The 118,108-nt window shown below is 61.2% G+C and overlaps 9 protein-coding genes and 2 non-coding genes across 27 annotated transcripts; 4 read left to right on the top strand and 7 right to left on the bottom strand.

Moving 5' to 3' along the window:
- Positions 1-2,533: 2,533 nt before the first annotated feature.
- Positions 2,534-10,458, bottom strand: REEP6 (receptor accessory protein 6). Of its 5 annotated transcripts, none has more exons than XM_055126882.1 (6): positions 10,254-10,458; positions 6,239-6,332; positions 6,005-6,143; positions 5,374-5,542; positions 5,116-5,190; positions 2,671-2,930 (listed from the first exon to the last, which is right to left on the bottom strand). In XM_055126882.1, the coding sequence occupies exons 1-6, from the start codon at positions 10,366-10,368 to the stop codon at positions 2,812-2,814; spliced, it is 711 nt and encodes a 236-aa protein (XP_054982857.1). In that variant the 5' UTR covers positions 10,369-10,458; the 3' UTR covers positions 2,671-2,811. The 5 variants fall into 5 exon arrangements, with proteins under 5 accessions (XP_054982854.1, XP_054982856.1, XP_054982857.1 ...); XM_055126883.1 differs by lacking the exon at positions 2,671-2,930 and adding an exon at positions 4,388-4,557; XM_055126884.1 differs by lacking the exons at positions 2,671-2,930; positions 5,116-5,190 and adding an exon at positions 4,388-4,557.
- Positions 10,459-11,317: 859 nt separating this feature from the next.
- Positions 11,318-19,462, top strand: PCSK4 (proprotein convertase subtilisin/kexin type 4). The gene is made up of 13 exons (XM_055126885.1): positions 11,318-11,512; positions 11,733-11,837; positions 15,029-15,121; positions 15,514-15,642; positions 15,726-15,802; positions 15,910-15,998; positions 16,170-16,342; positions 16,559-16,771; positions 17,206-17,306; positions 17,391-17,494; positions 17,586-17,703; positions 18,281-18,460; positions 19,420-19,462. The coding sequence occupies exons 1-13, from the start codon at positions 11,318-11,320 to the stop codon at positions 19,460-19,462; spliced, it is 1,620 nt and encodes a 539-aa protein (XP_054982860.1).
- A 4,355-nt stretch (positions 19,463-23,817) lies between these two features.
- On the top strand, positions 23,818-27,474 carry C2H19orf25 (chromosome 2 C19orf25 homolog). Of its 2 annotated transcripts, none has more exons than XM_004614932.2 (3): positions 23,818-23,966; positions 24,090-24,221; positions 26,142-27,474. In XM_004614932.2, exons 2-3 carry the CDS (start codon positions 24,092-24,094, stop codon positions 26,372-26,374), a joined length of 363 nt encoding a protein of 120 aa, XP_004614989.1. In that variant the 5' UTR covers positions 23,818-23,966; positions 24,090-24,091; the 3' UTR covers positions 26,375-27,474. The 2 variants fall into 2 exon arrangements, with proteins under 2 accessions (XP_004614989.1, XP_054984423.1); XM_055128448.1 differs by having other exon boundaries at positions 23,837-23,882.
- On the bottom strand, positions 27,425-51,090 carry APC2 (APC regulator of WNT signaling pathway 2). 6 transcript variants are annotated; one of them, XM_055128442.1, is made up of 15 exons: positions 50,936-51,090; positions 44,633-44,915; positions 44,385-44,475; positions 44,079-44,259; positions 42,239-42,347; positions 41,888-42,004; positions 41,114-41,191; positions 40,736-40,945; positions 39,955-40,351; positions 38,791-38,886; positions 37,789-37,928; positions 37,408-37,485; positions 36,919-37,035; positions 36,489-36,703; positions 27,425-34,422 (listed from the first exon to the last, which is right to left on the bottom strand). In XM_055128442.1, the coding sequence occupies exons 2-15, from the start codon at positions 44,771-44,773 to the stop codon at positions 29,394-29,396; spliced, it is 6,999 nt and encodes a 2,332-aa protein (XP_054984417.1). In that variant the 5' UTR covers positions 44,774-44,915; positions 50,936-51,090; the 3' UTR covers positions 27,425-29,393. The 6 variants fall into 6 exon arrangements, with proteins under 6 accessions (XP_054984417.1, XP_054984421.1, XP_054984420.1 ...); XM_055128446.1 differs by having other exon boundaries at positions 40,847-40,945; XM_055128445.1 differs by having other exon boundaries at positions 41,888-42,001.
- A 1,899-nt stretch (positions 51,091-52,989) lies between these two features.
- On the bottom strand, positions 52,990-54,969 carry RPS15 (ribosomal protein S15). The gene is made up of 4 exons (XM_055127477.1): positions 54,902-54,969; positions 54,453-54,538; positions 53,218-53,452; positions 52,990-53,128 (listed from the first exon to the last, which is right to left on the bottom strand). The coding sequence occupies exons 1-4, from the start codon at positions 54,902-54,904 to the stop codon at positions 53,015-53,017; spliced, it is 438 nt and encodes a 145-aa protein (XP_054983452.1). The 5' UTR covers positions 54,905-54,969; the 3' UTR covers positions 52,990-53,014.
- Positions 54,970-58,543: 3,574 nt separating this feature from the next.
- Positions 58,544-76,308, bottom strand: DAZAP1 (DAZ associated protein 1). Its single transcript, XM_055127184.1, has 12 exons — positions 76,089-76,308; positions 69,451-69,491; positions 68,920-69,086; positions 68,754-68,819; positions 67,205-67,312; positions 66,665-66,713; positions 63,890-63,972; positions 61,848-62,001; positions 61,504-61,533; positions 61,275-61,415; positions 60,645-60,821; positions 58,544-59,445 (listed from the first exon to the last, which is right to left on the bottom strand). Exons 1-12 carry the CDS (start codon positions 76,115-76,117, stop codon positions 59,273-59,275), a joined length of 1,218 nt encoding a protein of 405 aa, XP_054983159.1. The 5' UTR covers positions 76,118-76,308; the 3' UTR covers positions 58,544-59,272.
- A 3,733-nt stretch (positions 76,309-80,041) lies between these two features.
- On the top strand, positions 80,042-82,568 carry GAMT (guanidinoacetate N-methyltransferase). Its single transcript, XM_004614799.2, has 6 exons — positions 80,042-80,303; positions 81,080-81,225; positions 81,342-81,405; positions 81,534-81,601; positions 81,683-81,793; positions 82,335-82,568. The coding sequence occupies exons 1-6, from the start codon at positions 80,123-80,125 to the stop codon at positions 82,473-82,475; spliced, it is 711 nt and encodes a 236-aa protein (XP_004614856.1). The 5' UTR covers positions 80,042-80,122; the 3' UTR covers positions 82,476-82,568.
- A 341-nt stretch (positions 82,569-82,909) lies between these two features.
- NDUFS7 (NADH:ubiquinone oxidoreductase core subunit S7) lies at positions 82,910-90,611 on the bottom strand. Of its 2 annotated transcripts, none has more exons than XM_004614929.2 (8): positions 90,346-90,611; positions 88,273-88,306; positions 87,283-87,354; positions 86,932-87,037; positions 85,204-85,383; positions 85,072-85,118; positions 84,632-84,720; positions 82,910-83,059 (listed from the first exon to the last, which is right to left on the bottom strand). In XM_004614929.2, exons 1-8 carry the CDS (start codon positions 90,359-90,361, stop codon positions 82,962-82,964), a joined length of 642 nt encoding a protein of 213 aa, XP_004614986.1. In that variant the 5' UTR covers positions 90,362-90,611; the 3' UTR covers positions 82,910-82,961. The 2 variants fall into 2 exon arrangements, with proteins under 2 accessions (XP_004614986.1, XP_054984736.1); XM_055128761.1 differs by lacking the exon at positions 90,346-90,611 and adding an exon at positions 88,813-90,111.
- A 26-nt stretch (positions 90,612-90,637) lies between these two features.
- TRNAN-GUU (transfer RNA asparagine (anticodon GUU)) lies at positions 90,638-90,711 on the bottom strand. The gene has a single exon. It is a non-coding gene; the product is annotated as a tRNA-Asn (tRNA).
- A 130-nt stretch (positions 90,712-90,841) lies between these two features.
- On the top strand, positions 90,842-90,914 carry TRNAF-GAA (transfer RNA phenylalanine (anticodon GAA)). Its single transcript has one exon. It is a non-coding gene; the product is annotated as a tRNA-Phe (tRNA).
- Positions 90,915-93,515: 2,601 nt separating this feature from the next.
- PWWP3A (PWWP domain containing 3A, DNA repair factor) lies at positions 93,516-110,434 on the bottom strand. Of its 6 annotated transcripts, none has more exons than XM_055127501.1 (14): positions 110,377-110,434; positions 109,104-109,218; positions 108,260-108,345; positions 105,714-105,784; positions 104,609-105,178; positions 103,699-103,803; positions 101,516-101,586; positions 100,551-100,627; positions 100,313-100,373; positions 99,047-99,122; positions 98,244-98,294; positions 97,495-97,931; positions 95,532-95,620; positions 93,516-94,415 (listed from the first exon to the last, which is right to left on the bottom strand). In XM_055127501.1, exons 2-14 carry the CDS (start codon positions 109,155-109,157, stop codon positions 94,358-94,360), a joined length of 1,806 nt encoding a protein of 601 aa, XP_054983476.1. In that variant the 5' UTR covers positions 109,158-109,218; positions 110,377-110,434; the 3' UTR covers positions 93,516-94,357. The 6 variants fall into 6 exon arrangements, with proteins under 6 accessions (XP_054983476.1, XP_054983477.1, XP_054983475.1 ...); XM_055127502.1 differs by having other exon boundaries at positions 109,104-109,238; positions 110,377-110,417; XM_055127500.1 differs by having other exon boundaries at positions 110,268-110,396.
- Between the last annotated feature and the right edge of the window lie 7,674 nt (positions 110,435-118,108).

The raw sequence follows: 118,108 nt of genomic DNA, 5'->3' as shown, positions 1-118,108 counted from the left end.
AAGGAAAGGGTTCTGGGATGCCAGGGATTGAACCCAGGTTGGCAGTGTGAAAGGCAAGCACCCGACCTCTTGTACTCTCTGGCCCTTCTCCAGTTCTTTTCATTATTACTACTCGGGTTAGTGGGCATTTTTCTTTTACCAAGAGGGAGGGAGTCACACCTTGAGATGATCTATCCCACTGTACTATCACTCCGGTCCTCCACTGAGCCTGTTAAGTTTTATCACAGGAAAAGGCACTGTACAGGGAGAATTCTGAGCGGGATCAGAGACTGGGCTCAGTGGGCTGAGGACAGGTTTTGCATATGGGAGATGTGGGGTTCAATCCCAGCACCGCCGGGAGTGACCCTCCCCCCCACTCCAAGGATAGAACCTGGAGTGTCCCCTGAGCACCATTAGACATAACTCCAAAGCAAACCTAAAAGTGTTCTGCCAGCCACTGGGGAGTCTTGAAACATCTTCCCCTTGGAAAAGCGGGGACTCCTATACCCTAAATCCAATCTCAGGGTTCTCCTGCAGAGACATGCAGGGGAACAACAAAGATGGCCTTTGGAGACCAGAGGCAGCAATATGGAGAGGAAACCAGAGTGATAGCACAGAGAGGAGGGCATTTGCCTTGCATGCGGCCAACCTGGGTTCAATCCCCAGCATCCTATATGGTCCCCCAAGCACCACCCATCACCCATCAGTAATTCCTGAGTGCAGAGCCAGAAGTAACCACTGAGTATCACTGGGTGTGACTCGCCGCCCCCCCCCCCGCCCCGCCAAAAAAAAAAATGGAGAGGTGGATAAGGCCACCTGGAGTCCCTAGGAGTTGGGAGAGGCTGGAAGTATCCTCCCCCAAGACCCCGCCCCAAGAGGCAGCACCCTATCCAAGGTCATAGGCTCCCCCTGCCCCAGGAACCCCACAAGTCTTACACTCGGGTCCCAGACAGACCAAATTAAAGCCCCACCCACCAAAGGTTCTGTAATGATCAGAGATGCCGCAACCATGGTCTCCGCAGTATCAGACTTGGACCGTTCCAGAACCCAGCCCGGCAGGAAGGAGGTGGGGTTACGGCCACAAAGCCTGGTGCTGACTAAGGAGCAAGGGTCACCCCTCTCCACCCTGGGCAGCCTGCTGGGTCCCCTGGGAAGGGACAGAACACTCCCATAAGGGGAAGCGGGTCCAAGACAAAGCAGTCAGGATGGATCGAAAATGAAAACGGTGCCATGGAGGGGGCACTGCGGTTTCCCGCTGTGACAATGACAGTATGTTGAGGGGGGGGGTTAAAGGTGACTTATGACCTCTGTGAGCCAACTGAGTCACCTGCCCCTCTCTTTTTTTTTTTTTTGCTTTTTGGGCCACACCCAGCGATGCTCAGGGGTTACTCCTGGCAGTGCTTGGGGGACCATATGGGATGCCAGGGATCGAACCCGGGTCGGCCGCGTGCAAGGCAAACACCCTACCCGCTGTGCTATCGTTCCGGCCCCACCTGCCCCTCTCTTGACCCTGATGCCTGTAGCAGCTCCAACAGCCGGAATCTAGGGATCTCCACGCCCATGTGAACCTCTTCACAGGGTGGGGTGTCATTAATAATTAGCCTCCCTTCATCCTGTCGTCCTGGCAAACCCATGTCCTCAGTCAAAGTCCTCTCCACATTCGCAGGATCCTGCACACCCCATCCCCCCTCCACCACTCGCCTCTTCTCCCCACCCTCCTACAGCATCCTGTCCCCACTCCCCATCCTGCCTCAGGACCTTTGCTCAGACTCAAGCTTCTGCCTCTGGGCCAGTCCCTGCCCCTAAAAGCCACAAGCAGCAAATCCTCACCCCCCCACCCCCGCTTTATTTTGGTGGAGGGCTACACCCTGTGGTGCTCAGGGCTTAACCCTGGCTCTGCACTCAGGAATTACCCCTGGCAGTGCTTGGGGGACCTATGAGATGCCAGGATTGAGCCCAGGTCAACTGTGTGCAAGGCAAGTGTCCTACCCACCGGACACGCTTCTGGTCTTTATCAGGAAGGTTCTCTTTCCTGACTTGTCCCATTGCATGTCCTGACATGTTCGTCTGTCCCTGAGAGGAGCAAGGGGATCAGTCAATGCCTGGAATGAAATTCGTAGCTTCTTGTGTGTTTGGGGGCTACATCCAGCAGTGTTCAAAACTTATTCAGGGTTCTGTGCTCAGGGATCTTCCCTGTTGGGCTTGGGGGACCCTATCAGGTACCGGGGAGCGAATCTGGGTCGGCCACGTGCAAGGCAAGCGCCGGACACCAGAGGTGGGCCTGGGTGTTGCTCGCTTCACTTCTGGAAGCTTCTTGCCAGGAAGCGGGTCACCCAGCAGGAAAAGGCAACCTTGGGGAAGCGGTGAGGTCCCGGAGCTCGTGGGGATCACGGGATGAGATGTCCAGGGGGGCGAGGTGACCGCTCCGATCCTCGGTTTCCTCCTCTGCAAAGTGGGACGACGGCACAGTGTCCCGAGGACAACACACTGCCAACCCACCCCCAGACCTATACGCATGCGTGAGCCCGCCCCTAGGTCAGACCGGGAGATGCGATTGGTCCATGATCTTTATTAACCCCCTAACAGGCTAGGTGTTTGCGCTTCCAGCAGTGCTGCAGGTAGTGGATTCCGTATCTGTGATGGGGCCAGGTGCAGGTGAACTCGGTAGTCGACTCAGAAGTATAATCCTCAGAAGACTCAGATGAGCAGGCCGAGGGCAGCTCGGGGACTGAGGAGCTGCTGGTGGCCTGGGCGGTGACACCCTTCCCAGACTGTCCGTGGGACTTTGCTTTGGGGGTCTTGGGGTCTTTGGGGCTTTTGGCCCCTGGCCTGTCAGAGGTCTTGGAGGAGTACTGTGGGAGGGCAGTACTGGTGGCGTCGTGATTGAGAGTGCCACAGGGAAACTGGCCGGGGGTTGCCTCCCGGACGGTGAAGCCGGTGGCCCGTTGGCTCTGCTGGGAGAAGCCCAAAGAGTTGGTGGGAGGTTTGCTCCTGTGGGACTGGATGGACCCCTGGGAATGGCCGCTTGTCTGATAATGGCCATTTTTCAGGGACTGGCTGCCTTCTCGGTACTGGCCACTCGCTCGATACTGGCCTCTTGCCTGGGACTGACCATTTGCCTGGAACTGGCCATTTTCCTGCCTTGGGTCACTGGCATGGGGCTCCCGGAGCTGGCTAGGCCTGTGGGACTGGCCATGCACAGGGAACTGGCCGTTCACCTGGTACCGGCCATTCACTAGGGATGGGCTCGGGCCGTTCACCTGGGTAGGGCTCCATCTATTCACCACTGACCGGCGTTTCACTTGGGATGGGCTCAGGCTGTTGACGTGGGATGGGCTTGAGCTGTTCATTTGGGATGAACTCGGGCTGTTCATTTGGGATGGGCTCGGACTGTTCGTTAGGGATGAACTTGAGCTGCTCACTTGGGATGGGCTCGGGCTGCTCATTTGGGATGGGCTCAGTGGACTCAGGTTGTTTCCTTGGGATGGGCTCCGGCTGTTCCCTTGGGATGGGCTCGGGCTGTTCCCTTGGGCTGGGCTCGGGCTGTTCATTTGGGATGGGCTGTTGCCCTGGGATGAGCTCGGGCTGTTTGCTCGGGATTGGCTGTTGCCCTGGGATGAGCTCGGGCTGTTCACTCGGGATTGGCTGTTGCCCTGGGATGAGCTCGGGCTGTTCACTCGGGATTGGCTGTTGCCCTGGGATGAGCTCGGGCTGTTCACTCGGGATTGGCTGTTGCCCTGGGATGAGCTCTGGCTGTTCACTCGGGATTGGCTGTTGCTGTGGGATGGGCTCCGGCTATTCATTTGGGATTGGCTGTTGCCCTGAGATGGGCTCTGGCTCTTCACTTGGGATTGGCTGTTGCCCTGGGATGGGCTCTGGCTGTCCACTTGGGATTGGCTGTTCATTAGGGATGGGCTCTGGGATGGGTTCGGGCTGTTCTTTTGGGATTGGCTGTTCACCTGGTGCGGGCTGTTCACCTGGGAGGAGCTGTTCCCTTGGGACTGGCTGTTCACCCGTTCCGGGCTGTTCACCTGGGACGAGCTGTTCCCTTGGGACTGGCTGTTCACCCGTTCCGGGCTGTTCACCTGGGACGAGCTGTTCCCTTGGGACGGGCTGTTCACCTGGGACGAGCTGTTCCCTTGGGACGGGCTGTTCACCCGTTCCGGGCTGTTCACCTGGGACGAGCTGTTCCCTTGGGACGGGCTGTTCACCCGGTCTGGGCTGTTCACCTGGGATGAGCTGTTCCCTTGGGACGGGCTGTTCACTTGGGACTGGCTAGACAACTGGGGCTGGGTGAACAAGCTTCGGGATGGAGATGGATCCCGGATGCGAGGGGAGCCAGTTTGGGAATGGACCAAGGAACTGATTGGGGAGGAGGTGTCAGGCAGAAGCTTGCTGGTGGTTGTGGGGTTGCTGGATTCTTTGGGGGGCTCAATGGAGGACTTCAGGGGGGTCTTGGGGTCCCTCTTGGGGTGCGCTGGGTTCTTGGGCTCTATCACGGTCTTGGCCGGCATGTCTGGGCCTGGGGCAGATGGAGCCTTCACTTGTCTTTCTGGTGCTGGGTCAGGCTTGCCTCGGCTGCAGGGAGAGGGCCATGGGCATCAGCAGGGTCTGGGGGCGCTCCTCTGTGGGTGGGCCACATGGAGGCTACCGGGGGGTAAGCAGGCGACTAGCTCAAGGGAATCCAAGAATCAAGCACTCATCTGTGCATGCCTCGTCTTGTGCGTATACATGTGTTCACACATGTACAAAGGGGCCCACACACAAGCACATACACAGTGATACCCAACACGCGGACCTCTGAGTGCTCACATCCATGTGCACACATGGACACGCTTCGCACACACAGCCCCACTACATCTATGGACGGTCACAGTCATACCTACGCATGTGTCATCAATGAACGGATGGTCATATGCACACACATGAATGCACACGAGCTGCCGGCACATGCACAGTAACGTCCAGGTACCACACAGAGTCATGGGCGCCACTGCCTGCAGGCATGCCTGTACGTGCGGTCACAGGCACGCACACGAGGACAGGCAGATGAGGATCCGCACCAGACCTCCCCAGCGCACACACGCCACGCACACTCGCACACATGCCCTGCCTTCCTGGGGTGGGGTTACATACTTTCGGCTGGCTGTCTGGGCAGCGGGGGCCCCGCTGGGGTGATGAGGGCCCGACTGCGGGCCAGAGTCTGTAGAGCTGGTTCCCGAGAGCATAGGAGAGAGAGGGGGACAGTAAGCAGCAAGCAGGGGAGGTCAGAGGGCAGTGCGGGAGTGGGAGGGAAGAGGGTTCGGAGAGCGTGGGGCGCAGGAGCCGAGAGGAAGAGGGAGTGTGGGGGGGCAGGGGGGCAGGCGGCAGGCCGGGGCCAGCCTCCGTACGCACCGTCCCGAGCTATTCCTGTTGCCACGTCCAGCGCTCTGCTGCTGAACTCGCCGACCACGCTGTCCACTGCTGCGTGATGCTTTAGGAACAGTGGCAGTATGACGCGGTGGTACAGTAGATGGGCACCGTTCCATGGCCCGGGAATCATGCAGAACAACAGGAAGGCGCACTGCGGGGACAGGCGGCAGTCAAGCCCGGCCCCTCGCCTGAGAGCCCGTGAAGGACCCGGGGCCGCCCCCATCAGACAGTTCTTAGGCTGAATCTGGGCCTCCACCGTCAGATAATCTTCAGGATGGGCCCAGGAGTCCCCTGTCAGTCCGTCCTCAAGATGGAACTGGGCCGCCACCATCAGACACTCCCATGTGGGGCTTGGGACTCCTCCGGTCACCAGGCTGGGGCTCAGACTTCCCCACCAGCCAGGTTTTAGGTTGGGGCTCAGCCTCCCCCCATCAGACAGTCCTTGGACTGGGGCTCACCCTCCTCTGTCAGACAAGTTCTCCGGATGAAGTTCAGTCTCCATCAGCAGACAGCCCTGGCGGTGGGCCTGTCCCCACCCCAAACTGTCCCCCTCCTCTGTTCCTTCCTTCCCCAGGGACAGGAGCACGCGGGGGGCGCGGCAGCGGGTGCCCACCTTGCCCGCGTAGTAGAAAGGGAACCAGGACAGGAGTAGGTCGCTGAAGAACTCGACAAGGCCCAAGAGCCCGTACACCACCCAGTAGGTGAGCCAGACAGTGTCGTCCTCTTTGCTTGAGCTCTCGATGGCCTTGATCCTGCAGGGAGGGGCAGGCCAGGCTCAGAGGCTGTGTGTGCCCCACTGTCCCCGCCCTGCCGCCCTCCTGTTGCCCGGACCGCGGGGGGCACTCACGAGGCATATGCGGGGTATACAAATCCGATTAGGTTGCAGAGTAGAGACGCCCCGTAGCCGAATAGAAGATATAGGCTTAGCAGAGTGGCGGCTCCTGCAGAGAAAAGGGGTGTGGCAGGGTCCCAGCCAGAGGCAACCTGCTCCCGCCCCCCCCCCCCCCCCCCCGTGCCGGAGGACTCCCATCATAAGCCTAATTCCCCCTTTAATTTTCTTTTCCTTTTTTTTGGGGGGACACAACCAGCGGTGCTCAGGGGTTACTCTGCACTCAGTAATTACTCCTGGCGGCACTATGGGGTGCTGGGGATTGAACCCTGGTCGGCCGTGTGCAAGGCAAATAAATGCCCTACCCACTGTACTGTCGCTCCTACCCATAAACACATTTTACACATTTTTCTTTTTTTTTCTTTTTTTTTTTTTTTTTTTTTTTTTTGGTGTTTGGGCCATACTCGGCGGTGCTCAGGTCTGATTCCTGGCTCTGCTCTCAGGGATCATTCATGGCCGTTCTCGGGGGTCCATATGTTTTTTTTTTTTTTTTTTGCTTTTTGGGTCACACCCAGCAATGCACAGGGGTTACTCCTGGCTCTTGCACTCAGGAATTACCCCTGGCGGTGCTCAGGGGACCATATGGGATGCTGGGAATCGAACCCGAGTCGGCTGCGTGCAAGGCAAACACCCTACCCGCTGTGCTATCACTCCAGCCCCGATATGGTTTTTTTTTTTGCTTTTTGGATCACACCCAGTGATACACAGGGGTTACTCCTGGCTCTGCGCTCAGGAATTACTCCTGGCGGTGCTCAGGGGACCATATGGGATGCTGGGAATGGAACCCGGGTCAGCCGCATGCAAGGCAAACGCCCTCCACGCTTTGCTATCGCTCCAGCCCTCAGGGGTCTATATGGGGTGCTGGGGATCAAATCTGCACTGGCCACATGCAAGGCCAGTGCCCTCCCCGCTGTCCTATCCCTTCTAACCCAGCAGTCACTGCAATAAACATTGATCTCAAGAACTGTGAGGACTGAGTGATGAGTCAGTCCCATGGCCACCCAGCACTGAACGGTGCAGTACATTCTGCACTGTACAGTTCACCCTGCACTGTACAGTACACCCTGCACTGTACAGTACACCCTGCACTGTACAGTTCACCCTGCACTGTACAGTACACCCTGCACCGTTCAGTTCACCACTGAGCAGTGGTGCCTGTTCTCGATTCTAGTGCAGACAACCACGGGCCAGGGCTACCCCCCACCACTGTCCTCCCTGCTCCCCTCCGTGTGTCCCATATGTCCCCCAGGTCTCCTGGAGAAAACAGCATCTCCCCTCACTCTCCTCCCTCTCTCTGCCTGATGATGGGTTATGGGGTGTCTCCCTGCAGCCCCTCACCCAGTGCCCGCTAAACCCACACTCCTCGTAGCCAGGGTTCTGTGGGGGGTGGGGAGCAGAAGGTAATAGGCACCCTACATTTATTTCTTTGTTTTTTATTATTATTATATATTTTTTGCTTTTGGGTCACACCCGGCAATGCACCGGGACTACTCCTGGCTCTGCACTCAGGAATTACTCCTGACAGGTGTTCAGAGGACCCTATGGGATGCTGGGAATCAAACCCGGCTCGGCCCTGTGCAAGGCTCCAGCCCCGGCATCCTACATTTATTAAGTGTGATAAGGCGGGCCTGGGTTGCAAACAACAGCTGGGGATGAGGGGTGGTCAAGGTTTCAGGTTGCTGCTGCTTCTCCTGCAGAAGGCCACCGGGACCAAAGGGCAGGTTCCTCCATCCCCCAGCCAGCCTGAAGGAGTTAGTCTTTATTTCCTGGCGCCCCTGGTGGGTGGAAGGGAGAGTCTGAGGTTGGCCATCACTGCCTCCCCAGCTTCCCTCATCCAGAGGGGAAGGTATGTGTGCAGGGGCGGGGGGTGGGGGGATCATAAGATACAGAGCAGCAATTATCCCGGGCGCCGCTGTCTCTCAATCCTTCTTCCTGCAACCTCAGCAGTGAGCGGATGACAGTGGGGGTGCTGGACATACCTGCAACACTGTCACCTCCAAAGTCCCTACAAGCTTCTCTCTGTCTCTATTTGGGGGTCCCACCCGGTGATGCTCAGGGGTCACTCCTGACTCTGTACTCAGGAATCACTTCTGGCGGTCGGGGGACCTTAGGAGAATCTGGGGATTGAACCCAGGTTGGCTGCATACAAGGCCAGCGTCCTCCCCTCTGTGCTATGCTATGGCCCCGGCCCCTCAGTTTCCTCTCTTGCCCCAATTTCCTGGACCACCCTCTCCCAGCAGCTCCCCCCCCCACCTCCCCTCAGTGCCCTATGACCTAAATTCCCCACCTACTGGCAGCAGGAATGTGGAAAGGGGGGAGGAAGGGGGGGAGGGAGGGGTTGTCAAGGTTCCTGGCTTGAACTGGGGTTCGAGCTGGGGAGCCTCAGGTGGGGAGGCAGATTTCGAAACTAGGTCTATCTGGTATGGGAATCCACCAGCTGAAAGGAAAAATGGGGTGGAGGGGTTTGGAATTCTCAGGGTTCGCACAGGGAAGCTGTTCAAATATGGGCACTGGACATAGAGTCTTCGTGGTTCATCCCAGGGGGCCTTTCGGAAGAGGCTGGGGCTGCAGCAGCACAGAAGAGGCAGGGCGGGAGCATCACTGCTCACTGGACAGAGTGCAAGGGTGGCCAGAACTAGAGGGAAATGGGGCGCTAAGAAGGGAAGTTCTACTTGAGGGTAACCGGACACTGCTCTCCAGAAGGAATCCCGGTATGGCCTTTCACCAAGCACACAACACGGGTCACAGAACCCAATTCCTGCTCAACAACTACTCAGGCAGAGGTGGTTCAAAGCCACCAAGGAGAGAGAATGCCCCCCCCCCAAAAAAAAGGGTATGCGGTCCCCATTCCTCCCCCCAGCTTCCCCTCATAAAGAAATGGGAGTGAATGGAGCAACAATACAGTGGGGAGCGTCCTTGCTTTACAAGAGGCTGATCATGGTTTGGTCCCCAGCACCCCATACAGTCACCCAAACTTGCAAACTTGCAAGGACTGTCACTGACCACAGAGCCTGGAGTAAGCCCTGAGCACTGCTGGATGTGACTTCAAAAAGACAGAGAGAGGGCTGGAGTGATAGCACAGCGGGTAGGGCGTTTGCCTTGCACGCGGCCGACCCGGGTTCGAATCCCAGCATCCCATATGGTCCCCCGAGCACCGCCAGGAGTAATTCCTGAGTGCATGAGCCAGGAGTGACCCCTGTGCATCGCTGGGTGTGACCCAAAAAAGCAAAAAAAAAAAAAAAAAGACAGAGAGAGAGAGAGAGAAAGAAAGAAAAAAGAAAAAGAAAAAAGAAAGGAAGTTAAGAGAGAAGAAAAAAGAAATAGGAGAAAGAGAAGAGAGAGAGAAAGATGGGAGAAAGAGAAAGAAAGTGGAGGTGGGGGAGAGCAGAGTGAGAGCGAGAGAGAAAAGAGAGAAAGAAAAAGAAAGAAAAGAAAAAAGAAAGAGAAGAAAATAAGGAAGTTAAGAGAGAAGAAAAAAGAAATAGGAGAAAGAGAAGAGAGAAAGATGGGAGACAGAGAAAGAGAGCGGAGGTGGGGGAGAGCAGAGAGAGAGAGAGAGAGATTTCCACATTTGCCTAGGCTGGGGTCCAAGTGGGGAGCGGGGTGAGAGTGCAGGTTCTCACTACCTCCCCTCCCCCTCCCCAGGGCCCGCAGGCAACTGGATTAACCAGATGGACTTCAGCCTGGCCGGCTTCCAGTGCCCCGAGGGCAGGGACCGAGAGCGGCCTCTAGACCCGGGACTGTGTGCCGGCGGCCCCCGCCCGAGGTCGCACAGCGGGGACGCGAGAGGGGCTCCCGGCAGACCCCCGCCCCCGCCCCCGTCGGGTTTCGCGGGCCAGCCGCCTAGTGGGCGCGCCCGGCCGTCGGGGCCCCCGGAGGCGGCGAAGGCCGGCGGCTGGGCGCCAGGGTGACCCCACGCAGGGAGGGCGCGACGGGGCAGTGCTCCCGGACGGCCCCGCGACGGCTCGCTCACCCGCAGCCAGATACCGTCTGTCGACTCCGGTCTTGGCTTCGAGGGCGCTTAGAGTTTCGGTGACTATGTTCTTCTGTTCCAGAAATCTCTCGAAGCGCTGTCGGATAACGTCCATGGTTCCGGCGGGTCCGGTGCTGGCCGCTTGAACTTGACCGCGGCCCTATGCACCGGCCCCGCCGCTCCCGCCGCTTGACTCGGCCAGAGCCACCCCGCTCCGCCCCCCGGACACTGTCCTCCTCCTGGGTGGTCTCCGCCCCCAACCCCTTGCTCCCGCCAATGGAAGGGCAGGGAGGGCAGGGAGGGCAGGGCGGACAAAGGAGGTGGGGCTTGCCCCGTCTCCTCCCCTGCCGCATGGCCCTCTGGCCGGGGCCGCGGCCGCCACAGCCACCTCTCAGGTGGATCGGGAGAGTGGGGCGTGGCGGCCGCGATCTCCGATTGGCTAAGGCTAATCAGGGGCGGGTCCATGTCTGCAGATTATTGGAGGAGCCGTCGTGGGGGCGGGACCTTATGGGAGGGGACCGGAGAAAAGCCAGAGCTGATTGGACAATTGGACCAGGGTTACAATGGTGAGAACAGAGGAGGGGGCAGGCTGATCATAAAGGAGGGTGGACCAATCGGAAGAGCGAAAGAAAGGGACAAGGGGCGGGACTACATTGGGGAGGCGGGGCAGACCTCATATGTCAGTTGTCATTGGATCGGAGCCGACCCAAGTGGGCGGGCTATGTGGAAAGTGAACGTTGGTGGGGAGGGGCGCCCCACACAGGCATGGGACCCTTTAGCCGTAGTGAAGCTGTTTCTCTGGGTCCGACGGTTTGGGTCATTGGACAAAAGGAGACATTGAGGTTCCAGAGTATTTGAATCTGCCGAAGACTATGACGAAATGTGTGTCCCCCGACCACCCCCACAACCCCGACATCTGTCTGAACCTCGCGCCAGTCTAGGAGGGAGCAGCTAGGGGTTGCTATGGTGCCCGCCGGGGGCGGGGCTGGCGCTTGGGCCAACTTGGCGGTTTGGCGAGGGGCGGAGCTTTATGATGCCCCGCCCCTGCCCCGCCCCCCGCCGCCATGCGGCCAGCCGGGACTCTGCTTTTGCTGCCCCTGGCCTTGGTCCTGGGCCTGGCCCTCGTTGGCCCTCTGCCTATGGGCTGGGCCTTGGCCCGGACCCCCATCTATGTCAGCAGCTGGGCCGTGCGGGTGTCCCAGGGTTCCCGGGAGGCCGAGCGCCTGGCGCGCAAGTTCGGCTTCATCAACCTGGGGCAGGTGGGTAGGACCTGGATGGGGTGGACCCCAGGGCCCCTCCGACGGGACAGGGCTACCCCTAGGTGCCACAGCCACCTTGGCCAACTGCAGATTTTAGGACTCCACCACAAGGTGTCTGGAGCCCCCAGCCTGTCCAGCAAGGGGGGCTGGCTCTGTCATGGGGGAAGTTTATATGGGAACTTGCGCCCCAGACTATATGGTTGCACCCCCACTTTCCCAGATCTTCCCTGATGGACAGTACTTCCACCTGAGGCACCGGGGCATAGTCCAGCGGTCTTTGACCCCACACTGGGGCCACTGCCTGCGCCTGAAAAAAGACCCCAAGGTGAGCCTGTCGAGGGGATAATTCTGATATGCTCTTGGCTATTTTTGTGATGGCTTTCAATGGCCTGATGACCTCCTATGAATCTTGGTTCCACCTGACACCCCCCAGTTTATAAAGTGGGGACTCAGATGGGGAGAGGGCTGAAGAATAACAAAGGGGTCACTCCAGGGTCCATTTTCGCTTTCTTCTGGCTCCCCCTGAAAGTTCAAGTTCTTGGGTGCCCCACTGATGGAGTCGAACACGTTCCTCACCTCACCATCTAGATCTGCGATGTAGGGAGGAATAAGCCCACTTGATAATGGAGGAACGTTCTCCAGGAGTCAGAACTGTGTCCAGTTACCCAAAAAGATCCTGGCTGAACTGGGTCCATGCCCCAGTCTTCAGATGCTCAGAGAAATGCTGGGCTGCATGGGGAAGAGGCTTTCGGGGCAAGCCAAGGAGAAGAATGAGGCTGAATTGGCCAAACCCCAGAAGCCACAAAGGACTGTGGACGGGGCCAGAGAGATAGGGCTGAGCAAGTAGGGACTTACCTTGATTGCAGCCAACCCGAGTCAATCCCCAGCACCCCATAGGGCCCCCTGAGCTGACCAGGAATGATTTCTGAACGCAGAGCCAAAAGCAGCAACTAAGTAAGCACCGCTGAGTGTACCCACCCCCAAAATAGGGCTGGGCAGGGAGTAGTGGAGCTGATGGACAAGGAGGTGAGGTGTGATGGCTTATAACACACCAGGAAGGGGGCTGGAGCGATAGCACAGCAGGTAGGGTATTTGCCTTGCACATGACCAACCGGGTTCAATTCCCAGAATCCCATAGGGTCCCCCAAGCACCGCCAGGAGTAATTCCTGAGTGTAGAGCTAGGAGTAACCCCTGTGCATCGCTGGGTGCGACCCAGAAAGAAAAAAAAAAAGCACCAGGAGTACTGCTGACGGAGGTGGAACTAATTCACAGTGTGATTTGTAGGAGAGGGACCAAGGCTTGCCAAGGGTTTGCATGCAAGGGAGAAGGAGGGAGGGAGGGAGAGGAGAGCAAGAGAGTGGGTGGAGGGAGCTTGGTTCCAACAGCATTTGAGCAAATTGTCACTAACCCTGCCATTGCTGACCTGGGGTGGGGCTGGGCAGTCATCCAGAAAGAAGGAGGGCAAAGGCTGGTGACAGCTGCAGCTGCTGAGGCAAGCGGATGCATTTATTGTACATTTTATTTTGCGGGGGAGGGCTCACCCACCCAGTAATACTCAGGATTTACTTCTGGCTCAGCACTTAGCAATCACTACTGGCGGGTTTGGATGAACATATGGGGTGCCAGGAATCAACCTGGTCAGCTATGTGCAAGGCAAGTGCCCTAGCGACTGCGTTGTATCTCCAGCCCTTTTATTTTGGTTTTGCGGCCACACCCAGTGGTGATCAGGGAGGGGTCCAGGGGACCCTGTGCGGTGTTAGGGCTTGAACCCTGGTTGGTCACATGCAAAGCAAGGGCCTTACACTCTCGGGTCCTTACACTCTACACACTCAATGATTTTTTTTAATTCTTTTAATCAAATTTTTGTTGCTTTTTTGAGTCATACCTGGTGGTACTCAGGGTGACCCCTGACACTGTACTCAGGTATTACCACTGACAGGCTAGGCGGTGCCAGGGATCAAATTTGGGTCACCCGTGTGCAAGGGCAAACATCCTACTTGTACTATCATGCCAGCCCCAGTATTTTTTGAAGTGTTTTTTGTTTGTTTACTTGCTTGTCTGTTTGCTTTTTTGGGTCACACCCGGTGATGCCCAGGGGTTACTCCTGGCTCTGCACTCAGGAATTATTTCTGGCGGTGCTCCAGGGGACCTTTGGGATGCGGAGGATCAAACCCAGTCGGCTGTGTTCAAGGAAAATGCCCTGTATTTTCACTCCAGCCCCCAGCCACTGTATTTTATATTATTATTTATTTTTATTTTGGGACCACTTCCAGTGGGTGCTAAGGACTTACTCTGGGCTTTATGCTCAGGGATCACTCCTGACAGGGCTCAGAGGAACCTGTGGGGTGCTGCAGATCGAGGCCAGGTTGGCAAGTGCCCTACCCCCTGTCCAGTCCCAGGCAGATGGACTCATGCGTCAGCTGTGCCACAGTGGAGGTGGGCACAGTTAAACTGTAGCAAGCCTCAACAGACGGTGCAAAGTCAGAGGTGGAGGCATGTGTGACCTCATGGAGGCATTCAGAGGTGCCCTGTCCTAAAAAGTGGGGGGGTCGGAAGAAGTCCCAATGCCCGGGGTTTAGAATGAGAGTACCGAGAGGAGGGTGCTGGCCTTGCATGCGGCTGACCTAGGTTGGATCCCTAGCACCGCCAGGAGAAACTCCCTGAACATCGCTGATTGTGCCTGTCTTCCTCCAAAAGAGAAAGCTCGAACCCAATGGAGATGTGCAGGCAATGAGCAAGAAGAAGAATCCAGAACAGACAAGACAGCGAAAGGGACAGGGATAGTGCTCAGGAGCCCTAACCCCTGGGGCAGTGGTTGCAGGTGACCGTTCCAGAGGACATATTCAGGCTTCTCAAGGGGTCCAGCACTTGGCACCAGAAACACTAGCCCCAGCAATAGCGCCACTTTTTTTGGTGGGGAGGGGTGTTTGGTGGCCACACGTGACAGTGCTCAGGGCTTGCTGCTGGCTCTGCACTCAGAGATCTGGCCCAAGGGACCATATGAGGTGACTGGAATCACACTTGGTCCAGCCCCAACAATCAGGAGTTCTTAAGGTGGAGAACCTTCCACCTTAAGAGGCCCAGAGTCTTCCCTTATCCGCACCAACAGGTCGGCTCTAGGGGCTGGAGCGATAGCACAAGGGGGAAGGCGTTTGCCTTGCATGTGGCTGACCCAAGTTCGATTCCCAGCATCCCATAGGTCCCCCGAGCACTGCCAGGAGTAATTCCTGAGTGGATGAGCCAGGAATAACCCCTGTGCATTGCAGGGCGTGATCCAAAAAGAAAAAAAAATCCAACAGGTCGGCTCCAGATGTGACCCAATTCCCACCACTGACTCTGAATCAACGTGGGCCTGTTGACAGGGGATCGGTGGGGTGGGTTCAGGCCAGGTCCTCATCGACTGCTGGGGCCGGGCACTGAAAAGTGCCCAAGTGATAGGGCAGGAAGGCTGACTGGCTGCGGCCACCCCGGGACAGCCTGGCTCCAGCTCCCCCTGGAAGCGCATCCCCTTCCAGGTGCAGTGGTTTGAGCAGCAGAAGTTGCAGCGGCGGGTGAAGCGCTCCTTGGTGGTGCCCAAGGACCCGTGGTTCCGCAAGCAGTGGTACATGGTGAGCAGTGGTACGTGGGAGTGAGGCTGTGTGGGACCTGAAGCAGGAGGCAAAGGGGTGTGGCCTGGAGGCGTGTCCAGTGGGGTTTGGACGTGGGGCGTGGCCTGGACAAGGATGTAAAAGGCCATGGCCTGGGAGGTGTGTTCAGTAGGGTTTGGGATGGGCGTGGCCTGGGCAGGATTAAAGGGGCGTGGCCTGGGTGTTCAGTAGCGTTTGGGTGGGCGTGGCCCGGGCAGGATTAAAGGGGGCGTCGCCTGGGGGGTCTGTTCAGTAGGTTTTGGAGGTGGGAGGAGCCTGTCACTGCCTAAGGCTGATGGGCTGAGTCTGAGAAGGGGGTTTATCAGGGATGGGGTCCTGAGGGTCCCCCCGCCCCCTGACCTGTCACAATACAGAACAACCAAGTGAAGCCGGACTTGAACATTTTGTACGTCTGGAGTCAGGGCCTGACAGGTCAAGGCATCGTGGTCTCGGTGCTGGACGACGGCATTGAGAAGGATCACCCGGACCTCGGGGCCAACTATGTGAGCCCACTGGGGACTGAAGCGGAGGCGCCCCAGGCCTCTGGCCTGGCAACGGCCCTTTCATGCCCCCACTCTATCCCCAGGACCCTCTGGCTAGCTATGACTTCAATGACGACGACCCTGATCCCCAGCCTCGATACACATCCAGTGACGAGAATCGGTGAGTCCAGCGTTGCACGGGACGTGGGGGCGGGGGAGGGGAGGTACCCGGGGCCCTGCCAGGGTAAGGGGTGCTGTGATGGTTCCCACCGTCTGCCCGGGCGCCAGGCACGGGACCCGCTGTGCTGGGGAAGTGGCAGCCATAGCCAACAATCGCTTCTGTGGCGCCGGCGTCGCCTACAATGCTCGGATTGGAGGTACCAAGGGTTCTCCAGGGGTCGCTCCCCTGGATTTAAGGGCAGAGAGGGGACTGGGTGGCCTGGAATGGCGGGGAGTGGTCGCCACACTCCCCGTGGTGTGTGTGTGGGGGGGCATGACGTGAATGGGGAAGGTCGGGAGGAGCTTTTGCCCAGCCAGCTCCTGTGCAGGAGTGCGCATGCTGGATGGCACAATCACCGATGTCATCGAGGCGCAGTCCCTGAGCCTGCAGCCGCAGCACATCCACATCTACAGCGCCAGCTGGGGACCCGAGGACGACGGGCGCACGGTGGACGGTCCAGGGATCCTCACGCGTGAGGCCTTCCGGCGTGGTGTCACCTTGGTGGGTGGATGGGTCGGTGGGGGGCGGGGCTCCTCGATAGGGCGGAGCTTCGGGGAATGGGACTCTCCTATGGCAGGGCAGGACCACAGCAATGGAGGGCGGGGCATAGGGGAGGCGGGACTCTCGGTGGGCGGGGCCTCGCGGTAGGCGGGGCCTCGGGAGGCAGGGCTCCTCTGGTGCCATCTGGCCCCTTGCCCCTACCCCCAACCCCGCCAGGGCCGAGGCGGACTGGGCACCCTCTTTGTCTGGGCTTCGGGGAATGGTGGACTGCACTTTGACAACTGTAACTGCGACGGCTACACCAACAGCATCCACACGCTGTCCGTGGGCAGCACCACCCAGCAGGGCCAGGTGCCCTGGTACAGCGAGGCCTGCTCCTCCACGCTCACCACCACCTACAGCAGCGGCGTCGTCACTGACGCGCAGATCGTGAGCGCCCCGCCCCGACACCAGCGCCCGCAGCCTGGTCCTACGCGGCCCCTCCCCAAACCTGACCTTTAGGAGCTGACTCCAGTGTCTGCCCGCCTCCCCTAATCTCTGCTGCACTTGACCCTAACACCCCCCCCCACAGCTGGGCCTCTTATCCCCAGCCCAGACCTTTGACCTTAGCCCCTGCCAGCCTCTTGACCCAAACCTGGAGGACCAGGCCCCAAGCTCCAGGCCCTGACCCTACACCCCAAACTGTCACCTCACCTTGGTCCCCCACATTAACCTCTGCCCAGCCCTCATTGCCCTTCCTGTCCCCTCGGGGGTGCACCCTGGTGGGGTTTCTTTGGATGCCTGGGTCCCCAGTGCCCTTTGGTCCTGGTTCTGGGCTGGAGGGGCGCTCTGCAGGCCAGCACCCCAGCCCGCTGTGTCCCCAGGTCACCACAGACCTGCACCACCATTGCACAGACAAGCACACGGGCACCTCAGCGTCCGCCCCGTTGGCCGCGGGCATGATTGCTCTGGCTCTGGAGGCCAAGTAGGTGCTGCTGGGGAGGGGAAGCGTCCCCCCAGCCCCGCCCCAGCCCACAGGCTCCCCCCACTCATGCTCCTCCACTCCCAGCCCCTTCCTAACGTGGAGGGACATGCAGCACCTGGTAGTCCGCGCATCCAAGCCCGCACAGCTCCAGGCTGAGGACTGGAGGGTCAATGGTGTGGGGCGCCGAGGTGAGAGGGGCTGCGGGGAGCGCGCTGAGGGGAGAGGGACTGGGAACTGGGGCACCGTGCCCGCAGTGCAGTGATGGACCCCATCCCGCAGTGAGCCACCACTATGGCTATGGCCTGCTGGATGCCGGGCTGCTGGTGGACTTGGCGCGCACGTGGCTGCCCACGCAGCCCCAGCAGAAGTGCACCATCCAGATTCTGCACAACCCCATGTGAGCCTCCCCCGTCGGCACGGCTGCCCCAGCCTCTGCACACGACCCTCCAGCCTCTGCACACGGCCCCCAGCCCTAGCATCTTCACATGGCCCCAAGCCCTAGCATCTGCATTTGACCCCCAGCACATGGCCCCCAGCCTCTGCACACGGCCCCCAGCCTCTGCACACGGCCTCCAGCCTTAGCATCTTCACACGGCCCCCAGTCCTAGCATCTGCACTTGATCCCCACGCACACGGTCCCCAGCCTCTGCACACGGCCCCCAGCCTTAGCATCTTCACAGGGCCCCAAGCCCTAGCATCTGCATTTGACCCCCAGCACATGGCCCCAGTCTCTGCACACGGCCCCCAGCCTCTGCACACGGCCCCGCGTCTACATTCCTGCCCTGGAGTACCTGATACTTGTTCTCCAGTATTTGCACTCCTCCCCCAAGCTCTGAAACCTGTCCCTCCCCTACCTGCACACCTGTCATTCCTACGTGGGGTGTGGACACATGGGAGGCCTCAGTTTCCCCACCTGTGACATGAGAGGGGCCCCGGTCACTGTCCAAAGCCCACTGCCGGCCCCTCGCCCCCAGCACCATCCTAGCGCAGACGCAGGTGCCCCAGAACGTGTCGGCCTGCGCCGGCAGCCCCAACGCCATCCGCTCGCTGGAGCATGTGCAGGTGCAGCTGTCTCTGACCTACAGCCGCCGCGGGGACCTGGAGATCTCGCTTGTCAGTCCCATGGGCACCCAGTCCACGCTCGTGGCCATCAGGTGCGCCGTCTCGAGGGAAATGCCCACCGCCGGCAGGGACCCTCGCAGGATCGCGCGTGCAAAGGCTCCGGCCTGTCTGTCTGTCTGTCTGTCCCAGACCCTTTGACATCAGCGGCCAAGGCTACAACAATTGGGTCTTCATGTCCACCCACTTCTGGGATGAGGACCCGCGGGGCCTGTGGACACTGGGCCTGGAAAACAAAGGCTATTTCTTCAACACGGGTGAGCGGCAGGGGATCCCCAGAGCACCCCAATGTGCACCAGACAGGCCTGTGTGCCTGGTATATGGTCGGGGTGCAGTTCTCTACCCGCAGCTTCCGGGGTGTCAGCCGCAGGGATCAGCGGGTTTCACCAGCACACAGTAGGCATATCTTTGCCCAAGCACAGGCGCCAGACACCAGCACTTACTAGCTGTGCCAAGACTTGCACACAGTGGGCCTGCATGATCCGCCATAACAGGCATGTCCTGAACCGGGCACAGTCGGTGCCAGACACAGACACAGAGCAGTCGTGCCCTCACCTGCACACAATGGGCCCACAGATGGTCTTGATGTTCATACACAGTAGGTGTGCTCTCATCCTCACACCGGAGGTTTCAAGACAGACAGGACTCCGTCCGCACACAGTAGGCCCACAGTTTGATCCCACTGCCAAGATAGTAAGTCCAGACACAAGTGCACAGTAGGTCTGTGTTCAGATATAAGAGCACATTGGGTGTCCCCTTCTCACTCACAGTAGGTCCATGCACAGGCACAGAGCAATCACTCCCTCTGCACACAGTAGGTCCCGATACTAATACACCACGGACGTGCCCTGGTCTGTGCACAGTGGGTCTGAAGACTAGTGCCCAGCAGGTATGCCTGCACCCGCAGAGTAAATTGGAGCTGCTAGCGCACAGTAGGACCACAGGCCACCAGCCTACGCCCTCCCTCCATGCCCACTTGTGACCCCATGCCCAGGGACGCTGTACCGCTACACGCTGCTGCTATACGGGACGGCTGAGGACATGATGGCGCGGCCAAAGGGCCCCCAGGTGACCAGCAGCGCGTGCGTGCAGCGGGACCCAGCGGGGCTGTGCCAGGGTGAGTGTGTGCAGGCAGCAGCGGTGTGCGTGTGTGCCCCCCGGTGGGTGGGCAGGGGCCGGGACTGGGCACGGCTTCAGTGCCCCGTGTGCCCCCTGCACAGAATGCCACAGTTCCGCCTACCTCCTGGGCCACGTCTGCCTCTCGTACTGCCCGCCGCGCTACTTCAGCGATACCCAGCAGGCCGTGAACCCCAGGCCCGGCCGCACCACCGTGCCCGCCCCACGCGTGTGTGCCAGGTGCCACCCGTCCTGCTACACCTGCCGCGGCGGCTCCCCGCACAACTGCACTGCTTGCCCCCCGGCCTCCACCCTGGATGCACGCGGGGGCTCCTGCACCAAAGCGGCACCCCCCAGCACCCAACCCCTGCCTCCTACCGCCGCCAACGCGGGCCCCCACGGCCCGGCCCAGGCCATCCTGCTAGCACTCCTGGCTGTGGCCTTTGGGGGCGCCCTGCTCAGCAGCTGTGTCCCGCCGCCAGGTAGGGGACCCCTCAGTGCGGGGTAGCCCCCCAGCTCCAGGCGCTGGCTCCGGCCCAGAAACACATGACAGGAGAGTAAGCACTTGCCTCAGCCTCCCGTGGTCACTGGCTCCAGATTGGTGGCCAGGGGCTGTAAGTGGATGGGAGCCGGGGGCGGGGGTGGGGGGATAAGAGCCTGTCCCCCTTTCCCCACTAAAAGCCCTGGCTTGACCCCATCACTCACGGGCCAGGGATGGACCTCGTGGGGTCCCTCACCCCAGACTTGGCAGGTCCAGGCGAAAGAGAGAGCACAGTTTAGTTATGATTCAGGGAGGGGAGGCAGCAGGCAGGGGCCTGCCTTCACCTCAGTCTTCCCGGCTCAAGAATGAGGGGCTGTTGGGGGGCCCTTGCCCAGAGCCTCTGGCCCCGGCCGTGCTGGACTTCAGACTTTGCAAATAAAAGTTGAATAGAAGATGCCAGTTTCCGCTTTTCTTTTGGGGAGCACAGAGACGAGGAGTGTTTCGGTCTCCTTGCTTTGCCCTGTATGGAATCTGCCTTCTGGCCCTGGGGATCAGCTCCGGGGGGCCCAGGAGTCCACCAAGGAAAACAAAACAGCTGGCTCCAGGAAGACCCACCGTGGGAGATGGGGTGCCCCCATCTGTGAATGCCCCCATCCAGGGTGGAATCCTCTTTCTTCTCAAAGCCTCTAAGCTGGGCCCTGGAGCGATAGCACAGCGGGGAGGGCATTTACTTTGCACGTGGCTGGCCCAGGTTTGATTCCCAGCATCCCGTACGGTCCCCCGAGCACCGCCAGGAGTCATTCCTGAGTGCAGAGCCAGGAGTAACCCCTGTGCATCGCTGGGTGTGACCCAAAAAGAAAAAATAGGCTCTAAGCTCCCCTGCTTTTTTTTTTTTTTTTTTGCTTTTTGGGTCACACCCAGTGATGCACAGGGGTTACTCCTGGCTCTGCACTCAGGAATGATCCCTGGCAGTGCTCAGGGGACCCTATGGGATATTGGGAATCGAACCCAGGTCGGCCACAAGCAAGGCAAACGCCCTCCCCACTGTGCTATCTCTCCAGTCCCTCCCCTGCTTTTCTCTTATATCCTGTTAGACAAGTTACCCCAATACCAGGAATAAAAAATCCTGGAAAGCCGCACTGGGGAAGTGGGATTCCCAGAATCTGGAACAGAAAGAGGATGGTACTGGGGAGAGGGCAGTTAGTCGCAGAACCCAGAGAAGACCCCCCCACACACATCACCCTTGGCCCCTGGGACTCAGGCACTTGTTCCCCCAGCTTCAAGTTGGTCCCGTGGGGGCGGGGGGAGATTTGGACCACACCCAGGTGTGCTGTGTGGTGCTCTGAGTTCTGTGCTTGGGGACTGCTCCCAGCAAAGTGCTCGTGACCATGCAGACCTAGAGATCAAGCTCTAATCAGCCACTGGGGCTGGAGAGATAGTACAGGGGGGAGGAAGCTTGCCTTGCCCAGGGCCAAGCCAGGTTCGATCCCTGATTCGATCCTTCAGCCAGTGTCAGGAGGGATCCCAGAGCACAGAGCCTGAAGTCAGCCCTGAGCACCACAGGGTGTGGCTGCCCAACAGAACCCACCAAAACTGGGAAGAGCTGCACACAAGGCAAATAAATACCTTCAGCCCTGAACTGGCTCTGCAGTGCCAGCTGCAAAGCCTGAAGCAGGAGGGGGTGGAGGGGAGACGTGCCACCACTGGCAGGACTGGGGAAGCCAAGCGGGAACCACAGCCGGGGGAGAGGACGTCCGACTGGTGCCTTCCTCTCCTGCCACCAGTCCCAGCCCAGACCCCAGCTGCAGACCCAGCCCTGGAGTCCAGGCTATACCCCCCCAGGACAACTGGGACCGCCCCTTCAGAGCCCCCAAGTGCACTCCATGAGTACCTGCCTCCCCCCATAATTTCAGGTACGGCGTTTGCCTTGTACACAGCCGACCTGGGTTCGATTCCCAGTATCCCATCAGTCCCTTGAGCTTCACCACGAGTCATTCCTGAGTAAAAAGCTAGGAGTAACCCCTGTGCATTGCCGGGTGTGACCCAAAAAGCAATTAAAAAAAAAAACCAACAACCTAGTTTAGGGGCCAGGGGCAGGGGTGATAGTACAACGGGTATGGGCATTTGCCTTGCACACCACCGACCTGAGTTCAATTCCTGGCATCCCATACGGTCCCCTGAGCACTGCCAGAAGTAATTCCTGAACGCAGAGCCAGAAGTAATCTCTGAGGATCCTCAAGTGTGCCCTCCCCCCAACAAAGCAAAACAAAGCACACAAAAAAAGGTAGTTTAGGGGCTCAAGAGAGTACAGCAGGGAAGATACTTGCCTTGCACACAGCTGACCTGGCTTTGATGCCCACCACTAGCCGTCTATTCCCTGGCACAACATATGATCCCCTGAGCAATGCTAGGAGTGACCCCCGAGCACCTCCGTATATAGCCCCCAAACTAAACCAAACCAGCAAACTAAAACACAAAAACAACCTCAAGTCATTTGGATCAAGAGCTCGTACAGGGGTTAAAGCGCGTGCCTTTCTTGTGACTGAACCAGCTTTGATGCCCAGCACTATGTAAAGTCCCTGGGAGCACTGTCGGGAGTGACCCCTGAGCACAAAAAGGAAACAAACCTAAGTCTTTTTCTCCTGCACAGAAGTCACCCACCAGGAGTCACAAATGCTAAGGCGGCGGCAGTCACTAGGGGAAAGAACTGGTCGACTCCGCAGGGTCCTAGAGCGCCAACCTCTGCCCCAGCAATGCCACTTGGCAGCACACCCGCACAAACGTCCTCACAGTGCCCCGTGTCCAAGCAGCCGGATTCAGAGCCGCCAAAGGAGACCCTTCCAGACAGGAAGTGATGGCGGTGGTGGGGAGGGGGATACCGATGCCAAAGGGACTGATGTGGGATGATGAAACGCTAAGACGCTGCTTTTCCTACTTTATTTTTTATTTTTTCGGAGTGGGGAAGTTTCACACCCCGCGGTGCTACCGGCTAATTCCAGGCTCTGCACTCAGTGAGCACTCCTGATGGGTTCGGGAGACCCTATGGGGTGCTGGGAATCAAATCCGGGTGAGTCTCGGGCCAGGCAAATGCCCTCCCTGCTGTGTCAGCACTCCAGCCCCTGTTTTACACACTGTCATCATTGCAAGTTTCAATCACTGTGATTTACAGCAAATCCCACGTGGACCTCTCAGGAATCCGAACCTGCCTTTGCACCCCAGCGGGAGCGGGGACCCGAGACAAAGTCCGGGCCCCCGGGTGAGTGGGGAGGGGGGCTCTAGAAAGCAAGCTACAAAGAATGTGATAGTAAAGCGGGGAGGGAGGGCGCTCGCCTTGCACAAGGTTAACCTGGGTTCGATCTCTGGCATCCCGTAGCAACACCAGGAGTGATCCCTGAGCGCAGAATTAGGGGTAAGTCCTGACATCCTGCGGGTGCGGCCCCAAAATAGAACCACAACAACAGACAGCAAGTTACCAAACGCTGACATTCTCTGGGCGCTGCTCTCATGGTGCAGGGGAGGTGGGAGACGGGAGCGACTGGGGGTGGCTCCCAGCCATGTAGATTAGGAACTGAACCTCCTTTTGCAAGAAACTCAGCCGAACTCAGCGAGTTAACTCGGCCCCGTGCCCACCACTTGCGTTTCCAGCCCAGGGAGGGTCGAGAGCATCCCTCGTCTCTCCGCCGGGTCTCGTCGCCTCGCACGTGGTAGATGAGCGCGGGCGCTATCACTTTAAGGAGGGGCGTGGCGTCGGGAGGAGCCAAGTCCCGGAAGTACACGTCACGTGTCGGGGGCGGGTGCGCGCTGCGCGCGGAAGCGGAAGTGGCTGCCCTTAGCGCTCGGGGCGCTGGGAGCGCCTCCAGGTGAGGTGGAGACCGCCGCGCTGGGGCTTCTGTCCCGGGACCTGAGTCCCAGCTCGAGGCGGACTTTGAAGCCTCTGACCCCAGGTGCGGACGCGGAGGGGGTCGCGGGACAAGCGGTGCCGGGGTGCCCCGTTTAATGGGTTCTGGCGGGTGTATACGAGTTCACCGGGCAGAAGCATTGGCAAAGCGCCTTGGTGCCGCCTCCAGGGATGGGGTCTAAGGCCAAGAAGCGCGTGGTGTTGCCCACCCGCCCGGCGCCCCCCACGGTGGAGCAGATCCTGGAGGACGTGCAGGGGGCGGCCGCCGACGACCCGGTCTTCACCACCTTGGCCCTTGAAGGTACGGGAAGCAGGGGCATGGGAACCCCGGGAAGCAGTAGGGTGGGGGGCGCACATTCCCTTCTCTAGGTCCTGGCCCGGGTGTCCCCGATCCTGAGTAGGAGACCCTGTGAATCCGGGAAATTCAGGGGAAAGCTCGGGCCCCCCCAGAGTTCCTTTCCCTGTCTAGACAGTGGGGTGCATGTGCAGGCGGGCGCCCCCAAACAGGTGTGGGTTCAGCCAGGGCCGGGGTGATGAGCCTGCTTGTGTTTTTTGTTGTTGTTTTGTTTTGGGGCCACACCTGGTGGTGCTCAGGGCTGACTCCTGGCTCTGCACTCAGGGATCACTCCTGGTTGGGCTCGGGTCCCTAGTGGGGTGCTGGGATGGAACCCCGCCCGGTCTGCCCTGTGCAGAGCAAGCACCCTCCCCGCTGTGCCTCCACTCCTCTGCTACCTGTGTGTATCGGGCCCCAGAGTCTGAGATGAACTTGGCCCATTTTCTTTTTTCTTTCCGGTTTGGCTTTTTGAGTCACACCCAGCGAGACTCTGGGGTTACTCTTGGCTCGGCACTCAGGCTTTACACCCGGCGGTGCTGGGCAGGAACCATACGGGATGCCGGGGATCGAACCCGGATTGACTGCATGCAAGGCAGATGCCCTCTCTGCTGTACTATCGCTCCAGCCCCAAACTTGGCAGGTTTTCATCTGGTGGGAATTTTGCTTTTTTTTTTTTTTTTTTTGCTTTTTTGGGTCACACCCGGCTATGCACAGGGGTTACTCCTGGCTCATGCACTCAGAAATAACTCCTGGCGGTGCTCGGAGGATCATCTGGGATGCTGGGAATCGACCCCGGGTCGGCTGCGTGCAAGGCAAACGCCCTCCCTGCTGTGCTATCACTCCAGCCCATCTGGGGGGTATTTTGTCAGCAAGTGATAAGGATATAACGACCGGGCCAGAGGGACCATATACTATTGCTTCAGCCTCAAAGTCTCGGCGGTGTTCAGGTGCCGTATCTGACTCTGACTTCAGGGGTGACCCCGGGTGTTGCTGAGGGAGGACCATAGCAGGTGCCAGGGACCAAACTAGCACCCTGCCTCCTGTGCGAGCCATGTTTTAAGAGCTTAGAAGGGTGAAGACGTGCATCGGACAGAAAGTTCCTAGTTCAGGGTTGGCTCCAAGAACAGAAAAACTATTTCCGGGTTGGAGTGACGGTACAGCAGGGAGGGCATTTGCCTTGCATGCGGCCGACCTGGGTTCAGTCCCTGGCATCCCATATGGTTCCCCTGAGCTGAGCACCACCAGGAGTGACCCCTGAGCATTACTCCTGAGCCTTTCCAATGTGACCCCAAAAAGAGAAAAAAGAAAAAGCCATATTTCTCTCAGAACCTAGTAGGATCAGCCCAGCTCTCAATCAGGCATCGGACCGGAGAGACGGTGCAGGGCTGGAGCACAGGGCCTGTGCATGTGGGGTCCCCGGTTTGACCCCCACCACATGCTTCCCTGCTCCCCAGTGACAGAGCTGTGAGCTGCCTCATATAAAGAGAGAGAGGACAATGGGGAGGGCCCTGGCCTTGCATGGGGCTCACGGGGTTCAATCCCCGGCACCCCATGGGGTTCCCCAGTCCCGCCAGAGTGCAGAGCCAGGAGTAAGCCCTGAGCGATGCTGCTGGAGTCCCCCAAACTCCCCCCAAAAGAATGGTCCCAGCACCATCGGGTGTGGCTCGTGTCCCCCATAAAGGAGAATCTCTAGCCTAGGGCTTTGCATGTGAGATCCTGCCACCGAAGGGTCCTCTGGGTACCACAGGGCATGGCTACCCCCACCTCACCCCCCAAACAAGAAGCATTTGGAGGGTGGGGAAGCTGGGGCCTGTAAGCACCCGCGGTGAGAGAAGCAGCTGCGCCCTCGGCTCCCCGGGCCCCACGGTTGCTGCGTCCTGTCCCCAGACGCCCCCTCGCCCACTGGGAGGGCCGACGCCGAGGACCAGGAGGCCGAGCGCGAGCGGCTGTACCAGCAGAGCCGCGCCTACGTGGCTGCCAATCAGCGGCTGCAGCAGGCTGGCGAGGGGCTGCAGCGGGCCTGCCAGGGGCTGCGGGGAGCCGGCGTCCAGCTGGAGCGGGAGATGGACGAGGTGAAGCAGGTGACCCTGCCCAGCGCCCAGGCCGCCTCCCTGGGCTGACCCACACCCGGAGCACGGACACGCTCACGGCGGGACTCGCGGGGCCCAGACGCCCCAGAACCCAGACTGGACATCCCGCAGGCTCCCCACTGCTCCGTCCAGAGGCCCCGTTCTCTGGAGCGCTGCCGTCACACCCTCTGCAGGGTCGCCCCGGAAGCTTGAGGGCCCCCGGGAGGGTGGGGGAGTGTGGGGGTCTCCCCCCTTGTTTCCCCCACCCTGAAGGCCTCACAACCTCGATCTGAGATGTAGCCTCCGTGGGGGCTGTGCCTCTGAGTCTCCTGGCCCCCAGGTCTGGGGGTGCCCCTCCGGGCTGGGCCCGGTGGGCTGCAGTGTCTGGGGAGGGGTGGGGCCCATCAGCCAGTGGTACCAGGCCCAGGCTGCCTGACCACCTGTGTTTTCCCACCACTGGCCTGGTTGTGAAGCCTGGCGCGGGGGTGGCCCACCCCCACCCCGCTCCCCCTCACCCCCACTGTCCACACCTTGGCCCTTCTCTGTGGCGAGGGGCAGCCAGGGCCAGCAGAGGAGCCGAGAATGTTTCGTCCGTCTTGAACTTATGAAGACCAAGGATGCAGGACCCTTGTGTGTCTGCTGGGACCCCTGTGAGATGGGCAGGACCCCCGTGACTGCCGCCATCAGCTGCTTCTCAGGAGAGCTGTGGGGACCCAGCAGGGGACAGCGGAGAAAGCAAGGGCGGGAAAACAGCCCCGTCTGGCAGGACACCAACCACTGCACTGGAGACCCCTGACAGCGGAACTGGGGGCCTCCAGCGAGCAGACAGCTCCTGCCACATGCCCCCAAACGGACTGCCCAGGGCCAACCCATCCCCCACACCCTGCTCCGGGGGCACGGACATACCCACAGCCAGATGCACGGGGCCCAGGCAGCACCCCTGAACCCAGATGGGACATCAGACAGATTCCCACCGCCTCCTCCAGGAAGGGCGCCATTGGACTTCCAGGGGCTGCCTGTGCCCCCCCTCTCCCCCACGCCCACGGCCCTCTACCTCCACCTCCAGCCACCCTCCAGTCCCATTTCACACGGAGCCCCAGGCCAAGGGGGGGCGCCAGCAGCCCCGTTTATTAAAGGTGCCATCAGATGGAGGTTCAGGGTTCTGCGTTTTCTTGGCCCGGCACGTGGCGGCGCTATTTACAGGTGTCCGGTAATACTGAGGTGCAGAGAGGGAACATGGGGGCGGGGGGTGGCCAGTGGCCCTGACGTGGACAGGCTGGCGGTGGGGGGGTGTAAAGCTACACCCCAAATTCAGCACCCTGCTGGAGGGATTGTCCATTGGCCTCAGGCCAAGGTCCAGAATTTGGGGATCTTTGTGGATCGCCCGGGCGTCTCCCGTCCCCTCTGTAGATGGTCGCAGCGCCTGAGATGTCCTCAGGCTCCAAACTTGGGTCATCCAGCCACCACGCGAGTGGACTGTCCAGTGGCCGCCGTGTGGAGACTCTGTCCCGGGGCCTGGTACCCCACCAGCTGCTGGGCGTGAGTCCCGGCCGCCCGGGGACAGGCAGAGGTGGGGGGGAGGGGCGGCCGCACCCGCCTCTCCCCCAGACACAGGCTGCCGGGCCTGCCCGAGAGGTAGCTCTGCGATGCTCCCCACAGCCATGGGGAAACTGAGGCACAGAGCGGCGAAAAAGTGCCGTCCGAGGTCTCACAGTGCAAGGCAGGTCCCCCAGCCGGGCCCAGGAAGGGGCCAGCAGCCCCGGAATGGGGGAGGGCGTCGATACAACTCGGGGTGGGAGCTGGCACAGCGCGGGAGGTGTAGCGGGCATCGTCCTGCTGGAGGAAGCACTTCCGCTCTGGGGGTGTCACCCCCTTCCCGTGGGAGGCACCTCGGGGCCGGGGGCTCTGCTCCGGCTCCGCCCCTTGCAGGGACCCCAGAGATGGCGCTCTCGGGACGTGGCTTCGGGCAGGAAAGAGGTCGCTGGCTCTTCCTGCGGCGAGACACGCTCATCCTGGGGTCCCTCCGCGCACGCGCGGGTGCAATGAGGGGGCGTCATCCCCAAGCCTTCACCAGGCCGTCTAGTCTCCCGGCCGCCTCCATCCCTGCGTTGCCTCCAGCCCCTGCCCGCCTGGCACCAGCAGCTCTGCCAGCTTTTGCGCGCCCCCACCCACCCCCAGGGTGTTCTGAAATGAGGGGCCTGGCAGGACCCCTGACCACGGCGCCTGCAAGAATGAAGTGGACAAGGACTCCCCCTCCACCCTTCTGTAGCGTGGGGTCCCAAACCCTAGGAGGGGGCTCCGAAGGCTGCCGCCCAGACTCCCTTGCCCCCCACCGCACTGCACCTCCCACCTCTGCTTCTTACCCCACCACCTACCTCTGGGTTTCCCCTGCCCCCAGTTCTCTGCAGCCAGTATCTCTCTCCCTGGGACAGTTGGGGACAGGAAGTGACATCTGTGATCAGCTGTTCCCTCCCCTTGGTCCCCAGGCCCACCTCTGCAGTTCCTTCTAAAAGGGTCCAGAGGGGGCGCCGGGGGGCGGGGACGACCACGACGCTGCTTTCTCCTCCCCGCTCCCAGCCCTGGGGGTTCCAGGCTCTCAGGGAAGGGGGGGGGCGCGGTCTTTCCAGCCTCATCCTTTTCCCCCCAGCTGGGACCGGGAGCGCAGACACAGCTAAACGTTCATTAACAAATTACCGGGCCGCGGTAATTGCGGGTTCCCCGCGCCAGTGGAAGCCACAGCCCTAGGCTGGCAGCGCGCCGCGCCGGAGCGCCACCCCCCTCTCTCTCTGCCTCGTCCCCCACCTCGGGCAGGGACCGTCACCTCCCCGCTGCTCTGGAGAGGAGAGGGGGTAGGCCGTGCCTGGAGGCGCACCCCGCGCGCCCGTTTCCTTGCGGAGCCCCCCATTCCCGCACCCACGGCACCGAAGCAAGCGAATCCGCGTGAGATGTGAGGCCGATGCCAGCTGGGGCGGGGCCCGGGTGGAAGGGCGGGCCCTGGGGCCACCCTGGGGCCCGGTGTTGCGGGGGCGACCCCGAGCTGAGAGCAGGTGGGCAAAGCCAGCCCGGGCAGCTACTCCAGGAGGCGGGCGGGGGCGGGGGCCTTCTCTACACCGAGGTCCGCGGCCGCCATGGCCATGGGGCTGGGCACGTAGTTGAATGGGGGGACGCGGGCTGATCGGCTCGGGGAGCCGTGGCGGCTGGCGGGGAAGCCCCCCGCAGGCACCCCGGAGCCCTCGGGCAGGAAGGGGACGGCGAGGGACGCCTTGGCCAGGCACGGCCCGTCCACGTCGCTGCCCAGGAGAGAAGCGGGGCCTCCGGGGAGGGCCTGCGGGGGCCCCCGGCTCTCCAGGCTCGGGGACGTGCTGGAGTTGGTCTTGGCGGCCGCGAAGTCCTCCGTCTGGACCACGGCGTCACTGGTCTTGCGTGGCGGCGAGCCGGCCGGGCCCTCCTCCTCGGGCGAGGCGCCCCGCAGGGGCAGCGCGGTGGCGGGCAGCGTGCTGCGCAGGATGTGCGGCACATCCTCGTCCCGGATGCGCCGCCACGTGGTGGCCGGCGAGGCCACCCGGGGCAGCGGACGCGCCTCGCCGTCGCTGCAGCGCCGGACGGCGTCGCCGGCGGCCCGGGGCGCGGCGCCGTCGGACGCGCGGGCCACGCTGATGTGCGGGAGCGACGCGTAGCGCTTCACCGTCTCGGGCGCCGGCGCGCGCAGCGGCAGCCGCGAGGGGCTCTCGGAGCTGGTGCGTCGGGGCTGCCGCTCGCCGGGGCCCGGCCGGCCGGCGGCGGGGGCGCGCTGCGCGCCGGGCGCGGGCCGCGGGGGCGCCCGCAGCTCGTCGCAGCGCGAGGAGCACAGGAAGACGGCGGGCAGCGCCGGCCGGCCGCGGCGCGGGGAGCCGCCCTGCGGGGTGGTGGGCGCCGGGGCGGCCGCGGCCAGGTCCGAACGGCGGCGGCGCAGCAGGGCCGGCGACTCCTTGATGAACGTCAGTTGCCGTCGGAAGCCCGAGCGGTCGGAGGACTCGCTGCCGCTCGAGCGGGCGGAGGCGACGCGCACCAGCCCCAGGCGACCCCCTCGCGCGCCAGGGCTGCCTTCTGGCCCCGGGCGGCCCCTGGGACTCGGCTCCGGGGTGGGCCTGGCCAAAGCGGACGGTCCTTGCCGGGCGGGCCTCTGCATGAAGGGGATCCGCACCGGCGATTTCTGAGTTTTATGCTGTTTGGACACGAGCGCCCGCGCCGGTGTCTTGGGCAGCGGGGCCGCCCCGGGGCCGGGCAGGGGTCCCGCAGCCTGGACTGCGGGGGGCGACTTCCGGGGCAGGGGCTGCGAGGCGGGGGAGGTCTGGGAGGAGCTGGAAGACGGAGTCTTGGCCAGGCGGGCGGGCGGCGTGGCGCTTCTCTGCGGGGGGCTCAGGGCCGCCAGCTCCGAGATCTTGCCGGGCCGGTGCAGGCTCCGTGACCGTTGCTGGCCGGGCCCGGGCGTCTTGGCGGGGGCGGTTGTCTGCCCTGGGCTCGTGGGTCCCTTCTTCTGGGTGGGTCGGGCGCTGGGCGCCCCCTTGGTCTGTGGCCGAGAAGCCGTCGTAGGCACGTAGATGACCGTCCGGCCCCGTAGGACAGCCGGCACCGTGCACGCAGCGTTTTTCTGAGCACCCCGCGGCTTCTCAGCGCCGCAGGACGAGCGGGGGGCAGCGACGCGCGGGGCAGCCGGCGGCGTGTCCCGTTTGTCCGGCCTCGGGGCTGCGCTGGCCCGACCCTCCGCCCGCGGGCGGCGCCCCTTTCTCTGCGGCGAGGGCTGCAGAGTGGAGCCGACCGAGAGGCCGGACACGAAGGACAGGATGGAATCCGACTCGGACGAGGCCTCGCCCGCGGTGGCCGCCGCGGCCGCCTGGTGCAACCACGTGACGATGGAGTTGGCGCCCTCCTGGATGGCGCGCCAGTCCACACTGTCCAGGTCGGACGCGCGGTCCGAGCCCGCAGCTTCGTCGCCCGCGTCCCGGGCCGCCTCGGCGCGCCGCTGCTCGGGTCGCGCCGCAGCCCGGGCTTTCCGACGGCGCGGGCCGGACGCCGGGGGCCGGCGCCGGGGCAGGGCGGAGCCGATGCAACGCCGCAGCAGCTCGGCCTCAGCCCGAGGGCTGGGGGACCCGTCGTCGCGTCCGTCCCCGGGACCCGCGTCCTGGGTGGCCGTGGTCTGGCACTCTCCAGGCCGGCCGGCGGGCTCCAGCTCGCTTAAGGAGCTGGCGGAGGAGCTGAGGGAGTAGCAGGGCGGGGTCTCGTCCGCTATGAGGCTGGGCTGGGCCCGCACCGGGGCCGTGGCCGTAGTAGCTTTGGGGGCGGCCGAGGCAGGCGCGTCCTTCTTGGGGGCCGAGCGCTCTCTTTTCACTGCCCGGGGGATCGCGGATGCCCGGCGCGGAGGTGGCGCCGCGGGCGATGGTTCCTCGTCCGAGTCGTCGTAGAAGCAGTACACGGCTTCCTCGGTGGGCGTCGTCAGGCACAGGGACTGCAGCCCCCCGTCGCCCCGAGGCCGCTCCCCGCGGGGGCCGTCGCGCTCGGCGGAGGCGCTCGCGGGCCGGGACACCGGCAGTTCCAGCCCGGCCCGGCTTCGGCCCTGCCCCCGTGCCGCCGAGGGCTCCGCGCTCCGGGCCCCCGCGCCGTCCCCGGCCTTGCGCCGGGGCTGCTGCCCGGAGACCGGCCTGGACTGGGCGGCGGCGCGGCCGGCGGGTTTCTTGCGGTCCGCCCGCCGGCTGGGCGCGTCCCGGGGAGGCCCCTGCAGCGTCTCATCGCTCAGCGAGGCGGCGCTGGAGAAGTTGACGGGGGTGCCCTCGGCCTCGGCCGAGTCGCTGCCCGAGTCGTCCTCCCGGGCCGGCGCGGGCACGAGCATGTAGACGGGCACGGGCAGCGCGCGGCGGCCGGGCACCAGCGCTGACGCCACCTTGCGGAGCCGGGCGGGCACGGCGGCGCCCAGACACTCCCGCAGCAGCTCCAGCTCCTGGTCGGCGTCCGCCGGGGGTCCCTCGCGGCGACTCCGGGCCTCCTCTCGCCGGCGGTGCCCAGCGAAGTGCGGTGCCGGGGTTCCACCGCCGCCGCCGCCGCCGCCTCCACCTCCACCTCCACCGCGTTCCGGGCAGGCCGGGGGCAGCAGGCGCAGCTCCACGTCCTTCTGCACGTAATGCTCGTGCAGGGCCAGCGCGCTGAGGCTGGATGCGCAGGAGAAATTCTCATCGGGCTTCTCCACGGTGAAGCGCACGCTGCCCGCGTCCAGCTCGGAGGGCAGCCGGCAGCGCTCCCGGCAGTCGGCGATGTCCAGGAAGCGCTTCACGTAGCTCTCCCACTGCAGGCTGAACTGGGTGGTCTCGCGCTCGGCGGCGGGCGCGGCGGGGGCCAGCGGCGGCGTCTTGCTGCGGCTGGGCGGCATGGTCTGCCCGGGGCTGTCCGGCAGTTCGCTGGGGCTGACCGTGCCACTGCCCAGTCCGCTGCACGGGTCGCTGGGGATGGAGCTGGCGATGGAGCGGCTCTCGAAGCTGCCCAGGGAGCTGACCGAGCTGCAGCGGCTCAGTACCAGCGGTGTCTCCTGCACGCAGTTCTCTGAGGAGCTGGAAGGGGTAGCGTCCTCCAGCCCGAGGCCACGACCCCGCCGGGGCAGGGGGATGGGCAGGGGGAGGGAAGCAGCCCCCTGTCCTTGCCAGGTCCCGTCCAGTTCTGCCTCCCCAGGACCTGCCTCTTCCAGCCCCTCCAGGGATGAATCACTGTCCTCCACGTCCCCAGCTTCGCTGGGTCCTGGACGGCCAGCGGAAGACAGCGAGGACAGTGAACTGCAGCGGGACAGAGAGAGAGGCCTCGCCTCGGCCACCAGCTTCTCCGGGACGTGGCTCAGGCTCTCTGCTGGCAGCCAGGCCTGCTTCCGGGTCCCACTGGAGTTCAGGCCCCCAGCACCCGCCTTGGACGCGCCGTCCAGCAGCGGGACATGCTGGTAGGTGGGCGACAGCTTGATGGTTCGGACTTGGGCATCAGCGGCCAGGGGGTCCCGGGCGGCTGCCTCCGCCTGGCCACCAGCCGGGGGCTTGAGGTCCAGCCGACTGGGCCGGGCTTGGCCACGCATTGGCGCCTCCCGGCGTTCGGCCAGCGCGGTCAGTGGGCAGGGCCGCGCATGCTCGCGGGGACAGTGGCCATCGCTGGCGCTGCTGCTATTGAGGCTGTCGTTGGAGAGGCTGGCGTGAGCCGCCTTGAGCCGGAGCAGCGGGTGGGCCCTGTCCCGACGGCCACCATCAGGGCCCCGGCAAGGGGAGCAGGACTGGGCGCGGCCCTCCCGGGGTGCCTCCTGCCCCGGATCCCCGGAGCTGAGGCTGAAACTGTCATCGGAGGAGGTGTGCAGGGCCGAGATGTCCTCCACCAGCCGGTCGATCCGCGCCACGGCCAGCGCAAGCTTCGCCTTGGCCCTGGCCGCCACGGCCGACTCGGCGCCCACCTCTTTGTCCTTGTCTGGCTCCGGGCCACTGCGCCGGGGCGGCAGGGTGCGGGCCAGCGCCTGGCCCTGCAGAAAGGGGCTGCCCAGGAAGAGGGAGAGCACGGCAGGGCTGGGCGGCTCAGCCGCCCCGTGGGCCAGGGACGGCGCGTCGTCGTCATCGAAGCAGCCGGAGTCCGAGGCGTAGTCCTGGGCCAGCCCGTCCAGGTGGCGCAGCGGCTGCAGCAGCGGCTTCTTGGTGACCACCTCGGCCTGGGCCTCGGGCCGGCCCTGCTTGTCCAGGTGGTCGAGCGCCTGGGCCAGGTGCCGGGCGTCCAGCTCCGCTTCCAGCGCCCGCTGCTTGCGCACGGCCAGGCTGGGCACGCAGGCGCCGGGCGACATGGCCGTGGTGGCGCCCTGGTACTTGGCGGGCCGGTGGGCCAGGAGGTTGCGCAGGGCGGCGGCGCTGCCCATGGCGATCATCTTGTGCTTGGAGTGGACCAGGTTTCTCAGCATGCCCACGGCGCCCAGGTCCCAGAGCAGCTCCTGGTCCCGCGCGCTGCGGGCCGACAGGTTCCAGAGCGTGCCGCAGGCGTTGCTCACGATGGTCAGGCTGTGTGACGTGAGGTGCTGCAGCAGCGTCTGCAGGCAGTTGTGGTCCCGGAGTATCTGCCTGGGGGCCGGAGATGGGGGGGGGGCATCAGCTGGGGGACCCTCCGGCCATGCCCTGCTGTCTCCTCCATGGGAAGGCGCTGAGCCAGGATGAGCTGCTTCCTTCCTTCCTTCCTTCCTTCCTTCCTTCCTTCCTTCCTTCCTTCCTTCCTTCCTTCCTTCCTTCCTTCCTTCCTTCCTTTTCTTCTTTTTTCCCTTTTTTTTTTTTTGCTTTTTTGCTCACACCCAGTGATGCACAGGGGTTACTCCTGGCTCTGCACTCAGGAATTTCTCCTGGCAGTGCTCAGGGGACCATATGGGATGCTGGGAATCGAACATGGGTCGGCCGCGTGCAAGACAAACACCCTACCCCCTGTGCTATGGCTCCAGCCCCTTCCTTTCTTCTTTTATTTTCTCTCCTTTCTTTTCCCTTTTTTTATTTTTTTGGGCCACACCTGGCAATGTTCAGGGGTTACTCTTGGTTCTGCACTCAGGAATCACTGCACTGGCAGTGCTTGGGGGGCCAGATGGGATGCTGGGGATTGAACCCAGGTCGGCCACATGCAAGGCAAATGCTCTAGGTGCTGGACTATTGGTCTGACCCTGATGAGCCCCTTCCTCAGATCCCATGCAGGACCCTCTTGGGTGCCATTCTCTATGTAGAAACCTGAAGGTCCTGGTACCTGCCCTTGCTAACAAAACGGCCTGGGGCTTGGGAGAAAGGACAGCACAGGGGGGAGGTACTTGCCTTACACGCTGACCCTGATCGGATCCCCAGCACCCACCTGTATGGTTTCCCCAGAACTTGATTTCAGACCACCCCAACTCCACCCTCCCAAAGAAAAAAAATAATTTTCATAGGGGGCAATCCAGATATGCTGGGGGGGGCACATGAGATCATAAGTCTCTACATATGCCAGGCATTCAAGAAACAAAACTGAAGACAGAGAGAAAGTACATGAAGAAGGCACTTGTCTTATATGCCTCTGACTGGGCTTTGGTCCCTGGCACCTCACAGGGCTCCCCAAGCCCCATCAGGAATGATCCTTAAGCACAAAGCCAGGAGTAAGCCCTGAGCACCCCCAGGTGTTGCCCAAATCGCCCCAAAAAATAAAGTGCGGGGGGTCCAGGGAGATATTTCAGTGAACTGAGGGCAGATTTTCTATGCAGAAAGACCAGGTTTGACACGAGTACCATATGGATCCCCAAGCACCACAAGAAGCACGCCCCAAGCACAAAGTTGGATAGAGCCCCCAAATCACCCCCAAATAAGAAAATAAAAGTTTTAGGGGCACAGTATTAGGGTGTGCATGTGACTGACCCGGGTTCGATCCCCAGCATCCGGTAGGGTTCCCAAGCACTGCCAGAAGTAATTTCTGGGTGTAGAGCCAGGAATAACCCCTGAACATTGCCAAGAATGACCCAAAAAGCAAAATAATAATAATAATAATAATAATAATAATAAAGCACTGTAGCACTGTCTTCCCATTGTTTATCAATTTGCTTGAGTGGGCACTAGTAATGTCTCTGTTGTAAGACTTGTTACTGCTTTTGGCATATCGAATACGCCACGGGTAGCTTGCCAGTCTCTGCCATGCGGGCGGGATACTCTCGGTAGTTGCCGGGCTCTCCAAGAGGGACAGTAAGGCGTTTGCCTTGCACGCGGCTGGCCCAGGTTCGATTCCTCCGTCCCTTTCAGAGAGCCCGGCAAGCTCTCTGAAACTTGTTACTGGTTCCCATTCGAGCAAATCGATGAACAATGGGAAGACAGTGCAGTGCAGTCAAAAAAAAAAATTGGCACAGAATATCCCATGCCATACTGGGAACATATTTAAGAGTAGAAGTCATGTTTTTTCACACAGTAAAATAAAAAAAATTATACATACAAACAGTAAATATTATTCCTTGTATTATTAGAGTGTCTTTGGGTCATGCCTCAGGGCTTATTCCTGACCCGGTTGGCTGCACGGAAGGCGACAGCCTTAACCCCTGGACTGTGTCCTCGTTCCTCTCCCAGTTGTGCAACGTCCCCTGTGGCTGTGACTCCACCCCACCCTCTCCCTCTTCCCCACCCCCGGGCGCGCTCACCTGTAGTCCTCGCGGGTCGCCACCAGGCTGGATACGTTACGCAGGATGCCACCGCCGCTCTCGATGATGGCCAGCGAGTTGCTCTGGCACTTGTAGCTAAGCGTGCTCACCAGGAAGCCCAGCGCGCCGTCCACCTGGCAGATGGCCGCCTTGTTCTCCGTGCTGTGCGCCGACAGGTTCCACAGCGCGCTGAGCACGCTCTTCAGGGTGGACTCCTGCGCGGGCAGCATGGAGCGAGTGGTCAGGGCTTGGGGGGGGGGCCTGTGCACCACTGACCCTCCTGCCTCCCTGCCTTGGAGGTGCCTCGGTCCAGCCAACGTCTGACTGGCACCAAACCATCACGGCAGCTTCCTATTGGATCCCTTGCCTGGCCCCGCCCCACCAAACCCCGCCCTTGCCCCGCCCTTCCGGCCACGCCCCTGCAGCCCACCTTGGAGGCCCTCAGCACGCATTCCATCAGCGCCGTCATGCTGCCCACTTCCCGCAGCACCTTTTTGCTGTTGATGTCCGCCCTCCAGGACAGGTTCCTCAGGATGCTGGACACCACCTGGGGGCGTGAGGGGACGGGCCCCGCGGGCTTAGGAAGCCAGGCTTCCTGTGAACCGTACCCGCCTTCTCCAAGCCCTTCAGGAGTTGGGGCGGTTGGCAGAGTGCAGGAGACACTTGCATCTTTTTTTGGCGGGGGTCACACCCAGCGATGCACAGGGGTTACTCCTGGCTCATACACTCAAGGAATTACTCCTGGTGGTACTCAGGGGACCATATGGGATGCTGGGAATCGAACCCGGGTTGGGTGCATGCAAGGCAAACACCCTACCCGCTGTGCTATCGCTCCAGCCCGACACTTGCATCTTGGGGCAAGAAGGAGGCTGTATTCTGGAGCCTCCCCCACACTCCGCCCCTCCTGCACCCCACTTACCTGGTGCAGCTCCTCGCTCTCGGAAGCCAGCTGGGCCACGATGGCCTCCATGCAGCCCCGGCGCGCACACAGGGTGGCCTAAGGTGGGGGGAAAACTGTCACCCAGGTTCAGACACCCCCACCCCACTGAGTCTCTGCCTGGCGCTGTATACCCCGGGCCCAGGGGAGGGGAAGCAGTCACCCAGATGCTCAGATGAGGAAACTGAGGTTCAACAGCACCCCCCCACACACACACTGCTCCATTCTCCAGAGGTGGTGGTCCCACGGGGTGTCTTCCCCAGACCCCCAGTTCCCCCAGCCATGGACTTTTTGTGCCTGCGTGTGGAATCTAGGGGACTCCATCCCCACAGGGGGCTGCCCGGAAGCTGGGCCCCAGGGCACCTTGTTAGCCACGTCCCCAAAGGTGAGGTTGGTGAGGGTCATGCCCGCATAGCGACGCAGTGCCAGGTTGAGGGGGTCCCGTGTCATCTTGTGCATTTCATAGTCCACTTGAAGCAGTTCTGCCACAGCCTGGAGCCCACCTGCAGTGGGGCAGGAGGGGGAGGGGAGGCATCACATGCTGGGGTTGTGTGATGCCCCCACGACCCACCCACCCACCCACCCACGTGCTCTCCAGATCAACCCCCCACCAGCTTTCCCCAAATCCAAAGAGACCAGCTCCAGGAGCTAGAGCATACAGCAGGGAGGGCGCTTGCCCTGTATGTGGAGGTTTGATCCCTGGGACCTTCTAGGGACCCCTGACCCCATCGCAAGTGATCCCCAAACACAGAGCCAAGAGTAATCCCTGAGAAGTGCCAGGTGTGGCCCCAAAACAAGAAAGAAAATGAGGTATGTCAGCTGCAAGACAAGCACCTTACCTGGTTCTTCCTATTTGGGGGTGGGGATTTTTTTTTTTTTTTGCTTTTTGGGTCACGCCCAGCAATGGTCAGGGGTTACTCCTGGCTCTGCACTCAGGAATTACTCCTGGCAGTGCTTGGGGGACCATATGGGATGCCAGGGATCGAACCCGAGTCAGCTGCGTGCAAGGCAAACGCCCTACCCGCTCTGCTATCACTCCGGCCCTGGGGATCTTTTTTTTTTTGGGGGGGTGAGGAGGCAGGGACACACCCAGTGATGCTCAGGGGTTACTCCTGGCTCTGCACTCAGGAATTATTCCTGGTGGTTATTGAAAGACCCTATAGGATGCTGGGGATTGAACCCCGGCCGTCTGCGTGCAAAGCAAGTGCCCTCCCCACTGGGCTACGGCTCCAGTTTGGTCTTGACTTGTTTGGATGACACAGATCCTGTCCCCCAGACTAACCTTCCATGTGCTCTCAGCTCTTCCCCTCTCCCCGGAGCCCCAGTCCAGAGCCAGCTGAGAACCTTGGCCTGGCAGTCACTCACCCAGCTCGTTCATGGCTCGCCGGTACTCTTCGTCAAACGACAGCTTCATCACAGCGCAGGTGGCCTGGCAGATCTGCGGCTCCATGGGGACAGGGGCTGTGAGCCAGAGGGACCGTCATTTCCGAGCCTGTCCACAGCAGGTACTGTACCCAGGAGTCCCCACCCTGCCCTCCCTGATTCACGCGAGCAGCAGACACCACAGAGATAAAGCTCAGGGCTTTCCCCCCAGCCTCCCTCCACTGAGAGTTCCGAGTCTCAACTCGCAGGAGGGAGACAGGACGCCCCCTCCTGGGCGAGACGGGCACTACAGGGATAAGGCGGGTGCCTTGCATGAGCAGAACCCGCTCCTAGCCCTGACACTGCATATGCTGTTCCCCCGAGCACCGCTAGGGGTCACTCCTGAGCACAGAGCCAAGAAGAGACCCAAGCACGGCTGGTAAGGCCATAAACAGCTCCCTCCCAAATCAACAAATAAAATGATCCCCACTCCTCTCTGCTTTTCTTTGTGTTTTATCTTTTTTTTGGGGGGGCTGTCAAACTTGGCAATGTTCACGGGGTCAATCCAGGATCAGCACCTTGCAAGGCCAGGCCAACACCTTAACTCCTGTACTATTTCTAGGGCCTTGCCTTTGGTATGTGGCTTTGGTCGGGGGGTTTATGGGTTTTCTTTCTTTCTTTTTGGTGTTTGTGCCACACCAGCAGTGCTCAGGGCTCTGAGCTCAGGGCTCACTCCTGGCAGGCTAGGGAACCCTACGGGGTTGAACCCAGGCCAGCCACATGCAAGGAAAGCCCTCCCCACTTTGCTATCGTTCCAGTCCCAACCTTGTTTTTTTTTCCCCCTGTATTTCCTGTGCAATTAGTTGGGAGAACTCTGAATCTCACTCTTCTGCAGTCCCCCTGTTCCCTACCCCCATCCCTAGTTTTCCCTGATTACGCTCAATCCAGCCATTGCATTCAATTACTTTCTCCAGCCCTGGTCACCGGGTACAAGCAGGGCAGCGGATGCCCTGCCTGTGGATTGGCCCAACTGTCAGCCCCAGCTCCCAGCAAGGCCTCGACCACGGGAGGCTCAGGCAGGGCTCCCAGCCCTTGCCCGGGGAGCCCGGGATGTTGCCGGCATTGCATTGCACAGAGCCAGAGCCCTGAGACAGGCGCTTTGCTCACCTCCTCCGCCCGCACCGCCGCCACCCTCGGGCCCCGCCTCCCGGGCCTGCAGCCAATCCCAACAGGTCTCGCAGTAGGCGCGAATCTGCTCCAGCACGTGCAGGACCCGCATCTCCTTGCGCGCCAGGCCCTGGTCTGGCTGTGAGAAGATGATATTGTGCAGCGCGGCGTTGGCGCGCATGCGCGCGTCCTTGGCACCCGGCGCCCCGGGGCCCCCGTGGCGTCCCCCGGAGCCGGCCTCCGCGCCGTGCAGGATCTGCAGCAACAGCGGCAAACACCCCGAGCGGCGCATGGCCACGCAGCTCTCAGGGGAGCTGGACATGGCGAGCAGCGTGCGGGCTGTGTCCTCCTGGTCCCGCGTGGCCAGCATGGACAGCAACCAGAAAACCACCTCCACCTGCGGGCAAAAGGGAGCATGAGGCGGAGTGGACGTGACCCTAGCCAGACGGAAGAACAGTGACCTCAGCCCCCCTCCCAGAGCTGCTCGCTGCTTGATCACCGAACCACTCACAAAATGGAGGGGCAAGGGGCCCCCCTGTGCCCACCTCCCATTCTAAACAGCCAAGCACCCACCCCTCAGTCCATGGACACTCCTAGGTGTGGCCCCCAAACATACAGGGCAGGTATCATCAGCCTCACCCATGACTGGGGGACCCCGAGGAAGGTTTGGGGAGAGGATGGCCCCCTCAGCATCCCAACCGAGCAGGCTTCTTCACTCCAAATGCGTCTTGATATCCTCTACACTTTTTTTTTGGGGGGGGTGGGGGTGCCCAGGGCTTACTTTCGGCTCTGTACACAGGGAACATTCCTGGTAGGACTCAGGGGGACCAGAGGTGAACCCAGATTGTTGCGTGCAAGGCAAGCGGCTTTTCCCCCGCTGTACTCCCCACACCTTGCTGTTGCCTGGCTGAGGGCCGCCATCCTCGGGGTGCGTGGGGACCTCAGGCTCCGGATCCTCATCCACTTGCATGGGCTTCACGGCTAGTAGAGCCTGTGGGGAGGAAGTCGGGTCTGGGGGTCCGTTCTGGGAGACCTCCCGACAAGGCACCCTGGCTGCTAATATCCTACAACCCTATGGAAGGGGGCTGCAGGGCACTTCCTTCACCCTCAATAGAGTCATCAGCCTCGCCAAGGGGACTCGTTCCGCTTCTTCCAATACCTGCGGCTCCGTCTGCTGGACCCGATCCTGCGCAGACAGCAGCTCCTTGTCAATTTGCTCCAGGCGTGAAGCTCGGATCTGCAGGAAGAAAATGCTAGAAATCCTCTTGGGGAAGAAAGCTCCACCCACTTTTGAAGCTGCTCCCCTCTCTTGCCCACACGGGAACCCCACCCTCTGCTAGCTCCTCTTTCCCTGCGGTGGCCACATCCCTCTCCTATCAGGAACACACCTCTACTCAGGCACGCCCCACCTTCTACATAGCTAGGCCACCACTAGAGCCCTCCCCTGGTATCTACCTGATGGCTTTCGTTCCGGGAGAAGGTCCGTCCTCACCCCAACACCTAGGTCAGCCTGCCCTGTTTAGCCTGGGCTTGTTCAGACTCGGCTCAGCTCACTGTCCACCAGTCTCCACAGTTCTCAGGCTCTGCCTTTGGCTTCCTCTGGCTCCACCCACCAGCAGCCGTAGCATCTACGTACTCCACCTCCAGCTAAGGACCACTCTGTCCCACCAGTCTCTGCTCTCCACTAGCAAATTAACTCCGCCCAACAGTGACCCAGACTCCGCCCACAATGGCCTCTGCACGGATTCACCCATGAGCATATGGCCCCGCCCACTCTGGTGACTCCACCCACGGAGGTTTCCGCCCCCTTGATCACCCATTGGCAAGTAATATCCCAGGCCCCGCCCACTATGGATCTCTGCACTCTATCCTGGCAAACAGTTTTGTACAAGAGGTGTTGCCCCGCCCACTGGGCTGGTAGGTCCCTGGGCACCTGTGCGCGCTGCACCATCTCATCCGAGGTGCCAAAGCGTTCTTCCATTAGCGACCGGATGTGCTGTGCTTCGAACTCCAGTTGCTGCCGAATCAGGTCCATTTGCATCGAGAACTGCTGGGAAGGGCAGGTGGGGCCAGAGTGAAGAGCGAAAGTACAGCAGGTTGGGTCTTTGCTTTGTACTGAACCGACTCGGGTTCGATGCCCAGCACCCCATATGATTTCCCAGGGCTGCTAGGAGTGATCCCTGAGCACTGCCAGGTGTGGCACAAATAAAAATGAGATGGGCCAGGGCCAGGATTCAGCACTGCTCCCCTCACCCTGGGCCCCCAGGCACCCCTGCTCGCTCACCGTCTCCACATGCGGGAGCTCGTCCAGACGCTTGGACAGCCCCTGCAGTTGTGAGTAATACCACAATTTCTCCTTCTCTTCCTTCTCGATCTCGTTGAGCAGGAAACACCTGTGAGAGATGGGACAGCCCGGTGGGCTTGGGCTCTCGGAGGGGGAATCTTGGTGCAAATGGGGTTTATTTTATGATCACTTGCTGGGTGCACCCCATTGCCAGGTTGATGGGCAGTGTGGAGGCTGGAAATGTAGCTCAGGGGCAAAGTGTTTGCTTGGTGTGTGGGTATTACTGGGGTCCGGTGACTGCCAGGACTGGTTACATTGGCTGGAATGCAAAAATACTTTAAAAGGAGAGAAGGGACGGTCGGAGTGATAGCACAGCGGTAGGGCGTTTGCCTTGCACGCAGCCGACCCGGGTTCGATCCCCAGCATCCCATACAGTTCCCCAAGCACTCCTAGGAATAATTCCTGAGTGCAACGCCAGGTGTGACCCAAAAAGAAAAAAAAGAAAGAGAGAAGGGAATTGTAAATTCTGGTCCTTTGAGAAAGACAGAAAAGTCTGTTCTAATTCTTTTTTTGCTTGTTTTCTTTTTAGGGCCACAGTCGGCAATGCTGAGGGGTTACTCCTGGTTCTGTGCTCAGAAATTACTCCTGGTGTTCTGGAGCGATAGCACAGAGGGTAGGGGGTTTGCCTTGCACACAGCCGACCTGGGTTCGATTCCCAGCATTCCATAGGGGCCCCTGAGCACCGCCAGGAGGAATTCCTGAGTGCGGAACCAGGAGTAACCCCTGTGCATCGCCAGGTGTGACCCCCCAAAAAGAAGAAATTACTCCTGGTGGTGCTTGAGGGGGCCATGTGGGATACCGGGGATTGAGTACGGGTAGGCCACATACAAGGCAAGAGCCCTACCTGCTGTACTTACCACTACAGCCCCAAGGTCTGGTCTAATTCTGACACATTCCCCAATGCTTGCTAAATCTCCCTCTGGCCTACAACAGGGCAAGCTTCAGGTTTGGATTGCTCCAGTTGCAACACAACTCCCTTCCACCAACCAGGCATGAGACAGTTTTCTTCCCATTTTGCCACCGCAGAAATCTGTTGTTGGGGACTTGCATGAGCCTGGACTTAACGCTGGCCACTCTGGTGAATGGTCCCATTGGGCCTCACACAATCCTGCCAAGCTAAACTTGGCGCCAGACCTTGTCAACCTCTGCTGGCCTTGGACCAGGTTTCTTGGGCCGCAGCCCTCTCTCCACAAAGGCTGCCTTCAGGTCCTTTGGCATGCGGCTTGATCAGCCTGAGCACTGGACACAACCCTGTCCCTGGCAACGCCTGCATGTCGGGGACCCCGGAGACGTCTCCCGGGAACCTTCACAGCTGCCAGGAACAATCCCCTTCTTCTTTGTCTTTGTCTGGAGCCAGCTGGGTCAGAAAATGGGGCAGAGGAGCTGCATAAAACCCGGAAGGGGAAGCTGGGGCAATAGCACAGCGGGTAGGATGTTTGCCTTGCACGCGGCTGACCTGGGTTCGATTCCCAGCATCCCATAGGGTCCCCTGAACAACACCAGGAGTCATTCCTGAGTGCATGAGCCAGGAGTAACCCCTGAGCATAGCTGGGTGTGACCCAAAAAGCAAAAAAAAAAATCAAAAACAAAAAAAAAAAAAGAAGGGACCAGGAGTCTCAGAAGGTGGGTGGGGCTGCTCCACAGCCTAAGTAGAGCCGGGGGTGGAGCTTACGGAAGTGGGCGGGGCTTGTGGTGGAGCCTTGTGGGTGGAGCCTAGGGTCATGGACCAGTGAGAGGACTGAAGCCTGTAGGGACAGAGCCTCATGGTCAAAGATCTTGCCTTTCACGGTCCAATTCCTCCAGCAGCCGGATGGTGGCCCGACTCAGCTCCCCAAAACTGTCTTTGGATGGCACAGAGCCGTGCACCGGACTTTCCTCTGGGGTCCGAGCAGAGGGCTCGGGGCCCAGGGCCGGGGGCTGGAACTTGAGGTTGTACAGGCTGGTGATATCCATCTGTAGGGCTAGAGGGGCACAGAGCAAGAGGGCAAAGGTCAGCGGACCTCACTGTCGCTCCTCTTCCCATCTCACCCTGGAGCAGGTTGGGGATGGCCGCGGTCCCTGGGAGGGGGGCAGGGCACCTCCTCACCTTTCAGCTGCTCCAGCACCTCCGTCTGCCCAGATGACAGTAGCACGCGGGCCTCCTGCTCCAGCTTACCCTGCAAGTGTCTCAGCACCTCCTGGGGGAGGCGGGGAGGGGGGGTGTCACTGGCTGGGGTGCTGGGCTGCCCCAGCCCTACTCCCCTGTGCCAGGGTCCAGCCTCGCAGCCCATGCATCTGTGGGGCCCAGCACCCTGGGGTTGGTCCCCGGACGCCCGCCCGGCTCCTCTTGCCCACCTTCATGCCGGACGTCTCGGTCTCCAGTTTGGACAGGTGACTCGAATTATCCTCCAGCTCCTGCCTGAGGTGACTGTTCTCGGCCTGCAAGGCCTCCACCTGCCTCACCAGCTGCTCGTACGGGGCCACGTTGCTCATCATCGTCAGCACCGACAAGGCCTGGGGACTCGGCGGGGCAGCGGGGAGGGCCCGGGTCCTGCTGGCACGACAACGCTAGAGGGCAGGGCGGGGGGATCCAAGGGGCAGACGGGGTGGCAGATGGAGTGATAGACATAGGCAGGGACTACGAGAGAAAGAGACAGGGCCATGGATGACTCTTCAGCCGCACAGCCCCAAAGGCTTCACAGGGGCGGATGGACGGACAGACAGACATCTCCCGCCACACCTGCTGAAAGCCCGGGGGGGGGGCAGTGCCACAAACAGACCGTCTGAACCAACACACACACTGGCCAACCCGCTGCCACGACAGTCAAGGCCCCCCACACACACACACACACTGCCCCCACCCAGCTCCCGCCAGTGGGTCTCCATCCAGAAGCTAAATGGTGGTGACCCAGCAGTGAGTGGCTCAGCGACAGAGGACAGACAGACAGACCCAAGGCCACTATGCTCCACGGGACGTTCCTACCTGGATGCCCCACATTCCCTGTGGGGCAGCGGTCCGGGTCCCCAGAGGCTCCCTAGGAAATCCTGGCGACAGTGTCCCTACCCCAAACCTTGGGTTTTCTTGGCATCGCAGGCTCCTTTGTATCCCCGACCCTTTCCCGCTCGTGGTCCAGCCTCCTCCCTCAGTCCAGCTGGCTGGCTGCTGCCTCTCTGCCCGAGCTGTCCCGCCCCCCTCCTGCCCCTCTCCCCTCTTTGTTCCTTCCAGTCACGCTCACCCCTCCCTCCGCCTTTGTCTGAGCAGCGCCAATGGCAGCCATTGGCTCCACCACCTCCTTCTGGGGAGCCCCCTCCTCAAATAGGCCTGCCACCCTCTGCCCACTGGGGGGCGCTCGCCGGCTTCCTTCCACCCAGCCCCCCTCCCTTCTCCAGCTCACTCACGCGACTCGCCTGCCCTTTCCACCTGAATCTAGAGCAAAGGTGGGAAGCCAGAATGTGGGACCCCTCCCCTCAAACCTGGGTGGAAGTTCCATCACCTGGTTTCTTTGTCCAAGTCCTGAGTCCCAGGGCACAGCTGCTTTTTTTCCAGAGGGGGAAACTGAGGCTGGGGGGGGGGTGTACCCTCGAGAGGCCCTCTCAGTGAGGAGGTACAGAATCATGGCTGGAGCTCTGATGGGGTGCCAGGAAGTGCTCAGGAGACAGGGCAGTACCCTGTCCCCTCAGCACCCTCACTGTACCCATTGGGCCAGTCGGGAGAAGCCCTGAGCCAGGACTTCTGATGGGCTAAAGGTGGGCAGGAGGGTGAGACCAGAGTGGGCCTCCGGGCACATGGCAGAGGGGAAGTTGTCAGATTGGGGAGGCAGGCACTTGGGGGAAACATGGCCTTCGACCCCCACCCTGACACTGCCCCTGCCCCAGGGGAAGGGGGAATCCCAGATGAAGCCCCCGGATCCTTCCTGGGGCAGACTTGTGTCCTGGCTGAGGCCATCATGAAAATAATCCCCACCCCCTGCCATTCTTGCCTGCTTCCCCCTCTCCTGGAGCCACGTCCAGGGCTAGACCCTTCTAGAATGTTTCAGCCTGCGCCTAGCCCATATCACACCTTGGCCCATATCAGATCACACGGAGCCCAGAGGGGAGACTGCCCATTTGGGCTTTGCTCCTTCCAGCCTGGTGAACCCCTACCCAGCTCTGCTCACCTGAAACCCCATTTCCCAAGGCTCCCCTACACACCTCCAGCTAGGCCGGCTTCCCCGCACCCCACAATCCGGGGTTTCTCAGGCCCAGCATGCCGGGGCCGTGACAGTCATGGGGCGGATTCCATCCCTGCCCCATGACCTCCCCCAGCGCTCCTCCCCCGCGGAAGCCCCCACTTCTGTCCCCCTGTCTGACCCTCGCCCCAAGAATGTGTGAAATCGGTTTTTTTTGGGGGGAGGCTGTCTCCCTGAAAGATCATCATCGAAGGAAAAAGCACCAATATCTGGGGATCCATCTGATGAAACAGTGTATTTCAGGGAAAGAGACTCCTCTCCGTTAAAGGAAAGCCCCGCTTTACAGAAAGGTGTAACCCCCCCCCCTCTCTCTCTCTCACACACACACACACACACACAAACCGCTATCCAGTCCTCCACGGGTGTCGGAGCTTTGGAGTGGGTGTGTACGTGAGACCCCACCCCCGCCCCAGAAACTCAGTTTCTCCTCCAGCTTCAGGCAGAGGGATTGGGATGGAGACCCCAATGGGAGGCGGGGAACCGCGCCTGCTTACTTGATCTCCCTAGGGTTGGGCCAGCGGGGGTACCCGGACTGGGTCCTCCTCCCCCGGCACGGCTCCGCGAACCCCGCCCGAGATGCCCGCCCGTCTGGGCCAGGGCGACCCCGGGGCGCGGGCTGCGGGGCTCGGGGCGTGCGGGCGGCGCGCACCGAGGGCTCCCGGACGGACAAAGCCGGGTGCGGGCCGGGCTGGGCGGCGCTGTGCGAGACCACCCAAGCGCGCGGGGGAGGATGCGGGATGCGGGAGCGGCGGCCAATGGCTGCGCGGGAAGACGGGCTGATGCTATGGCAACAGCCAATGAGAGCCCGGGGCGGTGTCCAGCGCCCGCCGCGGGGCGTCGGGGCTTTGCCCGGGTCCGCGGGCTGCCAGGGGCTGAAGGGGGGACGCCCCCTATGGGAAGGGGACACCCGAGGGTTAGGACCCATGTTGCCCACCCCGTTCTAGGGAGAAACCACCTTGGAGACGTTGCGGGTCGGCTGAATGCGCGAATCAAAGGGCCGGCCGGGAAGGTTACATCAGCGGAGGGAGGGCAGCGGCGGGGCGGGGCCGGGGCCAGGCCGGCTGTTTCCCTAAGGGCTGGCCTCGAGGGTCTGGGCGGGACGGGACCCTCGGGATCCAGACTGACCCTCCCCGATGGCCAAGCCCATGGGACCTTGACAATCAGCCCCTTCTTCCCTGCCTCGTGGCAGAGGGTCAGTTCCCCTGCGGACATCTGCCATGATTCTGCATTCCCCGACCTGGGTCTCTCTCCCTGTCTCAGGTTGCACCCCTACCTGTCTCTGGTTCCCCCGCCTCCCACTGGGGTCCCCACATACACATCCCCTCCAAGATTCATTCTATCAGGAGGGGAGCTTAGACTGCAGGGGTCCTCGGCCCCCCATGTCCTGATTGTCCCTGGGTTCACAGATTATTCGTGGGTTTTTTTTTGGGGGGTAGGGGTGAGACCACACTCAGCTGTGCCCAGGATTTACTCCTGGTGGGGCTTGGGGAACCCTATGTGGTGCCCAGTAAACCCAGGTCAGCTGCCTGTCAAGCAAACTAGTGCTCCGGGCCCCAACAATTCCGCTCCAATTCTTTTTTGTTTGTTCACTTTATGGGTCACACTCAGAGATGCTCAGGGGTCATTCCTGGCTCAGCAGTCAGAAACTGATCCTGGTGGTGCTCAGGAGAACCATGTGGAATGCCAAGGATTTGCAAGGCAAATGCCCTAGCTGCTGTACTATCACTCCAGCCCCCATTCTTTACACTGAAAAATGGGAAATTGTACATGAAGGACACAAGTTTATTTTTCTTTTTGGGTCAAGCTGGCGATGCTCAGGGGTTACACCTGGCTCTGCACTCAATAATTACCTGGCGGTGTTTTCAGGGGACCATATGAGATGCCGGAGATTGAACCTGGGTCAGCCACATGCAAAGCAAATGCCCTACCCACACAGTACTATTGCTCTAGCCCTCACAACTTTTTTTTTCCTTCTAGAATTATCACACACACAAGGATAAAACTTCTTTCCCTTTGGGTCTATTGTCCCAGGGCCCATTCACCCCACCCACACTAGAAGAATCACAAGAGTCCTACTCAGAACGAACTACTGCTGTACCCTACTGTGGGTTTTTATTTTTATTTTTTTGCTTTTTGGGTCACACCCAGCGATGCTCAGGGGTTACTCCTGGCTTTGCACTCAGGAATTGCTCCTGGCAGTGCTTGGGGGACCATATGGGATGCCGGGGATCGAACCCGGGTCGGCTGTGTGCAAGGCCAATGCCCTACCCGCCGTGCTATGGCTCCAGCCCCCCTACTGTGGGGTTTTAAAGGGAAGGTTCGATGGGCACAGGGGCACTCGGTGGAGGAGTGGCACACCGTGGCTGAGGCCCTTACGGGTGAATAGGAGCTCACCTTGCGCTCAGGGGCAGGATGGGTGTTTCAGACTGAGTGGGGAGAACGAGTGCTGGGGAGGGCTTTAGAGAAGGGAAGGCCCCAATGGTGGACTCACGGGCTGACCTGACTTGGGGGGGACAGAGTTAAGCTGCCAGTCTCTGCCAGCCTTCTCTGTTTGATTTCCCCAGGACACAGAGTGCTACCCAGATGATTCCCCACCCCCTGGCCTGGAACTTTCCTTTCTGCACCTCTTTTTTTTTTTTTTTTGGGTCACATCCAGCGATGCTCAGGGGTTTCTCCTGGCTCTGAATCTCAGGAATCACCCCTAGCGGACCATATGGGATGCTGGGAATCGAACCCGGGTCAGATTGGTCTCGCGCAAGGCAAGCTCCTTGATTATTCCAGCCCCTGTTTTTGTTGTTGGTGGTTTGTTTTGTATTTTTGCAAACCACATCTGGCAGTGCTCAGGGCTGACTCCTGACTCTGCACTCAGGACCACTCAGCTGTGCCCAGGATTTACTCCTGGCAGGTTCAGGGGCCCCTATGGGATGATGGGGATTGAACCTGGGTGAGCCACGTGCAAGGTTAGAGCCTTCCCCGCTGTCCTATTGCTCAAGCCTCTCTGATGCCGGTTTCCTGGGTCCCATCCAGCCAGAACCTCAGAGCTGGCTGACTCTCTGCCATGGGGCTCCAGTGCCCCCCCCCAGTTTTCCCCATGGACAAACGGATGCTCAGTCTGTTAAAATTTAAGCAGGAGTCCCACCCCCTGTGCTGTCATCCAAGATGTGCCCAAGATCTTAAGGCTGAGGGAATGTAAGGGAGTCAGTTACAACCCCAAGACATGTGTCCTTGACAAAGAACCCCCAAGTCCAATCTCAGATGCTAAAGGGTACAGTTGGGGGGGCTCAATCCTTACATATGGTCCCTCAAGCCCCACCAGGAACAATGCCTGGAGCACCGTTGGCTGTATCTTCAAAGCAAATGAAACAGAGGGAGTGGTTTCAAAAGGGGACATCTCTGCGGAACCCCGTTAGATGGTGCCAAGTATAGAATGGAGGGGCGCCTCCCCAGGCTCCCTCCTCTGCACCCCTTCCCCCTGCTGGATCTTCAGGACAAACTGGAATAAGGGTTCACGTCCCTCCATCTCCACTATGCCAGTGCCAGGGGCCGGGAGAAGTGGGGGCGGCCAGACCCGCGCAGTGTGGGGTGCGGTGGAGGGCAGCCAGCGCTGAGACCGCCGGCTGCCGAGACCCCACAGGGTAGGGGTGACGCGCGGAGAGCACAGAGTCCCGCCAGAGAAGGAGGGATGGCCAGGGCAGGTGCAGGTGGAGAGACAGGCCGGCTGGTCCAGGGTAGCCCTGGGCCGGGCGTGGCTCAGCGGGCTGCAGCCTGTTTACGGGCCGGAGAGACGGAGGGGGGCGCGCGGCCTCGTCAGCACCGCGGAGAGCTCCCTCCTGCCTCCTGGGCAGGGACTCTGCGGCCACCGGCGCGCTGGCTCCGGGCCCCTCCTGACCTTGAGCTCCCCCCGCACCCCAGGCTCAGCTTCCTCCTAATTAGCGGGCATCGAGGCTCTGGGGCTCGGGCGCTGTGAGGGTGTTTTTATGCGCACCCTCAGAGGCCCTAGGCTCGGGGCCCAGAAAGGGAAACTGAGGCCGAACGCGGGTCCCAGGTCCCCCCTCCGCCTGGTCGCGGCGGACTCACGGCACAGTGCCCCCCAGGCCCCCACAACCCCCAGCCTCCGCATCGGGGAGCGGGGCTCCGGGGGGTCTCCCGCAGAGGCCCCGGGATGGGCCCGCGCTTGCGCAGACCCGGACCGGAGGAGGGTGTGTGCGCGGAGGGTGGGGGGTCTCGGCGCGGAGGAGGGGCTCCCCGCGCGGCGAATCTCTGGGGGCCGTTTCCCAGCCAACAGTCTCTAAGGCGACTTGCCGGGACCCCTCATGCGGGGAGCCCGCGGGGCGCGCGGCCGTCGCCCCCCAGCCGCCACGCCCCGGGTCCTTTCCCGCACCTCGGCTGCGGACTGCGCGCCCCTCGCGGCCCGGCCCCCGCGCCCTACCTGATCCCCGAAGAAGGCCCAGTGCGAGCAGGTTCCGGAGCCCCGGGAGCCCCATACGGAGCCGCAGCGCCTCGGACCGGTCCGCGCCCCGCCCCTCGCCCGCCGCGGGGTGCGGGGGTGCCGCGGCCGGGGACGCCCTGCGCCTGCGCGGAGGGAGCGGCGAGGAGGGGGTCACTCACCCCGGCCAAGGCGGGGACTGTTCCGAGAAAGGGAGAACGAGGAGGTGGGGGTCGGGAGCCCCTAAAACGTGTGTCGCGGGGGGATTCCCGACGTGGCTGGGGAGCCCTATAAACTGGGCTGGCCCCGTGGGGGTGCGGCGGAATCTGGTTCTGGGAGGGGGCTGGCCACCCGCAGCGCCCCTGCGGAAGCGGGGTCACCTCGGAAAGCGCCCGAGTTCCTGAGTCACCCCGCCTAGCGGGTGCGGGGCGCCCGGGCCAACGCTCACTCGGCAGCCACAGCGAACCGGCTCTCTGCGGTGCCTGACGCCCCCACGGCGACGCGTAGGAACCGGGGTGATGGGCAGGCAGGGAGATGGTGGGGGAACGGGGGGCTGGGGGCGGCGGCCCAGCATCCCGGGAACGGGCCAGTGAAGTGCGCGCCCCGAGCCGGCAGCGGTGGAGGCGTGCTCGGGTACGCCCCCTGGCGGCGCGCGGGCCGCCGCTTGGGGAACGGGATGCGCAGTCACCCCAGGGTACTATCAAGGGAAGGGAAGCAAAGCGTTCCGCGCCCCCTTTCTGAGCTTCCTGGGCCGGAGAGGACAGTTGCCTGGGGTGCCAAGGAGCACAGCGAGCTAATGGGAGGCGTGGCCACAGCACCTTGCCCAGTGGGTAGTGGGGAAGCGCAGAAGTAGGCTAGGCTAGGGGTACTGACCTCAGGGTGTGTGGGGCAGCCCCGGGGAAAGGCTGTTGGGACCTCAAATTGACCAACCACATGTCCAAGCTGAGCCCAGGGTCTGAAGATCTAGAAAGTGTTTACCTTGCACGCGGCTGACTTGGTTTCCATCCCCAACACCCACATAACCCCCGGAACACCACCACGTGTGTACCCCCACCTGAACCCCAAATGCCTATTGCCTATATTGAGCGTTACAGTCCTCCTGGCCCCTAGTGGCACGGGAGCAGGGTGCCCCCTGGCGGTGGGGTCTACACAGCATCTCCACCGGTTCACTCGTTCCCGTGCCAGCAGAGCGGGCCCATGCTGTGGGGATGCACCTCCCTGGATCCCATCACCTGCCCCTGAATTCCAGCCTGCCCTGCTTGGGTCTGTGAAGGAGTACCAGAAGAAACCAGGGCAAGGTAGAAGTCAGGAGCTTGCGGGCCCTGCCAGAAGGTGGGCCCCCCCCCATCTGCCCCAAGACAAGTTTCTTTCTTTTGCTTTTTTGGATCACATCCGGTGATGCACAGTAATTCCTGGCTCTGAACTCAGAAATTACTCTAGCGGTGCTCAGGGGACCATCTGGGATGCTGGAAATGGAACCCGGGTTGGGTGCATGCAAGGGAAACGCCCTCCCCACTGTGCCATCTCTCCAGCCCCTCAACAAGTTTGTTTCTGGTCACTTCACAGGACCATAAACCTCTGGACAGCGTGCTGACCCCACCCCCTTCACCAAGGCCAGCAGATCCACCCTGTGTTCCCTGATGCGAGAAGTGTCTCCCCAGCTGCAAGCAGGCCTTCAATCCCCAAGAGGCATGGACGCACTTCAATTCAAGGCTCTACTCTGAGGTCACGCTCAGCAGAGGCGAGACCACCTCCTGCCCTCCCCAGCCCCCCTCCAGTCAGGAGGGGGCTGTCCAGAGCAGGACGCTTACTGGCACCCGATATGGTCCCAAGCCCAGCCAATAGCCAGCCCTGATCACTGCTGGGTGTGACCCCCCAAACAAAACAAGAGACTCTCCAGGAGGCAAGGTGGACTCGAGGACCTAGGGTGGCTGCAGAAAGCAAGGTGAGGGGGAGCGGGGCCCAGAGAGGGAGAGAGGGCCAAGTTGGTGCTGTGCCCCTGTATGCGCCTGTGTCCTGCCTCCCGCTCCCGGGAACGAAGGGACAGACTCGGGAGGTCCGTGCGAGGCTTTACTGGTGCCTTTACTTGAGGGGGATAAAGCGGGAAGAGTGGGTGGCCCCGATGCCAGGCCGCCCGTGCTTGACGGGCTTGTACGTGATGGAGAACTCGCCCAGGTAGTGACCGATCATCTCGGGCTGCGGAGAGAGCACAGGTCAGTGAGGGTGCGGGTCGCAGGCACACCCTGACCCTCTCCCCCCCCCGAGCGCCCCCTGGGGACACGCACCTTGATCTCCACCTGGTTGAAGGTCTTGCCGTTGTAGACGCCCACCATGCTGCCCACCATCTCGGGCAGGATGATCATGTCCCGCAGGTGCGTCTTCACCACCTCGGGCTTCTCCATGGGCGGCGCCTCCTTCTTGGCCTTGCGCAGGCGCTTGAGCAGCGAGTGCTGCTTCCGGCGCAGCCCGCGGTTGAGGCGCCGCCGCTGCCGGGCGCTGTAGAGCTGCATCAGCTGCTCACTGCGGACACAGGGGGCGGGTCTGGTGGGTGGCCTAGCCCCCTGCACACGCTCACACCCGACCCGCTCTCCAGAAAACCAGGGGCCCAGAAATCTGGGGACAAGAAACCCCACGCACCAGGGCTGTAGCGCTGCACCCCTGCGCGCGCGCGCACACACACACACTCTCTCCCCCCTCCAACCCTAAGGGCTGGATCCTGGCACCCCCGACTGGATAGGGTACTGGCCTTGTATGCACGCGGCCGACCAGGGTTTTTGATTCCCAAGCCCGCAGGGTCCGGACCCTGCCAGGAGTGATCCTTGAGCACCAGAGTCTGCCCCGAGCACCGGCCCAAAGCCAAGATAAAGAATCTAGCAAAGGCCCTTTCTTCTACTAGCAAGCCTGTCTCCCACCTGGGGCCAGGATCCCTCACCCCTAGAGGACAGGGCTGGGGTGAGGCTCCAAGGTGTGAAGCACGCGTGAGGGCCTGGGGACCCACCCCCAGCATCGCAGCCACCACAACAAAGTCCAAAATGTTTGATGACAACCCCCAATGCCTCCCAACATGTCAAATCCTGATGGCTGCGCTTTGCGATTAGGTGGGGGGAGCGGGAGAGGTGCCCACCCAAAGGTGCTCGGGGGCTACTCCTGGCGGCCCTGGGTATGCAACTAGGGTCGGCCGCGTGCTAGGCTGGCGCCATAATCCCTTCTAGTTGCTCTCCAGCCCCTGGCCACGTTCCCCAAACAGAAGCGACCAGTCCTTGAGCCCTGAGTGTCAGTGCGGGGTGCTGCCTTGCACGCGGCCGACCCGGGCCCGACACCCTCTAGGGTCCCGTCAGGAGACATCCCTGAGTGAGGAGCCAGAATAAGCCCTGCGCACGGCCGGGTTCAGCCCCCAAAGGGAAAAGAAACACAAGACACTGAGCCCAGAGGCACCCAAGGCGCGTTTTCTGCACGCGCTGCCCCGCCCACCCGGTCAGAGGGTCAAAGGTCGCGCCCCACGGAAGCCCCCATCTCTTACTAGGACATGTCCAGCAGCTGGTCGAGGTCCACGCCGCGGTAAGTGAACTTGCGGAAGGTCCGCTTCTTCTTCTGCTCCACTTCCGCCTGCGGGGGTCCGGGGCGGGCGTGAGAAGGGCCCCGAGAGCCCCCCATTCCCCCCGGCACGCACGCGATCGAGCCCCCTTAGGGAAGCCCGCGAGAACACAGCACCGCGCGGCCGGCGCGGGAAGCCGGCGCGGCTCCGCGGTACGGAAACTCGGCGGGGTCATGCCGCGCCGCGCGGGCCTTCCCCAGGCCGGGCCGGAGCGACACCCCGCGGGCCGACCCAGCATCCCCTTATCCCGTGTTCCCGGAGGCCTGGAGGCGGCTGCCGTGGCCGCGCGGGTGGCCTCAGGCTCCCTTGGCGTGCCTCAAAGGCGGATGGCCCCGGATAGTCCCGGTCCCTCGGCCCGGAGCCACAGCTCTCACCATCTCGTCGGCGCTTCGGAAAGGCCAGCTTGCGCCGCGCCTGCGCAGTTATCGCGAGGACGCCCGCGAGCTCCGCCCCGCGGCTTGCGCGCGCGCTCTGCGTCCGCCAGCGCTTGAGGCGCGCCCCCTGCTGACCGGAGGCCAGAGCGCAGGATGCGGGGCCTTCATGAAGGGATTTTTTTTTTCCAAAGCAATTTCTTTTTTTTGTTTTTTTTTGTTTTGTTTTATTTTGTGGGGGTCACACCCGGCGGTGCTCAGGAGTTATTCCTGGCTCTACACTCAGGAATTACTCCTGGCGTTGCTCGGGGCACCTTATGGGATGCCGGGATTGCACCCGGGTCAGCCGTGCTCAAGGCAGAAAACCTCCCCGCTGTCCTATCACTCCAGTCCCCATGAAGAGATTCTTTTATTTTACTTTTTTTCTTTTTGGGTCACACCTGGCGATGCACAGGGGTTACTCCAAGCTTTGCACTCAGAAATTACTCCTGGCGGTACTCGGGGGGACCCTATGGGATACTGAGAATCGAACCCAGGTCGGCCGCGTGCAAGGCAAACGCCCTACCCGCTGTGCTATCGATCCACTGTGCTATCACTCTGGCCCCTCCCATGAAGAGATTCTTGAGGTTTGAACGCCTGATCTGATTCTTTAATTTCTGTAATCTCTATAATGCAATCCACCTAGCAATTATGGAGAGCCTGCTGTTTGCAGCAGATGCTGTCCGGGAACTGGAGTCATGAGTTCCAGGGAGGAGATAAGAGCCGGCCTAGGGGGCCCAGAGCAGTAGTACAGCAGATTGGCTTCTTCTTGCCTCGAACGCAGCCGACTCTGGTTCCATCCCAGGCATCCTATATGGTTCCCTGAGCACCGCCGGGAGTAATCCTTCGGAGTGGCCCTAGTATTGTCAGTTGTGATCCAAAAACAATAACAAAAAACAACGTGGGGCAATAGTACAGCACTGCCTGGAGTAATTCCTGATGACATAGCCAGGACTAACCCCAGGGAGTGACCCAAAAAGCTTAAAACAAACAAAAAACAAATAAAAATGTATCTTGCTAAAAGGACAGCAACAACAACAACAAAGACAAAGAAAGCATCCAGATAGGATGTAGGAATGGGCTGGAGGGGCTGGAGCAATAGCACAGTGGGTAGGGCATTTGCCTTGCACGCGGCTGACATGGTTTTGATTCCCAGCATCCCATATGGTCCCCTGAGCACTGCCAGGAGTAACCTCTGTGTATGGCCAGGTGTGACCCAAAAAGAAAGGTCTGGAGCTGTAGGATAGTGGGTAAGGTGCTTGCCTGCTTTGCTTGCACAGAGCCAGAAGTAAACCCTTAATAACAGAGTGTGACCAAAAAAAATTGAAAAAAATAAAAAGGTACGACAATAACTCGATACGTTAGTCAGCAGGTATCAGACCAGACAGGTGGGTGTGGGACAGGGTGTGACTTGGGCTTCCTGATAAAGACCAGGCAGCCTTTGTGAGACAAAATTTGATAATTTGCAAATTGGCTGGTGCAACAGTTACTGAAAAAGTAACACAGAGTGTCTAAAAAAGTATCTCTCAGGGGCTGGAGCAATAGCACAGCAGGTAGGGCATTTGCCTTACACGTGGCCAACCCAGGTTCGATTCCCAGCATCCTGGTCCTCTGAGTAATTCCTGAGTGCATGAGCCAGGAGTAACCAAGTATCTAAAATAATTAATTAGTTAAAAGGTATTTCAAAGGACAGGGTGCCGCTTTTCAGGTGTGACATGATTCCCCAGGCCATGAAAAGCCCTGAACACTGCCAGGTGTGCCCCTTCTGACCCCCGCAGACCCACTTCCAAACATATAAACTCTCAGGGAAGAATATAGGACTTGCAGGTGATTCCCGGTGCCACCCCAACCTCACCCCAAGCCCAAAGCAAAAATAAACAAAAGTGAAAAATAAACAACATAGGCCTGGTAGACTTCAGCATAACTCAGAAGGAAATCACTCCAAGGGCTGAAGAGCTAATACAGCACTTGCCCCTTTGCTGACCCCGGTTTGATTCCCCGGCATCCTAGAGTCCCCCAAACATCCCCAGGGGTGATCCCTGAGGACAGAGCCAGGAGTAAGCTCTGAGCACTGCTGGGTATGGCCCCAAATCAAAGAATCAAGAAAGGGGGGGAGGGGCTGGAGTGATAGCACAGTGGGTAGGGCGTTTGCCTTGCATGCGGCCAACCCGGGTTCAAATCCCAGCATCCCATATGGTCCCCTGAGCACCGCCAGGGGTAATTCCTGAGTGCATGAGCCAGGAATAACCCCTGTGCATTGCCGGGTGTGACCCAAAAAGAAAAAAAAAAAAGAAAGGGGGGAGGGGGACAGACAAGAGGTCAAACAGGTGGGGAGTGGGATGGGCAGGGAGTGGGCAGGGAGACAGGACAGCGTGGCCTTGCACACGGCCGACCTGGATTCAATTCCCAGAACCCTGTAGAATCCTCTGGCACTGCCAGGGCTGATGGCTGAGCAGTGCTGGAAATGGTCCCCAAACAAAATAATCAGACACAGACCAGGGACTGTGGGTGGGAGGGGGGTGGCCTGCTGTAGCCCTGAACAAGACAGCACCCTGCCCCCTGCCCCTTACTCAAGGCGCCTGAGTTTCCCCACGGTGTAGAGCGGATCCCCTGCCACACAGGGCTAGTGTGGAGCTGGGACAGCTGACAAGGTGGGGAAGTGCCCGTTCCCAGTTCCAGTGTACCCCGCTCCCCCAAGAGCTGTCCCTCCTGTCAGGGTGGGTGGGGGGCTGGCTCAGGGGCGTCCTGGCTGGCTGTGCCTCCATTGCTGCAGGAGATGCCTTGGCAGGGGACCTGCATGTGAGTTTGCTTCTCTGCACTGTTGGGGGTCCGACCCAGGTCCTCACACGTGAAAGACAGGAATGCGACTGGCGATACCCGTGGCTAGCAGAACTTCATTTGGCTGAGGATTTCAAATGGAATGTGGGGTGGGGGTCCCACTGTCCACTCAGGGCCTTCTGCAAATTGGGAATATGGGGGTGTCTGATGTCAGGATCCTTTTCCCTGTGTGCCAGTTGTTTTGGGCCACACCTGGGGGTGCTCAGTAGTTGCAATAGCTGCTGTACTATTGCTCAGGACCCCCCCCTTTTTTTAAAAAGATTTTAGGTCACACCCGAAGTTGCTCAGTAGTTGCTTCTGGCAGTGCTCAGGGAACCACTGGGCCGTACCTGGCAGGGCTCAGGGGGTATATTGGATGCCAGGGATAGATCCCAAGTTGGCCACATGGGGGACAAGCATCCTCGCCCCCCCGCTGTCCTATCACTCGGCCCCTGCTACCCCCACAGCCATGCCTGGCCTCTTCCCCAACCCTTCCCTTTCTATGTTGGTGTTTTGTTGTTCCAGGGATCTCGCTTGTGCCTCGCTTGTGCTGGGGTACGGTCTGGGGACCCCGATCTCTAGCACTAGAGCCACGAGCCAGGTAAGCTGCCCCCACCCCCAGCCACGCCATATCAGGTCCCAGTTTGCGGCCCAGTTTCTGTACCTAGGAATCTATTGTTGGGCGCCTCGCTTAGGCGCCCTATATCCACCCAGCCTCCCAGCAGGGAGCGAGGTCCCCCCAACCCTGGGCAGGGTCACGCAAGAGGAAATAAACGGACACAGTGGGTCTCTAGTCCAAACGCACTTCTCTTTATTCAAACCAGGGTCAGACTGGTCAGTGGGAAACGCCCTGAAGCTCCTGCCAGATCGGCCTCCAGCCCCGGTGCTGTGGGGCTGCGGTGTAGACAGGGCCCCCCAGCACCTGCACTGCAGGCAGCTCGGTTGACAAAAGCAAGAAACAAACAAACAAACAAAAAAAAACCACCAAAAAAAAAAAAAACAACCAAAAAACACACAGTAGATTTCTGCTTGAAGCTCCCGAGTTTCTGGACCCTTGAGTCCCATCCGGAGGGCAGGGAGGGGCCTCCTGCCCCGGTACCCCCAGCCCTGCTTTAAATTAAAAAATAAGCCAAGTATACATCGTAGAAAATTCTCTTAAAAATCTCACAATTGGTAAATGTCTATTTTTTTTCTTTAACATAAAAGTTTACAATATACGGTAAAACAAAAGGCTCGAGGAAAATAAATTTCCAAAAAGAAAAAAAAAAAAGAAAAGAAGCCTGAAGTTTGGAATCAAAGCTGTAGACGTTTTTAAACCCTGTGTTGAACCAGTGACTTTTCCTTTATTGTGCTGACGGGTTTAGAGAAAGAAATAGAAAAACTTCAGTCCAGCACCCACAGCCGCCTCCAGAGCCAACGCCCCCCTCCCCCCTGTCTTCGCCTCTTTCCGCCCAGTCTGTGATTGTCACGAGTTCCCAAGTGCGGGGCCTGGGGCTCGGCGGGCCACGCTGCCCGCGGCTAGCGGCGGTACGGATGGAATCCTTGGACGTTGTGGTTCTGCCCGCGGCCGAAGCCGCTTCCGCCGGCAGGGGGTCCGCCCGAGCCTGGCACCGGGGGGCCCCCGTACGAAGGGGGCTGCTGGCTGGGGTCGGAGAAGCCCTGTCCGAAGCCAGCCAAGTCCTGTCCGTAACCTGCTGGGGAGAGAGTCAGTGAGGCCGGGCAGGGGCCGCGCTGCCCAGTGCAGCGGCCGCGGGCCGACCGAGGTCCCTGTTCTGCTGCTGTGGCGGGGCGGGCCGGGCTGGGGGGCCGCTGCCGGTGGCGCCCCGAGTCTCTGAGGGTGGTTCTTCAGGTGCGGCCAGAGCTCAAAAGTCTGGCGGTTGCAGGGGGGCGGGGGAGATGCGGGGTCAGACTGGCTGCTGCAGGCCCACATGAGGCGGCCGCACCCCAGCGCACAGGCCGGGGGCACAGGCCTGGCGGGAGCGTGGCGGCAGCGGTGGCACAGGCCTGGCACCCTGGGGACGGAGGGCGCTTCTGCTCAGCCTGCTCTGGGCGCCCCGGGACCACACAGTGGACAAGGCCCGGCCCAGGGCCCAGCCCAGGGACACCGCCGGTCCACCCCCGCCCGGGGCAGCAGAGGACGCATGTCCGTGGCCCGGGTGCAGGCAGAGGGGGACCGGGGGACCGTGGGTTCGGGGGCGCCACCTACCTAGGCCACATCACTGTTCAGCCTGACCATAAGACTGTAAACAAAGTATGGGCCCGAAGCCCGACGGGTCTGGAGAATAGGAACCCAGGCCTGGCGAGAGATAGACAGGGTGACTGCCCCGGGGGGCCTGGCGGGGCGGCTCGCACGGCGCACACGTGCACCCCCGCCGGTGCCTCACGCAGGAGCTAGCCCGCAGGGTGGGGCCAGGCCCCGAAACTATCCTGTGCGGGGGCGGGGGGCCTGGCGCACACCTGTCTTCCGGGGAGAGGGGCGGGGGCCTTCTGGGGGCTGCGCCCCACTCTGGGGTGTGTGGGGGGGATGGTCCCTGGGGAAGGCGGGGTGACGTCCTGGTACAAGCCGAGGGCCCGCTCAGCCTGTCCACACAGCTGCTCCCCCACGGCCCTGCAGAGACAGACTAGCGCCTCGAAGCGTCCGCCTGGACCCACAGCCTGCGGGAGCCAACACGGGGCACGACCCCACATGTGTCACCGAGGCCAGGGCCACGGGCAGCCTCAGAGCTGCCATGCCGGGCAGCCAGGACCCGCCAGGGTTCCCAGAGCCCCGTCCTGGGGTGCCTGCCCCAGCCCCCCGGCTCAGACCAGGCCCCTGGGGCCTCTCGTCGGCGCTCCCCCACCCCCACCTCACCAGCCCCATCCCCACCATGCGGATGGCGCAGGCACTCACCGTACTGGCCATAGGGAAAGTCTGGCTGTGCCGTCGGGGGTTTACTCATGTCGGGGGCGGCCTGAGATGGTGGCGGTGGGAAGGCCAGAGGCGCTGCCCCCGGAGTGGCAGGTGGAGGGGGGACCCCCGGAGGGGCAAACTGATCCGGTGGTGGAGGCGGAGGCCCGTAGCCAAAACCTGCACGAGCAGGAAAGGTGTGTGCAGGGGCTGGGGGCGTCTCCCGGGCGCCACACGCAGCCTCCTGCACCCACCCCCCACCGGAGAGGGGCTCCCCGGAGGAGGGGGCGCACCTGGGGTGGATATCAGCCATGGGACCAGGGTCCAGGCACATGCACCAGGAGCCCTGTCCCCACACTGTACAGCACCAAGTGAGACCGCCAGCGCCCAGGCCTGGGCAGAGATGGGGCGCCCGTGCCGGGCAAAGCAAGCTCATCGTGGCCCGGAGAGCGGCCCGCTCCAGGTCTTAGAAGCAGAGACGAGCCCAGAAAAAGGGACCAAGCCAATAATGTGAAGGCCACTGTGCTGGGACAAGTGTCTCCAGCAGAGACTCACAGACCCTTGCACCCCCGGGACCCTCCCCACTGAGCACACGGCCAGCAGAGCCGCCCTGGCTTTGGGGTACCCACTTACTGAACTGCGGGGGCGCGCCGTAGCCCTGGGGGAAGCCCTGCGGTGGGGGGAAGCCTCCGGGGGGCGTGGACACGATGTAGGAAGTGAATGGCGGGGGCGGCGGGGGCGCTCCTCGGCCCGCGGGCGGGGGGCCGTAGCCACCTGCAACAGAACAGCATGGAGGGGGGCATGAGGGCCGTCCCCACCCACCGGCCACCGGCCACCCCGCAACACACAGACAGAGACTTACCAATGGCCTGTCCTGCTGGCACCCACATTCCTAAAGGGGAAACAGAGGGAGGGGAACGGTCAGCACAGGGCCCCTGTAGGATGAGGCCGGCGGCGGGCAAGGCCCTTCCCACACCGGGTAGGGGCAGGACTCAGACTCCAACTCAGGGGCCTGGCACCCTGCACCAGGGGCAGCAACACGCTAAGACAAGGGGTGGCACCCACTGCCAGGGAAAGATGGCGCGGGGTGAGGGTCAGTGTCCACTTTCACAGCAGGAGGCCTGCGAGTCCTCTGGGCAAGGGGTTGCCCCCCAACGCCCCATGTCCCGCCCCCCCCACACCGTGTCCCCTCAGTGCGGGCCTTACCTTGTGGGCCATATCCTTGCTGCCACGTGGGCGGGGGCTGGCCTGCCCAGCCATTGGCAGCACTGGGCACGACCCGGCTGCCCCACTGGCTGGCACCTGGCTGGCCCGGCGCTTGGCTCTTGCTGTCACGAGGCTCGGCCCGTTTCACCTCCACCTAGACAAACCGAGCTGGGGTTCAGGGGAAGCCGTGGGTCGGGGACCCCCTTCCCGTCAGAAAAATACCCTCAGGTAACTTACGACTACACTTAGCATCTTATTACGACTTAAAAACTAAATACTTAACTATAAACCTTATTTTAAGGTCAGTAGCTTTTATTTCTTAAAAAAAATAAATAAATAAAAGTTTTGTCGATTTTTTTTTACTTTTTTTTTTTTTTGCTTAAAAAAATAAAATGTTTCTCAGGTACAACCGATGTGGCTCTAAGTCAGGGGCGCCCGGGGACCCTGTGGGTGGTGGGTGTGACCCGGACAGCAGTCCGGGTCCCGGGGAAGCCCGCCCGAAGCAGCGCATGGCTGCCTCCTGGGTCCGGGGTCTGGGGGGGCCCGCCCCCCACCTGCCCTGGGTGCTCATACCTGAGAAACACGTGTCACTTAGGCGTGTATTCCAGTAACTAAGGAAGACAGGGACTTACCTTCCCAGGCTAAGGGTCAGAGCATCTCATTAACTCAAAATAGTGTCAGAGGGGATGGATGTGGTAAAGAGAACCTTACATTACGGCTAACAAAAAAGTCAACAAACATGCAAGAAAATGGACATTGGAATCAGTAAGCAATCTTCATACTGTGTTCGCTCGGCGGCTCAGGGACCCGGCAGCTCTGGGCCTCTCTGGGCTGCGGTGGCAGGAGCCTGCGCTGGGCGGGGGCAGCCTGACCCCCAGTGGCCCGCGTGGCCTGAGTGAGTGTGTAGACGGGGCTGGCTGGGTCCTTCTGGGGGGTCTCAGACTGGGACCTGGTGGGTGGTGGCGGGCGGCCCAGCACTCTGCCCACCTCCCCGGGCCCTGAGGACACTGTGGGGGTGACGAGGCGGCAGGGCTGAGGGGAGGGGCCGGCTGCACAGGTCAGCCCTGGGGCGCTGTGTCCACCACTGGGGACAGTGGGGACCCAGGGCCTGACTCTGGACGGGGAGGGTCCCTCAGTGCTCGGTGTGCCCAGCAGACTTGGCCACTGCCAAAGCAGGAGCCGCTGTCCCCGGCCCTGGGACCTGCGGGCAATGGTGGCATGAGGTGGCAGTAACGGTGGCGTGTGGTTTGGGCTGGTCAGGGCCAAAGGCAGTCGGGGGTGCCTGTGCCTGAGCAGAGGCCCTCCATGAGCAGGGCGTGTTGCATGTGGGGACCCCCAGATAGGGGGTGGGGACACACTAGGCACCCTACGGGGGCTGCCGGCAGAGCCGGGGGATGGAGGGCCTGCCCCCTGGCCTGGCCTGGCCAGCTGGAGGAAACCGTACACGCAGGATTCCAGCAGCCCCGGCACGCCCCAGCGGGCCCCGGGCTGGGGGAGGGGGGGCGAGTTGGGGCCGCTCTGCGCCCCGCGACCTTGCGGCAGCAACACAGTATGAAGATGAACAACCGAGGTCACTTGACTGCATGGTTCAAGTTCTATCAGAATGTGGCCGGGACCGAGTTCCACAGTAAGTGACCCAATCGGAGGAAACCAATCCTTCAGGATGTTTCGTTCAGTTTGAAAGGGGCCTCAGTTCTCGGGGGGTCGCTGCGCGGCACACAGTGGGCGGCGTGGGACAATCGGGGACACACATCTGAAGGAGTGGTGGCAGAAACCAAGCCTGAGGCAACCCGGCCATCTCACTGGAGGCCAGCCCACGCCCCCTCCCCCCCGGGGCGCCCCCCCCCCGCCGCCCCCACCCTCCGGGGACCACCCCCCCACCACCAGGCGCGGCCGTGCCGCTGCTCAGGAACCAGGGGGGCTTGGCCCCACACCCTGGCCCATGTGGCTTGACGGTGAAGGATTGTCTGTTTCCAGTGAAACCCCTCAGTTGCCTAAGACTTGGTTTGGTCTTAAGGTAAAATAAAACTACAACTACACACTTTTTTGCCCATGATGTCGTGAAAATGCATGTTGACAGCCTGGTCCACTGATTGTTCGTCCTCGAAAGTAATAAATCCAAAACCTAGCCAACGACGAAGAGTGAATCAAGGTAGCAGGGGTGTCGTGACACAGAACACGATGATGAACAGTATTGGGGCCGGGCCGAGGGATCGCCCGAGGGTTCCAGCAAAGCCGCCGCCGCAGAGTGGGGGAGGGCCAGCCAGGGCTGGGGCCCAGTGCTGCGGGGTGCGAGGGCGCTGCATGGGAGCGGGGTGCAGGGAGCCGGGCGAGAGCTCCGCCTCTGCGCGGCTGCGTGCCGCAGGGGGGGGGGGGGCGAGGGCTGCGGCTTCTCTGAAACCCGGGGTTCTCCCCCTCGGCTTGCCACGGGCTGGGCCGCGGGCGCGGCTGCCGGTACCGTTCTAGTGCGTTAACCGGAAGCGCGTGTCTACACGGTTAGTGCCTCGCCAAGCTTGCCCAACGCGGTTGGGGAAGCCCGAGAGTCCTGTCCGCAACAGACGTATGGAAACCGGCTCTATCTGTACACATCTACGTCAATAAGATACACAAAGATACAGGCCATAACGGGTTCCAGCAGGTCAAATCTGCCGTTGGCAGCAAGAGCGAGAGGCACCGTGTCATCGAAATAAAAAATTTTTAAAAATTACCAAAAAAATTAAAAATTAAAAAAAAAAAAACACCAACAACCAAAAAATTTTAAAAAAGAAAAAAAAAACCCATAAGGGAAAAAAAAAAGGAACACACTGAGAAAAAAAAAATGTATGTTTTCCAAGGTAGGGAGGAAAATTTAGCATTTCCCAAACGCAAGCAAGTGGCAGTATAAACGAAGTTTGGTTGGTCTGAAGGGCACAGCGCCCGGCCCCCGTGGCATGTCCCTTCTGTCTGGTGGATTAACTGTGGCAGGACCCAGGACCATCTGCTCTGCGGGACAACGGTGTGGGAGGTGGGATGCAGGGGGTGGGCTGGGGCGGGGTGGGGGACACTGGCAGGAGCGGCCACCGCGGGTCTCCTGGTCTGACGGGGTCTAGGGGCAGCGGAGACAAGACTGGGGTGGGAAGGTGAGGAATCAGGGGCCTCGGGAAGCGGGCCGGGTGCCGAGACCAACTGCGCCATCGGAGAAGGGGACAGGACGGGGACAAGGACTCGGAGGGTGAGGGGGGGTGAGGCCGGGAGGGCAGGACGGAGTGAGGGGATAGTGAGCGGGGAAGGCTCTCTCCTGGGGGAGACGGGAAGATTCAGGAAGATCAAACCTCAAGGGGCCCCTCCCTGGGTGCCCCGGGTCCAGGCCCTGCCTTGAGGAGGGGGGGTGGTGAGAGACCCTGCCCTCTGCTAGCCTAGCACTGGAGCCCCTCCACGCTGAGGGCGATGATGGCAGAGGCCAAGCCGAATGGTTCAGTGCCCAGGGGCGCCCGGACCCAGACAGGGCCAGGACCCCAGGGGGCCCCACTTGGCCCGAGGGGCGACTTGGGGCGCTGAGAGCCTCCCCTCAGCCTCCCGTCCTGGGGTGTTCACAGGCAAACGGGGAACACAGCACAGGGGTGAAGAGCAGATTTAAAAGTTGACCAGTTCTCAAAACGGCAGAGGTGCCTGAAAACCCGGGGTCCGCTGGGCTACAGCCCCGGGGCGGGGCGTCTAAGAGTGCGTCTGTCTGTCTGTCTGTCTGTCTGTCTGCAAGAGGCGACATCACCACTGAGGAAATGGAACAGAAACACACTGAAACTTCGTTTACACCCCACTGGAGCAAAGCCCGTTCCCTCCTCTGACCGCGGGCCTGGCCTGTACCTGTGTGATAGAATTTAGCACCTGGAGAAGAGAAATCTAAAGAGAGATCGTTAATCACAAACAATTCACAGAGAGAAAAGGAAAATAACTTACTTAGCGTTACTGTACTCGACTATGAAACACTTAAAAGTACGTCTCTAAGCATGTATGTCTAAATTAAAAGTAAGACTAAGACTTAACAAGCTTAATCCACACGCAGGGAGGAATGCAGTTACTTAACGAGGAGGGGGGGGGGAGTTCAAATGGCAAACTATTCTCCAGCATGGCGGGCATGCTGCGGCGCCCAGGGCGCGGTGGGGCGCGGTGGGGCCTGCCCGGTGCAGCCAGGCCACGGGTTCGCTCACACAGCCCATACAGAAGCCGTCCAGGAACCGAAACCAGCCGGCCAGGGACAGCAGCAGCAACCACACACACGGAAAGGAAAAAAAAAAAGAAAAAAGAAAAAAAAAAAACGGGCAAGAAAAAGGAAGGCGGGGAGGGAAAAAATAAGGGCAGGGAAAACTGGATGCTCGCCGCCCCAGGCCACAGCTGCTTTGGGACGTGCAGGGTGGGGATGGAGAGGGGGTGAAGCTCGGGGGCCTCCGGGAGGGCTGCGGAGGCCACTCATCCCCGCTTCCCGCACACACAAGCACACACGCACGCACGCACGCACGAGCGAGCCAAGGAAAAAAAAAGAAATCGGCAAAAAGAAAAAAAGGAAGGGAGGGACCAAACAGCTGGGTGGGGAGGGACGACCGGGACACAGCGTGTGGACACTGCTCCAGGCCGGACCCAGGGGTGGTAAAACGGCCCAAAAGAATAAGAAAAGAAAAACAACCAAGAGGGCGCGGTCTGACCTGGGGCAGCGGAAACTAGTGGGAACGGTGGTCTGTCCCCCAACCCTCTGTCGAGCCAACTCGCTACCCCACCCCCCAACGTGTGAGATAGTTTGCCATCTGAGGGGGGGAAGGGCACCCGAACTCCATCTCTTTTACCTCGAGGCCTCTGCTTCTCCGCGTCGTAGATCATGACAACCTCCGTGACCTGCCGAGAGAAGAGGTTCGAGGGGTTGGGAAGGGTGCGTCCCCCACTTCACCTCAGCACACGCCGCCCCCCCCCCCCACCCCGCCTCCTGGGTGGGGAGTTGGCAGTGTTGATCCCTGTCCCCCAGAGCACGTGGCCAGTAGGGGCCAGGGCGAGTCCCAGGGAGACAACCCCCCCCACCATGAGTGGGCTGCGATTTCTTGGGGGGATTCTGTTGAAATCTTGGTCTTAGGAGGCTTGGGAAGAAAGTGCCCCACCCAACCCCCATCAGCCACCACGAGGCAGGACACGCCTGCAGGCCTGACCCCCCCCCCCCACGGTCTGCTCCTGTCTCAGGGCAGCACCCCATTTCTGGTGGGACAGACTTTAGCAAGGGCCAGCGCTCCCTAAAGAGGGGCAGCAGGCCAGGCCAGACCCTGCTGTCTCCCCGCATCCCCCAGTCCCGGTGACCAGCAGCGAGGCCCTCCCTGGGGAGCGGGGCCGGGACTCACCACGCCAAACTTCTTGAAGTATTCCCTGAGCTCGGTCTCCCCGCAGTTGTGCGGGATCCCCCCGACAAAGATCTTATTGGATTTACTGTTATCGCTCCGGGGTCCTTTCTGCAGTGTGGAAAGGAGAGGCAAAATTAGTTCCCATGGGGAGCCCCTCAGATGGCCCCGGGATGCAGGCTGGAGGCCAGAGCGACAAGCCACGCCCCTCCCCCCACCCTCCTCAGCCAATGGTCGCAGAGGGTGGGTCGCAGAGGGTGGCACCGGCACTCCTGGTCCTGCTACCTTCAGTGATGCAGGGAGCAAGGCTGGGAGCCAGGAGGGGAGGAGGAAAGGCAAAAATGCTGCCAGGGTCCCGCCTACCCTCTTCTCGGCCTTCCCCTTCCAGACTGCCCCAGGGAGCCCCACAGCTCAGGGTGTGACACCGGCCCCAGGCTGGTCACCGCAAGGGGCCACATCTTCCTGGGCTCCCGAAACACAGTTCCCCCCAGCCCCATCTTCCTCTCCCCGACGCTCCTGGGTGAAGTCAGTCCCAGAGCAATTGGCTTTATTGGGGCGGGGACCACACCTGGAGGTGCTCAGGGTTCACGCCTGGCGGGGAACGGCGCAAGTCCATGGGGGGCTGGGGATCGAGCCCAGGCTGGCCACAGGCACGGCAAGAACCCCCCCATGTGCAGCCGGCAGGGCTCATGGGGGTGGGTGAGGATGTCGGGGTGTCCCTGGGCTCAAACTCCCCGCAGATGTGCAGGAACCCAATCGGCCTTGCCTGCCGCCGGGTCCAGACACCCGTGGGAAGCAGAAGGGCAGAGGCCGGGCACGCGAGGGGCACCCCCACTGTCAGAAGAAGTCCTCACGGGCCAAGCGGCACTCACAGCATTGGATTGGACTGGCCTGGGGCAGGGGGATGGGCCCCCCGCCCCCCAGCTCACACGGCTCTGCAGTCCCAAGCACCAGGCCACCAGTGGAGAGAGGGAGGTCCAGCGCTCACCCTGGCCACCAGCAATTCTCAGGGGAGGTGGGGCCCGGAGGCTGCCCTTCAGGGCCAGCAAGGAACTTTCGGTTCCACCATATGAAGGGGTCCAGGCTGACCTGGGTTTGGTCCCTGGCACCCCACAAGGTCCCCTGCAGGCCCAGCAGGTGCGACCCCTAAGTACAGAGCCAGAAATAAGCCCTAGGCACTGCTGGGTGCCATCTAAAAAACAAAAAAATCAGTGACCAAAAACGGTCCAGGGTCAGGGGCTGGAGCGACAGTACAGCAGGGTGGGCGCAGGCCTTGCACATGGCCGACCACGGTTTATTCTCCAGCTCCCCACGGGGTACCCTGAACCCCACCAGGATTAATTCCTCACGGGCCCTGACATTGCTGAGTGTGCCCCCTACACCCCCCCAAAAAAAATAATCCAGAGCCAGAGTGATCAAATTTCAAGGGGGGTCAGAATGTAGCCTTGCAGGGACCCACAGGGTCCCCTGAGCACCACCCCAGGTGGGAAAAGTCGGCGCCCCCCGCACACACACACCCCAGTGTGCGCCCTCCCCAGCCCCTGCCCCTCACCCAGCCTTCCTTGGGCCGCGTCCTCTCCGGCTGCATCCCGCGAGGTGTGCATGGCTTCGGGTCGATCTGCAGGACAGGCCGACAGCGGGGGTGAGTGTGAGGCTACGGGCGCGGCCAGCACCCCCCCACCACCCGGCTCACGGCCCAGAGCTGCCCCCCCACTCACGTTCCGGCCGTCCAAGGTGTGTGGTCTGCTGGCCAGCACCGTCCCCACACAGTTGGGGTCTTTGAACTTGACGAAGCCGAACCCTCGGGACTGGTTGGTGGTCTTGTCTTTCATGATGACGCAGTCCACGACTTCTCCATACTGGGAAAAGTAGCTGCGCAGAGTCTCTGCTCGGAGCCGGGGCAGAACACACAGGCGCCGGGGCTGAGCACCACGCCGCGGGGACACGCACACGGACACACATGGACGCACACACGCGCACACAGCGACGACAGAGACACAGTCACACACCGACACAGACATGCACAGGCACTTCGGCTGAGCCCTGTGCTGCAGGGACAGACAGACAGACACACCCAGCCACCCACACACAGCTCTCCTGGCATGGCACAGCCAAGGAAGTAAGCCCTAGCCACACTGCCAGTGCCCTTGGGTGGCATGGGAAGGAGGGGTACACCTCCAGTGCCCCAGACCATTGCTGTGGCTTCAGTGCCCCACTGGGGGTGGGTCCCGGCGTCGCCCCGAGCCTACCTTGGGTGGTGCTCCAGTCCAGACCGCCCACGAACAGTTTTCTGCAACACAACCAAACCCCCGTCACCATCAGGTGCCAGCCAGGTGAGCCCATCAGCAGGACACCTGGCCACTAACATGCTGATGCGCCCCATCTGGAGCCGGACCCTCACCACCCCCAGGTCTGCTCTAAGAGCCGGGATCAGCAGCTGAGAGAGGAAAGAGAAGGGAAGGGCGAGTCCAGGGCTGACCGGCAGGAGGGCCTCCCCTCCCCGCACGTGGGTCCCCATCCGTCTGGGCCTGCACAGCACCCCAGGACGGACAAGCGTCCTCCTTCCTGGCTGCCCAGACTGAACGGACAGGCCTCGGCCCAGCTTCCCCTGCTCTCGGCAGCACAAGGCGGTGTCACACAGCAGACCCCAATGGACGTCCTTCAAGAGCCCCCAAATCCCCAGTGTGGCAGGGGAAGCGCTTCAGTGGCTACAGCACTCAGCCTGCGTCCCCCCTGCCCCCTGGACTCTCAGGCTCACGGAGGCATGGAAGTGGCATGGAGGCTCACGGTTCGGAGGGCCAGGAAAGTGGCTTTGCTGGTAGGGCACCTGCCCAGCATGCTCGAGGTCCTGGTTTGATTCCCAGCACCACCCAAAGGAAACCAAATGCCTGGTACGTGTCACTGCCGGCACTACAGGGCCCCCAACAAGAACCCTCCCCACCCACCCCCCAAAAAACAAAAGCCAGGACCGTGAGTCCAAGGGGGCTGAATTCGATGCTCACTGGGGTTCGGAGGAGGGCGGTATATACACTGAGAACAGCCCCGCCTGCAAGGGGCCCCGGGGTCCAGCCCAGCGGGCGAGTGTAACCCCCATGTGAGCTCCCAGTCCGCTCCCTGGTCACAACAAGAAAACAGGGGAAACCCAAAATGTTTCACCCCCGTGGCCCAGCAAGTGACTGACCACCGCCTGGGCAGAACACAAGGCTGTGGCTGGCCAGGAAGTGTGTGTGTGTGGGGGGGGGAGATGCAGGGTAGCGAGAGTGAGGCCTTGGCTCTGATCCTGGCACCCCAGAATCTTGACCCACGAGGTGGACACTAAGTGAGCTAGCACTGCCCAAGCCCGTTTTCAGAGGCTGAGATGGCCGCAGGCCCCAGGTCTGCAACTTGCGGGGGCAGGTGTAAGAACCAGCTGACCAGCAGGGGGAAAGTGAGGCCTCCCTGCGCACCCCGAAGTCTCGGCTCCCCAAGGGCCAGGTGTCGCTCCAGCCTACAAGGCCCCAGCTGGGCACCACCACCCTCGGCAGGAAGGCCCTGGCCCTGGGGAGGCGGGGCCTGGTGCTGGGGGCGGGGCCGGAAGCGGGGCTGGTGCGCGAGCGGGTCTCGCTGTTCTGGGGCCAAACCACAGGAGAAGGCGGTTCACCTGGCCCTGGTGTGGCGCCGGGCAGGGCGGGCAGAAGGAACTGGTCTGACCAGTCCCGCGCACGGCCAAGGGCGGCTATTAGGGAGATCTGAAAGGTCCTGGGTGGCGGCACCAGCTGGCCAAGAACAGGGGCCGGCTCTGCCCTCACTGGCCAGCTGGGGCTGAGCGGTTGCAGGGAACCGAATACTTATTTCTTTTTTTTTTTGGTTTTTGGGTCACACCCGACGATGCACAGGGGTTACTCCTGGCTCTGCACTCAGGAATTACTCCTGGCGTTGCTCAGGGGACCATATGGGATGCTGGGATTTGAACCCGGGTCGGCCGCGTGCAAGGCAAACGCCCTACCCGCTATGCTATCACTCCAGCCCCCGAATACTTATTTCTTTGCATCTTGCTGGGGCCACGCCAGGCAGTGCTCTGGGCAAGCTCAAGGGGGCCATATGGGGTGCCAGCAACGAACCTGGGGTGGCCACAGGCAAGGCAAGGGTGCTCCCTGCTTCTCGCTCCAGCTTTTTCTTTACTTTTTCTTTGGTTTTCGGGACCACACCCGCGATGCTCGAGGCTGACTCCTGGGTATTCTAAGGAATGACTCCCGGTGGGGCTCGGGGGACCATATGGGATGCTGGGGATCAACCCCTGGCCAGCCGCGTGCAAGGCAAACACCCTCCCCGCTGTGCTATCGCCCTAGCCCTCTTTATATCTCCATGGGCCACACTGGCGGTGCTCAGGGCTGACTCTTGGCTCTGTGCTCAGGGGTCACTCCTGGCGTGCCTGGGGACCCTATGGAGGGACACTGGAGATTGAAGCTGGGATCGAACGCAAACACCCTCCCATGCTACTTTCTCTCTGGCCCCAAAACCCAAGTTCTTCGAGAAACGTCCACACCCTGAGTCTAGATACGCCCCGCCTCCACCCTGGTGTCCACACATGGAAACATCGACACAAAGCCGCAGCCACACAAAATCCCCACACAAAGCAGGACCAGAGTCCACACAAAGTTGTTATATAACCCCTAGAAGTCACACAAAGCCCAGTGCCCACACACACCACCTCGGTTTGGGGGCCCATAGAGAGAGGATGGGGCCTCCCTCCCGGCATCTCTGGCCCATGGCTGCTCCCTAGGCACGCCGTGCTGACTGGCACAGGAGAGGAGGGACACAGGCTCCAGAGAATGACGCTGTGCGGGATGCCCTGGGGCTCATTTTGGTTTGGGGCCACACCTGGCAGTGTTCAGGGATCACTCCTGGCGGTACTCAGGGGGTCCCTCTGGGATGCCGGGGATCGAACCTGGGTTGGCTGCGTGCAAGGCAAACGCCCTCCCCGCTGTCCTATGGCTCTGGCCCCCCGGGATCTTGTTTTCTGTCCTCCTGCTTCATGGGCACATTCTCCATGGCCCACAGACGGAAGGTTCTAGATGGTCCCGGGAGGCCCAGCTGACTCCTGGGGGCAGCCGTGGTCTCCAGAGGCTGTACCTGGCCACCACCTGCGCCCCAGGCCTGCAACCCTATAGACAAAACAAGGCGGGGTGGGTGACGTGCGGGTGGCCCCCGACACAGACGCCCTTGTGGCCAGCAAGCACCCCAGGTCCGGCCCATAGGAGCAGCGCGAGCAGCCCGATGATACGGGGCTCCCCCGGCCTGAGAGGGTGGCACAGTGCTAGGGCCCTCACCCACAGCCCCCTCCCAGGAGCCTCAGGGACTGGGCGATCAGCAGCTTGGGTGACCCCCAGTCCGGGTTTAGGAGGTGTGGGCGCCCCTGCACACTGGAGTGCCAGCCCACAGCCTCTCCTGCCCACTGAGACCAGCACTGCCCGCTTCCCCCCAGTGCCCGGGGGCTGTGGGAACCCACCCCCAGTCCAGCGCCCCGGAAGCCCCTCTTTCCAGGACCCCCAGCTATGACAGAGGATACCCAGACCTCCCCAGTGACTAGCGTCCACCCAGACCCTGTGACGTTGGACCAGTCCTGCACCCCAGGCCGCGAGGCCCCAGGCTGGGCAGAGCTTGGGCCAGGCCACTGCAGGGCTGAGTCCTGGGGGGCACAACGTGAATGGCACCGGCCAGGCTGCCTGACAGTGGCCTGAGCGTGTCACACCGGGAGACCCCAGCAGGCACGCTGGGGAGTTCGGTCACCGAGAGCAGTTCTGCTTCTTTGCTCTATGGGGGGTGTCACCCCAAAGGCGCTGCAGGGCTCTACATTGTGGGATGGAACCCACATCCCGGGTGCTCCCCTTCTTCTTCTCCCTCACCCTTTCCTCCCGTGACCCTGGGCTGACAAGCCACACGTTTACCGGTCATGAGGCAGAAAGAAATTTATTTTCGAACACTATCATTCACGACTCCACTTTCAGAGACGCGACCGCCCCCCACCCCCATTTAAGTGGCTGGGCCCCTGGGACGGGAGTGATAGGACAGCGGGGAGGACGCTTGCCCTGCCTATAGCCAACCCAGGTCCGAGCCCCGGGACCCCAGAGGGTCCCCGCCACCAAAAGCGATCCCTGAGCACTGCTGGGTGTGAATGAGCACTCTGCCCCCACAAAAAAAAAGTAGGGATCCATGCTACAGACCTTCTGCTAGAGACACGGGAACAGGCTGTGCCCTGAAAGTGTCCCATGAGGACAGTCCCCTCTCTGTGTGGTAGAGCCCTGGCAGCACATTCTGGGGGTCTCAATCAATGTGCGCCCCAGGAAAGCTGTTCGGGGGGGCCAAGGAAGGGGAGCGCCACCGCAGCACCCTCCCAAGGCCTCAAGAGGAGACACAGACCCCTTCTCCCCAGGACCGCCCCCAGCCGCCCCCCGATGCCGACAGTTCCGGGCCTGTGCTGGTGGCCCGCCAGGCCCACGCCCTCCAATACGGGGCACCTGGCCCAGCCCTGCGCCCCAGGGGGGCCCTCAGCATCCCCCACCACCACCAGCCTGCACAGACCCCCATGCTGCCGCCCCTGCCCGCAGCCAGGCCCCCATGTCCCTCTTACCAGCCCCCGGTGACGCAAATGGAACCCAGTGTGACAGATAAAATCTTCCACGGCCTTCTCTCTGGTTCCATACCACAGCCGGCCACCCCAGAGGCCTCTGGGTACCCGCGTCCATCTGCGAACTGGGAACAGGCCCTGGGGGTCCTGCAGACCGCTAGATTCCGGGCAGGGGCGGGTGGCGGGGCTCAGCCCCGTTCCGTGGCCTGACGGCCACTCCCGGCAAGGTAGGGTACCTGCCCCCCAACCCCCAAGAGACGGCTGTGTCCTCTGGGGCCCCATGGCTCGGGCCCCACATGCAGGTGTCAGATGAGAAGAGGGACGGGTTAGGGGGGAGCTGGCTGGTCCTCGCCCCCAACCGTGGGACCTACTCTGGGCCAGAGGCTCCATCAGGGCAACCCCCCATCTCCTGTCAAAGGCTCCCACCCCACCCACAGTGGGTTCCGGCCAGCCCCCGCCCTCAGAGGCCCCCCGGAGCAGGGCGGGTCCCGTCACCAGGCCCAGGTCCCCGTGGAGACTGTCGGGCATGCGGCCAGGCCTCCTGGTGGCAGCTTCGGCCTCACACAGGGCGCCGGGGCACCCATGATTCAGGACTTTCCAACCCCAGGCCAAGGGGCTGCATCTGCCAGGCCAGAGAAGGGACTCAGGGGGGCTCCCTGCCCCACCGTCCTCAGGACTGCAGGTGGGAATTCCCCCCACACCCAGCTTGAGACCCCCCCAGCTCTGCCACTCAGCTGGCGGCCCCTCTTCCCCTCTGCCCCTGCCACCTAAGGACAGAGAAGGGCAGGAGGGGACCAGGGAGGCTCACGGACAAGGTCACTCCCTCCTGGAGCTAGGCAGGGGCTGCTCGGCCGAGGGCCCCTTCCCACACACCCAGCCCAGAACTTGTCGCGCAGAGGGTGTAGCGGCTTTCCCCAGGCCAGAGGGCAGAGGAGCTGCGTCAAGCCCCAGGGGCTCCCTGGATCCTCTAAGTGGTGGTGGTGGGGGTCTTCTGGGGAGCCCTCGGATGGCAGAGGCCTAACCTGCAGCTAGGGGCTACCATGGGGGTAGTGGATGCCAAAGTGTAAACACAGACTGTGAGCGAAGGGCGCTGACTCAGGCAGGAAGAGGCATGAACCCTAAGGAGAAAGGGGGTGCACGACACCCCCCCAGCACAAAAGTCCCCTCTGCTCTTTCAGAACACTTCTCAGGGTGCTCAGTGCCCTGCAGCACCAGGCAGGGTCTTACTGAAGGTGTGTGTGGTGGGGGGGGATGAGGGGGGAGAAGAACTGCCCTTAACCAATAGGGGGGGAACCCAGAAAAACCCCCGGAAGCAGAGCCGCCAGCGTGCGCCCCAGGGTCCCTCTTTCTTTACGGTAAATCCCATAGCGGGTGGGGACGGTGCACCGACAAACTACAAACTCCACCAGCAGCTGCGGCGCTCGGATGCGGGGACCCCCCCCTACACAACTTCCCCTGTCCCGGGAGGGGTCCCAGGTGACCTTGGTCCCCGAAGCCCAGGGCAAGGCGGACCTTCCTAGGGGTGAACCCTCGGCCCGGAGAGCCGGCGCGGGCTGGGCCCCGCGGTACCCCGAGCCCCGGGCCCCGCGCGCCACGTGCGCCTCCCCGCCGCGGAGTTCCGGCGCCCGCCCGGGGAGTCCCAGCAGCCCCCCGCGCCCGCTCCCGGCGCCTCGGAGCCAAACTTTGGAGGGACGGGGAGGCCCGTGGGGGCCGGCCGTGAGCCCCCCGAGTGGGGGGGTCCCACCCGCACAGAGGCAGCGGCGGAAGACCCTTCTCCCGCACGGTGGGTCCCATGTGGGGGTCCCCCAGGAGAAACCCGACACTGGAGGGTCTCCAGGGTCCCCCGGGAGTGCCCATGGGGAGAATGCCCAGGCGGGGCGACCCGCAAGGAGCCCGAGGTCCCCCCGAGCGCCGTGCGATCACCCCCAGGCCCCGCGCAGGCACCCCAGAGCCCCGCTCGGGCGCCTCGGGCACCCCCAGGCTCGCTCGGGCACCCCGGGGCTAGCCCCGGGTCCTCCAGGGCACCCCGAGACCACCCGTCTAGCTCTGCAGGCGCCCCTCGGGCTCCCCCAATACCCCCAACCCACCTCGGGCACCTCCAAGCAATTCAGACCCCTCGCGGGCACCCCAGGCCCTTCGGGTCCCCGCAGGACGCCCCCCGCGGCCACTCCAGGCCGCCCCGCGCCCCTCGGCACCCCCGGCCGGGACGCGGCGGGACCCCCGCTGCCCCCGGCGCGGCCCGCGGCGTGACCTTGACGGGAAGGGGCCGCGCGTCCTCACCCGATCTCGTCGGCGCCCGAGTTGTTCATGGCGGCGGCGGCGCTCGGCGTCCCCGGGCCCCCCTGGCTCGCTCCCGCCTCCGGAAGGTCAGCGGCCCCGGCGCCCTCTCCACAGCCGCGCCCGGATCTGCGCAACGGCGGCGGCCGCGCTGCCTCCTCCCCTCAGCGCCAACGGTCACCGCGCGGCCCCGCGCCCCGCGCCGCCGCCCTGCGCACGCCCGGGCGCGCTCCCGCACGGGGCCTCCGGGGGTGGGGCCAGGGGCGCGCCCTGCGTCGTGCGTGCGTGCGTGCCGCGGGGCACGCCGGGAAGTGTAGTCCCGCGAGCCCTCGCCGCCGAGGGTTGGCGAGCGCGCTCCCGGGGGCGAGGGGGGGGAGGGCGCGCGCCGCCTGCGTACGCGCGCCTACCCGCCTGCGCGCGCGCGCCTGTGGACTTGCCTGTGCGCGCGCCTGTCGGCCTGTGTGCGCGTGCGCGTACGCGCGCGACGGGAACTCCGGCCCGGGTTACCTGCGGGTGCCAGGCACGCTGGCAGCCTCCCTGGGGGGTTGGGGGGCACTCGGCCCCGCATGGAGAGGAAGCTGCGGGAGAGTGTGGGAGCTACTATGGGTGTGTGCGGGGAGGCGGGCATCAAGGCCCCGCATCCCCCACGGGGCCACGCGAACCGCGTGCAAGCTGCTCCGGTTCCCTGAGAAAGAGACAGACTGGCAAGGAGGCACAGTCGCATGTCCAAGGTGACTCACCCAAGGGAAAAGCGGACTCCTTTATTTGGTCGTCGGCTCAGTGATTCTGGAAACGTACCGAGTCTGCATTCTGTGCCAAGTCCTCTGTCTGTCCTCAATTTTCCACGCGAGGCACCTGCAACCCTGCGGGAAGGGATACTGGATGTGGCTGCAGGTTGTCCCACCCCGCGGGGAGAGAAGCGGGGAGTAGGTGCTATTTGGCATCGAGTGGGTAGAGGTCAGGGACACTGCGAAGAATCCTGCAAAGTGCGGGAACACCCGCTCCCGCCACGGACCCAGAATCGCCCGCTCCGGGCGTCAACCTGGAAAGCGAAGCTTGACCTAAATGAGGTGGGGGCGGTGCGATAGTATAGAGGGAGGGCGCTTGCCTTTCATCCCTGCATTTCATATGGTCTCCTGAGCACCGCCAAGAGTGATCCCTGAGGCGCAGAGCCGGGAGTAAACCCTGAGTACTGCCGGGTGTGGCCGCCCCCCCCAAAAATAATAATAATTGAAGAAATAATAGTGAGGTGCTGACCCGAGGCTTGCCAGTTGGTGGTCCCTGTTGCGAAGTGTCTTTTCACGTTCGCAACCTCTCTGCTAACTCATCACTTCCTTGATTTATCATAAAACCAAATGATTGTAGGAGCGAAAAAATGGTGCAGGGGCCGCAGCAATAGTACAGTGGGGAGGGCGCTTGCCTTGGGTACAGCAGAACCAGGTTTGATCCCCGGCATCCCATAGGGTCCCTTGAGCAATGCCAGGAGTAATTCCTGAGTGTAAAGCCCGGAGTAACCCCTAAGCATCACTGGGTGTGACCCAAAAAAAATTCAAAAATTATGAAAAAATAATGAATAGCTTTGTAAGGGTCTACATCACAATGATTCAATTAAAAGAATCTTTAAAAGAAAAAAGAAATCAGCAACAGAGGAGCTGGAGAGATAGGACAGTGGGTCTGACTCTTGTCTTACACCTGACGGACCTGGCATCCCATAGGATTCCCCCAAGCACTGCCAGGAGTGATTCCTGAGTGCAGAGCCAGGAGCAATCCCTGAGCCGGGTGTGATCCAAAACCAAAACAACAATAAAATCAGTCACAGAGATGGGCAGACAGCTCAAAGAGCTGGTGTGAGGCCATGGAGGTAATTCAGCTGGGAGGGTGCTTGTTTTGCCTTTGTCTGACCTGGTTTGGATCCCCATGACCCCATAAGTTCCTTGAGTCCCCCCCCCAGGAACAACACCTGAATGGAGCACCAGGAGTGAGCCCTGAACACCACTTGGGTGTAGCCCCAAACCAAACAAAATCAGAGTTGGCAAAGTCTTTGCATGTGGGACCTGCAGTCTTCTGAGCACTGAGCCAGGAGTAGCCCCTCATCACCTCCTTACTGCTGTGCTATCCCTCTGTCCCCCCACCCTCTCGTCAATACTTTAAAGCAGAGACTTTGGAGCCAGAGTCTCACTACAGTGGGGAGGGCATACAGCCAACCTGGGTTCAAACCTTGGCATCCCATATAGTCCCATACGGTCCCCTGAGCACCGCCAGGAGTAATTCCTGAGTGCAGAGCCAGGAGGAACCTCTGAGCATCACCAATATGCCCCTCCCCAATCCAAACAAAACCCACAAAAATGTTTGGATTGCAAAAATTTTTGTTTGTTTTTGCTTTTTGGGGCACACCCAGCGATGCTCAGGGGTTCCTCCTGGCTCATGCACTCAGGAATTACACCTGGCAGTGCTCGGGGGACCCTATGGGATGCTGGGAATCCAGCCTGGATTGGCCACGTGCAAGGTTAACGCCCTCCCCGCTGTGCTCCATTTTTATCCTGATAAAATCTATGTATCATAAATGCACTGTTGTCCCATGTCCAGCCTCATCGTCATCAAAACCATTTCTAGGACTGTGAACCCTTTCAAATCCTTGTTTCCAGAATGTTCTCTTTCCCCACAGAACTCTGCTCGCTGGGGCCAGAGTGACAGTACAGCAGGACAGTACAGGGAGGGTATTTGCCCTGCATGCAGCTGACCTAGGTTCAATCACTATAGGGTCCCCCAAATACCACCAGGAGTGATTCCTGAGTACAGAGCCAGGAGTAACCCCTGAGCATTGCCACGTGTGACCCAAAAACAAACAAAAAAGTACTGTCCCCAAGAAACACACCCTCCTCCAGCTCTGCCCCCATCAACTCCCCGACTCTCTGCAGGGGTCCTCCTAGGACAGGGGCTGGGTCCCTCAGGTTGTGTTCCTGTGTGTTTGCCTAATGTCTCTGAGCTTTCAGTCCCCTAGGTCTCTTCCCTGCTGTGCTGCAGTGGGGGACGGTGTCTGAGTATCTTTCCTCATTTTCTCTTTTGGCCACATCCAACAGTGCTGGGGGCTTACCCCTGGCTCTGTGTTTAGGGATCGCTCCTGGCAGGACTTGAGGGACCATATGGGGTGCTGGGGATCGAACCCAGGTCAGGCACGAGCAATGAAAACGTCCTTTCCCCACTGTGCTATTGCGCTGGCCCCTTCTTCCTCTTTATGGCTGAGAATGTCCAAGAATAGGCTGGACACATGTGGCTTCTCTCACCCATCTGTGGGCACTGGACGGAATCCTGGTCTTTAGTATATAATTTTTTTTTGTTTTGCTTTTTTTTTGGGTCACACTCGGCATGCACAGGGGTACTCCTGGCTCTGCACTCAGGAATTACTCCTGGCGGTGCTCGGGGGACCATATGGGACGCTGGGAATCGAACCTGGGTTGGCCGCGTGCAAGGCAAACGCCCTCCCCACTGTGCTATCGCTCCAGCCCCGCGGTCACCTGTTTCTTGATCCCCCACCAAATCACCTCTCCCTCCCACATCAGCCCCCCCAAATCATTGTAAATACTCCAGAGGAGGGTGCAGCCCCACCTCCCACAGGCCCCCCCAACATCCCCGCTGTGAAAACATAGGAAAGATTTTAGGGACTTGACAGAGCACCCGGAAATGGTGCCCTGCTCACAAGCCAGCCGGGCAGGGGTGGCTTAGAGGCATGACAGATGGGGAAACCAAGGCAGGTGACCAGGCGAGGACTGGGGAAACCCCTCCCCTCCCGGAGCTATGGGCCTGACGCGGCGCCCGTGGAGGAGACAGGGAGGAGGGGACAGGTTTGGGGTGCGCACCCCGCTCCGGGGGGCGGTCTCCGAGGGGCAGCGGGCGAGCAGCGGCCACTAGAGGCCACTCGGGCCGAGGCGCGTCCGCCGCCGGCCCCGCCCCCCGGCCCGCCCCCGGCCCAGAAGGCCCCGCTGGGCCGTGCAGAGCCGCCAGAGTCCCGGGGTGCGTCGTCCCGTCCGGCCGGCAGCATGAGCGCCCCCGCCGACACCCCCATCTTCGCGCCCGGCGAGAACTGCAGCCCCGCGTGGCGGGCGGCGCCCGCGGCCTACGACGCGGACGACACGCACCTGCGCATCCTGGGCAAGCCGGTGATGGAGCGCTGGGAGACCCCCTACATGCACTCGCTGGCCGCCGCCGCCACCTCCAGAGGTAGCCCCGGCGGCCAAGGCTGGGGGCGCCCGCCCCGCCGCGCCCCTGCAGGCGGGCCAAAAGTAGGGGTTGATGGAGGGGGGCGGACAGACGGGGTGGGGGGCAAGGAGGGGCTGCGAGCATGGGAATGCACGCCGTGGGCGCCCCCTGAGTACGCAGAACTTGGGGGGGGGTTATAGAGGTCCCGCTCCCCACTGCGCCGAGGCGGGGGACCCGCTACGTCGCAGGCTGGACCCTCTTGTGGGAAGGGGCGGGTCGAGGGGCGCCCCGGCGCGCGCGGGGCCCGGTGTCCCGGCTAAGAATAGCCTGGGAAAGCCAGGGTGGCGGCCAGCTGCTGGCTGGCAGGGAGGGCGCCTGCGGGGCGGGGGGCCCCCGCCCCCGCGTGTCCACAGCCCTCCAGTCCTAGCCCGAGTGCCCAGGATCCAGCCCTGCCCTCCCCCCTCCCGCCACCCACCCACCCCCCGGCTGTGGCGGGCGGGCAGGGCCTGGTTCCAGACCGGCCTTGTGAGCACTGCATTGTCCAGCGCCGAGTGTGGGAGAGTGGGCAGAGCAGGGAGCAAAGTAACCAAGTGAGGATAAGGCGCCACTGGGCAAACAGCAGGGCGAGGGGGTAGGGCGGGGTCAAAGTCCAAGGGGTCGCTCAGGGTCCTGTTCCCCCCCCCTGTCCAGAGGTCACACAGGCCTTGCATTCTGGCCTCTGGCCAGGGCCCACGCTCTTCCCGCTCAGGGGCCCCTTCCTCCAGGCAGCCTGCCCAGACCCGTGCTCTGTCCACCAGGGGGCCGGGTGCTGGAGGTGGGCTTCGGCATGGGGATCGCCGCCTCCAAGGTGCAGGAAGCCGCCATCGACGAGCACTGGGTCATCGAGTGCAACGAGGATGTCTTCCAGCGGCTCCAGGACTGGGCCCGCGGGCAGCCACATAAGGTGCCCACCTTGGCTTGCACAGCCCGCACCCGCCGGCCTGCTTCAGTCACAGGGGTGGGGGGCCGGTGGGGAGAGCCGAGGGGCCCCCCTGACCTTATTTCCTTCCCCGCCCCCAGGTGGTGCCCCTGAAAGGCCTGTGGGAGGACGTGGCTCCCACCTTGCCGGACAGTCACTTTGATGGTGAGATGGGGGCTGGCGGGGAGGGGGGCACCTGATCCCCTTGTGGAGGGGTTTTCAAAGGCCCCTGGGTGGACCCCCTGAGGGGGGACCCAGATGACACCTGGTTCTGGGGTCCCCCCGCCGCGCAGGGATCCTGTACGACACGTACCCGCTGTCCGAGGAGACGTGGCACACCCACCAGTTCAACTTCATCCAGGTGGGTGTAGACACGGGCTGGGGGGCACTGCCTCCCCCACCGGCCCCCACACACGCCTCCTGACTGCTGCCCCTCCCCCAGGCCCACGCCTTCCGCCTGCTGAAGCCGGGGGGCGTCCTCAGCTACTGCAACCTCACATCGTGGGGGGAGCTGTTGAAATCCCGGTACTCGGACGTCACCACCATGTTCGAGGTGCAGGAGCTGTGGGGCCCCACCCCCACTGGGCAGTGGCCGTAATCCAAGATGTCCCAGGACGCTGGGGGGCTCATCTTTAGGGGTGGGGCCCACCCCCGGCAGAGCTCGGGGATCTTCCGTGGTGCGGGGATGGGCCGGGATGGGCCACGTGCCAGGTTGCCAAGGGTGGATTCCGAGTTGCCGGTAAGTTACGGGGCATCGGGTCTGCCTACCCCCAACCCCTGAAGCGTTGTGGGCTTGGCTGGGGGGTTTCATGTCCCTACCACCTGCTAAGGGGATCCCGCCAGCCCCGAGGTCGCTTTCTGCGCCTTCCCATGGCCACATTGCTTTGAGGTCCAGCTGGGAGCACCTGCCTGGGAGCAGGCACCGGAGACGCCCCTCACGCCTAGGCTCGCGGTGGGGGATGGGCGGGCCCCACCCAGCAGTGATGCACTCAGGCCCCAGGCTAAATAACAGCCCCATATGCTTGATGGGGAAACTGAGGCCTTGGGGAGCGACTTCCCCAAGGCCGTGCATCATGACCGTGCCTCCCCCTCAGGAGACGCAGGTGCCGGCGCTGCTGGAGGCCGGGTTCCGGCGGGACCACATCCACACGCAGGTCCTGGAGCTGGTGCCGCCCGCCGACTGCCGCTACTACTCGTGCCGGCAGATGATCACGCCCCTGGTCACCAAGCACTGAGGGGTGCCCTGCTGGACCCCCTCCTCTGCAGCTCTGCCCCCACCCCCAGCCCTGGAGGGAGAATAAAGGCTGGTGGGGCCTGGCCAATCTGCAGCGCGTGTCCATCTGAGCCTGTCATTCTTCCCAGGGTCCGGGGGCTCAGGGCACCTGCCCCCCAATGCCGGCCCCACATCACACATCAGGGAAGGCTGCCTAGGCACAGCAAGGGGGCGCGCACTGCAGTTCCACGGCCGCCCAGCAGGTGGGGCCAAAGACCAGGACGAGCATTTATGGAGTGCGGAAATGCCAGCAGCCCCCTTGGCCTTAATTTATGGGTGGGGGGAGTCTGGGGAGACAGTGTGAGGGCCGGGCGGGAAGCCTGCAGCTGGTGTCCCTGCAGGCGCCGCCGGAAGTGGCCCTCCCCACACACCAGGCAGGCCACTATGCGCGCAGACTCGGGTTTGGGCTCTCAGGTTTATTGGAGACAGCGGCAGGAGGCGCGGGGCGCTACCTGCGGTACCAGATCTTGAGCCTCTTCTCCCGCTTGATCTTCCTCTGCAGCTGCAGGATCCCGTACAGCAGTGCCTCGGCCGTGGGCGGGCAGCCTGGGGGCGGGGCGGCCTCAGACCTCAGGCCCCGGGCTCCCAGCCCCTCCCTGCCTGTGCCCACATGCTCCCCACAATGAGTGGCCCGTGTCCCAGCTCGGGGAGCTGAAAGGAGCGGCATGCTGAGGTCCACTCCCCCCCCCCGCAGGGTGGGCCCGGAGAAGGACAAAGGACAGGGAAGAGGTCTGGACACAGGGGTGGGCCCACAGACACCTGACACCCACACGTTTAACCCCCCACCCACACACAGGTGGGCGTACACATGCACACATACACACCCACACCCACACCTCCAGGAGTGAGCTCATGGAGACCTGATATACCTGGGTCACAGTGACCACTGGGCACCCAGCTGCCCTGGGCCTCTACCTCCCACTGCACTCAGGCCCCAGGCTAAATAACAGCTCCATATGCTTGATGGGGAAACTGAGGCTTTGGGGAGTGACTTCCCCAAGGCCGTGAGTCAAAACAAGCAGCAGCTAACGGGGGCTCAGCCCTCCGCAGTGGACTGCCTCCTATGCATCCCTCAAAGCCCAGGGCTTGGAGGTATCAAGGGAATCCGGCAGCAGTACGTGGGAAATCAAGTCCGGGGGTTCCCCTACAACCTGCCCTGTCACTGAGGCCCGCACAAGGCCCATAATGTAATGTCACAGATATTTGCCAAATGGGCAGATACTGCTTAAAAAACTGGCCCTTTTCCAGTCTCCCCGTGTCCATGGTCAAAACCTGTTGGTTTCTGGGGCTTCCGAGGTGCCGCGAGACAGGCTGCTGTGGCGCCCTGCCCCTGAGCGCCCCCTAGCGGGGCTGGGGCAGACAGCAAGGACAGCCAGGGAGGCCTCTGGGCTGGCTGTGCTCTCAGACTTGGGTGGGGGGACGGACCCGTGCCACCCCTACATGGCCCTCGATGCTGCAGCTCCACTACTTGTACCCAAGGAGTCCCCTAGTCAGTCCTGAGGGCCGGGCTCAAGGGTGTCCGCAGGGGCTGTGGCAACTCTCACTCCGAGTTCACGGGGAATCCATTCTGCTCGGAGGCTGGGGCCGGGGCGATTGCCCTGTGAGCATCTCTGGGGCCCCTTCTAGGTTTGAGTCAGGCTCCCTGTGGCCAGGGAGGTAGGTCTGGGCTGGTCCCATTCCGGGCACTGCCTGGGTCACACCTGAACATGGATGACCGCTTCCTGGGCTCAGGATGGCGCGCGCACATGCGCGCGCATACACACACACACACACACGTTTCCCTTCAAATCAACACCTGGGTCACACCTGAACATGGATGACCGCTTCCTGAGCTCAGGATCACACACACACACACACACACACACACACACACACACACACACACACACACACACACACACACACGTGTTTCCCTTCAAATCAACACCAGGTTGGGCCAGGGCAATCCCAGCAGCCCAGAGGGTCCCCAAGCCCCGCCAGGAGTCATCCCAGAACACAGAGCCAGGAGTCAGCCTTGAGCACCACCGGGTGTGGCCAAAAGGCCCAAAAGGAGGAACGACTTGTGCCAAACCCTCCCTCCCCTCCGCAGCTGGCCTGGCCAGCCCTCCCGGGCCTCACCTGGCACGTAGATGTCCACAGGCACAATGCGGTCACAGCCCCGCACCACCGAATAGGAGTAGTGGTAGTAGCCGCCGCCGTTGGCGCAGCTGGAGGGAGTGTGGGGAGGGGTGTGAGGCCCCCTGAAGGCCAGCAGGCACCCCACCTCTGGCCCCCCAGCGGGCAGGAAGCAGGATGCCAGGGCAGGAAAGAGCCAGGGCTGGATCGGGGCGGGGAGGCCCTGAGGCCCCCAGGAAGGAAAACCATGACGGGCACCATAAAAAAACCCGCCGGCCGGACACGGGTTCCAGTCTCTCAGCAGACACAGCCCACGGGGAGAGGGTGCAGGGGAGTGACCCAGGCGCAACCCTGAGTGGGGCAGGACTTCCCCCACCCCGGGCCCCGCCAAGCTGGCTGGCGATTTGGGGGGTGGGGGGGGAGAGCTTGGGCGGGTCCCTCACCTGCCCATGGAGACCACGTAGCGCGGCTCCGGCATCTGGTCGTAGACCTGGGCGAGAGAAGGTGGGGGCGGAGGTGTCAGCGCGGCCGGGCCGGGCGCAAGGGGAGCGGGGCGCATGCCCAGGCCGGCCTACCTTGCGCAGCGCCGGGGCCATCTTGTTGGTCAGCGTCCCGGCCACGATCATCACGTCCGACTGGCGCGGGCTGGCACGGAAGACCACGCCGAAGCGGTCCATGTCATAGCGCGGCGCGGCCATGTGCATCATCTCCACGGCGCAGCAGGCCAGGCCGAAGGTCATGGGCCACAGCGAGCTCTGCGCATGCGCGGGCACAGGGGGTCATGGGGAGGTGGCGTTGCAGGGTCCCACCAGAGGTAACCCCGAGCACTGCTGGGTGCGGGCCCAAAAGAAAAGCAAGGAGGACCAGGGCCACAGGGCGGGGGAGGGCGTTGGCCTTGCACATGGCCGACCGGGTCTGATCCCGGGAATCCCAGAGGGTCCCCTGAGCACCACCAGGAGTGCTCCCGGAGCGCAGAGCCAGAGCACGCATGGCCCGAAAGAAAATGAATCTATTTCTTTTTGCTTTTGGGCCACACCTGGCAATGCACAGGGGTTACTCCTGGCTCTGCACTCAGGAATGACTCCTGGCGGTGCTCGGGGGACCCTATGGGATGCTGGGAATCGAACCTGGGTCAGTCGGGTGCAAGGCAAATGGCCTACCCACTGTGCTATTGCTCCAACCCCCAAATGAGTCAATTTCTGCCTCTGGTAAAATAACAGAGGCATTACCCAGCCCGCCACGGGAGGCCCCACAGGTGCGTTGCAACACTTGGCACGGCTGGGCAGCTCCCCTGGCCACGGGCTGCCCAGCAGGAAGGTGAGGCGAGCCCTAGGCACAGACAGCCCACGGCCACTGGGACTTGGGGCAACAGGGCAGGAGTTGGCCCCACAGGATCCCCCAGTACCTCCAGGGGACCCTGAAAGCAGAGCCAGGAGTCAGCCCTAAGCACCACCAGGGTGCGGCCCCCCCCAAGGAAACAAAAACCAAAACAGGAGTGGAAACTGGGACCAGGAGAGGGCACCCAGTGCTGCCTGTGGGGCGCCTGCACGGAGGGCTCAGTGAGACCCTTCAACATACAAATATAAGCACGTCCCGGTGACCAACGCCCCAGTGCCAACTTCCAACGGCACCAGCTGCTGCCCGGGTGCCTGGCGAACACCTGAGACCAGACAGCAGCTCAGAGCAGCCCCATGCAGGGTGCACCTTCCCAGGGCCTTTGGGTGTCTGAGAAAGCCACATACCCACTCCTCCAGGAAGTCCCCCTGGAGGCCTTTGGCCACACTGCCCGGGACCCTCTCTTAGGGCATTGGGGCCCGTGCAGTGACCGCCCGGGCCCGGGGGCCTGGCTCCTCACACGCACAGCAGCAGGACGGGCTTGGCACCCATCATTGGGGCACTGCCCACTGCCACCTTGCCGGCCAAGTCCCTGGACACTACACAGAGCTACTATCCCAGGCGGCAGGACACGTGGTCGGCGAGAGGCGGGGCAGGCTGGGATGTCGGACACTGGTGGGGCCCTATTCATGTTCCCAGTCAGCAGCGCTTGTTTTGTGGGGGTGGGGTGAGGTGGGGTGGGGTGGCGGCATCACACCCAGAGGAGGTCAGGGGCTATTTCTGGCAGTGTGCTTAGGAGGGACCCTGGTGCGGTGCCGGGGGTCACACAGGCCTGGGGCCGTAACCCTGGACGCTCTCCTGCCCTGGGGTGTGAATGCGTTACCCATTCTCCGGAAGCGAGAGGTGCTGGGGGCAGCAGGGGCAGGGAGGCGGGCCCCCGGGGGTGGGCAGAGGGAGGGGGCGCTTACCCTGCGTGCCCAGTTGATGAGGTCATCCAGCTTGGCCACCACATACTCGCCCCGGCTGCTGGGGAGCGCGGCGCGTTTGGGGACCACGGCTCCAGCGGACGAGGAGCTGGGCAAGGGATACGGGGAGGGGTGAGTGACGCAGACACGGGGGGACGCGGTGACCGCCCCCCTGCCCCCAGCCCCGGGCAGAGCGAGCCTGCAGGCGCACACACCTCGCCCAGTCCTGCAGGGGCCCCCGCAGACCCCTAGTGGGACTCAGTTTCCCCACCTGAAAAGGGGGCTCTGCGGACACACCCTGGTTTCCCCACAGGCCACTGCTGTTCCGGGGGGCTGTGGGGAGGGGGTCTTCACCTGCTCGGGCCGTCGGCAGCTGCGCTCTGATGAACTCCTCGTGTCTGCACGGCAGCGGCGCCCAGGCTGGGGCTGTGGGGATAGAGAAGGTGTGAGGGGAGGGAGCAGGGCAGGCTGGGGTGCCCCAGGCTCAAGACAGAGAACTGGCCCCTCCCAGGAAAGCACCAGGTGCCCCCCCCCCCCCGCGCCCCCGGCCCCCTCCTACCCTGTGCAGAGGCTCATTACCCCCAGGGACAGACTTATCAAAAGTCAAAGCGCAGGGACCAGAGCGATAGGACACTGCACACGGCAGGCCCGGATTCAATCCCTGGCATCCCACAGGGCTCCCTAGGCCGGAGTGATTTCTGAGCACAGAGCCAGGAGTCAGCACTGAGCACGACCAATCTGCGCCCCCTCCCCTCCCCCCCACTGCCAAAAAGTAACAAAGCCAAGAAAAGGAGAGAGCTCACAGCAGGGAGGGTGTTTTCTTATAAGCAGCCGCCACATGTTCAGTCCCTGGCACCCCGTACAGTCCCCCCAAAACCCTGCCAGGAGTTGTCCATGAGCACAGAACCAAGACTCAGCCCTACAGACCTGCCGGCTGTGGCCCCAAAACCAAAGCACCGAAGCCATAGGGCCGGAGCTATAGTCCAGCAGGGAGGGCGACTGCCTTGCACGCGGTCACCCCTGGGGTTGACCCCGGCATCCCATACGATCCCCGAGCACCGCCAGGAGTGATTCCTGAGTGCAGAGCCAGAAGCAACCCAGGAGCATCGCTGGGAGCGAGCCAAAAAGCCAAAAACAGTAACAACAGAATACCGAAGCCAAGTAGCTAGCCAGGCGCAAACCTCCCCCGAGCCCGGACCCTCCAGGAGGCGGCTCTCTCCGCGCTGCCCCGGCCTCGGGTCCGACATGCTGAGGTTCCCATCCGGACAGGCTCCCCCGGGGGTCATGCCCTACCCACGAAGCGGCCTTGAGGCCAGGACCGGCCTGGGCGAGGCAGATACTCACCGCAGAGCCAGGAGGGAGCGGAGCAGACCGGGAGCTGCAGAGAGAGGCACAGGCGGCAGGCGTGAGTTAGGGCCAGGACCTCGCCGCACTTTCCCTCAAATCCCGATGAACTGCGCAGGACCCCGGGAGGCCACAAGCGTGTGCCATGGGTGGCGTGCACCGGCCACAGTGTGAACTCCCCTCGCCAACCTATCCCCAGGGTCTGGCCCTGCCGTCCTGCCACCCAACAGAGACCCCCCAACCTGCAGCTATTTCAGGGAGCAAGTGAGGGTCGGAGAAAGGACAGCGGGGAGGGCACCTGCCTTGCTCGCAGCTGGCCTGGGTTCGATCCCTGGCACCTCACAGAGTCCCCTCAGGCCTGCCACGAGGTACCCCAGAGCACAGAGCCAGGAGTAAAGTCCTGAGCACCACTGGGTGCGGCCCCCAAACAAACAAAATATCTGCAAGGCCCTCAGGTACAATCCTTTCTCTTGGGGGGGCGTCCTCAGCTCAGAGCCCCCCCACCTCCCAGGCCAGGCCCCTCATTCCCATGGGTCATACCTGAGTCCACAAACCCCAACATCCACGAGCTCCAAGCCCTGGGCTCTGGGTTCCAGGATGGCCAACCAGCCCCCTCCTCCAAGCCTCTGTGGTCTGTCGGGCGGCGGGCAGATCCCCCCACCCAAAACAACTTTTTTTTTGGGGGGGAGTGTCTCACCCAGCGATGCACAGGGGTTACTCCTGGCTCTGCACTCAGGAATTACTCCTGGTGGTAGTCAAGGGACCGCATGGGATGCTGGGAATCGAACCGGGTCGACCATGTGCAAGGCAAATGCCCTACCCGCTGTGCTATTGCTCAAGCCCCAACTTTTTTGAGGTCCTTCCCGGGGAAGAGGACAGGACACGGGGCCCAGGCGAGAGGCTAGCGGTGGAAAAATGCACATTACGGGCTGAACCGTTTCCCGGCTGAACTGGGACCGTCCAGTCCCTGCGCTGGTGTCTGAGAGCCAAGGCCTGGGCTGCAGGGACGCCGGTGGGGAGAGGGCACAGCGCGTGCCCGGCACCTGCCAACTCAATGTTGATGCCCAGCTCCCCAGGGGGCCCTCTGAGGCTGTCAGGAGCGATCCCTGAGCAGAGTAAGCTCCGACAACGACTGGGTGTCGCTCGAAAACCCCTGACCCACATCTTGACCCCTTTAGGGACGGTGCCACACAGGCAAACAGGTTCTACCCTCCGCAAGGCCCAGGAGTCCACCAGGAATGATTGCTGGGCGCAAGGCCAGGGGTAAGCCCTGAGCACCATCGGATGGGGCCCCCAAGCCAAAACCAACAACAAAAAACCGGGAGCCACATCTTGGTCCCGTTAAGGATATTTGGCTGGGGACGCACATCTGGCACTGCTGGGGTGGTGGGGCTACTCTGAGCTCAGCCTGGGGTCCTTCCCAGCCTGAACCCCGATCTCCCGCATGCAGGCGAGAGCTCCCTTCCCCAGTGCTCCCAGGGATTCTCCACGGGGGGCAACCGCTGAGGATCCCGCGGGTGAACTCGCACCCGCGTCCGCCCAGGTCCTAGTGGGGGGCGACACTTTCGACAGCGCGTCACCAGCGATGAAGAGCAGGGCCGCTGGCTCCGCACCAAGCCAAATCAGAGACGTTCCCCACCCGGGTCCGGGGACGCTCCGGAAAGCCCGGGGCCCACCGCGGCCCCCACGCCAAGCGGCCCCGCGACCAGCCGGCCGGGCATGATTGACAGGCAGCGCGGGGCCCCGGCCGGCCCCGGCTTCCGAGCACTCGAACGGCGAACTCCAGAGACCCAGTGGCTGCGGCGGGCCAGGTCCGCTCTCCCGGGGGTGTCCGAGCCCCCACCCCGTCTCCGCGCCTCAGTTTCCCTGCCTGTCGGGGCGCCGAGGCCAGGGTCACCTCCCCCTCCCGGGCATGTCAAGGGCAGCGTCCCGCCGTGCCCGTCCCCCGCTGGCCTCCGCCTCAGTTCGACGCGCCCGGCTTCCGCATCGCCGCCTACAGCCCGGCTGCGGGACCGGGACCCGGCCGGGCCGGACCGGAACCGGAGCAGCGGGGCCCGCACACCGCCCGCTCACCCGCTAGCGCCGCCATGTTGGCCGCGGCCTTCAGACAACCTCTGAGGTCCTTTCGCGAGAGCGCTCCGGGTGGCCGCGGTCCGTCCGTCACCGTAAAGGGGCCGTAAGGCGCGCGGGAACCGGAAGTCCGGACGTTCCGCTCAGCTCTTTCGTGCCTGTCCTATCCAGAGCGCCCCCCCTCCCCCCACTTTCGCCGCTCTAGGGGAAAGAGGAGAAGTGAGACGGGTCCCGCCAAAAGCAGGGAGAGCCACCCGACCTTTTCTTCCCCGCCCTGAAACAAAAGCTAAGCGTGCGTCCCTGGGTGGGCTCGAACCACCAACCTTTCGGTTAACAGCCGAACGCGCTAACCGATTGCGCCACAGAGACAACGCTGTCGACTACTCGACCGCGTCTCCCTACGAGGCATGCGCGGCCCGCTCCCGCGGAGGGCACTGCGCCGGCGCACGAAGGGCGCGACTCGGGGCGGAGTTATAGTGTGAGCAAACTCTCTGCCGTCGCCGAAATAGCTCAGTTGGGAGAGCGTTAGACTGAAGATCTAAAGGTCCCTGGTTCGCTCCCGGGTTTCGGCAGGTGTTTTGGTTTGGGGACTTTTCCTCCCCGTAAATGTAAGTGGAATTTATTACACTCTCGTAGGGTGCCGGTATTGCCCCAGAAACTAATCTTAAGGGTTCCTTCAATATCCCTTGAACATGTATCTTTGCTGCTTGCTTACATCCTTTACCTGTTTCCATTCTGGAAAAACATGTGTTCTCTGTAACTGTTTCTTTCTCTCCCATCTTTTTTTTTTTTGGCTTTTTGGGTCACACCCGGCGATGCTCAGGGGTTGGTTACTCCTGGCTCATGCACTCAGTAATTACTCCTGGCGGTGGTCAGTCTCCCCTCTTATCTTTTTAAGCAAGTTTCAATAAAAACTATCTTGCTTCATCAAAATAAATTCTTTTCTATTATTGTAATGTCTCAGCATGCTCAAAAATGAAATCCAAGTGTCCTTCCTGTGATGAATAAACAGAGTCCCCGTGGCCTGTCACTGCCATCTCTGCACAGCTGTCGGCCTCTCCCTGGCCAATTATTTTCAAACCCATTCCACACATGCCATTTCAAACTCTGCTCAGCACATGTCCTGAAAGAGGAGGGTTATGCTGCAATTGTTTCCCTGGGGTCCCACTCAGCGGTGCTCAGGGATCTCTCCTGGAGGGATCTGAGGGACCTTACACAGTGGTGGGGATTAAAGCAGGGTTGGCTGAATGCAAACCAAGAGCCCTCACCCCTGTATTATCTCTCTGGCCCCAAGGTTTTGAAATATATGCCCATATTTTTTTGGGGGGAAAAAAAAAGACTATGGTGGAAACTTGCTAAACAATTGAACATCCAGTGAAAATACTGGTTAAAGTAACTTCTTTTTTGGGGGGTCACTCCTGGCTCATGCACTCAGGAATTACTCCTGGTGGTGCTCGGGGACCATGTGGGATGCTGGGAATCAAACTCAGGTCGGCTGCATGCATGGCAACTGCCCTACCCGCTGTGCTATCTCTTTAGCCTTAAGAGTTTAACTTTGACATCCCTGCTCTGTACCCTTTTTTTTTTCCCCAATCACACCATCATATCTGATGATGCACAAGGGTTACTCCTGGCGGTGCTGGGGGACCACATGGGGTGCTGGGACTCGAACCTGGGTTGGTCCACATGCAAGGCAAACGCCCTACCCACTATACTGTATCTCTAGCCCCTTAGATACCCTTTTTATGCATTGGGGAAACTCAGGCTTACAAGTCCAGGTGAGTGGAGCAATTTGTAACTGGTTTGCCAGGTGCATGGCAGTTACCCCACAGGGACCCAGAGGCTGGGTAGGTGTAGGTCAGGGTCCCCCCTGCCCGCCCCCACAACAAGCCCCCCTAAAGCTGTGCCAACGCATCCCACCAGTCTGAAATGGCCCTTCCTGGGTTTGTGACTTCATGTTAGTAGCCTGTGCTTGAGTGCCTGCTGCACAGAAAGCGCCTACATAGCCCCCAGGCTCACCCCACATCAGCCAGCAGTTGAACCGTGATTGACACCCAAGCTGTGCTCCAGTCCCCTGGCCCCTGAATGTCCCTGAGGGGGTGGTCCCTGATTAACACAGACAATTGTCCGATGGCAACAGCCGGAGCGCCCCCAAGAGCCCATGACAAGCAAAGACACTTCAAAGAGGTGGAGGAGGTAGGGTGGCACATGTGCAGTCACTCTGCAGTGACCCTCTCTGTGTGAGGGTTGGGGGGGGGGGGCAAACCCGATTAGGAACCTGGGGCGTGCAGGGAAATGGGGGACGCCGTGTTTCTGGAGACGCTGGTGAGTCGAGATGGGGGTGCCAGAGGGCAAAGAAGGAGTTGGGGGGGGTGAGGAGGGGGTAGGGTGAAGAGAGGAGGGGCTGATAGGAAGTGGGGGGAAGAGCAGAGGCTGGAGGGAGGGGGGGAGGAGGAAAGTTGGGGGGGAGCAGGGAGGCCACCAGGTTAGATCCCGAGCCTGCAGGATCCCTGAGCACAGCCAGGAGTAAACTCTGAGGTGTGTCCCCCCAAAACACAAAACCACAACCCACAGCTCTTCAGGAAAGATGGTGTGGGTGACGAGAGGTGTGGGTGAGAAGACCCGGCCCCCTGCTTCCTGGGGCTTGCTTCAGTTAGGGAGGAGAGGGGGTGAAGTGCAGGGGTGCTGCACCGGACAACAAAGCCCCACTCGGTGCAGACACAGGCGTGTTTCTGCACTGGCAGAGGGGGTGGGGGGTGGTCTTCAGCCTCCAGTGCATAGATGGGGGATGTTGCCGGCACCCCGTACTGTGAACGGCCCGGCCGTAAGACCAAGCCCAGGGTCAGCCATGCTGGGTGTTGGGGAGAGGCCCGGTTCTGTGGTGAAGGATTGTGGGCATCCACCGGTCGAGGCTGGGGTGCCCCCTGCTGCTCCAAGGGTGCTGGGATGAGGGGGGACACCTCTTGTGGTTCTGAAAACAGCTGCTATACCCGCTTCCGCCTTCTCAGGATCTTCTAGCGCACTCCCCATCCGACAGGTCGGCCGGGCCAAAGGGGCGTCTTCCTAGCCCACTGTCCAGCAGCCAGTGGAGTATCAACAGCCCCGCCCAGAGCGCACCCCAAAGGGGCTATGGGGGGAGGAGGGGCTGGCAGGTGGGTGAGAAAGCTAAGCCGGAAACCGAAACAATATTTAATCCTTAAGAACAGTTCATCCGACGTCAAAGCCAAAAACCACAGGCAGGGCAGCAAAGAAAACGGCATAAAAAAATACTTAACCACGCAGTCCCGGGGCACGTGGCAAGGGGCTCCCCAGGCGCGTAACGTAGGTGGGTCCTCGGGCCGCTGCGCTGGGTCTCCCCTGGCCCCTGATGGTGTCAGCAGCTCCAACGCCCCTCCTCCGAGAGCCCCCCACCCCACGGCACCAAGCACGCGCACACGAGCTAGAATAAACAATCCACGAGCGCGGGTGGGGTGTCTATCAGGATCTCCCGGGAGGGGAGTGGGGGGTCTCGGCAGGCCCATGCCCCGCTCACCCCAGGGTAAACAGACGCCTGTATCCGGGCCACGCGGTGTCACAGGAATCGGGGGCAATGGGGTGATATGAGGTACTGGGGTGCACATCAGGTGGCACCCCCCCGAGGGCCATGGCAGGAGGCCATCGAGGGTGGGTTGCGGGGGGCTAGGGGGAGGCTTCTGGGCTGTTCCCCGACATTCCCGGAGCTGCGCGTGGCGGTCCCGAGGGACTGCGGATTGTCAGACTCTGCCCCGGAACATGCAGACTCGGCAGAGCCTTCCAGAAAGGGAGTCCCGGGGGCAGCAGCAGATGGTGCTGGAAAACAGAACCCAAGGGGTGCCTCCTGCCATGGGGAACCCCCAGGATCTGCATCTACAGCTGAGGTGGCCGGGTGAGGGGAGAGAGCCTGGGGGCGGGGCGGGGGCGCCGGTGGTGGTCGGGAGGGGGGCTGCAGGGCGCGGGCGGGGCAGGTGGCCGGAGCCCACACCCGCAGCCTGGGCCCTCAGCAGCCGCGGCGGCTCCTCTCTTCCAGGAGCTGGTTGTCAAAGATCTCTCTCTCCCTGCAAGACAAAGCGGGGAAGAGGCTTTGCTGAGGGGTCCAGGCACACAAGGGAGGGGGCAGCATGATTAACAGCTGTTTCCTGGAGACAGAGTTCCATGGGGCTGGGGGAGAACCTTGTTTTTGTTTCCTTCTGTGGGGTGCCAGGATCAAACCCGGGTGGCTGGGTGGAAGGCGAGTGCCCTGCCCACTGGGCTATTTCGCAGAATGTTCTGGAGATGCTGGTGGGAGGGTCACGCCCTGCAGAGAATGGGGTTCCTGTATCCCTGAGACCCCTTCAATGACCAGACAGCGGGGAAGGCACTTGCCTTGTACACAACAGACCTAGGTTCAATCCCCGGCACCCCTTAAGGTCCCCCCTGATCCCTGCCAGAGTGATCCCTGAGTGCAAAGCCAGGAAAAAGACGTGAGTGCAGCTGGGTGTGGCCCAAATAGTAAGAAAATAAGAAAAGAAGTGCTGATGGGGTCCGGAGAAACAGTACAGCACGGAGGGCATTTGTCTTGCACTCAGCAAGCCAGGGTTCGATCCCCAGCATCCTATAGGGCCCCCCAGAGCGCCACCAGGAGTGATTCCTGACTGCAGAGCCAGGAGTAAGCCCTGAGCATCACCAGGAATGACCCAAAAGTAAAAAAAAAAAAAAAAAAAAAAAAAGCTGTGTTGATAACAAACAGCTTGTTGGAGTCAGCCCCTCGGTTCCAGAAAATTCTGCTCAGTCAGTGCTACAAGGGACCTCTGCGCCCTCCTGGTATGAACCTGGGCAGGGGTCTTGGCAGCGTGCCCAGTAGAGCCGGCTGGGCCCAGACCCCCACCTGTGTCACTGTCGTCTGCTCCCGCCACGGGTCCTGGCACCCCGCCCAGCACTGGGATTAGGGGCACGGGCTGCCAGAGCAGAGATGTCTTGATCACCCTGTGTCCCGGGACATGGCTGCCAGCAGGCTGGGGCCTAGGCGTCTGCGTCCCCGTCTGTCTGCCCCAACCCCACGATCCACTCTGGAAACTCCACTCTGGCAAAGCCGTGGGGAGCCCCGCTGGGGTGTCATGGCTCGGAGGGGCTCTCCCCAAGGAAGGGCGCGAGAGAGACAGGGGACAGGTGAGCCCGTCAGGGCCCAGCGCTACCGGTAGCCGAGCGAGGGTCCCTTGATGTACTTCTCCTCGGCCGTCTTGTAGTCCACAGCGTCCACGGCAGAGATGGCACATATGACCGCCTGGAGGAGGCACAGTACTGAGCAACAGTTCGGGCTGCAGAGACACCCCTGTACCTCAATTCTGGCGGTCTCGAGGTTTGGGTGGTACCGAACAGGAACGTGCACACCCACGCACAACCACATACATACAACCACATACATTCTTGCACACACACATCATGGGAAGCAGATTTATCATATTAACAAATATTGGTGGAGAAGAGCAGAGAGACAGTACAGTGGGGAGGGATCTGCCTTGCACACGGCTGACCTGGGTTTGATCCCATATGGTCCCGGACTCCCGCCAGGAATACTTACTCAGTGAAGAGCCAGGAGTAAGGCCTGAGCACTTCTGGGTACAGCACAAAACCCAAAATGTTATATACATATATAACACTGTCACTGTCATCCCATTGTTCACTGAATTGCTCAAGCGAGCACCGGTAACGTTTCCATTGTGAGACTTCTTGTTATTGTTTTTGGCATATCAAATACGCCATGGGTAGCTTGCCAGGCTCTGCCGTACAGGCGGGATACTCTTGATACCTTGCCAGGCTATCCAAGAGGGACGGAGGAATCAAACCCAGATCGGCCGCAAGCAAGGCAAACACCCTACCCACTGTGCTATTTTTTTTTTTTTTTTTTGCTTTTTGGGTCACACCCAGCGATGCTCAGGGGTTACTCCTGGCTTTGCACTCAGGAATTACTCCTGGCAGTGCTTGGGGGACCATATGGGATGCCGGGGATTGAACCCAGGTCGGCCGCGTGCAAGACAAATGCCCTACCCGCTGTGCTATTGCTCCAGTACATACACACATACATATATATGTATATATATGTATTTATAAGTTATATATATGTTTTTTGCTTTTTGGATCATACCCGGCGGCGATGCACAGGGGTCACTCCTGGCTCTGCACTCAGAAATTACCCCTGGGGGTGCTCAAGAAACCATATGGGATGCTGGGAATCGAACCTGGGTCAGCCGCGTGCAAGGCAAACGCCCTACCCGCTGTGCTATCACTCCTGTCACTGTCACTGTCATCCCGTTGCTCATCGATTTGCTCAAGTGGGCACCAGTAACGTCTCTCATTGAGACTTATTGTTACTGTTTTTGGTATAACCAATATGCCACAGGTAGCTTGCCAGGCTCTGCCAGGCGGGCGCGATACTCTCGGTAGCTTGCCGGGCTCTCTGAGAGGGGCGGAGGAATCAAACACAGGTCGGCTGTGTGAAAGGCGAACGCGCTACCCGCTGTGCTATCACTCTAGCCCCTATACATTATATATATATATATATATTTTCTTCTTTTTGGGTCACACCCAGCAATGCAGAGGTTACTCCTGGCTCTGCACTCAGGAATCACCCCTGGCGGTGCTCAGGGGACCATATGGGATGCTGGGAATCGAACCCGGGTCGGCTGCGTGCAAGGCAAACACCCTACCCGCTGTGCTATTGCTCCAGCCCCTATATTATATACTTTGGGAAAGGCCAGAGAGACAGAGAACAGTGGGCAGGCGCTTGCCTTGCACGCGGCTAACCTGAGTTCAACCCCTGGCATGTCATGGGAAGCAGATTTATCATATTAACGAATATTGGTGGAGAAGAGCAGAGAGTGCCCTGAACCCCCTATCAGGAGTGCTCACCGAGCTCAGTGCCAGGAGTAAGCTCTAAGCACTGCTGGCTGTGGCCCCAGAATGAAGAGACTAAGAAAGGACTGAGCTGTGACCTCCACCCCACCCACTGTGGCCAGTGGCCAGTGGCAGAAGAGCACACATGCCCCCTTGGTTTCTGCCCCCACCACTCCACCCCACCCAGCCCCACCCCTGCCGCACAGGCCCCGCCCCCATAGCCCAGGCCCCGCCCCCCATCACAGCCCCGGCCCCGCCCCTCACCTCCGGCAGCAGCACGTCGAGGATGAAGCGGATCCGGTCCCCGTTGATGCGCGCCAGCAGCCCGGGGCCCGCGTCGCGGCACACGCCCTGCAGGTACTTCACCACCAGGTCCAGCTGGGCCTCGTCCTCCAAGTACGTCTCCACGCACGTCACACACTGGGCCGAGCTCAGGAAGGTCTTCAGCCACCGCGACTGCTTGCGGTTCTTGAGGATGTCACGCAGGTGGCCCTCGGCGCCCCGCGCCTTCACGATGTACTCCACCAGCTTCTGGTTGGCGCGGTCGCGGGCGGCGCGGGAGCGGTCGGGGAGCACCTTCCGGCACGGGGGCCGCCGGCCCCACGGGCTCCCCTCCGCTGGCTCCTCGGGGGCCCCCGCGCTCAGCGGCGGGAAGCGGGTCCCCAGGACGTCCCGCTGGATGGACTTGCGCACGGGGTAGCCTGCGCGGAGGGACGCTGTGTGGGGGAGGGGCCCCCCAGGTCCCGGGGAGACCCTCTTCCTCCCACGGGCCCCTCGTCCCAACTTTGCCAGCTTCCAGTCTGCAGTTCTTGGACATGGAGAATGGGGGTGCAGCAGAACCCCCAGATGCATGGGGCTTGTGGAGTCATGGATATGGCCCAGCCAGGAGGGTGGGGAGCTGCAGAGTCCGCTACCAGCAGACCCCGAAAACTGGCTGGGTCAGGAGCCCACAGCTTCTTAAGGATGGGGAACCCCCTGCCCCCCGCCCCTTCACAAAGGGTGCAGCCACTTACTGATGTCAGCAGCGTAGTACTCCAGGAAAGAGCCGGAGAAGGAGCCGCAGCCTGTGGGGGGGGGAGCATCCAGGCTCACGCTAAGGTGGGCACCAAGTCCCACACGGACGGGGATGCCCTTGCCTGCCCCCAGCCACGGGAGCAGCGGGTCAGCAGGAGGGGTCGTGGGAGCCCAATGCAGGAGTTAGAAACACGGCCCTCGGAGCAAGTTGAGGGGTCTGCAGGGAGCCCACTCAGTGCCCCACCTGTCACTAGCACCCCCACCCGTCACTCAGCACCCCCACCAGCACTAAGCATCCCACCCGTCACTCAGCACCCCCACCCGTCACTCAGCACCCCTACCTGCCACCCAGGCCCACCACCTGTCACTCAGGCCCCACCTATCACTCAGCCCTCCTGTCACAGACTCACCCCATTACTCAGCCCCCTCCACAGACCCACCTCGTTCCTCAGGACCTTCCCGTCACTCAGTCCCCCATCAAAGACCCACCCCCATCACTCAGCACCCGCAGCCCAGGCACAGACACCCTTCAAGTGGACAAGCAGGAAGGAGCCCCGAGTCGCACCCCAGAGTGTTTTGGCACTGAGTCCGGGGGACACTGATCTAAAGGTCCCTTACAGGCAGATAGCTGGGACAGACAGACGGGACGGACAGACAGGACGGACAGACAGGACGGGAGAAGGAGGGGACTCTGGCCGGAAGGAAATGCTCAGCCACCCTCCACTACCTGCATGGAGGCCCTGAGCCCCTCACCCTCCCACCTATCCCCTGCCCTGGGCCCCCCACCCCGCAGCGCACATACCCAGGCGGACCCTGTAGTCGGTGATGAGGGACACGCACCAGCCAATGGCCTGCTCGAATTCCTCCTTGGCCTCAGTCTAGGGGGGCAGACGGCAGCCTCAGTGGGGCCCCCTGGAGCACCTCCCGCATCTACGGCCCCTGAGTGTGGTGCTGGGCCGGAGCTCGGGCTCTGCTGGCCGGAGGGGACGCCCGCCTTGGGCCCCCGGCACCGGCACTGCAGGGCCCTGAGCGCTGCTGGGTGCGATAAAAAAAAAAAGTCTCCAGGGGCTAGAGCGATAGCACAGCGGGTAGGGCGTTTGCCTTGCACGCGGCCGACCCGGGTTCGATTCCCAGCATCCCATATGGTCCCCTGAGCACGGCCAGGGGTGATTCTTGAGTGCAGAGCCAGGAGTAACCCCTGTGCATCGCCAGGTGTGACCCAAAAAAAGAAAAAAAAAAAAAGTCTCCAAAGGGAGGAGGCCCAGAAAGGGTTCAGGAACAGAAGAGCCCCCCAATAGAGGGTGAGTCCCGGGTGCCGGTGAGGCCCGACACCCACGTCACGGCACACACAAGTCACGTGCAGGGAAGGCAAGACCCCAAGAGGCACCCCCCAGAAAGGCCCTGCGCCCACTGCACTGGGCCCCTGGGGGGGGGGGGCAGGCGGTGACCCAGGCCCCCTCCGGCCGGGGATCACGGCAGCCTCCTGCCCTGGTTCCCAAACACACACTCAACCCCACCTGCCCCCCAAGGCTGAGAGTGCCCAGGCCGTGTGGTCAACGGCAGCCCCAGGCCCCCCAGAGCAGAGCACTGACCTGGTCAGGGCGGCGGGACAAGATGTGTGGGGTAGCCTCCCCCTAACCATCCCCCAGCTTCACTCACGACCCCCCACCGCGAGCAGAGGGGGCGTGTCTGCGGGACCCCATCTACCCGGTCCTTGCCATGCCCGGCAGTGCTCAGGGATGATTCCTGGCGGGGCTCGGGGACTCTAATGGGGTGCTGGGCACTGAACCCGGGTCAGCCGCGTGCAAGGCCAGTGCCCTCCCTGCTTCCTGTCCCTCTGGCCCCGCACCCACTCAGTCTGGGGGTGGATTCACGGGGACGGGGGGCTAGTCCAAGCTCTGCAAAGCCTGCGCTGGGCTTTGTGAGCTGAGCAGCCACCCAGCCCGTCCCCCCACGAGGGGGATGTGACGGGACACCAGGGCCTGCCACTGGCCAGCCCGAGTCCCGCATGGGCCACTCCACCGTCCCGCACACCCACGGCTGCACCAGTCAGCGCCCCCCCACCTACCAGCAGGGCTTGCTTCTCCTTGCAGTCAAAGTGCTTCAGCCTCCGCAGGGACACGGCGATGCTGAGGGCAGCGGGCAGCAGCCTGAATACGCGGCGCTCGCGGACAGAGACCGCCCGCCCGGGGGAGGGGAGGGGGTGCACGGTGCACCCCAGGACTCACACAGGCCCGGGGGAACCCAGCTGGGTCTCAGCTCCCCCCACCCCGCCCCCGCCCGTGAACAGTCCCACAAGCCTGTACCCTCGGCCCTTGGGGTCCATGTCGCCCTCGATGAAGAGCACGCTGGCCTTCCGGTCCCGGCGCCGGATGCTTTTGACCTGCGGCGGTGCCCAGACAGCCAAGTGAGGAAGGGGAGTGGCGGGTGGCACTTTGTCAAGACCCTCACGAAACCCTCACAATGTGGCAAGGCATGGGCGTTCACCCTGGGCTTCATCCCCGGCACCCCACAGGGTTCCCCCAGCCCCACCAGGAGTGACCCCTGAGCACTGTTGGGTGTAGCCCCCCAAACAAAAGCCCTGCATGTTGTCTGCACAAGACAGACAAGGAGCAAAGCCCCGCGTGGCTGTTGGGGGGTGGGTTGGGGCTGGGGGACCCTGCTTTGTTGCCACCTGCATGTCTGGGCTGGAGGGGAGGGAGCCCAGGTGTGGGTGCCGGAGGCATGCCCCAAAGTGACAGTGCACCCCCCACACACCTTGAACGCATCTGGCCCCGCACTGAATAGGGGGGTCCAGTCTCTGTGGCGGCCAGGCCACCTCCCCCCAAAACTCGGACACTGACATAGGACGCCCACTGCAGCCAGGGGGACACTGACCCCCCTAACTCTGCTCCGGGGGGTTCTGGCCATGCACCCCCAGGATACCAGACAACAGAAGCACCACACACGCTCAGAAAGGCGGCTCAGAGTGCAGGGTGGATCCCCAACACCTCTGCCCCCCATGCCAGGAGCAATCCCCCCAAGCACCAGGAGTAGCCTTTCCGGGGAATCATCCAGAGAGCCCCCCCCCAAAACAAAGACATCCCCCCAAGTCAACAAAGATCCCTGATAATAAAGCAACTGAAGGGCCACACAGGGTTGCAGCAACGTGAGCCGTTTCCGGGGTGAGAAGCAGACACACCTGGCTTCAGGGGACAGGTCCCCCGCATCTGAGGCCCTGCGGGACCCTGCTGACCCTCACCCCCCACCCCCAGATGGGGCGCGCTCTTACCACCGCTGGCCAAAAGGGGTATTTTTGGTACTTGAGCCAGACCAGCATTCCAACCTCAAACGAGCGGGGTTCTAGAACGAGGAAGGGTGGAAGGACAGACGGAGAACCAGGAACAAACAGAGATAAGGGGCGCGAAGCCCCAGCCCCCAGAACCCTGCCCCTGCGGGATTTACGACCCATACACTGCGGGGGGCTGTGGGCACCTCCAAGCCGAGACATGGAGAGGGTTTACGAGCCACCCTCCATAACCCCAGCCCCACACCAAGGCCACGGGTGGCCAGATGTGAGATTTGGGACTGTGACCCCATGGGGGGCCGCCAGGTGGGGACACAGGGAAGCAGAGAACCGGGGGACCCTGACACCCGAGGCGTCTCTGTTATCCAAGAAAAAAAGGCAGGGCTGGGGATCATGCTTGGAGCTCCACCCCCAGACCCCCAGATTTTGCTTTTTGAACCACACCTGACAGTGCTCAGGGCTGACTCCTGGCTCTATGCTCGGGGACCACTCCCGGCGGGGCTTGGGGGACCCCATGGGGTGCTAGAGATCGAACCCAGGTGGGTGGAGTGCAAGGCCAACGCCCTCCCCACTGGACTATCGCTTCCCCAAATTGTGGGTTTAATGCCACCCCAGTGGTACTTGGGGAAAACAGCCTGTTCCATGATTAGGGGTCAAGCCCAGTGGTATTCAGGGTGCCAGGAGGGTGTCCGGGCTTGAACCCAACTGCCACAAAGCATCACTCCGGCCCTTTGACCTTTTTTGTCTATGCCGAAAAAAAAAAAATCCAGTTTTTGGTCCACACCCAGCAATGCTCAGGGGTTACTCCTGGCTCTGCACGAAGGACTCCCTCCTGGCGACGCCTGGGGGACCCTATGGAAAACTGGGGATCAAACCCGGGTCGGCCCTGTGCAAGGCAAGCGCTTTACTAGCTGTACTATCGCTCCGGTCCTTGAAATTAATTTTGTAAAACAAAATCTCGGCACCTAAATTTATAAGAGGATAACGGGGTTGGAGAGAGAGTACAGTGGGGAGGGCGCTCGCCTTGCCCGAGACCGATTCCGGTTCAATCCCCGGCATCCCAGACAGGGCCCGGAGCACCAACTGGGGTGACCCCTGAGCGCAGAGCCAGGAGTCAGCCCTGACTGCAACAGAGCAAAACTCACCCAAGGAACAAAGCTGACGGTGACACAGTTCCTGCATTCAATGTGCCAATTCCAACCCCACCCCCGGCGCCACCATCCTTCCACCAGGACCCACCGGGCCCTCCTCGGCAAATCTTTCTCTCTCCTGTAAATTTACTGACTATAGCTCGGGTCGTTAGTCAAGTCCTCCGGCACCCGGTCCCCCAGCTGGTGGCCGCTGTTCCCCACCCTGGCGGTCGCCCGCATCTCAGCTGCACATGGGAGTCTTTTCTTTCACCTTCCGGAGACCCCTCCATTCTCTCCCCGCCAGAGATGCTGTCTTTCTTTCTTTTTTCTCTTTCGGTTTTGATTTTGGAGCCATACCCAATGGTGCCCGGGTGCCTGGCTCTGTGCCTGCCCTGGTGGGGTGCGGGGGACCCTAAGCAGTGCCAGGGACGGCAAGGCCAGCACCTCCCTGCTCAGGGCCCAGGGCCCTGTGTTCTTAAGAACGCGTCTCTCTATTTCACTGCACAGACAGAGGTGGGGGACAGCTGCCTGCACCAAGGCCCAAGTTGGGGTCCCCACGGCTAGGCACTGCTGCCCGAGAGATCTGGGGCATTGGGAGGGAGACAGAGCTCAAATACAGAAGGTTTTCCAGACAAAAGGGCCTGAGTAAGAGCTGACAGCACAGCACGGAAGGCATGGCCTTGCACAACCCGGGTTCGATCCCATCCCAGGCATCCCACGGGGTCCCCGAGTTCCCTGAGCACAGAACCAGGAGTCAGCCTTGAGCACCACTGGGTGTGGCAAAAAAAAACAAAGAAGAGGAGGCTCCAAGGGCTGGACGCAGCTTTGCAGGCTGGAGGGGCCCTGAGCACCACTGTGTGAGCCCCTGAACCAACACAACTGCAAAGAAAGACGGACTCTCTCCAAGGAAGGTCGGAGCCCCGATTCTCTCCAGGTCCCCCGGCACTACAGCAGCTCTGCTCGGGGCCCTGGTCCCTCGGGGATGCTTCACTGTCCTGCCTGTGAGGGTTCCCTCAGTGGGCCCCCCAGCCCCCGTACCATGATATAAAAGGATTCTGGGCGGCTCCTCGTCGTCCTCCTCTTCCTCCAGGAGAGACTGAATCGAGCTCAGCTCCATGGACTCCACGCAGGACGGCCAGTCAGCTACAGAAAGTGGGGGGGGACAGCGGGGCCGGTCACTGGGCCGCCTGGGCTCACCCCTGCGGGCCACCTGCATGGGTGAGCGGGCAGGGAATCCCTTCCCAGACATCACGCTCCATGACAAAGGACAACTTGGGAGCCCAGGGAGAGGGGCCAGAGAAAGGAGACAGGCTGGGTGGAGGGGGGCTGTGGAGCACCAGGGGGCGATGACCACCGTCCCCACGCCCCTGAGCCGACATGTCTGTGGTTGACCACAGCTGGTCATGCAGAAATAAGGGACAGGCCCAGTCAGCTGAAGGGGCCCAGGGCAGAGGCAGGAGGGGCAGGGGCGGGTGCACTGCTGCAGGCTCCTTCCTGCGGACACACCTGCGGGGTTCCATGCGTGCATGAGTCACCCCAAAGTGAGCCGAGGGAGTGGCCCTGCTCAGCGCCTGCCGGGAATAGCTGGGACTCCCAGCAACAACCCAAACCACACACACCCCCATTCCCCTGCCCCAGCAAAAAAAATTAATAAATAAAGCCAGGGCCAGAGCGATGGGACAGTAAGAGGGCACTGGCCTTGCATGCGGCCCTTCCCCGAACCCCAGAAGGGGCCCCGAGCACCGCCAGGAGTGATCTGAGTGCAGAGCCAGGAGTAAACAAACCCCAGGCACCACCGGGTGTGGCCCCCAAACCGAAAGTAAAATACAGAAACCCCAAATCCCAGAGCGGCCAGGCACAGAGGCCCCAGGTCCATTTAGGGCAGGGGGGTGACTCCTGGGGGGATCGGAGAGAGGTCTGGAATGCAGCCCCCTCCCCCCACCTTTACCTCCCTCCAGCTTCTCGGGGGCCGGGGGCCCCGGGCTCGGCGGGCTGTGTGGGGGGGTGCAGGCTTTCGCCTCCGGCTCGGTGGACAGTGCCGGCTCGGGCTCTCGGCTGCTGTCCAGGCGCAGTCGCTTGGGGGGTCCAGCTCCGGACTCTGGGGGCCCCGTGGGGTCCCCTGAAGGCAACTCGCAGTCACAGTCTGGGGCGCTGGCCCTAGGAGGCGAGCAGGGGGCAGCGGGAAGGTCCGAGGGGGGCCGGTCTGCCCCGGGGGGCTGCGGGCTCTCCGGCTCCCTGCTGGGGTCCGAGGGGCACTGGGGATCCTCTTCCCAAGGAGCTGAGCCCGCCGGGTCCTGCCGCGCCGGGTCCTGCTCCCCAGCGCCAAGCCCAGCTGCGTCCCCCCTCGCGGTGGCGGTGTCAGTGACAGCTTCGGGGGCCAGGGGGGTCCCGGCGTCCTCCGGAGCTCCTGCCTCCCGAGGGCTGGGGGTGCTGGGGTTCAGAAGGTCCAGTGCCACCCGAAGGGAGCGCCGGTAGGTCAGTTCCTCCACGGGCGTGCTGGGCACAGCGTCCGGCGAGGCTGCGGCGTGCAGGGGAGACATGGGCGGGCGCCGTGAGCCAGCCGCACCCCCACCTCTGGCCTGCCCAGGGCCTCCCCCACAGGCCAGCTCTCCCACGGTGCTGTCATCTGGTCATCCAAGCGGGGACCCCCACAGCCCCATTGGGGCAAGGAAGAAAAGGCCACAGCGGGAGTGGGGGTTGGGACGGGGCAAAGGCCAAACCATGCAAAGGGGGGGGGGGTCTCACTAGCTCCAGTTCCAGAATCTAAGCTTCGGGTTCCCGCAAGGGGTTGGGACTGCATCTGGGAGGCCTCTGGGAACATTTGGGTTGGGGCCCCTGAGGGTCCTCCTGTCGCTGCCTTGGGGAAGGCTACCACCCCCACCCCCAGCCTCATTCCCCCCCCTGCACCCCCATGCCCAGGAAGGAGGGGGAAATTAGAAAGTCTAAAGGAAGCAGTTGAGTTTTTCCTTCCCCTCCTGAGCCACTAATCTGTGGGCCAGTGAACAAAGGGGAGAGGGGGGAGGTGGGGGGAGGGGTGCCCAATCTGCTCTCACCCAGCGAGGAGGCGATGTCTTCGATTCGAGAGCGGCTCAGGGTCTGCACCGCCGAGCTCTTCACCTTAAGTCTGGAGGGGACAGACACCACCATGACGAGTGCCCCAAAAGGGTCACGGGGAACTGCCCGGTCGGGGCCCCGAATTCAATTTTCTTCCTTCGCGATCCTTCTTTGCCATCCACCCCCGGCCCCGAATCCCAGCCGAGGAGGGCTTCAGGCCATGCCTGGACTGTGCTCAGAAGCCACTACCCTCACTGCAGGGGCAGTGCCAGGCAAGCCCCCACCCCGCTGCCCCACCGCGCCAGCCCCCACGGTGCAGCCTCTAAACACTGCATCATCTACCCTTTCCCCTAGAAGGATTGATAGGGGTGTATCAGCGTTATAAAGATTAAGGCAAGGAGAGAATAATTTTTTGTTGTTGTTTGGGTCACACCCGGCAATGCACAGGGGTTACTCCTGGCTCTGCACTCAGGAATTACCCCTGGCAGTGCTCAGGGGACCATATGGGATGCTGGAGATCGAACTCGGATTGACCGCATGTAAGGCAAACAAACGCCCTCCTCGCTGTGCCACTGCTCCAGCCCCGAAAGAATAATTTTTAAAATAAGTGTTATGATACACAAATTTGAAAAAGTCACACAAAAACCATAGGACAAAATCAATTTCACGTCAAAAAGCACCCCCCAATTTTGCTGAATGCGGCACGGGTCTATGGGGAGAGGCAACCAGGAGAGGGAGGGGGGCCGGGATGAGGGGGAGGGTCTCCCACACCACTATTTTTTTGGATAGGTAGTGAGTTACAATTGGCGGGGCTCAGGGTTTATCCCTGGCTCTGTGCTCCATGGGGGGCTGAGGGGTGGTGCCAGGTATCAAACCCGGGTCAGCCATGTGCAGGGCAAGTGCCCTACCTGCTATATGACGACTCCACACCCAGGTCTTGAACCCCTTTTAAAACAAAACGAAAAGACCAGAGCAATAGGACAGCGGGTAGGGCTGCAGACCCGGCACCCCAGAGGACCACCAGGAGTGATTCCTGAGTGCAGAGCCAAGAATAACCCCTGAGCACTGCCGGGTGAGGGCCAAAAAAAAACAGAGAGAGAGAGAGAGAGAGAGAGAGAGAACAGAAGGAGACAGAAAATGTCAGCGTGGCCGCAGAGGTTAAACATGAATCCTAGGGACCGGAGAACCAGGACAGCAGGGAGGGCACTTGCCTTGCACACAGCTGACCGGAAACTGATCCCCAGCACCCCATAAGGGGCACCCCAAAGGGTTCCCCCCATAGGGTCCCCCGAACTCGGCGAAGAGTGATCCCAATGCAAAGTGCAAAGGAGTCAGCCCTGAGCATGGCCAGGTGGGACCCAAAAACCAAATCCAAATGTCTGAAGCTTGGAGGGGAGCCCCCTGCTCACCCAGATTGTTACCTTGTCACCTCGCTGGGATGTACCAGCGGGCAGCTGGGAAGAAGGGCTGGGACCCCCACCGGACAGACATGGGAACTGAGGTCCCAGAGGATAGACGGATAGACAGGAAACTTGGGGGGGGGGTCCAGGATCAGAGACCCCTCGTCTGCCTCTTAAGAGCGGAACCTCCAAGGTGACAGCCCAGCCTGTCACCCAAGTCTCCGGGAACAAAGACATGTTTATCTTTTTTTTTGGGGGGGGGAAGGGGCACATCTGGCGGTGCTCAGGGCTGACTCCTGGCAGGGCCTGGGGGACCCTATGGGACACCGGGGATGGAGCCCGGGTCAGCCACGTGCGAGGCCCTCGCCCTCCCCGCTGGACTACGGCTCCGGCCCCACATAGGTTTGCTTTTGGTTTGGCCTTTGGGGCCATACGTAGTGGGGTATGGGGCAGACTAGAGGTTTTGCGGCCTTCTGAGCTATCTCCCGGGCTGGGGACACAAGTCCTGGGGTGGAACTGTTCCCAGGTGAACCCTAAAGATCCATCACCCCACTGCGTCTGGCGCCTACCCATTTCCAAATGATCACTCCCCCCCACACACCCAAGCTTCTCACGAGCTCCAGCGAAAACTCCAGTTAACAAGCCTTTACAGACAGCTGTTATTCGTTTTTTTTTTTTTTTTTGGGGGGGAAAGAAGGGGGACACACATATCAGAAATCCCATTCAAGAAAAAATAAATTTGTCTGGAGGAACCAAGAGATTTTGGTGAGCTGACTGCAGGCTCGGCACACAGGAAATCCAGGGGCACACAAGAAGACCCCCCCAGCACCCCCAGGGATCAGGGAACCATCCCACAGCACAGAGGAAGGAGCTGCCACCACCCCCAAAAAAATATACGTATTTTTTTTTCTTTTTGGGTCACACTTGGCGATGCACAGGGGTTACTCATGGCTCTGCACTCAGGAATTACCCCTGGCGGTGCTCAGGGGACAATAAGGGATGCTGGGAATCGAACCCAGGTCGGCCAGGTCGGCCGCGTGCAAGGCAAATGCCCTACCCGCTGTGCTATTGCTCCAGCCCCCCCAAAATATTTAACCCCTGCCACACACAAAGCATAAAACAAAATCCACATCTCGACACTTAACTGTTTATCTAGGGAGAGGATTTCAACATTGAGAAAAAATTCCTTTTTCCTCTGAGATTTGGTGAACGTCTCAGGTCTGTCCAAGACCTACATTCAGGAAAAAAAAAACACCAAAAAACAAAAAAAAAGAAGAATCTGCATTACTCAGACTTCAGGACTTACACAAAGCTTGCAAACAGGGCCCCAGGGCAGGGGAGGTGGGGGACACCCTCTCCCCACCACAGCATCACAGGGGAAAAAAACTGAGGCTTGAGGGGTCAGCCAGAGACAGACCAGGCCTGGGTGCTGCACCAGGCAAGTCTCCCTACCGGATTGCTAGAAATTCACGTTCCTGACCTCCCCTCCCCCCCTCCAGCCACCTGCCATTTGCTTAAGGTTGTTTAGATTTTTTTCTTTTCTTTTTTGGGAGTCACACCCAATGGTGCTCAGGGGGTCACTCCTGGCTCTACACTCAGGAATGACTCCTGGCGGCGTTCGGGGGACCCTACGGCATGCCAGGGATCGAACCCAGGTCCACCACGTGCAAGGCAAACAGCCTCCCCGCTGTATATTGCTCAGGCCCCTGGTTTGGGTGGGTTTTTTTTGACATCTGCCTCTGGTTAAACACTGTACCCCCCAGCCCCATGGAGGAGGTGGGGGCAGGGGAAAACTGCCATTTTCAGCAGCCCCAACTTTGTAATCACCCAGGCCTGAGCCCCTCACCGCCAGGCCAGCACACGGGCCTTCTTCCCCCCCCCCCCGACCCCACCCCAAACACGCCGGGTCTCCTGATACAAGAGATTTCCTGTGTCACCCAAAAGCGGTTCGGAATCCCCAGCACGTCTAGGATGCGGTCTTCCTGTCACCTTGGCAGGCCACAAGCGCTTTCTCCACTGGCAGAGGACATACTGGGCATCCATGGTGACAGGCGCCTGTGGGCCAGTCCGGCCCGGCCAGGTCTCACAGGCCAGCCGAGGAGCCCTGCAAGGGAAGGGGCAGGGCTGGTGGTGTTGGTCAGGTCAGAGCGCGTCCCTGTCCCTTGCACTGCACACCCCGGCCCTGGGGAGAGGTCCCCCGGACACTGGGCCCGGGGCCTGGCCAGACTCCTGGGGGGTGGGGGGGGAGGTTCAGGGGTTCATTCTTTGCTTTGCTTTTTTTTTTTTTTTTTAAATAAATAAGACCCAGCCGACTGCCCGCCATCGGGTGAGGATGGATTCCTAAAGCGTTTCTGGGCTCGGATCCTAGCAGAGCCGGGGGCGCAGGGCCTCCCCACCCTCCCCACCCGCCCCTTCGGGTGGCCTGTGGCGGAAAAGGACAGGGACAGCTGCAGAGGCGGTGACCTCATCCAGAAGTCGGTGGGCTCAGAGGCAAAGCAGGGGGGGCGGTGGGGGGGCGGGTCGCGGTAAAGAAGGGGTTCCCTGCAGCAGCGGAGGGGGGCGGGTGTTCCAGCACAGTGAGGGGTGGGGGCAGACACTGCAAAAGAAAGAGGTTCAGCCAGGCGAAGGGGGGTGCAGGCAGCCAAGGGAAGAGCAGAAAGCAGAGGGTGGGACCAGGCACGGGGTGAGGGGGGCGCCCACTGAGCAGAGCTGGAAGGTTCGCAAGGGAGCTAGAGGGGGGAGGGTTTGAGGAAGCAATGGCAGAGGTGGGGGGGGATCAGGCCCTGGAGGGGAGTTCAGTTAGCAGGGAGGATTCCGGCAGTTAGAGAACCCGTGGGCAGAGGGGGCCCGGGGCGCAGTCGGGGCACCGAGAGGTACGGACAGTGGCAAAACAGGGGGTTCAAGCAACAGGAGGGGGGTTCGGTGAGCAGAGCGGGGAGCAGGCAGCGGAGCAGAAGGACCCGTGCGCGGCAGGGGGGCACCGGCGGCTGAGGGGGGCGGCTCACGCAGCACGGACGGGGTCCACGCGGCAGGGCCGGGTCACCGCCCCCGGGGAGCCTTCTTTCGGGGCTCGCCCCTCCCCCCCAGGCCCGGCCCCACCGCCTCGGCGCCGGCCCAGCCTCCCGGCGCGGGGCAACCTCCCGCCGGGCTCACCGGGTGCCCGGCCTGCCCCGCACGGTGTCCGGAGCTCGGGGGGGGGGGGAGGCCGCGGGGGGGCCCAACGGCGGCAGCTCCCGCGCCCGGCGCGCCCGCCCGCGCTCACCGCCGCCGCTGCCGCCGCCGCCGCCGCCGCCACGGGGCGGGGCCGCCTCCGCCCCGCCCCCTACGCCAGCCAATGGCCGCGCGCGCCGGCGCTGGGGCCGCCCCTTCCGGCAGGCGGTTCCCAGAGGCCGGGCACGCGTCGGGAGGCGTTTGCCGCTTGCGGCGGAGTGCGCGGCTTGCGGGGGTGGGGGGGGGGAAAATCCGCCTGGCCGCGCCCCCAGCCCCGCCTCCTCGCCCTCCACAAGTCCGGTGGGATCCTCGGACCCCGCCGTGTGGCGCCCGCGAGCGAGATCCTCCAGAACCTTCCAGAACGTTCCAGAATATTCCAGAACGTTTCCCAAGTGGGTGGGAGGGGGTGTTGCCTGTGCTGGAGTGATTTTCTTCCATCCCAGCAAACACTGTCACACACACACACACACACACACACACACAAAACACAAGAGGGTACTGTGTGTTGGCAAGTCGTTCTTGATGGCTCAGGAGCGACAGAGAGCTAATACCTGTTTGGTTGGCACAGGCATGCAAGCTGCCCAGGGTCAGAGAGACTCCCTCACCCCCACAAAGTCACCTAATGGGCCCTGTTAGGGAACCCTCTTGGCGACAGGTGGACACACATGCCTAACATAATCCGTGGTAGGCAAGACATGACACACACCTGATGCAAATCTCAGGCCGGCAGCAGGTACTCACACGTGGGCCCTGACCTGGGTCTCAGGGGGCATCATGATGGGCCGGGCTGTGCCTCCTCCTGGTTCCGGGAACCCCCAGTCTGAAACACAGCCCGGAAAGGATCCACTGAGGTCCAGAAAGGATCCACGGAGGTGCTGGAGCAATAGGACCGTGGAAAGGCCATTTGCCTTGCAAGAGGCCAGCCCAGGTTCCATCCGCAGCACCCTGTCAGGTCTCCTGGCACCCCCTCGGGAGTGATCTCTGAGCATAGAGCCAGCAGGAAGTCCTGGGCACCGCCCAGATGGTCTGGCCCTAAATAAAAAGAAAGAAGTCTGACCCTTCAGCAGGAAGGAATCTGCTTCTAGAAACTTTCTTGCACGCCTGAGACTCAAGCTCTGGGATAGATAGACATTGCTTGGGCCGCTTACCTTTCCTTCCTCCTTTCTTCAGTAATATGTGAATTATAATAATGACATTTTATGCTATGTCTCTTTGATTTGGGGGGCTGCACCCAGGACTCAGTGCTGACTCGTGGCTCTGTGCTCAGGTATCCCCCACCCATGGCAGGCTTGGGGCAGCATATGGGGTATCAGGGATCAAACCCAAGTTGGCTGCTTGCAAGGCGGATGCCCTCTCTGTTGTACTGTCTCTCCAGCCCATGTATTATTTTTTATCGTATACTGATTTTATGACATGGTGTACTCGTTGAACTCAGGACTTTGCTTATGTAGATGAAACACTTTAGATATGCCACATCTTTGAATTCACAATGAATTTCCCTGTTCTGGCTAAGAAATGCTGATTTGGGAAGATCGGAGAGATAGTATAGCAGGTGAAGTGCTTACCTTACTCGTGGCCAACCCGGGTTCAACCCCTGCCACACCATATGCCGCCCCCCCCCAACTCCCGAGCCCACCAAAAGCGATCCCCCTGAGTACAAAACCAGGAGTAACCTCTGAAGCACCACTGGATGTGGCTCCAATACCAAAAGAAGAAGAAGAAAAGTAATGCTGGTTTTTGGAAAACCCCCAAAAGCCCCATCAGTGCCGATCAGACACCCTGTTGCAATAGCACCCCCACTTCACTCGTGGTGATAGTGACCATGACTCAGAGTTGGTAGTAACAGCCATAAAATGATTTGTGAGGGGCCAAAGAGATAGTACAGCAGTGGATGAGGCACTTGCCTTGCACAGAGCCGAACTGGGTTTGATCCCCAGCATCCCAGATTATCTCCTGAGCAGCACCAGGAGTGATCCCTGAGTGCAGAGCCAGGAATAAGCCTGGGCACCGATGGGTGTGGTCAAAAAATAAAAAATAATAAGGTGGGGCCGAGTGACAGCACTGCTGGGAGGGCATTTGATTTGCGCCTAGCAGCCGACCTGGGTTCAATCCTCGGCATCCCATAGGGTCCCTTAACCACCATCAGGAGTGATTCCTGAGCACAGAGTCAGGAGTGAGTGACCCCTGAGCATTGCCCAAAAACTAAAAAATTGTAATAATAATAATTGTAAAAATAATTATAATCAGGTTCCTGAGAGGCTGGAGTGATAGCACAACGGGTAGGATGTTTGCCTTCCTTGCACACGGCCGACCCGGGTTCGATTCCTCCGCCCCTCTCAGAGAGCCCGGCAAGCTACGGAGAGTATCTCGCCCACACAGCAGAGCTTGGCAAGCTACCCGTGGCATATTCGATATGCTAAAAACAGTAACAACAAGTCACACAACGGAGACATTACTGGTGCCCACTCGAGCGAATCGATGAGCAATAGGATGACAGTGATACAGTGATGTTTCCTGAGACCCTGACACCTTTCTGACCTTTCTGTCTGGTTCGACAAGGAGAGCTTTTGCCTTGCATACAGTTTACCGGGGTTCAATCCCCGGCATCCCCTATGGTTCCCTGAGCACTACCAGGGGTGATTTCTGAACACAACGCCAGCAGTAACCCGTGAGCATCACTGGGTTTTCCCCCAGCCTAAAAAGAAAAAAGGCAGACATCTTTACATCTGGGTTCAGCCTGCCATAAATTAGGACCTTCTCCTTCTCCCCTGTCTTGGAGGGACAGGCTGGGCAGGGTGGCGGGAGGGAAACTGGGGACACTGGTGGTAGGAAATGTACATGGGTAGGGACAGGTGTTGGAATACTGTATGACTAAAACCCTATCATGAACAATTTTGTAACTGTGAAAAAAAAAGTAAAGATGACCAAACTTTACGGGGCTAGAGTGATAGCACATCGGGTAGGGGGTTTGCCTTGCATGCAGCCGACCCAGGTTTGATTCTCAGTATCCCATAGGGTCCCCCAGTACCACCAGGAGTCATTTCTGAGTGCAAAGCCAGGAGTAATCCCGTGCATCGCTGGGTGTGACCCAGAAAGAAAAAAAAAAAAAGATAAGACTGTTTTGGGGCTGAAGGAATAGGACAGTGGGGAGGGTGCTTTCCTTACACACACAGATCAGGGTTCAATTCCAGGCACCCCATAGGGTCCCCAAGCCTAGGAGGAGCGATTACTGAGCACCGAGCCCAGGAGTCAACCCTAAGCACTGCCAGGTAGGGCCCCAGACAAACAAACAGGTAAATAAATATTTCCATCTTAGGGCTGGAGAGACAGGACAAGGCATTTGTCTTGGATACAAATAGACGTCCTGGATCCCGGCCAGGAGGAAGCCATCAGCGCTGCTGGCTGAAGTCCAAATACAAATTAAATAAATATTAACAACAACAACAACAAAAGAATTTGTCTCCCTGTGCTTGATGAAGCCAACTTCAGGTTGACACTTCCCTCCTTCCTTCCTCTCCTCCCTCCCTCCTTCCAAAGCAGTGACTTCATATCCAGGAGAGATCTCAGGGTCAATTGCAGGGACAGGGACCACCCCCCCCTCCCCGCCCCCTAGCCCCCCACCCCCCACCCCACTTCTCTGGCACAACTCACACTTCTCTGACACCACAGAGACCCCCCACAAACCCCCCCACAGGTGGCACCCACACCCCTCAGCCTTATAAGGAGTCTGCCATGAAAGGCTTCGAATACGTGTTACGCGTGTTACGTGATGGGAGGTAGAACGAGGGAGGGGGTGCAGGGCTGTGCTGGGGAACCCTCAGCTCATGACCTGCGTGGACTACAGGCAATGGGTAGCTGATGACCTGAAACGTGGGGGCATCAGGACCAGAGGGGACCCACCCAGCCCACCTGCCTGATCCCGAGAATACACCCCTCATCTTGCCCCAGGGGGAACTGGGTCCCAGAGAGGGGCAAGCCTGCAGCAGCCCGGGCGTGCCCCCCTTCTCAGCCTCATGTTCTGCCCTTCAGCTCTGACAAATAGCTGGACTGTCCTATTCCCCAGACACTGCCCCCTGCTGACCCCCTCTCTCGGGAGGGCCCAGCTTTGCTGCCGCCTCAGAGCTCAAAGGACCCCCAGTTTCCCACACTGGTCAGCATGTAGAAACCCAGAAACAACCCTGGGGGCCAGAATGATGGATGATGCCGCAGCAGGGAAGGTGCCCGCCTCGGTGCTTGGCACCCTTCAAAGGGGTCCCTGGGCCCCACCACGAGTGATCCCTGAGCTTGACAGTTGTTGGGCTTTTTGTTTGTGGGTGACACAGGACAATGCACAGGGGTTACTCCAGGCTCTGCACTCTGGAATCACTCCTGGTGGTGCTCAGGGGACCCTATGGGGTGCCAGGGATCGAACCCAGGTCAGCCACGTGCAAGACCAGCGCCTTACCTGCTGTCCTGCCACTCCAGCCCCAGCACGACCAGGGGTGACCCTAAAACAAAAACAAACAGAAACTGGTGCCCCCCCCCCCTTGGGTGCAGCCCGGAGTCCGTGAGGTGCCTGATTCCAGAGTTCAGATTGTCCTTTGTCTGAAGTCACTTGAAAAATGAAACATGTGGGGCTGGAGCGATAGCACAGCAGGGAGGGCGTTTGCCTTGCACATGGCCAATTCCCAGCATTCCATAGGGTCCCCCAAGGACTGCCAGGAGTAATTCCTAAGTGCAGAGCCAGGAGTAACCCCTGTGCATCGACAAGTGTAAAACAAAAAACAAAAAAATGAAACGTGGGACCAGGAAGATGGCTTAGCGGGATAGCGTGGGTTTCGGTTTGTTTGTTTTTTATTGGGGCCTAGTGATAGTGTAGCGGATGGCATGCTTGTCTTGCATGAGTCAGACTGAGGTTCGCTTTTCAGCCTCCCCTAGGGTCTCCTGAGCCTGCCAGGAGTGATCCCTGAGTGCAGAGCCAGGAGTAACCCCTGAGCATTGCTGGCTGTGGCCCCAGAACAAAACAAACAGACAAATATCAAAACCTTTTTATAGGGGATTGCCACACCCAGTGATGCTCCGGGGTTACTCCTGGCTCTGTGCTCAGGAATCACTCCTGGCGATGCTCGGGGGACCAGATGGAATGCCTGGGATAGAAAGTGATCAACTGCATGTGAGGTAAGCTCCTTCCTTGCTGTCCTATCGCTTCAGGTCGCAAATACTTTAAGATCCTGGGTTTTATCCCCAGCATCACTGGAATAGTAGAAGCAAACACACACACCCCCCAAAAAAAAACCTTCCTGGGGGCTGGAGCAATAGTACAGCGGGGAGGGGCTGGAGTGATAGCACAGCGGGTAGGGCGTTTGCCTTGCATGCGGGAGACCCGGATTCGGCTCCCAGCATTCCATAGGGTCCCCTGAGCCCCGCCAGGAGTAATTTCTGAGTGCAGAGCCAGGAGTAATCCCTGTGCATCGCCGGGTGTGACCCAAAAAGCCAAAAAAAAAAAAAGTACAGAGGGGAGGGCATTTGCCTTGCACACAGCCAACCTGAACTTAATTCCCAGCACCCCAAAGGGTTCCCTAAACCCTGCCAGGAGTGACCCCTGAATGCAAGAGCCAGGAGTTCAATCCTAAGCACCGCCAGGTATGGCCCAAAGCAAAAATCAAAACCAAAAAACACCTCCTCCCAGCTCAGTCCCAGGTGGACAGCAGTTAGTCCACACCCCAATGACCCCAGCTGAGCCGCGTGGCCAAGCTGGGTGGGTGCCGGCATCCTGGCAGGGGGCAGGCCCAGCAGCTGCTCCAGAAAACAGCTCAGCGGCCAGCCGGCGCCTGGACAATTAAAAATAGACTTGCCAGGGGCTGGAGCGATAGTACAGTGGGAAGGGCGCCTGTCTTGCATGCAGCCAACCCGGGTTGTGGGTTCGATCCTTGGCACCTGATAGGGTCCTCCAAGCCCACCAGGAGTGATCCTTGAGTACAGAGTTAGGAGTCAGCCCTGAGCACCATAGGGTATGCCCTCCCCCTGCCAAAAAAGAAAAAAAAAAAAAAAAGAATTTCCAGCAGGTAGAAATGGTTAATTGGTTAATAAGAGTGTGTGTGTGTGTTTGATGTATTACTTTGTGTGTGTGTGTGTGTGTGTTTTGTTTGGGGGTGTCACACCCGGTGAGACGCAGGGCTGAATCCTGGTTCTGCACTCAGGAATCACTCCTGGCAGTGCTCGGGGAACCCTATGGGATGCCTGGGATTAAACCTTGGTCAGCTGCATGCAAGGCAAATGTCCCACTCACTGTACTATCACGCCAGTCCAATTGATGTTTTGGGGCTTTTTTTGCTTTTTGGGTCACACCTGGCAATGCACAGGGGTTACTCCTGGCTCTGCACTCAGGAATTACTCCTGGGGGTGCTCAGGGGACCATATGGGATGCTGGGAATCGAACCCAGGTCGTCCGCATGCAAGGCAAATGCCCTACCCACTGTGCTATCGCTCCAGCCCCCTGATGTATTTTTTTTTATTTTGGTCTTTGAGTCACAGCCAGTGGGGTTCAGATCCCCATGAAGTTATCATGGAACCATGCAGTGCCCAGGGCCAAACTTGGGGCTCCCACGTGCTGGGCACAGCCTCCAGCCCTCAATTGAAGCATCTCCCTGGACCCTCTGTCCTGAATGCAACCATCAGACCATTAGGACAGAGATATGACAATATCCGATGGGAAAGGCACTGGCACACAGTCCTGATCCCCAGAGCCCCATAGGAAGTGAACCCTGAGTGCCACCGATGTGGTCCCCAAAACAACATTTTTTTTTTCTTTTTGGGTCACACCCAGCAATGCACAGGGGTTACTCCTGGCTCTGCACTCAGGAATGACTCCTGGCAGTGCTCAGGGAACCATATGGGATACTGGGAGTCGAACCCGGGTCAGCCGCATGCAAGGCAAACGCCCTACCAGTTGTGCTATCACTCCAGCCCCACAACAACAAATCTTGGGGGCATTTCCTTTGTATACTGCTGACCCAGCATCAATCCCCTAGGGTCCCTAGAGCCCTGCCATGAGTTAGCCCTGTTTTCAGAGCCAGGAGTAATCCCTGAGCACTGCTGGGCGTGCCCCCCACCAAAAGAAGAAAAATTCTAGGGTGTCAGAGAGCTATGGGGTGGGGAGGGGGATGAGGCATTTCCCTGTATGCAGCTGACTCCAGTTCCAACCATTAACACCGTTGAAATTCCCCCAAGCAACAGCAGGGGTCACTCCTGAGCACAGAGCCAGGAATAGACCCTGAGCACTGCCAGATGAATCCCCAATATCAACCCACCCTCCACAAAAGAAGCAAAAAGCACCTGGGATGGCAGAGCAGGTTCGGAGAGTAGAGTCCACATTTCACAGGCAGGAACCCGGGTTCCGTCTCCCAAACACGTGATCTTCCCTAGGGAAAACCAACCGGGAGTCCTCCCCCAAGTATGCCCCCTCACATCAATATATCAGCTGGGCACTCCACAGGGTCTCCGGAACCCCGCCAGGAAGGATGCCTGAGCACCGCCGGGTATGGCCCCCAAACCAACAGAAATAAACAAACCAATCGATCACTGTTCTTTTCTTTTCTTTCTTTCTTTCTTTCTTTCTTTCTTTCTTTCTTTCTTTCTTTCTTTCTTTCTTTCTTTTCTTTCTTTCTTTCTTTCTTTTCTTTCTTTCTCTCTTTCTCTCTTCCTTCCTTTTCTCTCTCTATTTCTTTTTTTTTGGGGGGGGGGTCACACCTGGCGATGCTCAGGGGTTACTCCTGGCTCTGAACTCAGGAATTACCCCTGGCAGT

This window comes from Sorex araneus, chromosome 2 (assembly GCF_027595985.1).
Source record: "Sorex araneus isolate mSorAra2 chromosome 2, mSorAra2.pri, whole genome shotgun sequence".
Classification (NCBI taxonomy): domain Eukaryota; kingdom Metazoa; phylum Chordata; class Mammalia; order Eulipotyphla; family Soricidae; genus Sorex; species Sorex araneus.
This window is presented reverse-complemented; position numbering and strand designations above follow the sequence as displayed.

Excerpts from the sequence above, each read along its gene's own strand:
- REEP6 (XM_055126879.1), bottom strand. The coding sequence starts at position 5,507 with ATGGAACGGTGCCCATCTACTGTACCACCGCGTCATACTGCCACTGTT. Across the intron at positions 5,191-5,373 it reads AACAGGAATAGCTCGGGACG|CTCTACAGACTCTGGCCCGC; the intron begins GTGCGTACGGAG and ends CTCGGGAACCAG. Across the intron at positions 4,558-5,115 it reads GCCCAGACAGCCAGCCGAAA|CCGAGGCAAGCCTGACCCAG; the intron begins GTATGTAACCCC and ends CTCTCCCTGCAG.
- PCSK4 (XM_055126885.1), top strand. The coding sequence starts at position 11,318 with ATGCGGCCAGCCGGGACTCTGCTTTTGCTGCCCCTGGCCTTGGTCCTG. Across the intron at positions 11,838-15,028 it reads GCCTGAAAAAAGACCCCAAG|GTGCAGTGGTTTGAGCAGCA; the intron begins GTGAGCCTGTCG and ends ATCCCCTTCCAG. Across the intron at positions 15,122-15,513 it reads TCCGCAAGCAGTGGTACATG|AACAACCAAGTGAAGCCGGA; the intron begins GTGAGCAGTGGT and ends GTCACAATACAG.
- C2H19orf25 (XM_004614932.2), top strand. The coding sequence starts at position 24,092 with ATGGGGTCTAAGGCCAAGAAGCGCGTGGTGTTGCCCACCCGCCCGGCG. Across the intron at positions 24,222-26,141 it reads CACCACCTTGGCCCTTGAAG|ACGCCCCCTCGCCCACTGGG; the intron begins GTACGGGAAGCA and ends TCCTGTCCCCAG.
- APC2 (XM_055128442.1), bottom strand. The coding sequence starts at position 44,773 with ATGATGAGCAACGTGGCCCCGTACGAGCAGCTGGTGAGGCAGGTGGAG. Across the intron at positions 40,946-41,113 it reads TCCAGCAGACGGAGCCGCAG|GCTCTACTAGCCGTGAAGCC; the intron begins GTATTGGAAGAA and ends TCCTCCCCACAG. Across the intron at positions 37,036-37,407 it reads AGAGCGAGGAGCTGCACCAG|GTGGTGTCCAGCATCCTGAG; the intron begins GTAAGTGGGGTG and ends TCACGCCCCCAG.
- RPS15 (XM_055127477.1), bottom strand. Across the intron at positions 53,453-54,452 it reads CAGCTGCTGGACATGTCCTA|TGAGCAGCTGATGCAGCTCT; the intron begins GTAAGAGATGGG and ends CTGTGTCCGCAG. Across the intron at positions 53,129-53,217 it reads TCAACCAGGTGGAGATCAAG|CCCGAGATGATCGGTCACTA; the intron begins GTGCGTGTCCCC and ends CTCTCTCCGCAG.
- DAZAP1 (XM_055127184.1), bottom strand. The coding sequence starts at position 76,117 with ATGAACAACTCGGGCGCCGACGAGATCGG. Across the intron at positions 69,492-76,088 it reads TCGGGCGCCGACGAGATCGG|AAAACTGTTCGTGGGCGGTC; the intron begins GTGAGGACGCGC and ends GTTGTGTTGCAG. Across the intron at positions 66,714-67,204 it reads ACTTCAAGAAGTTTGGCGTG|GTCACGGAGGTTGTCATGAT; the intron begins GTGAGTCCCGGC and ends TTCTCTCGGCAG.
- GAMT (XM_004614799.2), top strand. The coding sequence starts at position 80,123 with ATGAGCGCCCCCGCCGACACCCCCATCTTCGCGCCCGGCGAGAACTGC. Across the intron at positions 80,304-81,079 it reads CGCCGCCGCCACCTCCAGAG|GGGGCCGGGTGCTGGAGGTG; the intron begins GTAGCCCCGGCG and ends TCTGTCCACCAG. Across the intron at positions 81,794-82,334 it reads ACGTCACCACCATGTTCGAG|GAGACGCAGGTGCCGGCGCT; the intron begins GTGCAGGAGCTG and ends CCTCCCCCTCAG.
- NDUFS7 (XM_055128761.1), bottom strand. The coding sequence starts at position 88,834 with ATGTTGGGGTTTGTGGACTCAG. Across the intron at positions 84,721-85,071 it reads TACGTGGTCTCCATGGGCAG|CTGCGCCAACGGCGGCGGCT; the intron begins GTGAGGGACCCG and ends CACTCCCTCCAG. Across the intron at positions 83,060-84,631 it reads TGTGGACATCTACGTGCCAG|GCTGCCCGCCCACGGCCGAG; the intron begins GTGAGGCCCGGG and ends CCCCGCCCCCAG.
- PWWP3A (XM_055127501.1), bottom strand. The coding sequence starts at position 109,157 with ATGGATGCCCAGTATGTCCTCTGCCAGTGGAGAAAGCGCTTGTGGCCT. Across the intron at positions 108,346-109,103 it reads AGCGCTTGTGGCCTGCCAAG|GTCTTGGACAGACCTGAGAC; the intron begins GTGACAGGAAGA and ends TCCTGAATGTAG. Across the intron at positions 100,628-101,515 it reads ACCCCTTTTGGCCAGCGGTG|GTCAAAAGCATCCGGCGCCG; the intron begins GTAAGAGCGCGC and ends GCACCGCCGCAG.